The sequence below is a fragment of the Hippocampus bargibanti genome, linkage group LG08, assembly GCF_051943395.1.
Source record: "Hippocampus bargibanti isolate YZ-2025 linkage group LG08, ASM5194339v1, whole genome shotgun sequence".
In the NCBI taxonomy this organism is placed as follows: Eukaryota; Metazoa; Chordata; class Actinopteri; order Syngnathiformes; family Syngnathidae; genus Hippocampus; species Hippocampus bargibanti.
The window spans coordinates 22,480,905-22,592,901 of NC_142741.1; the positions used below are offsets into that span (position 1 = coordinate 22,480,905).

Genomic DNA, 111,997 nt, shown 5'->3' on the forward strand with positions numbered 1-111,997 from the left:
CATCTATTAATAACCAATTTCGGTAACAAAATGGACGCCTCACTGAAATCAACAAATAGTGTCTTTGTCCAAAAAACTGCAGCGGTGCCTCAAACGGATAGAAAGATTTGACGAAAAACTAAATCAGTTTCTTGCAAAATATGCACATCTGTCCTCTGATAAAACAAAAGTGAAATGCCATGCTATGAATAGGTATCTGTTAATGCTACAGCTGACAAGCAACTTTAAATCCTGATGTCAGTCGTAAGAAAGTTGACCAAACACCTATCTATGAAAAGATGGACAATAAACTTCAGTGGTCGATCAATAAGCACTTTATTGTAAAAATGAACCGTTAATACCGATAAGGAAAACATCCAACCAGAGTTTCTCTTATCCGTCAGCCTTTTACCTGCAGACAAATCCTCACAATCCTCTCTTCCTTCTTCCTCTCCCCCCAACCCCAGACTCAGTCATCCAATCACAAATCACACACACCTCCAGGGTCTCGCAGACAGTCAGTTCTGATAAAACTCATGTAATCATTCATGTAACACAATTGTAGGTTTGCTACATTACGAGGCTCAATTTTTTTTCTCGCTTGCAGAGCAATGTTGCTCATCAGACTTCATTTGCGAAGCAATTTGTGAATTTCGAGGCGCATTTTTTTTGCAGGTTAAGCAAGGCCATTATCAAAAATGTGACAATTTAATTTTCTTTGTATATCAAGTTTTTATTCTGAATAGAAACACATTTCTTTTGTCCATGAAAAATTTCCAGAAGTGTCTTTTTGAGCAAAACAATCGATATTTTGTGTGGTGTACTAGCCACAAAGGTTATATATGCTCTCCCCCATGTCGGCTGATGCAACAAGTCACGGTCAATACATACTACCAAGAACGCGTGTGTCACCTTCGTCACACAAAACGCCACATTTTGTAAAATAAGTCCGAACCACAATGCAATTTTGTGAACATGTATTATACTTAAACATCAAAATATCAATTCTGAATTAGGTTGTGAAAACAAGCAAATCACTGGAATGATGTATTAAATATTTCATATATTTATGACGATACTTCTGTGAACAGTGTTTCTCGATCAGCCAAGCAAATTAATTCTAGGGTTTCATGATGACTTGTCAATCTTTAGTTTAGCTTGAATTGGATTGGATTTACCTTTATTAGTCTCCCAGTGGATAAACTTACATTTCACAGGAGCAGTTATGAAAGGAAGATGAAAGGAATGAAAGAAGCAGAAAAACAAAATACACTAGCTGCTGGAAAGGCAGCCACTCTTGGGGCACCATCTTGAAGTCAAAAGAACAAAAAAATAATAATATGACAACACAAAGACGGAGAGTCATTCATTCTTAAGCACTTTCTGTACCCTCTTTGTTACATGAAGCAGTTCTCGATAAAAGAGGAGAGGATCAGCATTTGCTGACGGCTGCCTACTCGGGCGCCATCATGGACTTGCTTAGCAATTAGCATGGCTTTCCCACCCTCTGTAAATTATTACTACTTCTACTACTGAAATTTTGTTTGGCTTTTTGGGATGGTTTCCCAGAGCCATGGAAAAAAAATGGCTGATTCTCAGTTTTGCTATTCAGTGTTTTCATTAACGGCTCTTTCAATACAGATACTCCCCGACTTAGGAACATTCGAGTTACGACGTTATGGTACATACAAACATTTTTGCGGGTACAGTATGTTGAAAAATGTTCAGACAGAAATACTAAGTTAGATTTTGTATTGCGCTTTGGTTCTTGATACAGACGCTACCCAACTTACGAACATTCAAGTTCTGGAAAATGGTACATATGAAGATTGTTGTGGGTATCGAAAAATGTTTGGACAAAGATGCTGTTACGTTACATTTTGTATTGCACGCTTTTTCCGGCTGAGTTCACTTGCGATTGGCTGCATACTGTGCTTCACGCAATTCCACTCACATGGGCACATTGAAGGTTTCAAGGGCATGATGCTGAAGTGTTGCCAACAAGTTCAGGCCACGATTCGCCGAGCTCACTTGCGATTGGCTGCGTAGAGTATGTAGGCGGGGATGAAATCCATCTTCCCAGTTGACGCTCCAGTTGATGTATAACAAAAAGTAATGGCTGCTGACCCGTAATTCAGAAGTTACATGCCAACAGCTTCAGTAATGGCTGTCTAAAGACCCAAGGATATATGTCGTCGTACTACAGTAGGTGTGAATTTACTTTATGACTGGTAGAGTGCCTGTGTGTTATACTTCCCTGTTCAATGTTTGACTTAAACATACATTCCATACAAAATATAGCACTGAAGCAATTTACGAACAAATTCACCTTACGAACGACCGTACGCAAGGTACCTCGTTCGCAAGGTGAGGAGCGTCTTGTAGAAACCGAACTGTATGGTAAATCGGTGTATCCACCTAGCGCCATTCATTTGGTTTAGTAAATTTTTGAGAACTTACATAATTATAAGCATTCACACTTTTGTAATATTTTTGTCTGGTGTTGTGCCGGCAGATTTTATCAAATGTAAAACTAGTCCTCATTTTTGCTACCAAAAGAATACAAAGGGTTCACTCAGCATGAAAAAAAATCACGTCAATTTAAGGATTGCCGACTATTTGCATGTACAGTATTACATTTAATCTTGTATTTTAAATTCCGATAAATGTCAGTTAAACTCCTCTTTTGGCATATTTGTTTGAGGGCAAAGACAGAGAGAAATGAAGGTTTGCCGTCCAAAAATAACAGCCTGAGAGGTCGCAGTAAGAGTATCTTTGCCAACAATCATCAAGCACGTTGGCAGATTGCAAACAAACACATAGCACTGTCCAATTATACTGTGGCATTAGCAGTAATCGGAGTAGCAGTATTCGGATTACACTTCGCATGTACTGAAACATTACAGCAATTCCCTTGTGTGTGGCAGCCACAGGGAGATTGTTTTGCTCCATGTGTCGCAATCAACACCACACAAATAGAAAACACGTAGACTGCTGTTCCTCTAAATTGAACACACAAAGGGATTTGGGGTGTTTGTTTTCGTTTTTTTTCTTCTTTTTCATTGATGTTGTTCTAACTGGAATAACATATATATATATATATATATATATATATATATATATATATATATATATATATATATATATATATATATACAGGTCTCACTGTATATATATATATACAGTGAGACCTCAACTTACAAACACCTTATCTTACAAACTTTTCGTCTTACAAACGTCAAATTTATGAAAATTCAACCTTATAATAAGCACTATTTTCATAATACACACCCACCACAGCTGGCGGAGTGATCTTCGGCGGAAGCACACGACCGAACAGCACCAGAGGTTAAGTTACCAACAGTCCTTATGGAAGGTGACTCTCCTTCCATAAGCCATCAACGGCCATCAAAAAGGTAAATAAAACTTTATTTTACAGCACAGTTTATTTCTTTAATTACAGTGCTCATGTAATGCGCCTCTCTTTCCAAACAGCAATTCCCTTTGACCTACGACCTCCAACGCCATTCCATCAAACCATAAATGACCATCACAAATGTAAATAAAGTGACGTTATGATACAATGCAATGTATTTCTTTCATTACAATCCAATAGCATATTTATTATACATAGAATAAGGTATGTGTGTGTAGATTTAAGGCTTATTTAGTTGAAAAGTATATTTTATGGAAACCCGGGAACGGATTATTCCCATTTTAATGGTTTCCTATGGATTTTTTTTTAGATACACACTTTTCGCCTTACACACTCTGTCTGGGAACCAATTAAGTTCGTAAGTTGAGGTCTCACTGTACGTTACATTTATGAAAATTGACGAACAATTTTTCAGGATACACACGGAGCTGCCACAATGAGTGTTGTGTCGTTCACGAACGAGCCCGTTCTCCTCTCAAGAAAATGGTGGCCACCGTGTTTGTCCTCTATTTCCCCGCCTCCAGTCTTCGGTTAAAGCCACGTTATTGGTCAAGAACGCAGCAGTGTGTGTGTGGGGGGGGTTAAACATTAAAGAGACAGGCAGACAGGGAGAGAGTGTGAAAACACACACACACACACGAAAGGGAGATGACAGAGCTTGAAACAAAAAAAAACAAGTGTGAGGGTGTGAGGATAGTGAGAATCCCATAGATCCCATCTATTTTCTATCCATTTTCTCACTATTCTCACACATTTGTTCAGGCCCCACAAATAACCCGCACAAGTCATCAGTACACTTGATGCATAAAGCGATCAACCCATGACAGCTAAACAGATCACAATTGATGAAAACTAGATACAATTATCACAGAAAAAGGACCTACAAGGGATCATTCCTCAAGATGGTGAAAGAAGTCTATGTTCCTCATCAAGTGTTTAATGCTGAGGAAACCGGACACTCCATTCCATCAAGCCATTAACGACCATTACAAAGGTAAATAAAATGACTTTATTGTACAATACAGTTTATTTCTTTAATTATAATACCATAGCACATTTATTATACATACAATAATGTATATTTTGTGTAGTTTTAAGGCTTAGAAAAATAGAAAGTAGAAAATTATGTTTTATGGGGACCTGGGAATGCATTATTCTCATTTTAATGGTTTCCTATGGGAAATTAATTGTCAGGATACACACTTTTCGCCGTACACACTCTGTCACACCTGGGAACCAATTAAGTTCGCAAGCCAAGATCCAACTGTGTGTATATATATATATATATATATATATATATATATATATATATATATATATATATATATATATATATATATATATATATACTATTAAGCACCAAATGATCATTGACATGAAATGATAAAAGAGTGACAAACCTCCCTCTGTGCATTCCCATTAATTTATTTTCCAAAGACCTTGGCGTCTCTACAGGAAGTGTGAGGAAGGTTTGCCATCAAACACATCGTCAGAACCCAAGATCGCATGATCCTCCAGTGGGGCGCTTGTAAGAGACTATAAATAGCTCAAAGTCGAGCCGCCTTGAGACGACACAATTACAAAAGTTGGTGGGGGGGGGAGCAATGTCAAGCGGTTTTGTTGCATGAAAGCAAAAGTTGTCATAAAGTTTGTGGAGGCAATGCATTTTTTTTTTTCAATCTTGGGCGCTAAAGATGGGTCGCCCTAAGGGCATGGCTCCATACTTAAGGCTTACAACAGTCTCATTATCTCACGTCACATCCTTGCAACAGTTTGTCACAGCCAGGCGGCCTCCTCTAACGCCACAAGGCATGGCAACAATCTCACTGCAAAAACTATACTGTATGCCGCTGCCATATGGACACCATTTTGAGACGGAGTAGAGACAAAAAAAAGCCCTGCAGGCTGATTCCCCTGATAACAAAATGAATATTTTATCTCATCTCCATCTGATTTGCACCACATTATTATATACAGCTCCCTGTTTTTTTAATTAATTGATAGAACAGATCACTTTGATTTTATGGAGGACCCACGCCCACCTCCACCTCCAACCATTTTAATCTCACCATAAGAAAACTATCATATAACACGTGCTGCAAATTAATAACATACTTGAAATGCTTGTCGCGGTTTTGCGTGAGCCCTTTCAGTGTAAAGTTCTTTTACCTGACACCCTGCTGATTAATTAATTTCACACTGTTTAATTAAATCCACAGTCTGGGCAGCACCATGGGGGAGCCTTCAGATTACCAAAGGGGGTCTGAGACGGCTGCGTCCTCCCCGTCGTGGTGGTGCTGCCGTCACTACGGCATCATAGCGGCACTGTTATGTGGAACTTATCTTCCTGCATTTACATTAGCGGATGCCATGTTTGACATCTCTTGACAGTATTTAGCATATGACAGGAGGCCTGCTGCTATGTTGTGTCAATAATATTTTTGGTAGCAATAATATGCTGGCTGCACTGTCAATGTTTACTGCCAACTATTGGTTGACTGGTTGATGTGGTGAGATGTGAATTCCCGCAACTAAGTGCTACTGCTAGCTTCAGAATTATCAGCTAAAGTGTCGTGAATATTTTGGCTCGCATTGGCTGATATTAACCAGGGGGAAAATATTTAACTGCCATTGGATGCGCTGTCTATTTCTAAATCCATGATTGACAGGTAAACTTGTAAAACAATCCATTATTGTTCAGTGGAACAGACTGACAACAGGGTAAACGAGACCATTGAAGTTGCTATTGTGCCCACCATTGCCGTTGAGTCAAAGGCTCAAAGTCACACTGATGTCGCACGTCAAGCAGCAACATTTGTGCCTTTTTGTGGCGCAGCGGGAAAGCCGTGTGCGCGGGCCTCAAAGTGCGACGCACTTGCTCTATTCTCTTGAAACATATTTTTGGAACATACTTTTTAATCTTTAATAACAAACAACAACAGTAGATGCTTTCATTTGGCACCCACAGGGAAAGTTTTGAACATGCAATTTCAAATTTATATGCTTGCACATTCATTCTCATTTCTAAATTCATTATGTTCATGATAATCAAGCTGATTTGGTCATACATCTATTTAAGATCCTTATAAAAGTTATTAATTTAATGACTTTTTTCAAAAAAAGTCATCAAAGTATTTGTTCCCTTATAGTATTACCAGCTTATGGTGATAATTTAACTTTTGATACCCCTAATGTGCGTATTTGTCTAAAAATGTTGTATTTTTTCAAAAGTGTTCCATTAATACTGTAGTTGGTGACACAAATGAGCACTAATGCAGAATCGAAGTCAGAATCAAAGTCCATATTTGTCCAAAGATGCAATTCAATAGTAGCTAAGTCTATTCTCTGTCTTTTCTGTAATACCGTACAATAGCTATCTGGCTCTGATAGCTGGCTAGCTATTAGCTATTTATTGGCTTGCTAGAAAGCTTTCTATCTATTTGTGTTACTATTCTACTTGAGTTACTTCCAGGTTGAGTGAACGCTAGCGCGTGTGGCTGCCGCTGCTCACCCAAAGAAAAACTTGAGACTGTAGAGTGACCTTGAGAGTTTTGAAAGCCGCTTATAAATGAAATGTATTATTAGTATTAAATGACAATCAGTATGGAGCCTTTTAGTGTCATTTGACAATGCATTCTTATTCCACTCATTCCACTGTCACTACGCAAATTACAGTAGTTCCTCTCCTCTTTCGTCTAGCACTGCTTCATGTCATCACAAAGAGGGTACAGCAAGTCCTGAAGAATGAATGACTCTCTGTGTCTTTGTGTTGTCATATTATTTTTTTGTTCCCAAGATGGTGGCGCGTGAATACGCAGCGGCTCCCCTCTCCCGGCAAACTGCCGTTTTTGTGTTTATTATATTTGTTAAAGTCATTATAAGTGCCTTGCACGCTGAGTCTGAGATGACAATAATTTCATCCGTGCTGTATGTCATGCATATTGGCATATTTGACAATAAAGCTGACTTTGACTCTGACTTTTGACATAATTGTGCATCATTTGTAACTTCAGCATCTCAAATGTACCTCATGCAAAGGACCTGCAAAACATTTATTCCTGGTGAAGAGGCGCCATCAGTCAGAGATAAACATTTACTGTATGAGGCAAACAGGGAGGTCTATTTGCAATTAAATTAGCAGTGCGCCATTACAAGAAAACTCATATTATCTGACCTGATTGAAGCGCAAAAATTACCCTCAGGGACAAATTCAAATTGTGTATTGGATTGTTGCCTGTGAAATGGTAAAATCAGTCATTCCTCCAACTGTCCTTGTAGCTATTAGCTAATATGTATTAGGCACAGCAGCGAGGCAAACTTGAAACATTCTCAGCCCCAATGCACAATAATGTCAAACAGACTGTCTTGATTGCGAGGCACATGCGCTGTACCTGAAGACGGTGAGGATGCTGATTGCCCTGGGCGAAGCCCTTGACTCACTCCCATGATATCAGATACAAGCAAGGGTCAATAGCATGTCATGTGTCACCGCTATCTAATCACAACGTGAACATTGCACCTATCACTTATGATCTCATCATGCCTTCCTCCACCTATGTGAATGTTGTCTCTGTGTTATGGAGGGGTCATCAGGGACATCATTTGGGAGTACCTTTCACACCAACACCAGTAAAATACACTCTCACAACTGAATCCATCCATCCATCCATCCATCCACCCATCCATCCATGCATTTTCTGATCCGCTTATCCTTCTCACAAGGGTTCCGCGGGGTGGGGCTGGAGCCTCTCCCAGCCTCTTCAGGCTGTAGGCGGGTTGGCAGTCATTCGCAGGGCAAACACAGACAAACAACGATCCATCCATGCTCACTCTGGGCAATTAGGAGTGTTAAATCAGCCTGCCATGTATGTCTTCAGAATGCAGGATGAAACCAGAGTACCTACAGGAAACATACAAACTCAACACAGAATCAGAATCTTCTTTATTGGCCAACTACGTATGTAGAACATAATTTGTCTCCGGAGAAATACGCTGCACTCAGATCATCATAAAAAAGATGTGACAAATAAGTATGGAAGACACTATCCATCCATCCATTCACACATTTTCTGTACCGCTTATTCCACAATAGGGTTGCGAAGGGTGCTGGAGCCTATCCCAGCCGTCTTCGGGCACAAGGCGGGGGACACCTTGAATTGGTTGCCAACCAATTAAATCCACTGCGAGACTAATAAAGGCAAATCCAATCCAATCGAATCTAATCCAATCGCAGTGCACACAGAGACAAACAACCATTCACTCGCACACTCACACCTAGGGTCAATTTGGTGTGTTCAATTCGCCATACCATGCATGTTTTTGGAATGTGGGAGGAAACCGGAGGACCTGGAGAAACCTGACGCGGGCCCGGGGAGAACATGAAAACTTCACTCAGAGAGGCTGGATCGGGTCTTGAACTCACGACCGCTGCACTGTGAAGCCGGCGTGCTAACCGCTTGACTACTGGGCCTACACTTAGTGAAGGACACTAATAAAGGTTCAAGTGAGTACAGAGCTGGAGCTACAATGATTATAACCGGATGCTGTTCCACAGGGTTGTGAAATATTGCAGAGGCGCTATACAGTTCTATTTGGGCCCCTGTTTAGAGTGTTAATGGCTAAGGGGAAGAAGCCATTTAAATGTCTGCTGGATTTGGTGCTCAAGGATCGGTAGCGCCATCCTGAGGGGAGTAGCTAGAAAAGGTGGTGGGCAGGGTGCACAGGGTACAGTCGGATTTTCCGTGTACAGGGAGGCCACACCTGGCATTGAACTTCGTCCCTCAGTACTCGACGCGCTAACCACTGGAGCACCAAGCCACCCAATTCTCACCCATAGAGAGGTGACGAACACCCGGGCACGTGACTGAAGCGTTTTCACATGCACTCCTAAATTTTTCTCACTCAAATGTATTACTGAAATGCTCTCTCACACATACTAATTAAATGTTTGTGCACACACTACTGAGATTCCTTCCCTCCTATATATCACAGTACAACAAAAACCTTACACGCACACAAGCTTAAAAGGCAGACTAGTATGTGTGCGTGCGTGCACACAGGCAGATACAATATTGAATTTGTTTTCTCGGTCTCACACACACAAATAGAACGCTCTCGTAGTACTATTACTGAGACACTCGGATGCAACTGAAACGCTCTTACACGCGACTAAATCGCTCACTCGCAATTGAAACAGACATACACTCACTCCCAAAACACTTTCACTATCACTCGTAAAATATTTATGCTTCTTACGATAACACTTTCTCACACACAGACAAACAAAAACACGTCACTATTACTGAAATCCTTTCACACGTCATACCAAAACATGCACAGACAATTCAGTGGTGGATGAGTACATTTTAGGCATGTATGTGAAAGAAAAATGAAGTGGTAGTGTGACAGTATGTCAGCAGTGTGCATGTGAGCCTTTCAATACTGTGTGAAGAAAGGTAATCCTGAATTATGTCCCTGACGGCCCCTTATATGTTGTTGTGCGGCACAAGTCGACGGCATCTCCGCCCGCCACGCAATGACTGATTGATCACGTCCTATTTTTAATGCATTGTTAAATGTGTAATGCTGGGAGACACTTTATGAAAGACCTGCAAGTGGAAAAGGGGAAGGAAGCACGCAGATGACAGAATGAGGTCAGGAGCAGAGATGGATGTGTGCGGGTGGAGGGGATTTGAAGACGGGGTGATGGGGGCAGGGGGGCTTCATGTAGGGGGGCAAGACGCCACTACCTGATAGGTCTCGCTGTCACAGGACGAGGCGAGTGCAAATAAGAGCGTTAATGCTGTGTCAGTCAGTCGCCATGCCAATTAAAAGTTGAGCCAGTTGAAAAGATTCTCGGAGTCTGCCAGGCGTCGACTAAAGGGAAAGAGAATTACATTGCTGTGGAACATACTTTTTAATCTTTAATAACAAACAACAACAGTAGATGCTTTCATTTGGCACCCACAGGGAAAGTTTTGAACATGCAATTTCAAATTTATATGCTTGCACATTCATTCTCATTTCTAAATTCATTATGTTCATGATAATCAAGCTGATTTGGTCATACATCTATTTAAGATCCTTATAAAAGTTATTAATTTAATGACTTTTTTCAAAAAAAGTCATCAAAGTATTTGTTCCCTTATAGTATTACCAGCTTATGGTGATAATTTAACTTTTGATACCCCTAATGTGCGTATTTGTCTAAAAATGTTGTATTTTTTCAAAAGTGTTCCATTAATACTGTAGTTGGTGACACAAATGAGCACTAATGCAGAATCGAAGTCAGAATCAAAGTCCATATTTGTCCAAAGATGCAATTCAATAGTAGCTAAGTCTATTCTCTGTCTTTTCTGTAATACCGTACAATAGCTATCTGGCTCTGATAGCTGGCTAGCTATTAGCTATTTATTGGCTTGCTAGAAAGCTTTCTATCTATTTGTGTTACTATTCTACTTGAGTTACTTCCAGGTTGAGTGAACGCTAGCGCGTGTGGCTGCCGCTGCTCACCCAAAGAAAAACTTGAGACTGTAGAGTGACCTTGAGAGTTTTGAAAGCCGCTTATAAATGAAATGTATTATTAGTATTAAATGACAATCAGTATGGAGCCTTTTAGTGCCATTTGAAAATGCATTCTTATTCCACTCATTCCACTGTCACTACGCAAATTACAGTAGTTCCTCTCCTCTTTCGTCTAGCACTGCTTCATGTCATCACAAAGAGGGTACAGCAAGTCCTGAAGAATGAATGACTCTCTGTGTCTTTGTGTTGTCATATTATTTTTTTTGTTCCCAAGATGGCGGCGCGTGAATACGCAGCGGCTCCCCTCTCCCGGCAAATTGCCGTTTTTGTGTTTATTATGTGCGTTAAAGTCATTATAAGTGCCTTGCACGCTGAGTCTGAGATGACAGTAATTTCATCCGTGCTGTATGTCATGCATATTGGCATATTTGACAATAAAGCTGACTTTGACTTTGACTTTTGACATCATTGTGCATCATTTGTAACTTCAACATCTCAAATGTACCTCATGCAAAGGACCTGCAAAACATTTATTCCTGGTGAAGAGGCGCCATCAGTCAGAGATAAACATTTACTGTATGAGGCAAACAGGGAGGTCTATTTGCAATTAAATTAGCAGTGCGCCATTACAAGAAAACTCATATTATCTGACCTGATTGAAGCGCAAAAATTACCCTCAGGGACAAATTCAAATTGTGTATTGGATTGTTGCCTGTGAAATGGTAAAATCAGTCATTCCTCCAACTGTCCTTGTAGCTATTAGCTAATATGTATTAGGCACAGCAGCGAGGCAAACATGAAACATTCTCAGCCCCAATGCACAATAATGTCAAACAGACTGTCTTGATTGCGAGGCACATGCGTTGTACCTGAAGACGGTGAGGATGCTGATTGCCCTGGGCGAAGCCCTTGACTCACTCCCATGATATCAGATACAAGCAAGGGTCAATAGCATGTCATGTGTCACCGCTATCTAATCACAACGTGAACATTGCACCTATCACTTATGATCTCATCATGCCTTCCTCCACCTATGTGAATGTTGTCTCTGTGTTATGGAGGGGTCATCAGGGACATCATTTGGGAGTACCTTTCACACCAACACCAGTAAAATACACTCTCACAACTGAATCCATCAATCCATCCATCCACCCATCCATCCATGCATTTTCTGATCCGCTTATCCTTCTCACAAGGGTTCCGCGGGGTGGGGCTGGAGCCTCTCCCAGCCTCTTCAGGCTGTAGGCGGGTTGGCAGTCATTCGCAGGGCAAACACAGACAAACAACGATCTATCCATGCTCACTCTGGGCAATTAGGAGTGTTAAATCAGCCTGCCATGTATGTCTTCAGAATGCAGGATGAAACCAGAGTACCTACAGGAAACATACAAACTCAACACAGAATCAGAATCAGAATCTTCTTTATTGGCCAACTACGTATGTAGAACAGAATTTGTCTCAGGAGAAACATGCTGCACTCGGATCATCATAAAAAAGACGTGACAAATAAGTATGGAAGACACTATCCATCCATCCATTCACACATTTTCTGTACCGCTTATTCCACAATAGGGTTGCGAGGGGTGCTGGAGCCCAGCCGTCTTCGGGCACAAGGCGGGGGACACCTTGAATTGGTTGCCAACCAATTAAATCCACTGCGAGACTAATAAAGGCAAATCCAATCGAATCTAATCCAATCGCAGTGCACACAGAGACAAACAACCATTCACTCTCACACTCACACCTAGGGTCAATTTGGTGTGTTCAATTCGCCATACCATGCATGTTTTTGGAATGTGGGAGGAAACCGGAGGACCTGGAGAAACCTGACGCGGGCCCGGGGAGAACATGAAAACTTCACTCAGAGAGGCTGGATCGGGTCTTGAACTCACGACCGCTGCACTGTGAAGCCGGCGTGCTAACCGCTTGACTACTGGGCCTACACTTAGTGAAGGACACTAATAAAGGTTCAAGTGAGTACAGAGCTGGAGCTACAATGATTATAACCGGATGCTGTTCCACAGGGTTGTGAAATATTGCAGAGGCGCTATACAGTTCTATTTGGGCCCCTGTTTAGAGTGTTAATGGCTAAGGGGAAGAAGCCATTTAAATGTCTGCTGGATTTGGTGCTCAAGGATCGGTAGCGCCATCCTGAGGGGAGTAGCTAGAAAAGGTGGTGGGCAGGGTGCACAGGGTACAGTCGGATTTTCCGTGTACAGGGAGGCCACACCTGGCATTGAACTTCGTCCCTCAGTACTCGACGCGCTAACCACTGGAGCACCAAGCCACCCAATTCTCACCCATAGAGAGGTGACGAACACCCGGGCACGTGACTGAAGCGTTTTCACATGCACTCCTAAATTTTTCTCACTCAAATGTATTACTGAAATGCTCTCTCACACATACTAATTAAATGTTTGTGCACACACTACTGAGATTCCTTCCCTCCTATATATCACAGTACAACAAAAACCTTACACGCACACAAGCTTAAAAGGCAGACTAGTATGTGTGTGTGCGTGCACACAGGCAGATACAATATTGAATTTGTTTTCTCGGTCTCACACACACAAATAGAACGCTCTCGTAGTACTATTACTGAGACACTCGGATGCAACTGAAACGCTCTTACACGCGACTAAATCGCTCACTCGCAATTGAAACAGACATACACTCACTCCCAAAACACTTTCACTATCACTTGTAAAATATTTATGCTTCTTACGATAACACTTTCTCACACACAGACAAACAAAAACACGTCACTATTACTGAAATCCTTTCACACGTCATACCAAAACATGCACAGACAATTCAGTGGTGGATGAGTACATTTTAGGCATGTATGTGAATGAAAAATGAAGTGGTAGTGTGACAGTATTCTAATCGTGTTGTGTTTTTTTTTTTTTTTTTGCCCTTTATTGTATCAACACAGCAAAATACTCTCATTTATCCTCCTTGGCACAACTGAGACGTTTCCTGAAAACATGTTTTTTTTTTGTATTCAGAGGCACATTGGCAAACTCCCATATGAGAAAGCAAGTTAACAATTTACTTTGGATGGTGTTTCAAAGAAGGAAACCCAGGAAATTGATATCAAATGTTTAATTTCCATGACGTTTTTAACTCATTGATTGCAATTCACGAATTCATACAGGACTTGAATATATGACAGAGCGCCATTCCCAAATTTGCTCGGGTTTTATTTTGTTCTTATTTGGGTGCTGATAAAGTACTGATCGTGGCCTCTGGCATTGTATTTTCCCTTTCAGCAAAGGAGGCAGCATTTATGTTAGTGCTTTGTTCCAGCTTAAGATGTTAAAGCGCTATATAAACCAACATGTCTGTATTGCATTGTATTTTGGACAGCCACCATCATTTCAAGCTCATATAACTCCAGACCCATATAATTTATAAAGTAACTCTTTTTTTTCTGATGAAAGAACAAAGTCTAAGGTTTCAAACACTGTATTGAATGTTTATGTAGTCCTAAAACTCAATATTCTGTTGGTCCTGGAATTCGAGTGACAATGACAAAAACCCTGGCACTGTAGTGGACACATTTTTGTACGTCTCGCAGTGAATGAGTTAAATATAATCCTGTCCCAATATCACATTTGTTCAATATCCTACAAGCATTTTTTGAATCACAATAATGCGGTATTGAACAAGAGTATGTAGACTACCGTATTTTGTGAACTATAAGGTGTACCGCATTATAAGGGGCATCTTAAATGAATGAGTTTAAAACTTTTTTCCATACAGAAGATTTCACAGCAGCAAAGTTATGAAAGGTAGAGGAAATGAAAGAAAGAAGTAGAAAAACAAAATACAGGAGCTGTTGGAAAGGCAGCCACTCTCGTGCCATCTTGAAATAAATACATACATACATACATACATACATACATGCATCAAGGCGTCTCACATGGCGTCGATAGACGGTCCAGGCTTCTGCGCCATATAGCAGCGTGGACACACACACTGCTTGGTAGACTGCGACTTTTGTTGGAGTTCTTAAGTGGTTGTTTTCGAACACACGAGTACGCAATCTGCCAAAAGCTTTGGAGGCTTGATGGATGCGGGCCTGGACGTCATCATCAATTAGACAGGAGGGTGTTAGAATGCTGCCGAGGTAGCTGAATTGTTGGACAACCTTGAGGGGTGTGCCACTGAGGGTGAACGCTGGGGTTGGAGAACTCTCTTTTGCCATGACCTCCGTTTTGGTTACATTGATCACGAGACCGAGTGATCGGTAGACGGAGGACATGGTATCAAGGGCATTTTGCATGGCAGCTGGGCTGTGGGCCAGCAGAGCACAATCATCTGCATACTGTAGCTCGTGGATGCCGCTGATCAGGGTCTTGGTCTTGGCCTGTAGGCGTCTGATGTTAAACAGGTTACCATCCAGGCGGAATTGGATTTGTACGCCGCCACCTTCCTGGATGGACTTATGGAAGAGGAGCGTAGCTGCCATCAGGAACAGGTTGAATATAGCAGGGGCCAGTACACAGCCCTGCTTCACCCCGACTTCCACAGGGAACGGGGAAGATTGCTGGCCACCAACAAGTACAGTTGCTTGCATGCCGCTGTGGAACTGTTTTAGGATGCCAAGAAATTTGGAGGGGACGCCAAATTTCTGCAGTATGGTCCAGAGAATGTCACGGTTAACTGTGTCAAATGCCTTTGTAAGGTCAATGAAGGTGATATAGAGGTCCTTATTTTGTTCCTTGCATTTCTCCTGAACTTGGCGCGCAGCGAAGATCATGTCCAGAGTGCTTCGATCCTTCCTGAAGCCGCATTGTGTCTCTGGGAGGATGTCTTCGGTAATGTGCGATGTAAGACGGAACAGCATTACTTTTGCAAGAATCTTGCCAGCAACAGAAAGTAGGGAGATGCCACGGCTGTTGCACATACATACATACATACATACATAATATGGCAACACAAAGCCACAGAGTCAATGACATATTTGAATACTTTTTCGACGGTACACTGAATTAAAAAGATAGATTCACTGAATTACAACTCGCTTGGTAAGCTCTTTAAAAAAAATCTAAAACTTTTAGGTGCGCCTTATAGTGTGGAAATTACAGTATTTTTTCCCTTTAAACAATTCAAGTAACACCAACTATTCTATTCTTTTTCGTTGAACCCATTTTTTTTTAATGTCATATTAACATTTTATATTATCAAAGCTTTGTCCTAAAAATGTCCTTTATTCTTCTGACATTCTTTTTGTGACATTAAAACCATTGATAGGCGGCCCGGTAGTCGAGTGGTTAGCACGCTGGCTTCACAGTGCAGTGGTCGCGAGTTAAAGCCCCACTCCCGTGTAGAGTTTGCATGTACGCCACCGCGTGGGTTTTCTCCGGGTCCTCCGGTTTCCTCCCGCATTCCAGAAAAAATGCAGGCTGATTGAACACTCCAAATTGTACTGAGGTGTGTGTGTGTATGTGAGTGTGGATGGTTGTTTGTCTTTGTGTGCCCTGTGATTGGCTGGCAACCATTTCAGCGTGTCCCCCGCCGAATCCCCGAAGACGGCTGGGATAGGCTCCAGCACCCCCCGCCACCCTAATGAGGGTCTCATGGGGAATTTTTATTTAATTATTTTTTTAATTGTTTTTTTTTTTAATATAATACATTTTTCCCACAGCATTACAAAGTTATTGTCGAAAGAAAAAAAACCATCCTTTTTTTCTTTGTGAAAATCTTACTGGGAGTTCTTGGCACAACCGGGCGCAGTTTCAGTGCTTGCAGGTTTGATCAGACAGTCTGTTCTGCAGGTCATCAGGAAGAATGTTGTCTAGAAGCAGACGCCTACTGCAAAGGTATGCCTGGAGAACCACACACACGTCATCAACGAATGCTTTTAACGCTTCCGTGTGTACAACTGACACGACAGTGAAGCTTCGATTGCAACGCATCATTTCCCCAGTGTGTCACTAAGTTGTCACCAGGGCCTGCTTTTAAAGATCTCACCAGGAGGCATACTAACCAGATGCCTGAGCCACTTCATTCATGTTGACCAAGCTTCTCCCCCTATCACGAACGAGTTAAATTAAAAGATTTACCTTTTGGCTCAGCTCCTTCGCCAGGGAAAGTGAACGAAGCTTTTGCTTCTTGCAGCCTGAGATCAGAAGTCCTGATTGTCTTCCCAAACGGCTTCACGCCAAGTCTCGAGCTGCTCATCTGCAAAGAAGAGAGATTTAATCCACATCTGTCCCGAGGGCTATCATCGGCAAATGATTGAGGGGGCGCCTTCTTGTAAAAGACGGCTGGGGCAGTGGAGCAGTGGAGCAGTGACCCATTTGTTTTGACTTTGGTTTCCTGAAGCGGTTTTCAATGTTTTTCTGATTCCTCTTCTAAATGATCACACTGGCATAATGTGTTAGTTGTTGCCAGAAGAAGTCCAGTCTGTGTCTTCCAGGGCTAGGTTTTGAACATATCACAACCAGATAAGGAGACAACAATTCTCCAAACTGTACAGTCATTCCTTTCAATTTGTGGACAAAAAGCTTCAGCCAACATTGCAAGACGCCATTGAACTTCATGTTTTTTTATTATGACAAACCACCAAATGTTTGAGTGCCACTTTGAGGGCAGTGACACAAGAATGCCAAATAAGATTTTGATGTATGGGGGCAGACATAACAAGTAACATTTGTCCAGGAACATTTTGTTTTCCTTCAACAATCATAGTGTGCTTTTGAACTGCTATTCAGTCATGGTAATTTCAACATAGATGTAAGAAATTGGGAAATGATTAAATATTGTCAGCTATATTTGTATTAATGTCGATGCTGTTGTTATTGACTATGGTTTTTCTGCTTTTTGGAGCACATATGTGATGGAGTTACCATGAAGTGGGAAGTCGTGAGATTAATATACAATGAAAAGGTTTGGTTCAGTCCCCCACTGATACAAGTTTTGTTGAATGTACTTAATTTAAATTTGCTATGGCGTGATACGAAATGCGATTATCTGGATGCCGATATTTATTTTATTTTATTTTATCTGGATTGTGATAGATTTTTCATTCTTTTGGATGGGGCCTGGGTTCTCAGATACTCTTGTTAGATCCCGAATGATTATTATTGCCTCCCTGACATGAAGCACATACACCACATGGGAGTAATGCCTTCATAAATAAAAATAATTCAATCAATCATCACACAACAGTGAAAAAAAATGGAAAGACTACTCTTAAAAACCATTTAAACCCCTTTTAAAAAACCCTAACGTGGGCACACAAAAAAAACTCTTTATTTTGCAAAAGCTAATTTGCCCCATGTTAATGCTCTATTGAAATTCAAAATCATCTGCACAAAAAAGGAAGAAAAACAAAACAAAAAAAAAGTCCGCTTTTGAATAGTAACCTATACTCAGAAATATAGCGCATTGTAAATAGGAATCAAAATAAATTCAAGCTACGGCTTGACATATCCAATAAGAAAGCCAGTGCACCAGCTCCAGAGTCCAACTCCACAAGTTTTCATCCGCATCACATTAAATGTCCTCTCTTTTGATGCACCTTGGAAAGAATCTTCATGTCTGTCTTATCCTTCCCTGACAGGCCCCCGGCATCTATTGCCACACAACCTCCATTCATTGCCTCCAGAAGGGACATTTCCCTGGAAGGCGTGTGATTAAACACCTTCTATCTGCGTGCCGGTAACTCTTCAATGGATTTGCGGATAGAAGGAAATGTCTGTGGGAAATGCAATGTCATAACAGGTCTGCACTGGATCATTCACGAGGTGGTGGAAGGCAAAAGTGTCCGAAATGATGACATAAGATGCCATGCCAAGTCTCAGATGAGCCCCTCTTTCAGAAAACCTTTATTCGTCCCACAATGGGGAAATTTGCAGTCCACAGCAGCAATTTGAAAGGGGATGGGGTGGGGGTAAAACGATAGAAAACAAGATATTCTCAGCATAACAAAATAAAAATGTCAACTGTATACTGTGCAAATGTAAATGTGCAAAACCGTTTCATTAAAAAAACTGTACATAGTGCAAGTATCAAGAAAGGCATATTGATATATTGCATCAACCCATATTTACAAGTGTCCAGTTTTGTTTTGTTTTTCACATGTGATCATTGAGAATTGCAAAGCCTGACAGCAGTCGGCGGTACCTCTCCTTCTTGCACCGCGCGTGTAAGAGTCTCTGGCTGAAGGAGCTACCCAGTGATGTCAGGGTGGGCAGGAGTGAGTGGGAGGGGCTGTCCATCATAATTTTTAGTTTAACTAGCGTCCGTCCGTTGCCCACCCTCCAGAGAGTCCAGCGAGCAGCCCAGGACAAAACTGCCCCTCTTGACAAGGCGCTCCAGTCTTTTCCTGTCCCGGGTGGTGATGCTGCCTGACCAGCAGACAATTGCATAGTGCATGGCTGAAGCCACCACAGAGTCATAGAAAGTCTTTAGGAGTGACCCCTGAACTCCAAAAGACCTCAGTTTCCTGAGTAGGAAGAGGCGACTCTGTCCCTTTTTGATTAGGGCATCCGTGTTTGTAGTCCAGTCCAGTTTATTATTCAGAGTAACACCCAGGTACTTGTAGGAGGTCACCCTCTCAATGTCCGAACCCTGGATGTTCAATGGTACAGGTGAGGATTGTTTCCTGCAGAAATCCACTACCAGCTCCTTGGTTTTCCCGGTGTTGATCTGGAGGTGATTCTGCTGGCAGTGGAATCAGCCTGTGCACCTGTGTATTCAGCAAGGTGTTCCGCGTTGAAAGGCCCAATAGTCTGGATGTAGCAGAGGAGCTCATTGTTGGAGACGGCAGCACACATGCTGATATTGGCAGCCCCCTCTGTTGTCAGCATATGGTTGATTACGTTGCCAACAATATGGGTGCAAATTTCATCAGAAATATCTGGTGCCTTTTGTTCCACTGTGCATTCTCAGTACTATTCTGCTCAAAAGTTGTCTGTCTTCCATGATTGCCAAATCGAATGAGGCACAGATTGCCCCCTCTGTTTTGTTGTTTAATTAAAAAACAGTGATCCTGGATATGTGCCATCTAAATTGTGGAATATACTGTATGCAATTACCATATATTCTGCAGTATTAGGCAGTTGAGAGTATCACCCGTTCAATGAATGGCCTAATTTTATTGTTTTTTCATATACAAGGCACATTGAATAGTCGCAACAGTAGCTGAGTTGTGTTATGCATCCACACGCTCAATGGAATACAATACAATACAGCTTAATTCATAGTGAGCTTTCACAACCGATTTTACAGGACATTTTAAACACTATATTCAAATACTATGTCCAAGTTATCAGAATATTGAGCCATATGTAAGATGTCTCGGATTATACGGTGCATTGTTGGCTTTTGATGACATTGAATGCCTTTGAGGTATGCTTTATGTGCGCAAGATACATATCATACAATACAATATACAGTAAAGTCTCGTTATATCGATATCGGTTATATCGATAGTACTGCTTATTACGATACTATTTCTATGAACACAAGGAGAAAATTTACATGCCGCAGGATCGGATATATCGATAGTCCGGTTATATCAATATTTTTTCAGACTCCTGAGAATATCGATATAACGAGATTTTACTATATATTGATTTATATGGCGCTTTAACAATAGCTGAAGCTGGAACAAAGCGATTAACATGGACAACTATCATATACAGGAAATAAAGCAGTCACAAAGATAGTAGAAAGCACCGCGGAATAAAGCCAAGATCAAGTCAGAAGCATGCTGAGTCGAATGTCAAAGAGTACAAGTGCGTTTTGAGACTGGTTTCAAAGATGGGCAGCAAGGGACATAATAAGGTACTTAAAATTATGTATATCCTTGTTATAGGCATTAAATACGAGTGAGGACCATGTCTTGAAAGTGCAAATCTATTTTATAGTTTGTAATTTGCACTACTTCCTATAAATACTGTGTTTATAATGTCGACCGAATGTAGAGTGTTTATCAGACTTCATAAGGCATTGTACAGAAATAGTAGATGGCAAATGGTCACAAGCAAGAGGAGAGCATCTTGCACAGTAAAGAGTATCATAACACGTGAATTTCTTTTTTTAAGTGATATAAAATAAAAGCTTTGAAAATATGTCCTTGAAAATTGCTGTGAGGCTATCTGCTGATGTGTTTTTTTTTCCTTCTTCTTTCCACCTTCCCTCTCACAATGGTTTTCCAGACCATTTTCACTTATTGCACCCCTGGGTGCTTGCTTACTGCAGTCTGCAGTCCATTTTATGGACATGATTCAATGTGTGCGGGCTGAGAGGAAGAATGCATACTCACTGGCCACTTGTTCATTCATGTCGCGGATGTCTAATGAGAACCAGCACAACATTGAGGAAGTATGAAACTCATGTGCAGGTGTATAGGCTGCACTACAGATGTGTTTGTCTGATGTTTCTGACCTTATTTAGGGTGACATTTTAGATTTGGCTCTCAGTGTGATGCAGTGCAGTCCAACATAATTGAACAAGCTTAATAGTAAACATCCATAAATCAAATTTCAAATAAAGGCAAAAGGCGACGACATCTTACTTTGGATTTATGATCCAAAGTGTTGCATTTCACATTTTCAATGCACAGTTAATGCTCGTCGAACTTTGTGCCAAAAAAGCAGCGTAAATCACAAGTTGCATTACATTAAAGCGGCATCTAGCAAATAAAAGACCTTGTAAATCCAACCTGACGAAAGATACAAACAATAAAGCACCCAAACCAACAGAAGCATGGCTAACACTGAACGGCAGCCCACAAAAACAGAATTTATGTTCCACAGCACCAAATGTTATTCTTTCGTGAAACTGTAAAACACATGATGCAGTTCCTCAAAAATGTTCAAATGTACCTTGGTTCGATTAGAACAATTTATTTAGTGCAACAAGGGTTGTGTTCAGCACCCCCCATTTTTTTTCTTCAAAATTTCAGTAGTTTCAAAAATATAAAAAGGAAAAAAATATGTTGGGAAAATTATGAAACCAAAGTGAGAATTTTACCAGGAAAAAACTGTCAGTATATTGGTATTGCATGAGGAAGTCTGGAGTGACAGAAAAGTATGTCAGAGCGGTGCAAGACATGTATCACGACTGCAAGACAGTTTTGAGGTGTGCTGTTGGTGTGACGGAGGAATTCAAGGTGGAGGTGGGACTCTACCAGGGGTCAGATCTTAGCCCCTTCTTATCCGTGATGGTGATGGACAGGCTGACAGACGATGTTAGGCAAGAATCTCCTTGGCCCATGACGTTTTCAGATGACATTGTGATCTGTAGCAAGAGCAGGGAACAGGTGGGGGAGAAACTAGAGATGTGGAGGTATACCCTGTAAAGGAGAGGAATGAAGATCAGTCACAGCAAGACGGAATATATGTGTGTGAATGAGAGGGATCCATGTACAAGACTGATGTTACAGGGAGAAGAGATAAAGAAGATGGATTATTTTAAGTATTTGGGGTCAACTGTCCAGAGCAATGGGGAGTGTGGAAAAGAGGTGAAGAAGCGTGTCCATGCAGTCTGCAACGGCTGGAGAAAAATGTCAGGTGTGATGTGTGATAGAAGGGTTTCAGCTAGGATGAAAGGAATGGTGTATAAAACGGTGGTGAGACCAGCCATGATGTTGGGACTGGAGACCGTGCCACTGAAGAAAAGACAGGAAGCAGAGCTGGAGATAGCAGAGATGAAGATTTAGGGTTAGTGTTAGGGTTACGGTTTAGGGTTAGGATGAGGGTTAGGGTTAGGGTTTGGGAGGGACAACTCATATTAGAGGCTTTGGAGTCAAACAGCCCAGACTGAGACGGTTTGGACATGTCCAGAGAAGAGAGAGTGACTATATTGGAAGAAGGATGTTGAGTCGTGAACTGCCAGACAGGAGACCGAGAGGAAGACCAAAGAGGAGGTTTATGGATGTTGTCAAAGATGACATGAAGGTAGCTGGTGTGAGAGAAGAGTATGCACAAAACCGGGGTAGATGGAGGACACTGATTCGTTGTGGCGACCCCTGAAGGGAAGAGCTGAAAGGAAAACAAGATATTAAAAATAAAACTGGCATGTTACATGAATAAGGGCCCAAGGTTTCGAATACATTAATAAATCACAATTTGATAAAGTGAAGAACCTGTTCACGAAAACAAGCATGAATGAGGTTTAATATGATAAAGTAACAATTAAGTCACTTTAGAAACAATTTAGTCAACATATATTTTAGAAAGATGAAGATGCAACATGCACATTTTTGTTTGGAGGAGGATGGGTTTTGGGGTCATAATTCACTGTTCTTGAGATGAATCAATACAAATAACGAAACTAGAGATTGCATTAAATCAGAAGTGCTGTACAACAACGGCCCCCAACCTTTTTGGTTTCACAAACTAGTTGACAAGTACATGCTGTTTGCAAACTGCAGAACATTTGTTTCCATAGCTTTTAAATTGCCACTTTTAAAGCATTGGTACTGACAACAAAGACAACAATAGAGGGAATAAACAATCCATCAACAGATTTTTTTCACTCATTTCAAACAATGTAGAATGAAATAAACAAACTCAGTGAACTACGAAAAAAATGTACCAATTAGGAATAATAAATGCCCTTCATCATATAAACATGATAATATTGAAGTCACAATCCTCCATACGGTGGTAGAATCATTGCTACTTGCAAATGTCCCTGATTAAAAGACCACACCATTGATTACTGCTTTCATCACGTGACTGCGGGTGAGCAACTAGCGTCCAAACTGCTCATGTTTATGTGGTCGAGCATATGCCAAGTCGTCGGACAGTTAAAAGAAGAAGAATGGAAACAGAGAAAAACAAACAAAAAAATCACCAGTTAAAACAAATAGTGAACCTGGTTATCACTAGCATTTATGCTAAAGCTACTGTCGACCAAAGCCAATAATAAAATACATTTAATAAACGTCTGTGTAACCCCTGAGGTCCAAAAGGTTTCTTCAGCCGTCATCTGTACTTCTTCAAAGAAGTACAGATGACGGCTGAAGAAACCTTTTTATCGATACATTTAATAAAGCAAAAAACTGTAGTGTGATCGCAATAGTGACCATCAAAGATATGATTAAAATATTGGTAATACTTGAATCGAACAATTAAGGATTGCTCATGTTTGTGTATTTGTGCTCTCTACTGCGAAGAGTTGTGCACACTGGCTGAATAAAGTATATACATACGAAAAGCGGGTGCTTCCTTCCATGTGACTTGAACGTAAAAAAAATGGACTTGTATGTCTAATTTTTGCTATGTGTCACTATTTGCAAAATTCCTGCTCTGAAAGCCGTCATTAAAAGAACAAAGCCAGTGGTTCTGCATAGTACTGTATGACATCAATGGATTTGAAAGTAACATCAAAGACAGGTTGTTACTGGCCGGTTGCATCAGGTCACCTGCATAAACGGTGTGGTCTGCACCGGATGGAGCAGACAAATCCTCAGATGTCGCTCTTTGTAGTCCTAATTTATCACACTGAACCCAACATGCTCAGGTATGGCCAGTGTAATGGAGATGAGGCACATGACATACATCCAAGCAAACATTCAGGTTCCTTTGAGGTGTTGCCGAGATATGATGGGAGATACATGTACCTACAACTGTTTATTTTCATTTATGTGTTTGGTATTTTTTTGGGGGGGGAGTATTTTACTCTGTCGTTGATGCTCATTAGGTTTGCAGGTGAATTGGAGCCTATCCCAGATTATTTTGTGTGAGAGGTGAGTTTACACGCCAGGCTGGTTGCCAGTCAATCATAGGACACATCTGGTGTCTTCAGTGAAATATGACGATGAGAAGAATTCGGAAGAGCCACAGAGGAAGGCCTGACCCAAATTTCGAACTCAAAATCTCATTAAGTGAGGGAGACGTGATCATCACGACTAGAGCACGTTGGTCAGGTTGGGGACGTTGCCCATATGACAATGTGCATGTGTAAAATGTAAGTTTTCGCCAAGATTTAGATGCTCAAAAACACCATTATGTTTCTTTGCAAATAACATTCAAAAATGTTCATTTAACTCATTCGGGAATTGAAAATATGACGTACAGCGCCATACACGAATTTGTTCGGGTTTTATTGTGTCATGCTTGGGTGCCGATAAAGCGCTGGCCATGTTTTTTCTTTTCCACAAGGGGGCAAAAATTCCCCTTTTCCCATGTTAGCACTTTGTTCCAGGTTCAGCTGTTGTTAAAGCGCTATATATACCAATATGCAATTACGGCATTGTATTTTGGACATCCACCCTGATTTCAAGCTCATATCACTCCAGATCCACACAATTTAGAAATTAACTCTGTTTTTTTTTTATGAAAAAAAGAGAGTCTAAGGTTTCCAACAATGTATTGAATGTTTATGCAGTCCTAAAAAAGTTTTTTTTTTGTTCTTTTGACTTCAAGATGGCGCCGCGAGAGTGGCTGCCTTTCCAGCAGCTCCTGTATTTTGTTTTTCTACTTTCATTCCTTACACACATTTTTGCATGTCTCGCAGTGAATGAGTGAAACATGTTTATATAAAGAAATCCAAACCTTAAAGGCAAACATATAAATGGTCTAGGAGGACTTTGTTAAACTCTATTAAAGGCCAAAAAAATGTGCACAATTAGATATCATCAAAATAGCGTTTACCACATAGCATATTTTTCTGTTGGTCTTGGGCTAAGTTTTTTAGATCAACGTGAAATAACAACTGAGAAGGAATATGATTATTGCTTTGGTACGACTGAGTGGGCCTTGATCCAAAGCAGAGATCTTGGACCGAGGGGAGAAGTTTAATTTATTCAGGCCATAGGCATGTATTAAAGAAAAAAAGAAGTGGTTTGCTGCTATGTTGTGGCATATACAGTTTAGGCAATTAAAAAGCTTTGTAAGTGGCCATCAATTATTCACAGTTTTTTTTGTATTTGTAGCTGGGCTCAGTTGCAAATTCTGATCAATAAAAACTGGTCTTCAACGTATTGAGATTTACTATGAAAAATAAAACAATTTAAATACCAAATCTACGTATAAGTTTCTTTTCCACATAATCATGCTTCCACAAAAAAAGAAGAAAAAACACACTCCAACCCCCCCAAAAAATATGTTCTTAACCTTTTACCTCAGCTACAAGAAATTCTTTTTCAGTGCTTTTTAAAGCTAGATTGGTGAGTCGGTCCTGTGACATTGAACAATAAATAAAAATAATATACGGTATGAGCTATAATATATGAGCCACTATGATAAGGAATATCAGTGTCTGAAATAACGTCTGCAACATGACTTTTTGTCATGAGTTTCAGACACTGGGAATATATATATATATATATATATATATATATATATATATATATATATATATATATATATATATATATATATATATATATATATTCGGAACATTTGTACTCAATACTGAAAGGGGTGCTAGGAAAAATATTGTTGCTGATTGTAATTGGCGCAATGAATCAATTCTCAAAATAGTTGAAAGGGATAGCCTTGAGCTGTTGTTGTGTTTCTGAAGAAAATACCAGAAGGTCCACCAGGCACGTTCGCGGCTTGATTAAACATAGCAAAATTGGGTTAGACCACCCGCGTAATAGTTTCACCCGTTGGAATGTTATTCACTGACTTGATTCATGAAGTAAAAGAACTATATTAGATGGGGGAAACAGCTGTTTTATGACATTGATTGTTTTGCTTTTATATCATTGACATATTGAACTGACTGTTTGCATATGATGTGTGTGTGGGGGCATAGAGGGTCACCATTTTCTGGACAAAATGGGCAAACCACTGCCTTTGTTGTATGGGACCTCCCAATGTGAATTAGATCATGTACACTGAAATTTTGAAATCAGTACTCGATATTTTTACTTGATTACTGTATATAAATATCCAGGGATGCATCTGGGAAATTAAAAGCAGGGGTCAAGTTGGCCCCTTTATGTCTGAAAAGGGGGCCAAATTCTAAAATGTATGCGGCCCAATTTAACTAGATTGCCTGTTTGAAATAAGCCATAATACATTGATTGGAGCAAGATATTTCTAAATGCAAATTAAAAAAAAACATTATTTAAGTAAAATCTATTTTTCTAATATATCAACAAACAATTTTAGTTCAAGTCAAAGAATTTATTAATACATAACATAAATAAGCATTTTTCATTTTCTTAAATTCCTACACAATCAATCCTGTGCACTTTTGAAAATTTACTAGTGTGCTGTATGAAAAGGTACAACAGAGAAGATAAGGAAAACAAACTTAGAACAATATTTGTTACGAGTGCATCCCTGTATATATTTGCCCACCCCACATTTTGATGTCATGATATCATGTGGAACAACTTGATAAGAAGGTCACGCACAAACACATTTGGTGACAATAAAATTGATCATCTATTTTTTGAGTCGGATTTTTACTCCACCTGACCACAGCAAATGTTCATCCACTTACCTATCAACACCCAGAGCGCACAGGCTCATCACAATAACTCCAACTGAGGGTTTTCTGGATGAAGGGCAGAAGCTTGCACAGCACTGAGCCAAAAGGCCAATCTTTCACCATGAGCTACATATGAGAGAAACACACACACACACACACACACACACACATACACACACACACACACACACACACACACACACACACACACACACACACACACACACACACACACACACACACACACACACACACACACACACACACACACACACACACACACACACACACACACAGAGAAAATGTGGTCCCTGTAATAACAATCAATTTCAGATAAGGCTGAAATGAATAGAACGTGGGTGAAGACAGCCGATAAGGCGTCGCATTACCTTGGCCTTGTAATTACGTGTCGCGGGGCAAATAACTCACCCTGTAGGTGTTGACTGGGATGTCTACCATAATATGGACCAGGTCTCCCAAAGCCAGACTTGCAATCAGAATGTCAACACTGCTCCTGTGAATGATTCTCAGCGGTAATAAATTTCCTACAATTCCCAACACAAAAAAAAAAAACACCCACAATGAAGACGTCTGTGTCGGCTCTCAGTCGTACAGGAGTGGTCCATCAGTGAAAAGGTTTCTTCAGCCGTCATCTGTGTTTCTTTGAAGGTGTTTCACTCCTCATCCAAAGAGCTTGGCCAGCAAACTAAAGTTGTGCTGGTAACTCATCTGATTATAATAATAATACTTATTTGAATAATTTTTAATAATTACTTGTTATGTTCTGTCTGATTACCTCTCACGTTCTAACTGTTCTATTCTGGAGCTATCAGAACAGAGTTCTGGCACCGCCACCTTTCTCCATTAGGGAGATATATAGGGCCAGAGTTACCAGCACACCTCCTGTTCATTTACGAAGGTCTTCGGATGAGGAGCGAAACGTCCGACATCTTCAAAGAAGTACAGATGACGGCTGAAGAAAACTTTCCACACGATGAAGATGGCTGGAGAAAGACATTTGAACGTATCCGCGAGTAGGGCCACAAAATTGTGAGTCTCACAGAGATACTGGATGTGTAGTTGTGCGTCTCTGAGAGGTGTGCACCGGCGGCTGGCTGGGAATGCTGAATGCCTGACTCGCCGCTAATGAGAACATTTCCCAGACAAAGAAGCAAAGCGACAGCCCACATTGACTGGGGCTTCTTTAAAAAAGGGCTCTCGGATGTGCTTGCCAGCGCTTGGTTAGGAACGAGAGTAATTAGCATCAGAGCTGCTGGGAGTTTGGCAGCAAAGTAACTTGATACAGTGATCAAAAGGCAATTATACAATGAATTGTCCCAGTTTAACTTTTGATCGGAAATGCCGCACAGCTCGGCCGCTCGCAACGTTGCTTTGTGCGCCCTTGCGGTAAATACAGAAGCTCTCTCTGGCCGTTGGAAAGTTTTATAGGCAAAGATGCCGTTGTAGTCATTATTCATCAGTCTGTCAGTGGTGACTCTCATTACTGCCTGTAATGCATCACCTTCAATAAAAAAATGACACAGTTGAAGTGTCCTGTTGTTGAGAGTGAGATCACCTGGTGGCTTTTTTGCAGATGTGCTGTGCCAAGCTTGTAACATGACAAAATCATAAACAAAAAACTAAAGATTGTCTCCTGGGGCAACAACAATGTGGCTTCTTACGGAAACTGTCATCTGGTAAGAGTGGATACCTTCAATCACATCTGATGCAGACATCTGGAAACACAAAATGAGGTAAAGGAGGGTGAGTTCACACTTGACAGGCTCATTTCCTTTGTTTTGTTCCAAGTGTTAACATCCTTTTTGAGGGGGGGGGGGGGGGGAGAATTGTTCACAATCTGCCAAAACGCTGTTTGTTGTGAACAGACCAGTATCTACTGCCACCATATATTTCTTGTACTGCAAATAATTTCGTCACAAGACAAGTCACAACCTAAAAAGAGAGAAAAATAAAAGTTTGAAAAAAGAATTCACCACACTTGTAATAATACATTTCATAAGCGCTTTTCAAAACTCTCAAGGACACTTTACAGTCACAGGATAGTCGATTAAAAGGTTTCTTCAGCCATCATTTGAACTTCTTTGAAGGTGTCGGACGTTTCGCTTCTTATCCAAGAAACTTCGTCAGCAAACTGAAGTCTTACTGGTAATTTAGGCCCTATACATATATATCCCGAGTGTCCAGACATGGCGGTGCCGGACTCTGCTATGATAGGTCCCTGCTCTCAGGTTGGGGGGAGCAGAGGACTACTCCCTGCAGCTCCACTGATTGTTCCTATTGTCTGACAAACGACTGGCCTAATTGCCGACTTCCACCGGCATCACCTGATCAGTATTATTAATCCGATGTTGCCTAAGCAGGCTATTGTATGAACGATCCAAATTGAACCTCACCCCACCAAAGCGGTTTAATGAAGGATTTAGTTGTTTTATGAAAATCGCTTCTTTTACTCCCCTTTCAAACCGTCGTCAAATGAGTGGTTGCTCGCTTTTAGTTTGCTGATGAAGTTTCTTGGAGAACAAGCGAAGCTTACACAGACGTAAGTCACATGATAAGTCTTTCTGTGGGTGAGCAGCGGCAGCCACACACACCAGTGTTCACTCAACCCGGAAGTAACTTGGATAGAATGTCCACTTTATGGCATGATTAAATCATTTTCCAGCTGAGATCTCATTAACTCATTCACTGCCAGACGTGCAAAAATGTGTCCACTCCATTTCAAGCTCAGATATATCCAGACTCATATTACTTGGGAATTAACTCTTTTGTTTTCTAACAAAAGAAGAGAGTCTAAGGTTTCTTATGCTGCATTGAATGTTTATGTATTCCTAAAACTTAATATTCTGTGGGTCCTGAAATTTGAGTGACAATGACAAAAACCCTGGCACTGAACTGGACACATATTTGCACATCATCTGGCAGTGAATGAGTTAACAGCCATCAGCAAAAACTCTTGTGGTTTTGAACAATAATATATCTCATGGGACCCAAGTAGACTTTTAGACTCATCAGGTTCTTCCGCCGGGCTTCTGGTTTGTTAGCATGTTAGCTTCCATACATGTTATTGTGATTTAACCGCCCAAAGTCGAGAATGTTTTTGGTTTTGTCTTTATGTGCCCTGTGATTGGTTTATAACTAGTCCAAGGTGTGCCCTACCTCTGGTCCAATTGTCAGCCCGGATAGGCCTCTACACACCCAAAACCCGAATGAAAAAATAGGCAGTATACAAAATAGAAAACTTCCTGTTTTGTGGTAAATAATGGGTCTTATATATTATGCAAATCTTGATGCAATTCTTCCAGGTTTGGTACAGGTGCATCTTAGCTAATTCACTGCCAGACGATGTGCAAAAATGTGTCTATTCCAGTGCCAGTGTTTTTGTCATTTTCACTCAAATTCCAGGATCCACAAAATATTGTGTTTTAGGACTACATAAACATTCAACATTAGAAACCTTAAACTATCTTCTTTCATCAGAAAAAAACTTCATTTCTTTTTATTTGGTTCTGGGGTATCATGAGGTGCCAGTGGGGGCGGCTTTACAAAAGGCAAATGCTGACCCCTCACGGAAGGGAAAAACAAATCGCCAGAGGTCTAACCAGCGCTTTATCGGCAACTCCCCGCAATAAAAAAAAAATCAAAACCCGAATACATTCAGGAATGGCAACGCCATATTTTCAATTCCCGAAAAAAATCAGGGATGGCAGTGAAGGAGTTAAAAGCTTTTGAAATGCTCCTCTTTGGAAGCGTACGGGAAAAAAATAAGCTGTGCAAGATCGAATCTAACTTTTTCTTTTGGAAGCAGTAATTCAAATGTCAATTAGGACTCTTTAAAGGTGGAGACAATGATACATGGAAGACACCATGCCAAAATCAATGTGTTTCACTCTTAAATGGGCTTCTTTTACCGCTTCTTTCGTCCACATGAGGTAATCAACAAGAAATTAGTCGCAAGTGATTCTTCGGCCTCGTTTCCAAGGTGTTTTTTGTGTAAAGCAACAATTCTACACATGAGTCTTAGGACTGTGAAGGTTTGCCAGATTTTAAATGTTTATCCTTTTATTTTAATATTTCAAGTCGCTAACTGCAGCTAGCTTGAGTTTTGAGGATCAATCATCCACTCCACTGCATTGTGCACTGTGTATATTCACTTCAAATGTTACATAGGATAATTGAAAGATACGATCAAAAGAATAAATATGATTTAATGTTTATATAATTCATAAAAAAACATTTGCAAAGCTGCTCCATATATTGTGGCCAAGCTAAATATGCTCTAACAATACTTTTACACTGTGGTTATCTACCCTCATAATTGTTTTTATTTTTTGTTTCCTGCAAGGTTGTTTTTCAGACAGCTCTTTTATTGTAAGGCTTTCCAGGTTCGCTACAGATGCACTCAACGTGAAATGGCTGCAGCTGCTGGACATTGCGTCTGGGCTGTTATGCCCCATCCGAGAACTACCTCCTCTCCCACATTGAAAGTATTGAGTCGTGATGTTTGTGTCTTGGATTCATGTGGCTGTCACAAGAGCCCTCCACCATCACCTCACCAAAACACCCAAACCCATACTGTGCTATAACATTCGTTTTGTCTTCTTATTAGTTTGAAATAGGTTGAAGGTTTCTTCTTTTCCACACAATGGTCTTTTTTTCTGGAAAAATACCATTGTGTAGAAAAATGAAACCTTAAATCTATTTATGCTCCTCTCTATAGGACCAAAGCATGCAATTGTTCCCCCTTCAATCTCCCTTATGTCTTTCTCACCTAAGAAAAACGCGGGCCACCATAAAATGCGACTCATTCCAGCTCCCCATTACAGCTCCCTCGGTAGGTCATTGTCCGTTTATTGTTATTATTTCTATTTTTTTAATGTCTCTTGGACAGCTTGCATTGTTAAGTGACTTTTCTTTTTGCTCTCAATTTATACAAGTGCAATGATGATCCAGTATATGTCATTCATCCATTAGATTATGCGGGTCGTGTTTATGTTTTGGCCATTCCTTATACAGAATCTATATGCCACAGGTGTCAAAGTCAAAGCCCAGGGGCCAAATCTGGCCGGCTACATTTTTTTTCAGGCCACAAAAGCAAATGAAACTGGTGCGATTCCATGACGCTTGCTATAAAGTACGACCCAAAATTTTAAATTGGCCCATGTAAACCACAATAACAGTCGTTATTTGGATTGGGTATGATTAGCCTTTATTAGTCTCGCAATGTAGAAATGTAAATTTCACAACAGAAAATTATGAAAAGAAGAGGAAAGGAAAGAAAGAAGTAGAAAGACAAAATACAGAAGCTGGTGTAAAGGCAGCCACTCTCGCATCGTCATCTTGAAGTCAAAAGAACAAAAAAACTAAATACAAAAAATATGACAACACAAAGACACAGACAGTCATTCAGTCTTTAACACTATCTGCACCCTCTTTGTTGCATGAAGCAGTTCTAGATGAAAGAGGAGAGGATCAAAGCGATCTTTTCATCAGTGGATCAGGGAAGTCGTGGTGGAATGTGCATGTCTACTACAAGCTGAATGTTGAAAGCAAACACGAAGCTGTAGCAACCATTGACGAAAAGAGACTGTCTCACATCTCCTGTCCCATGTAAATTCCCTTCAATTCCAAGCCACGACAGTTCCACATACACATCGGCGCTCTCATGGCGGGCGCCTCATGCCATGCATCCATGCAACCGCAGACTGTACAACAGCACCGACCTTTCCGCTGAACAAAGCGGGGCTGTGAAAATGCTGCCCATTACAGGTGCAAAACAGCAGAATTGCCCCAAAGCTGTCCAGCCATGACAGTGGCATGGCACGGATATTCCTCCTAATCAAAAACAGTGCTGCCGAAAAGGCACAACCGCTCAGCACACTCTCCTCCTTGATGACTGTCGTGGCCAAAAACGCTGAAAAACAATCCATATCCCTTCCAAATGATGCACAACAACACAAAGTGACAAAAGACACAAAAACAAGACAAGAACAACAAAAACAAAAAAAAGCAAGGCTTGTGAGACCACTTGCTGACGGCTGCCTACCCGTGTGCCATCTCACACTACTTGAACCATTTTAGACTACAAACTAGACATTCATTAAATTGTTGTGTGCTCTATATGTAATACATGTATGTAGCGGATATTAAACATTGTAATGGCTTCTCTTAATTAGTAATAACCCCTGAGAGGAAATTGTAACTACAATGTGGCCTGTGGCGAAAAATGAGTTGGACACCCATTGATCCCCAATGGCCGGTCTACGGATACAAGCCAAATTATACCTTCTCAAAACACACACACACACACACAAAAATTCATGAACACAATCTTCGTCAAGTGTTTGGTAATCCAATTGTTGATTTCCCAAAATGTCTGCACGTAACAGGGCCACCAGATCTACATGTTTTTATATGTTGTTTTGTCACTTTACCTTTTAAACTGAGCCCTTATACTGGATGGCATTTGATTGTGCATGTTTTCTTAATGATGTGGTGGGCAAGTAGAGGGAAGGTTGCTGGCTGTACCACATCAGGTAGAAAAAAAAAAAAAAAAACACAGAGCAAAAAGAAACAAAGCTGCAAGGAACACTTTCCGGCCCGTAAGAGTAATAAAGAAGAATAAAGCAATCCCCTGTGATTCCACATTAAGCCTTTAAAGTGTTTTTATCATTGACCTGAATTGTTCCACTTAAATCTCTCTTGTTTGTGTTTTAAGTACATTTATGATGTCGGTTGCACGAGGGCCCTAAAGAGCCATCCTCCAGTATTTCTCTTTCTCCCTCACAATTAGCTTGTTTCCCATTTGAAATGAGGTGAAGGGACCCCATTGACTCTCATGCTGTGGCCAGCTCAAGCCGTCACACTCCGACGATTCCAAAACTCTGTTTTCCGGGTCAAGAATGCGGCACATGATTTGTGGGTGCTGTTCAACGTGTTATAATGAGACACCAACACGCTGTATATTTCCATCCATACATGACAGCATTACGGTAAGAATTTATTAGAGGCATTAACCGTGACTGATTCTGTTTGAAAATGATACCAGTTACATTTAAACAAGGTAAAATTGGGCGCATGTGTCTATCAAAATAGGATGCGTGAAAAAAGACTCAAGGACCCATGCCTAAAAATTGAACAGAAAGAGAGATATACGTAAAAACAAAAATATCCTTGACACAAATGTGCATTTTTTTTTTGCCTCTCACATCTAACATGGGTGTAGAGCGGATCAAAAAAGGACTAACAATAAAGTTGGGCCAACGGGGAACACAAAAATAAGACAAACAATGCCAACAGTAGTTCGACATTATAATTTTTTGCAGACAAAATCTATCACTTGTAGAAATGACCAAAACATGATAAAAACTGTGACAAAAGCATTTTCATCCTAAACAATAAAATGAAAATGGCTGCCCCAAAGAAATAAAATACTGAAAAATAAAACCAAGAATCCCTCAAACAAGTAACATTTTGGTCAGACACATTCCATCACAAAGTCAAGCTACTAACGTAGCAGCCATAACTAACGTTGGCTTGTTTTCGGTGTTAAAGCTAGCAGCTAGCTTGCGTTGTTTTGAAAATGGATATGTACAGTAGTCTTTGTGACGTTATCATGACTGCGCACATTCATAAATGGCATGACATTAAGGATTGCGCTCATGTGACCAGATCAACTGCGAGAGTTCTGAAGCCAAACATCAATTTTAAACTAAGCTAAAGGGAGAGGGAAAACCTACACCGTTAATAATTTGCGACTGGCTGAAATGTGGTCCGTAGAGGGGTTTAGTGATGTCAAACTCGACCCTTCTGTCAGTTCCAGTTCCAGTCCCACAACCCTAATACATGTTTAAATACCACAACACCCCCCAACACCCCCAGAATATCACATTCATACGCATAAATTAATGTTCCGCCATCACCACATTCCCCCTCCACAATGTTTATGGCAGATGCAAACACCAACAAGCGACATAAGCAGCTGGCAGTCATTCATTTTCAATGAAAGCCTCGGCAAGCGTCCCGCGGCAGCCACAGCAGAAGATGTGGGAAGATATCTTCCGTGTACACAACAGTGTTGCTTTCCGTGCTGACAGTGCAAGGGATAGCGATCACGGAGCTCCTTGCCTTCTCCCTGATCCTTACAACTTATGCCGTGTTTGTTCAGTGACATAAACCAAAATAACTCGGTAGGAGAGTGTCAAAATCAGAAGGGATGGCTGGAAAAAGATTGGACATGCACCTGCGCCACTCGACCATTTGAACAACAAAACGTACAAGAATGACCTGAATAAAAAATGCCCTCCTTCAAAAGTATTGAAACAGTGAGGGTATTTCTCTTTATTCCTGTGAACTGAATGGATGTCGAAGACATCAAAAGATGAATAGCAAACCATTCAGCCTGTTTTATTTGCAGCTATTTACATCTGGACTGCATACTCAGCTCACAAGAAAGAACAATTTGTAATGAGATGTTTTTATGCCAGCAAAAGCAATGAAACAGATTTATTGTTTTTAATCTTCGATACAGATTTAAAATAGATGAAAATGAATAAGATTTCTTATTTTGGTGCAAATCCCTCGGTTGCGATAACTGAACCGGGGCTGGCGAATCTGCCGACTTTGCATTCATTTTTTTTTGGGCATGTCTTGACAGATTTTTTTTATGATTGCCTTTTTTCATCATTTTGTCATTCCATTGCAGCCACTCGTGAGTCATTAAAATGCATGTTCTATGGGGTTTAATTCTGGAGATGAACTCTAAACACCACTGACGTGAAATGTCATCAAGGGGAATCATAACGAGGAGCGCTGCCAAAGTCAATTGCTATCAATTATCTTTTTTATTTTATTTAATGGGAATGGTTGGGAAAAAAAGTCTTGGTCAACTCTTATTTGATCTTTAAGCCGTGAAAGTAAGAAAAAAAAACTAAAATGCATACTTCTATAGTTGAAATCTGGGTATCGACTTGAGCAGTCCAAAAGCTTCATTTGTGTAGTGGGTGTTTTTCTTGCTGCATACTGATTGATTTTGCGTTTGGTTGGGGTCCATCTTTCTATCACTTTCCAGACGAGGTTTCAGGAAACTTTGAGAGTTCATTTTGCTGCTTCTGTCATGTGTTACATCGATGAAGATTAGTCAGCCAGCCTGACGAGGAGCTGTCCAAGTCCACAATATCCCCACTAAGGTTCACAGATGAGCTTCTAAGTTCGGAATGATGCACAAATCCGCTTTTTCCTCAACAGACTTCGGACTTTCCAACTCTTATGTCAAGTTTGGTCTCAAAAGTACATCAAACTTTTGAGAAGAATTGCTTTAGGCTGGTTTCCTTTCTTTTGAACAAACTTGAGTCTGACCATCCTATTCACAAATAAATGATTTGCATTTGTGCTTCAGTTCATGGCTGTCCCACCAAACAGAAGTTGTTGCTGATGTCAGACATGTTTTCTTAACCTCTCAAAGTATTATCTTGTTATGCTTAGTTCATGTTTGAATCTTTCATGTGTCTTTTTATTCATCTGGTTGACAATTGTTCTCTCAATGATACAATTGCTTGCTTTTTGCTTGTAAACATCACCTAATCAAAGACAGGCTGTTGACATTTGGTGCAGTTTGGACCTGTGTGTCAAGCTGCCAGCCACATGCTACAATATTCTCAATGGGTGCATTCAAAATCATCAAATCCAAATGTTTCAGTCAAAATGAGGGAAAAAGCTCTGGCGATATTCTTCACTGACAAAAAGAATGAGGGCAGTGTTTATTAGACTGCAGATGAAAAATGTATTCCGGATAATGACCCCGTATGCAGGGAATTAAAAAGCTTGCAACAAAAAGGATAGTTTTCAAAATTATAAGTTGCGGTAGAGGCATCTACCGTGCATGAAAATTAATTTTGGGTGGTAGCTGTCGAGATTTTTGTAACTCATTCACTGCCATTCCCGAATTTATTCAGGAAAGCATGACATGGAGCGCCATTCCTGAATTTGTTCCTGTTTTGATTTCACTTGGGGGGATTGCCGATCATGCGCTGGTCAGACCTCTGGCAATCTTTTTCATTCTTACAAGGGGGTAGAATTTGCCTTTTGTACAGCCGCCCCCATTATAAACTCAGATTACTCCAGACCTACATAACATAGCAATTAACTTTTTTTCTGATAAAAGGAGAGAGTATAAGGTTTCTTACGTTGCATTGAATGTTTATGTAGTCCTAAAACTCGATATTCTGTGGGTCTTGTAATTTGAGTGAAAATGACAAAAACCCTGGCACTGGAGTGGACACATCGTCTGGTAGTGAATAAGTTAAAAACATGTTGGAGCAAAGTTGTTTTGGATTCCTCTAACTATTGTCAGATATCGTTCATGTTCGGACAATTGTCAATATTTTTGGAGTTTATCATTGACTCCAAATAAAAATAATAAACAACAGTTGGTAACTTTTTCCTGAAGTCGATGAGAAGGTTTCTTCAGCCGTCATCTGTACAAATTTGAAGGTTTCGGACGTTTCGCCTCCTATCCAAGAGGCTTCGTCAGCGAACTAAAGTCTGACTGGTCGTATCGGCCCTATTTATATATCCCTAATGCCCAGACATGGCGGCGCCGGACACAGCTATGATAGGCGTAGTGTAAATGCAGCCTAGGAATCCAAAATGTGTGCTTTTGAGTATTTATTTATCTGAAGAAAATGGCTGCAATGCTTTGAGAGGTCAAAGCAGAGCAGAGGAAATCCACTCTGTGGGTTTGCTCCTGTCAATTAAAGACCTGCGGCTATTTTGACACAAGACTCCCGAGTTGAGAACCATATATCGACTCTTTAAATTTGTGAGCACTCCCAATAAAATAACCTTGCAACAGTACGCCCATCTTCTCCACAAGCCACCGATACGTAGACGTGAAGCGTGCAAGGCGCAGATATCCCTGCTCACATTTGATTGTGGTCTCGGACTATTTAATGGACACGCTGCATGAGGGATTTATTACCCCTCTGATTGCTCCCACCCAGACAGATTGGGAATGGCCCCCTATCTCAGCTCTCGCACTTTGCTGTGTCATCATTTTTCAGTGCGCAGGGGCTACTCTCGCCTGGCCTTCTTTTGCCTCTTAGTATGAACACATCTGCCACCTGCTTAATTATTTCTCTCCGTGGCCTAAAAAAGACACAGAAGATCAAAAGGGAAATGACGCACGCGGCCACCATTCCCTGATTGCGTCTTCAGTGTCACGTCTCATTTATACAGCTCAAAGTGCCTGTGAAGTCTGGAAATGGCAGCAAAAGCCTTTCTCATCTCGCTCACTGTAAAACCCAGAGGGTGTGTGTGTACGTGTGTGTGTGTGTGTGTGTGTGTGTGTGTGTGTGTGTGTGTGTGTGTGTGTGTGTGTGTGTGTGTGTGTGTGTGTGTGTGTGTGTGTGTGTGTGTGTGAGTGTGTCTATGTGTACATGTGTGGGCTGCAGCAGTGATTGGTACTCTCATTTCTCCGAGTTGCAACCCAAATAAGAATCTCGCCTGCAGCTCTCTGTCAGCCGCCTCAAAGACAGCAATCCATCAGGAAATAACAGCCAACTCAAATGTAAAAATCAATTCAGGAGAAAATAAGGAGACCTGTGGTTGAGGGAAAGTTCATGGGCACGCGTGATCATGTTTCCTTGCATTCTGCTGCTCGGGCGGTTGAGTGAGACAGACAAATGATAGGGTTTATTCTGGTGGGAGAAGAGGGGAGCTGGATAGAAAAGCTGATATGAAGGTTTGTGGATCTGAAACACGCACCGGAGACACAAGGATGTCGGCTGCACTTGAGATGAAAGCAAAGTATATTCCATTTACAGAAAAGAAAAGAAAGCAACTCATGAATTGGTCTATCTGGCAGAGAAGTTTACACTTGTCATCTAATATGCGCAGACCGTGACAGCATACATGGAACAATCGGACCATAATCGCCCTTTCCCTTTCACAGTTGACTATTCATACATTTACCCAGGGATGCATCAGGGAAATTAAAAAAGCGAGTCTGAAATGGGGGCCAAATTCTAAAATTGATAGGGCCCGATTTAACTAGATTGCGGAAGCATACAAAACTATTCCAGAAAAGACAAACAGAACAGACTATTATTATAACAATATTTCTTACTAGTGTCTACACATTTCTTTGCTTCAAAGATGTCCAATGTGCGGCAACAGCTCTGAAATCATTCCCGTTCGTCACTAAATTCGAATCATGAACAGCAGTTTGCTGCAACGAATTGTCACTACCCTCCGCAGACTTATTCGATTGTTTCTGAAAAAAAAGTGAATATGTTTGTTTGCTGTCTGTTTTTCATGTCTTCTCGAGTTTTACTCATGTTCTAACGCCCCATATAGCAACCGTCCGCCATGTTCGATGTAAATAATGAAATGCACCCTGGGTAAGTCAAGTCACTCATAGGCCTTCAATCGTGCTATGTCTGAATCAATCAAATGCGAGTGTATTATGATATCACTACACGTCCACTAGAGGGTGCCGTTGGCCAGGAAATAACTTGTGACAATATATTTGCTTATGCAGCTCGCTTCAGATACAATGTGCGAGCTCTGATCAGTATGCTGTTCACTAGCGGCCAATGATACTATGCTTGGCTAGAGATTTGTCATTCATGTGACAAGCCAATCATTGTTAGCGACAATTCCAGCGCCTTCTCGCAGGCCTTGTGTTGCCAACTTGAACTCTGATTGGTGAAAGCAACAATTTCATCAACATTGATTTTTATGCTCCAGGGCCTGCATAACTGATTGTGAAGGCATCCAGGTAGAATTCTGACTCTGGAAAAAAATGATGGCTGAAATATGATTGGTTTAAAGCTTAAATATGAAAACACACATCTGGAAGCAGCCCAACAAGGGAAAAGCATTGAAAGGAAGCTGAAAGACAATTTGCAATTATTTAATAAAAATTCATGGACAAAATACAATTCACATGAGTCTGTGATTCAGATATTTTTAGGCCAGCAGAGAAGGCCTTGCAGGCCCTGACGGCCCACCACTGGCTATCAGAGTCTAGGTTTTTAAATTATAATTGTGTTACTAGTTATTACACTCGAACAATGTTGGACATTTTTTAGGAACTTAAGTTTCACTTCTGACTACGTCTTGGTGGCCTCCTCAGCTTCAATTTAGCAAATACATGACAGATAATAGTCATGAGTGTAGTGAATTATTAATAATTGCGACACTAATAAGCAAGAAAACCATCTGCACCATCAGTTGGCGAACCTTGACACGGGAAAACTACACAAGGCCAAATTGGTCTCAAAGCATCTGCAATGAATCTATGTTTACCAAGACATGCATCCACCACAGGTGAAGCTTTAAAGTAATGTAAATGTCACCACAGGAAGAGGAGAGGGCAGGAGGAAAAACAAACATTTACTCCATGTTATTTCTCTTTTGGTGCACAGCCTCTCCCAGACAAAACATCAGTAGGACGACATTTTCATCTGTCTGCGCGGGTCAACTTGTGATCAAAATGAACCCCCCACCCTACCCCGCCTCGGGCTACGGTGACAAGGCTCGCTTGTCTCAGATCAATATCAAAAGTATGACTGGAATGTTTCATGAAGAGTCAGACTGGGAAAAGCTGAGGAGCGCTCATGCTTTCATTTTGACTCCAGAACAGTGATTTATCGTTGTATTTACCAGACATTTGATGAAAACACCCCTCATCCCACCACCACCCCCAGTGAGTTAAAATGTTTGACATGAAGGGCGGCCATGTTTTTCCCTCCCAAATTGCGTTCGCAGAGTTTTTTTTTTTTTTAAAGCCCGCAATCAAGTACAAGGTCAAACTGTTTAATGGGGGTAAACGTTTGTTCCTCTTTCAAAGGTTTGTACAATGTTAATGAACCTAATAGATGATGTTATCCCTCCGGGAAAGTGGCCATCATATTATCCCCAGCAAAGGCATCTTACAGGACAAGGACAGAGTGCTTAGCACTAAAGGCGTTCCCACAAATCACCAACACTTCACATGCGACTCGCCATGATGTGCTCATGCTGGATAAATGGTCGCACATCAAATCGGCATGTCCGTCAATTCACTGGACATTTCATGGCTCTAAAGGGGAAAGAAATATTTCCTGGTAGACTTTTGTAGCTTTCGCACATCATCGCTACGTGGGCCTGCGGGTCAAGACACTTTTTTACCTTTGAGGCGTGTTTACACGCGAGAGGTCATGTATAACATGAGCGCACCTGCTTCACGGTCGGAGATGTGCACGTGGACAAATGCATTGGAAGTCAAGTGTGTACAAATGTGGTGTAAATGCACACACAGACACACTGCCAATACAAGCTAATGGGTTCCGATACAAGAGTGCTAATAAAAATGATGACTTTACAAGTTAATGGGGAAAAGCATTCAGTACAGATCGCCAAGGTTTACCGTCAATTTTAGATATTAAAAAAATGTAAAAAGCGCAATCTGGTTGCTTGTCCAATCACACTCCAGCACACTCGCCACTGAATTTTTAGAAAGTGACACAAAGTAAATTAGATTTTTTGTGCCAATTGTAAATTCTCTCTTTTGATTACGTATTGGGTTTTACTTATCACAATAAAGTAATATTTATTAATAAAAGCGATTGGGTTTTCATAGCTATACATAACCGTATTTTGTGGTGTATAAGGCGTACCCAAAAGCCTTGATTTTCTTCAAAAGATGAACCTGCACCTTGAGCGCAGGTGTGCCTCATATATAGAAAAAGTTTGAAAATACACGATTCATTGAGGGTTGCACCTTATACACCAGGGGTGTCAAAGTCACTTTTTGCCGCGGGCCACATTGTAGTTATGGTTTCCTCTCGAGGGCCGTTATGAATTTGGGGAACCCATTAGAATGTTTAAATCCCTTCAAATATTACATATAGAGCACACAGCAAATTAATGAATAACTCGTTTTCAAATCTGAAGTCAAGAATAATGACTTTTATTGTGGTTGACATCCAAAAATATGACATTTTGGCTCAGATTTTAGCAATCATCATGGAATTTAACAAGTTTGACTTGCTTTCGCGGGCCGAAAAAAATGATGTGGCCGGCCTTAACTTTGACACCTCAGGCCATGGGCTAAAACACGTGCTAGAATCTCTTCTTCTTTTCCTTTCGGCTTTTCTCGTCAAGGGGTCGCCACAGCGAATCAGTGATCTCCATCTTCAGAGGTTTGATCCGCATGTTTGTTTTGGACAAGATTTTACGTCGGATGCCCTTCCTGACACAACCCTCTGTATTTATCCGGGCTTGGTACTGGCACAAGAAGACTTATGTCCCTTTGTGGCTACAGAACAAGCAACTCACTCAGTAAAAGGCTCCCAAACACAAAATGGTCATCGGCACAGCAACAATCAACAATCAAAAAAGCAAAACTATACTCACCATTTGATGACAATGCTCATAATCCCCAAAGTGTAGTTTCTTACCAACATTCCAAAAACGTCCATCTTTGTTGGCTTTTGTTGTACCGCAGTGTCTGAAACACATGTGCTAGAATGCAAATTGAAATATTTGTAGGTTAAACTTAAACACAAAAATTAATATAGCTCAAAGAAATGTGTGAGAAAAACAATTTTTTTTTAAACTAATGTTAGCATTTTATGAAGAGGAGGTGGACCTTAAGCTTCATAACATGGTTCAATTGGCCACCTGACTGTTCCGTTTAAAAAGCCATTTCACATTTCGGAATGGTTTTAATGAATTGATTGTTCGCGATGATAGAGTGGACATATTTAATTTGGCAACATCCAATGACACATAATATGATGGGAAATTACAAAATATACCATATCTGCGCTTTAACATTTGGGTCATGCAAGTATTTTAAAGAATTAAAGAAAGCCTGGAAGCTACCAGGTTCGATCGGTTCAGAAGTAAGCTAATTACATTTTTCTGACGCGTGTGAATGGGCTTATACGTGCCAAGTGCTTCGAGTGGTTGGAACATTTGGAAAAGGCCAGTCGGATCTGTCATGTCTCATCAAGGTGATGCTCTATTGACTACGGTACTTTCACAGAAGGGGAGAACCACATCACGGCTCAGAAATGAAGGCTTGAACAAGAAAATGACTGGAATTACAGTCGATGTAGTGACAGTGACAAGTTAAGGGTAATCTCAACATTCATCGAGGGAAAAGTAGAGAATGAAAAGCCAGTTTGTTGAGCTTCTTTTGAAAGACTTCACAGACGGAGGCGAGTATAGTATATGGCCAACGCACAGTATATTATCCTGTAATGAGATATGGATTCTGAGTCTATTAAGGAGAAAAATATAATCACATTTAGTATACCTAACACTTTCTTTTGGTGGGTTCCACACTAATATGGCTACAGAACTCAAATTTCTGTTGGCCTTCGAAAGTTGTCACATGCCACTAATGGCTGTCGTTTGAGGAAAAACAAATAGCGTTAAAGGACAACCGACATCACTTTTTTTGTTTCTTAACTGACATCATAAAAACGTTTGAAAGCATCTAAAATACCCAAAACACGCAGTATCTTTTTAGTCAAATGCAAAACACCAATAAAAATGACTTAAAGTGTCTAAAATCTGCAAAAAAATGAACCCGGAAGTGGCCAGTTTCAGAAGGTCCCGCCCCCTTGTTCATGATGTCACCCCAAGACGTCTTGACTTGCTGGAGGATCAAAACAATGGCTTCAGATTCGGAGAATATGCTTTCTTGTTCCTCACCCAGTTATGAATATGATTCAAATAGTTCTGAAGAAGAAAGAATACATATTTGCAATCGATTAAAGAATTTATTCCGTGTCATTTTGAGGCATCACGGGTGGGAAAGGTCGCACCCAAAAACAAATATGGTAGAGTATTAATGCATTTATCCAGTACTCCATTATTACCTACATAACTCTGTTGATTAGGACATCGGCAATGAAACAGGGGATCAGAACACTCTAAGATTTCCCTTATTAATTAATTTAAAATGAATGGGCCATTTATTTTCCTGCCTTGGTACAAGGACATCTAGTGAAAGGCATATCTTTTAGAAGCGCCATCCAACTGACGCTGGGAGCCACGAAGTTAACTATTGTGTGCACATGTGCGTCTTACTTTCGACATTCTTATCTCATGGCCATGCATTAATGAGCGATGATAAGGAGCTAATCAAGCGTGGGAAAGATGCGTATCTTGAAGCCAAATGAAAGATTTCTTTTTTTTTTTTTAATACGATTGGGTGACTAGAGTATGAGGGCTAAAGCTTAAAAAAAGCCTGATGGAAAACTTAGTAGGTCATCTAATAATAAGTCTTTATTGTAAAAGAAATTTGATGGAGATTGTCATCTGCAAATATATCTATTTTTTTAAAATGACGATGAACACCTTCTAAAATAAATGTGTTAATGAGACAACTGTCACTCGATGATTGTTTACATTTTCACCATGGGCTTATCAGCATGGATTAGCTGCTTTATGGATGATTTTACTCTTATGACTAACACTGTGCTGCTTATTTTTAGACCGCAATTAAACAGACATAAAAGGGGTTATGGAGCCAAGTAGCGCTCTTTGTTACTTCAACCAAAATTGTCCAGTGTAGGCACAATATCTTATGTCCTGTCTTCTTTATCATCCATCCTGGTCAGTGAGGGAGGATGCTCCAACTAAACAAATTATTTTCTTTTTTCAGTGTTTCAAGGCTTAATTTTGAAAGATGATGAACTGGTGGTAGCATCACGCCTTGAATCTCTATCGTGAATTAATTAAATGACCAGCGTTTGGCGACTGCATGCTTGCTAAGTGGTGAGACGTTGTCCTCTTTTATTAGTATTCCCAAAGCGATTCTTTGCTTGAGAGAGAAAATGATTAGAGTGTGTTCCATTCCCTACATCACGACACAGTTTTACTATGTAATACATCATTGGATCCTAATTTTAAACAGCATTATTAATTGAAGGCTTGGCGGCTTTGAAGACATTTTGGAAAAAGGAGCAAATTGACAATGGGCACCTGACAGGAGAAAAACACGTTTTCTGACATAGGCTGTATTTCTTTTGGCTATCTTGCAACAGTGTAATTGTGAGGGAGCCGGAAGGGCTTTGTGCAAGCAAATTAGTTCCAGAATTTGGAAGAAAATCTCCCGGGCAACAATTGCTCCGGCAGTGTTCAAAAATTGGAACCGTTACATAAATTCATCGCCAACATCTTCTCATATGAACGTGATTGACAGAACACACACCGCAGAGTTCTAATAGTGATTGCAATTCCGACAGAAAATGTAGAGAAAAGCCCCCCCACCCTTACCCCAAACAATTTGAATAAATACATCAAAGCACATCAAAGCGATACCTCGATCTGATGTAAATATGGCCCCGGGGTGGCGTTATGCAGTATAGGGCATGGCATCAGAGCGATGTGGAAAATTCAGATTATTTTGCAAAATAACGTCAATGGATTGGGGAAACATTTGTGATATGGTGAAATTGTGTTTACCCCACCGGCCGAACAACTTTTGCATTTGCGCCAGCATTGTTCATGAATGTTGTGGATGTTTATCATTGATAAAATGAGTATTGTCTCTGTATTCCTTGAATAAATCTAACCAAGAAAGGGGGCATGTATATATACACAAACACACACAGACACACACACACACATATATTTATACGCATACATACAGATATGCATACATAAACCACACACACACACACACATATATACACGTATATACATACACATACACAAATATATATACAGATACACAAATATATATACACACACACATACATATATATACAGTAAAGTCTCGTTATATCGATATTCAAGGGAGTCCGAAAAAATATTGATATAACCGGGACTATCGATATATCCGACCCTGTTTGCATGTAATTTTCTCCGTGCGTGCATAGAAATAGTATCGATATAACCGGGACTATCGATATATATATATATAAAAAATCCTCGTCTCACCCACCATGGGTGGTGTCTGTCCCCATTTCAGCTCGGGTCCTCTACCAGAGGCCAGGAAGCTTGAGGGTTCTGCGCAGTATCCGTGCTGTTCCCAGCACTGCGCTTTTCTGGACCGAGATATCCGATGTTGTTCCCGGGATCTGTTGCAACCACTCGTCGAGTTTGGGGGTCACTGCCCCAAGTGCTCCGACCACCACAGGCACGACTGTCACCTTTACCTTCCAGGCTCTCTCCAGCTCCTCTCTGAGCCCTTGGTATTTCTCGATTTTCTCATGTTCCTTCTTTCTGATGTTCCCATCACTCGGGACCGCTACATCCACGACAACGGCTTTCCTTTCCCCTTTATCTATGACCACGATATCTGGTTGGTTGGCCATTACCATCTTGTCAGTCTGTATCTGGAAGTCCCACAGGATTTTTGCTCGGTCATTCTCCACCACCTTGGGAGGTGTTTCCCATTTTGACCTTGGGGTTTCCAGTCCATACTCCGCACAGATGTTTCGGTAGACTATGCCAGCCACCTGGTTATGGCGCTCCATGTAGGCTTTCCCTGCCAGCATCTTACACCCTGCAGTTACGTGTTGGATTGTCTCAGGTGCCTCTTTGCACAACCTACACCTTGGGTCTTGTCTGGTGTGGTATATCCCTGCCTCTATGGCTCTGGTGTTCAGGGCCTGCTCTTGGGCAGCCAGGATGAGTGCCTCTGTGCTGTCCTTTAGGCCAGCCCTCTCTAGCCACTGATAGGACTTCTTGAGATCAGCCACTTCTGCTATGGTTCGGTGGTACATCCCATGTAGGGGCTTTTCCTCCCATGATTGTCCCTCTTCCAGCACCTCATATATATATATATATATATATATATATATATATATATATATATATATGAATTCATGAATATGAATATATGAATGACAGACTCACATTCACACCGAATGACGAAAGTGAGAGTCAATAGCGACCCAAAATTCAATCCTGTTTTTTGCAATGTGTGCAAAAACCTGCACAAATAAGAAGAGGTCATGCAAACACCCGAGAAGAGATTTGAAACCTGTAAGTGAGAGGTGCTAACTACTAACTCGTCACGTTGCGCTGAAGTATTTTTTTGGATACAAAAGGAGAAATAAACCATTGACCATGTTATTTAAGCAAAATCAAATGTGTCACTGCAAAGACCTGACAGGCGTGGGTTGGTGCTCAGCCGCATGCAAAAATCATCGTCCCGCTCCAGAGCACCCAATCCCTTTGCACGGATTCCAGACCGTCAATCCACAGAAGGTCATAGTACAGGTGCAAAGATGTAACAGCGTGTTTGACAGGCAGACTCCCTAAAGGGCAGATTCTTATTAGTGAAATGGCGTTCAACAGAATCAAATTCACAGCAGGTTGGTCAAACTAGATCAAGAAAGTTTTAATCAGAAGGTTCATAAATAGTACAACTGTACACAACATTGCAACTTCATACATTATTTCCCCATTAGTTCATTATTAATTTTGCGGTAGTGCATAAAAGAAAAAGTATAAAAAAAACATAGCATTTGACCTTTTTACATTGTTGCAACAAACGATGTGTCGATAGCTATGATCACAAACCTGAGCATTTGGTTGCACATGCAGAAGAGTTTTATTTATACATTGAAGCACTGTGCTAAAATATGCAAATGAAAGGTTTTGCACCGTTTGTCTTGTTATATTCCCAACGGCCATCGAGGGAATCGGAAGGCGAGTTGCCTTACTGGCCGTTAGCTAAGTGACTGATAAACAACCCTCCAGCTCCCCGATTCACAGACCCAAAGAGTCCTCGTCTGAACACTTCAATATATTCAGCCCGCTGGCCCCACACCATCGCCGTGTGCAAGTACGTTTTATCCTTTCCCATTTGCTGTTAAGTGACATGCGACTCGGTTCTTTTACACCTCCCGTGTTTTAAAAAAAAGGGGGGGGAGGAAAGAGGGATCTTGTGTGGAGCCGCGTGGCTCAGCGCACCGCCGACTAGATCTTTGGCTCTATAGGACGGTATCAGCTCCCAGTGCGGCTCCTGTCGCCCCTTCCTCACAGTCCCGCGGCTCATTGTGCGACATCACAAGCAGAAGTCTTCTGATCATTACTTATTCACAGACAGCAGCAGGTTAATCTGGGAAAAGAAAGAAAGAAAGGAAGACTTGTTTGTGGAGCCTATTTAAGGCGGCTGCGAGTCAACCTGCTCACAGCACAAAAGAGACTTGCAGCTGCATTATTCAAAACATGTCTGGTGTGGCTTATCTTTGGTTCACCGTGTACCTGCTCCATTGACGGACATGCGATGATTTGGAGGTCCTCCCCGCTGTATTCCTCCTGTAGCAAAGTGTGGAGCCTTTGGAATACCTGCTGGATATTATTCTGGAAAGAAACAAAATAAAAACATCACAAGTGCTGAAAAAGTCATACAGACAAATCTATTAACTCATTCACTGCCATTCCCAAATTTATTTGGGAATTGACAAGCATGATGTGGAGCGCCATTTCCGTGTTTGTTGGGTTTTGTTTTTTCTTGTGTGGGTGCCGATAAAGCGCTGACCAGACCTCTTTCAGTGTTTTTCTCTCTACGAGGGGGCAGCATTTGCCTTTTGTACAGCCACCCCCATTTCAAGCTCAGATAACTCCAGACCCATTTAACTTCTTTTAATTCCTAGGTTTTCGTATGCTGCATTGAATGTTTATGTAGTCCTAAAATTCAATATTCTGTGGGTCCTGCAATTTGAGTGACAATGACAAAAACCTTGGCACTGGAATAGACACATTTTTGCACATCGTCTGGCAGTGAATGAGTTAAGATGCCCGTGTACCAAACCTGGAAGAATTGCATCAAGATTTGCATAATATATAAGACCACAAAACAGGAAGTTTTCTATTTTGTATACTGCCTATTTTTTTATTCGGGTTTTGGGTGTGCAGAGGCCTACCCGTGCTGAAATTTGGACCAGAGGTAGGGCACACCTTGGACTAGTTATAAACCAATAACAGGGCACATAAAGACGAAAACAAAAACATTCACGACTTTGGGCAGTTAAGAGTTCTTAATCACAATAACGTGCATGGAAGCTAACAAACCAGAAGCCCGGCGGAAGAACCTGATGGATCTAATTCAGTCTACTTGGGTCCCGTGAGATATATTATTGTTCAAAACCACAAGAGTTTTTGCTGATGGCTGTAAACTCATTCAGTGCCAGATGATGTGCAAATGTATCCAGTGTCAGTGCCAGGGTTTTTGTCATTGTCACTCAAATTTCAGGACCCACAGAATATTAAGTTTTAGGAATACATAAACATTCAATGCAGCACAAGAAACCTTACTCTCAGAAACCAAAAGAGTTAATTCCTAAGTAACATGGGTCTGGAGATATCTGAGCTTGCAATGCTTGAAATGGGGGCAGCTGTACAAAAGGAAAATGCTGCCCCCTCGTGGGAGGGAGAAACGTTGCCAGAGGTCTGATCAGCACTTTATCCGCACGCTCGGAAAAAAACAACAACAAAAAAAACGAATAAAGTCAGGAATGGCTGTCAATGAGTTAAACAATTACAGAATCAACACCAAACATTTTGAATTGAGGATTGAGTTTTTGATCAACCAACCTCCCGCGATCAAGGCGTTACTGCGCATGCGCACAAATATATGCACGCCATAATGAGAAACAGCCTGACGTGGACGCATGTCCCGCATTTTTACAGCTTGTTAACCTTCAGAGCTCATATGCAAGGTTTTACAGTGCCACCCTCACCACTGTAGATTCCTGTTGTTCGCCTGTGCCCTCGTGAATTGTCCACAAACTCTGAATGAGAAAAATGCTAATGATAAAAGATATAGATATAACAGCTCTGATCACAAGGTGCAGTTGCAGACTGCTGAGCGCTAACGACTTCAGGTGATGGAGGTCACACGCCATCAGATGTTAAAAATATAAATGAGACTGATAAGGGTGCAATGTGCATTAACACAATATATGACTAATCTGCACCACTCTACACCACTCATCGCAGTCGACTTGGGACCACACCACCATTGATCGCGATCAACGTAATAGGGTACCTATTACGTTGATCGTGATATACACCAACCAGCCTCAACATTTAAAATACCGTATTTTCCGGCGTAAAACGCATACCCAAAAGCCTTCATTTTCTTCAAAAGATGACCCTACCCTTTATACGCAGTTGTGCCTTATATGTGAAGTAATATTAAGCCACAATAAGTCTCGCAACGACTATCAACAGCTACAACTCAATTTCCCCCTGTAGAAGAAGTAATGCGTAACCTTGGCCTCTACTGTAGCGCCTTATGATGTGGTGTGCCTTATATTAGGAACACTTTCATATATTTATAGATTGTATTTGGAAAACTTCATTCATTGAAGGTGCACCTTTTACTCAGGTGCGCCTTATGTGGGAAAAGTTTGAAAATACACCATTCATTGGGGGTGTGCCTTATACACTGGATAATACGTTACTTGTATCATGAAATCCTATCCAACATAAGAGCTGGCTGTGAGAAATCACGCAGGGGTTTGGGCATTGTGTGTTTGACAAATGTTTGTTAGCTCCTTTCTATTAATAATCCTCATCATAAGATTGGGTAAACATGAGTGAGAGACGAAAATGCCCATGTCCTGATTTAACTTCAGCCACTTTGGCTACCTTGTAACCAGTAAGGCCCATTGATATTTTATGAATGGGACAGATGGCTGTTACTTTTAAGGATCGGACCGAGAAAAAAATAAAACTACCGGTACATTGACAGTGTGAAAAATACTGTTACTAGAAACATGTACCTATCAAGCTGACCTTTAAACACAGTTACCTAAGATACATTGGGCCATGTATAATTTCACAAGAATATCCTCTCATTAATTATATTATGATTTCACCAGTGAACTCCACACCTTAAGAGCAATGCTCCATCTTTGCCAAACTCATTAGCGGCCCCTTTTCACTACAGTATTTACAGCAGTGGGACTAATGTGATGAAGTGAAATATGCTAATGTTCCAGCAAGGATGAGTTCAAACTGACTCTATATATCTGAATCTAACATTCTTTTAAATGGCTGATGATCAAAGTTACAAAAAAGAAAAAGAAGAGGGAGAGAAGAAGCTCCTGCTGTTTTGAGGCACATACCCGCACAGGCTTGAAAAGGATGAACTCGGTGTCTCTGTTGGCCAAGTACAAGGACATGCTCTGCAGTGTGCTCGGCAGCTTGTTCTTCAACACCCGGTAGGTCGCACTCACTAGATCGTTGATCTTTGCTGAAAGGAGAGGGGAAATAAAATAAGGAAGAGAATACAGACATAGCCTAGAGGATGCTCGGTACACGTTGAGACGAGTCGCAGCGAGATGACAGTGGTCTTTTTATCCCAAGCCCCCAAACTTACCGGGCTGAGCCCACGGCTGCTTCGACAGCGTGTATGCAGGGCCACCCTGGATGGCCATGTTTTTCAGCTCTGCTACCTGTGTTCAAAGTAAACAATAGTTAGTGACAGCCTTGGAAAGAATAAAAAAAAAACAATGGTTTTCACTGAGTCAAATGGATTAACTCCAAAACAGAGATGATTTTGTTGGTTTGACAAATGAACAATTGGTGTTGTTTGCACAAAATAGAGGACAATGGAAAAGGGTTGAGTGGGAGGAATCGGAGGGAGGGGAAGGTGGGCCACAAATGACTTGAAGAGAATTGTCTTGAAAGAAAATACGGCGACATCACAAGTACACAACGGAAGTTGAAGGGAATAAATTTGTCTGCAGCTGAGAGAAAAAGGTGTCAGTCCAAATGGATTGCAATAAAGTTAAAAGCAGGGAGCTGAAGGTCAGGACGCGCCGTCTCCGCCTGAGGGCACGTCTGGCGGTTACCTTGGTGAGAAACTCCTCAAGGTTCCCCGTGAAGATTTGAGTCTGCTGTTGAATGAACTGCTCACAGCTGAACTTCAGGTGTCGGTCCACATCCTTCTTGGAGTCGATGTAGTGCTCTTTTATCTCGGGGGTTCCCTGCGGAGCAGAGAAAATGATGCTTTTAAGAGCGGACTGACTGCCTTGGCAGACAGTGAATGGAATGTTGAAAGAACAAAAGGGTAGAATAAATAAAAACCTCCAACAGGAATTCCAGAATGGCGTTGTGACTGTTCAGCCGGAAGAATTTGGGAACAGCCTTCGGGTTCAGGATTTTGAAGGCAGCATCTTGACAATGAGAACAGAAACCAGAATACAAACAAAAAAAAAAAACATCAGGCTGCAGCATTGGAGTGCCCTCTAGTGGCTCCAATCAAATATGACCTTGGATGAAGGTGGTGGGAGGGGCAAATATGCCTCCTGGGAGGGAGCAGTTAGCGTACATTAAGGTGTTGGATGACACTGTAATTTTGGAATTAATTGTTGCCACCGGTGCATGTGATCGGCACGAGTTGTTTAATGAGCATATGAATGTAATGACGGGCTTTATGGAGCTGAAGACCAACGTTTAATTATCTTACCTCGTGTTTTCTTCAGGTCCAGAGAGATTTCCTTAATGGCAAAATCGGTGTGAAATGGAGCAATCTGTTCACGCATGATCAGCAAGTGCTTGATCAGGAAAAGCTGCCCGTCTATTTGTGTCTGCGGAAGATGAGTGACAGAAACAGAGCACCGCCGCTAAAAAAAACATGCTGCCAAACACAAAAAAAAAGTCATCGTCTGACTTTCCAGGCGGTCGAGAACAAGAAGAGCTCAAACAGGCTCGAATATGATAAGCACAAGCACACTAATTAATAACTTCTGCATAACCAGAGTCGGAAAGGGATACTATTCTGCAGTGGAGGGTGAGAGAGGGCATCTGAAGCCATTTATTGCTCAGCTCATTATTAAAGATTGGAGGAAGAAAAAAAAAGAGGCACGGGGAGGACACTCGTCATCCGAAATTGATGTTGCCGCATTAATTCTAAATGCTAGGTTGAAACGGGCCAGTCAGCGTCGATATTAACAGCAAATTTGAAGGTGAGAGCAGCCCATAAATAAAAGGACGCTTGGCTGAACAGTCTGCGGAGCATAATAACGCCGCCATTACAATAAACTTTAAATGACATCCCAGCTGCTTTCGTTAAGTACCCCATTGCCGCAGGAGGTTCAAACGAAATAGAATTAGGGAGGGTGTGGGAGGGGCATCCAAAAGCCAGGAGCAATTTGCAGCTGTTTTCATAATAATAGAAAAAAATGGGGGGGGGGGGGGGGGGGAGTATAAAACTTCTTCTGAGCGAGTGAGCGTGCCAAACCTTGTTCTTAAGGATGCTATCGGAGGCACTCAGCAGGGACTGGATGCAGGCAGATAAGGCTTCTTGCGATAAACCCTGGAAGACGGCTCTCTGGAAAAGGCAATATAATGGAGATGGGAATTAGGAATAAAAAAACAAAAGATGAGGGGATTTCCTCTCCACAGATGCACATGTTCCCTGAGAGACAGTGGAGGCGGGAAGGGGTATGATGTTCAAGTTTAGAAATTTCTAATAGATCCTTCCCATTTAAAAACAACAAAAACAAGAGAAGGCCTTATCGGTGTGATTTAATTTTCTCGCTCCAGTGAAGATGCATTCTCATCTAAATTGGGGAACTACTAGGGGGGCACAGATCACAATTTAATGTCCGATAACGATTTTTACCCGTCCAGCTTTTTTTCATAACTAACAGCATTTACCTTCAATGTTCCTCTCTTGTTTCATTGTAAAACATTTAGCAGTGTCGAGATAAAAGGTGAATTGTTTTAACACACATGAGGTTGTTCTCTTCATGAAAAAGGAAATATTATTGCAGAAGAAGAGAGCAGCGGTAAACATTTTCAATCCTTTGGAGGGTGGGTTTGTGAGATCGTTGCAAGATTGGTTGTATTATAAGGGATAGACTGACCACCGATTTCCTAACATTTAATGTGACCAATCAGATTTGGTTTATTGGTTATTGGTTCGTTTCAGCCTTAAAGGACAACCGACATCTCTGGACAAATTGTGTCCATAATTTGTAAAATGGCTTCAAATGACTTCTACTGAGCGTATTTTACAAAGATTCCACGACATATAGCTATATTTTACGTTTTAAGACTTGGAAGTCTAGTTTTTGAGTTGGTGACGAGTCCGTACGTGACGTCACTGAAGGAACGCCCCCTGACTACCAAAAAAAAAAAAGACACATTGTAGCAGTCCTTCTGAAAACCTCGTGTTGCACCAGAAAGAGGCAGAAGAGGGCGTCCAAGCTCCATATAAGGAATTTATCAGCCTGTGGAAACGGGCTGATTCATTCCTCACAGGAGGTCGGTGGCCATTTTCTGCCTCTTTTTGGGTGAGACACTTCTCCCCAATGTTGCCTCAAAATGGCACGGAATAATTTCTTTATAAAATAAATAAATAAATAAATAAAATATATGCTTTCCTCTTCAGAACTATTTGAATCATATTAATAACTGGATGTGTAACAAGAAAGCATATTCTCCGAATCTGAAGCCATTGTTTTGATTCCCCAGCAATGCAAGACATATTGGTGTGACGTCATGAACTGGGGGTGGGACTTTCTGAAAATGCCCAATTCGCAGCTCAATTTTTTTGGCAGATTTTGGATACTTTAAGTCATTTTTATTGGTGTTTTGCATTCGAATAAAAATATCATACTGCGTGTTTTGGGTATTTTAGATGCTATAAAACCAAGTAAAGCCAAGGCAAAATGAAAGGTGCAAACCGGAGCTTCTTTGCTCGTGTAAACATTCTTGAAATGCCACAAACAAATATTTGAAATGCACATGTAAATTAACTTTTTTTTGCTTCATATTCATTGAAAGCGCTATTGCATTTGGGATTTTAAGAATTACTGTATTTTCCGGTGTATAAGTCGCCACGGAGTATAAAGCACACCCCCAATGAATGGTGTATTTTCAAACATTTTCCATATATAAGGCTCACCGGACTATAAGGCGCACCTTCAATTAATGAAAAAACGTTTTTTCAAATATAAAATATCAATATATAAAAGTTTTCCAAATATAAGGCACATCACATTATAAGGCGCTACAGTCAAGGCCGGGGTTACACACTACTTTTTCTCCAGGAGGAAATGGAGTCAGTGGCTGCTGACAGTATTTGCGAGATCTGTTGTGGCTCAATATTACTTCGCATATAAGGCACACCTGCGCATAAGGTGCAGGTTCATCTTTTGAAGAAAATCAAGGCTTTTGGGTGTGTCTTATAAACCGGCAAATACGGTATGTCAAAATGAAGGGTCCAAGTACAGTACCACTAAAAGGACCGTCATTAAAATACAGCCGCGTCGTCGGACAAACTGTTGATGAAAATCATCCGATTATCAAACAAGACATGTCTTAGGTGGATCTGGTTTTACCACTATTAATCAAGCAAAAGAGTTCCACTCTGTCACTCTGCAATATATGCTTGTTGCAGCCACTAAAGTTGACAAAGCCATTACGTACTTTGAATTTCATTTTGCGGTTCCCAATAGCCCATAGAGAAAATAATCAGTGCCACCAAAAGTATTAAACCTTCAGTCACCATTTTTCATACAGACGTTACGAATAATGCACACGTGCTTGCTGTTTGAGATCTTTCAATCGCAATATGAGAGGATCAGACACACACAGACCTGTCACATGACAATCTTCTCGAGCTAACAGGCGGCTAATTATGATGTACTTACGTCTATACATCTGTACAACTTGGACAGGCAGACCAGCGTCCGTCTAACCGTCGGGTACCACATGCCGTGCAAATCAGCGGGAGAAACAGAAACCTGCAGACGGGATGCCTCCGGTTTCCCTGTAAGACCTTATGTAAACGTGGAAATAGGTCATACTACAACATCAAAAAGTGTTGAATTTGTACATCAACACACACCAGCGTTACTGTTTCTTCTCCCATCTGAATCCTCCAGCTGAACGTCGGAAAACACAGCCTCTTGGGACGTTTGCTTCAACTGCTCTTCTTTCAAACTCTGAGCGATCCTCTGTTGAAAAGGACACACGGGAGTGACGAGCTGCTAAATACTTTCAAAGCGCGCAGTGCTACGAGCACAATTTACAACCAGAAAGTGATAGCTTCCCGTCTAGCCTCACCTCCATCATCTCCAGTTTATCGGGATAGGCCAGATCTCCCGGGGCAGGCTTGTAACCCATGATGTCCGTCTGGATGTAAATGTGTGTCCTGTAGACCAGTCTTTCCTGCACATCCTCCAGCATCTGCTTGACAACGGCGTCAAAAGCGCCCAGCTGGCTGGCTGTTTCACAACACATATGCAGGTGTTTCAAAAATGAGAATATTGCATTTAAAAAAAAAATACATAAAATGGTTTAGTTTATTTCAGTGGTTGAGGTCATTCAGTGAAACTCACACATTGTCTCGTAAGGGTTCACAGCCCATAAAGTCAAATGTTTTCCGACTTCATTTGTTATCATTTTTAGCGTTACAGTCATACAGATAAAGACAGCTACATATATTTGAGATGTAATAATTTCATTTAATCCTCATATTATGAAAAAAAAACATGTTGATTATGTTGTGGGTCGTTTTTACCCGTCTGTAAAAATCCACACAAAACAGTCAAATAATAGGTGACATCAGAAACAACTGTTTCTGAGATGCTATAAGCATACTTGAAAAGAGAGACAGCATATTTTCTATCCCATTGGGATATTTTAGAACTGTTTTGAAGAAAGGAAAAAGAAAGGAAATCCAGTGCTTTCTAGTAACACAAAAACAGAAATGGGTAAAATTGACCCGTAACATAATATGCGGGTTAAAAAAAGTCACAGACAACAACAAACTTTACTCAGATATAGCTTAGGTTAAATGTCTCCCATAATGTATTTTTGACATTGACAAAAAAATATCCTAGGTTTTTCCTAGCACATCGGGTTATGAGATATTTTCTAATTTGTTTTTAGGGTGGACATACAGTATAAAGCTTTGCACAAGACAGATGAAATGTAAGAAATGACTGACGTTTAAGATTTTTTTCTAAAAATCGGCTCTTGCTGAACATAACACTTCATTCATAAATGTTATTAAATACGTTTATCTAGAAAGGTTTACTTGCATCACAGATTTTTTGACCAGTGTCATTTGTGGTCTTAGACACATGCAACAAACTTGTCAAAACTGCAAAATTTTTCCCTTGGTAAAAACAAAACCAGCAGCGCAGTTTGTTAATGAGACATCAATATTGCAATATTGTTCTTCATGCTTTTGTGGCTTGTGTATTTATGAGTACAAGTGAGCGGCATTTGCGGTGCTGTGGGGAGGACAGAAGCTTCCACTCACCATTGTGGTGAACGTGGTCTTCCAGCATCTCGGTCTTAAGGATGCCACAGAGCTCCGACAGAGTTTCCAAGTGGATGACGTGGATGATCAGAGGCCGCAGGACGTCGTACAAAGATAAACACAGCCTCTCTAGCAGCTCGCTGTCGAACAGTGAAACATCGAAGACAAAGTCTGAATTTATGACCTGAACCATTAAAATGAGCATTTTTCAACCAAAATACATTTGACTTGTACAACTTTTTTTTTAACTTGCCAGTTCTATGGTGGGCGTTGTGTTTCCTGTATATTTTTTTCTTATGACGACATCACGAAAAGGAGTTTGACTTCATCAATAACGCTTGGAAAGCCGTAAAGTCAGTTATGGCACTGTTGTCATTTTCCATACTATGGTTAAAAAATAAAAGAAATGGATGCCAGTTTTGCATTTATGCTATCTCCAGTATTAGTCACGTGAAGCTAACTTGTTAGCCTTTTGGGATATGTCATTTTCTTAAATAAACTGTGTGTAATCGTGAAATGACAAAATTATAATATCCTCTAATTTGGTGACTGTCATCTCTATTTTGTGGCACTATAAAACATCACTAACATAAGTTGCCACCTGAAGAGGTGGTGAGCAAATTTTGTGAGATCCTATCTTCTTTTTATACATTTAAAGCTATCCATAACCTTGCCCCCCATACCTATCCTCTTCCTCCCTCCACCTCTGTGTGCCCCCTGCCCGCCTCAGCACGATGGGGGACAGAGCTTTCAGCTGCTCTGCCCCCAAACTCTGGAACTCACTTCCTCCCAATATTCGTAACATCAATTCTCTTCCCACCATCAACTCCCATCTCAAAACCTATCTATTTAAAATTGCATTTTCTGTGTAGCTCTTTCTCTTGTTTCTATTTATAATTGTATTATATTTGTGATTGTATTTTATTTATTATAAAATATTATAATAAAATATTTTAAATAAAATGTATTATTATAATCAAGTTGTAACTATTTGTCAACTCAGCAGCTAAATTGTGTTCGATAAAACTACGCTATTGTTGTCACATTTGGCAATATGGTAGTAACTCTTGATTAATCTGTCATTTTATGACCCTAAAAGAATAACATAAAAAACAAAAAAAGAAAATGTTGTCACCTGATAAGGATCAGCACAAAACGGTGTGATTAATTAATAGTGGTTGCCGATCCAGATGTCAGATCTATTCATCTCTAATTCCGTGGTTTTTGAAAGCACAACAGAATTTGTGACAAGTACGGTAATCTGGACAGAGGGGTGGCACTACTCACTCTAGTTTGGGTGTGGGCATGGAAAAGAACTCATTGTAAAGCTGATGCTCATCCTGGCATACATGAACCATGAAGGCACAGCCACTGCGGACCTGCACGAAACAGAAAAGGCCTTTTTCAACCACACAAGAAATGTCGGCAGGGTTACAACCATTTATCATGCGTGCCGATTCATCGAGAAAAAGCGACGCTTTCACATCTGACGTGAAATGTCGCACGGCTGCTTTTAAGAAGGGCAGTTGTGCTTTGAGCTAGGTCGTGCCTCACCAGGGCGCAGTGGTCTTTGCTGTTTTGCTGGGTCAGATCTGTGATGGTGGAAGTAATGCTGGGAGTGAGGAGCTGCTCTCTCTGGTCCAGGTAACACTGGTGGATTTCATCCAAAAGGTGATGGTATCTGCCGGGAGAAGCAAATAGTCCATTCAGAGTATGGCACTGACAGCACCGTGTGGGGAAATGTACAGTGATACCTTGGTTTACGAACGCTTTTGCTCACGAACTTTTCGCCTTACGAACATTAGATTCGCGAGAATATAATCTTGGCATACCACACAGCGCTGCGCTGGCAGGCGCACTAGTTTTCCACACCCCCTTTCTTCGAGTGCAGACGCAGTTTGTTATCGAGTGAAGTACTTTTGCTATTATGGGACCGAAAAAGACCCCACCACAGGCTCGTGTTAAGGCAGAGGACACAAAAGGAAATTACGGTCGAGCATTCCATTGCCACGGCTGGCTATGGGTGTTTCTGTGTTTTCTAAGCAACGGTCTCAGGCAATAGAAGAGGTTGAAAAACTTCTGTTGATTTGGATTAACAAAAAGCAGCTAGCAGGGGACCGTGTGAGTGAGGGTATTATCGCCGAGAAAGCACGGCAACATCACTCGGATATCATCAAGAGACAACTACATCAATGACCACCACAAAGGTAAATAAACTGACTTTATTATACAGTACAGTTTATTTCTTTAATTACAATGCAATAGCACATTTATTATACATAAAATAAGGAATATTTTGTGTAGTTTTAAGGCTTATTTCGTTGAAAGATTATGTTTTATGGGGACCTGGAAACTGATTTTTTTTTTTTTGTGTTTTTACGGGAAATAAATGTTCGGCAGATTAACTTTTCACCTTACACGCACTTTCTGGGAACCAATTAAGTTTGTAAGCCGAGGAATCACTGTACATTTTAACACGGAGAGCACTTACTCTGGAATCTTAGCCGCGCGCTGTTCTATCTGTTCTATGAGCGACTGGAAGGAAAAAGAAGGGACACTTCTGCAAAGTACTAATATGCAATTATATTTAAAAAGGTAGCAATAATAATCAAACTTACTCGAACTTTGGGAGCAGCTGCTCTAAATCGAACATAGTAGAGCGTAAAGGCATTGTCCGCGTTTGCCAAACTCATTGGATCCTGGAATACAAGCATAAATTGTATTGTATGATCAAACAAGATTAATTTGATCAAGAATATACAAACGGTGGTTATGTCGTACCCTTTTTGTTAAAACACTTGAGAGGTTCTGCATTGTGTTTACAATGTGGACCTTCATGAAGTGCATGGCTTTGGTGAGACACTGTTTAAACTTGGCCAGGTAAACTGGGTAGTCTTTGAAATTAGGCTAAAAAAATATAATAAAGAAGTCAACAGGAGTTTGGCAACTTAATTTTAAACAACACGAGGGAAGTCGTGTTTTAAACGCAAATTATGATGTCATGAGTACTTACATGTGAAGAAACATAATCAATACAGTCATCGAGTTTGGAGAGCATTGGTATAAAGCCTTCATTATTTACAGATAAGGTGGATGAATTCAGTTTCTAGAAACACACACAGAAAGAAATCTGAGCATGTACATTCGTGTATATGAACTACACTGAAATACTTTGAATAAAAATCATATTTTAAGAAGAAGAAACAAAAGCCAACCGTGTTTATGTGCTCCAGCTCATTAAAATATGACAGTTTCTGCTGTATGTTCTCCGCAAGTTCAACAAGCTCTGCCTACAAGGAATAAATACAAAACAAGAGTGTTGATTTCGAATAGGCAGACTTGGCAAAAAATACAGAAAAGGGGAGTCCTATTTCCCCATATATCAACGTTATATTCAGTAACTAGTTGCTGGTTAATCGGCTTACTTGTTCTTTTAAAAGTTGTTCACAAGCCTCATGTAACGTGCCAGTCTTGTTAGACACAAAGAGGTACTGTTTCTGCAAGGAATCCAGCTGCTCCAGAGCAGCACCGACATCTTTCAGGATAGCATCACATTGGTTCTGGTAGCAGCTCAGATCATCTCGCGTACGCCTGCAATTCAGACAGAAATATGAATCAAAATGGAATGTGGTAGAAAACTGCAGTACAGTACCTTTGATTTTGTTAGCCCTTTATGATCAATATAGTCAAACCTGTTTTGCATTATTTTGGAGCGAGTAATGCATACAAAGAAGTCAACAAGTCTAAGAAAAAAATCAAACCATAATGAATATTTTCATCTTGCAAAATTGAGGTCTCCAACCATAACAATAAACATGCAGGCACTATTGACAAATACTACTTCAGACTTGATTATAATCATAATAATACATTTCATCTATAAGCATCTTTCAAAACTATCAAGTCACTTTACTGTCACGGGATACATGATAGCATGTGACAGCGCCATGGTGTAGCCAACCGTTGTGGGTGATAATAGAGCACTCCATATATGACACACCTGTATTTAGCGCTCTCTTCCTGATCCATGGTGGCTTGTAACTTGGCAAACCAGGCAAAAAACTGAAACAAACATCAGCGTTCAGTACTTGCAGCACGTGTATCGTGGCGTACAGTACATTTAAAATGGACATCAAAGACGAAAGAAAGGGAGAGGAAAAATATCAAGTGACCTGTTGTGCAGTTTCTATCTGGTCGTTATCCATTTGGAGCATCTGGAAGCCCTTGAGGAGGACGTCTTCTGTTGATTGGGGCACGGCGGCAGTAAAAGGAAGGCAGCGAGATGCAAGGCTGCCCAGATCCTCAATGGGTAACTACACAGCATCACACTCTCAATAAATGTCGGCATAAATGTTGAAGATGAAACCTGCTATATTTTAGTGACGTGATTAGATAGGAATAGAATACTTTCAGAGTTAGTTAAATTAACCTAAGTCATGACAAAGTCGGTTAGCATCATGCTAGCATCCTTGCTTCGGATCTCACCTCGGAGGGGATTGCAGGCATTTCGGCAGCTGCTCGGATCTCCAGCACGGAGTCCGTCTGCTTGTCCGTGAGGGGAGCCATGGCGTCCGGGCGCCCGTCCCAGTGGGACAGCTTCTCTCGGGTCTCCTTATCTGTCAGGTCCAGCAGGGACTGCTGCTCTGTTGACGCCATCGTCACAGGTAAACGTCAGCAACTGACATGGACAGTACTTCCTGTTCCGGGATGTGTCGGAAGGGTGAGCCAATCACATAACAGCTAACGTTTCTTCCTCGGTTATGGCTCATAAATGATTTATTAGTATTAATTTATCACATAACACTATTAAAATGTCATTTGTGAAATTTTAAAAAAAAATCAAAATCGTTTTTTTTCTGATTTATTGTGTGTAATTTAGTTTAATTTGTACAGGCTTTTTACACAACTCAAGTCCCATCTCAAAACCCAACTATTTAAAATTGCATTTTCAGTGTAGCTCTCTCTCTTGTTTCTATTTATAATTGTATTTATTTATTGTATTCTATTTGTGATTGTATTTTATTTATTGTATTCTATTTGTGATTGTATTTTATTTATTATAGTACCTATGCTTGTCCTTGAGAGCTTTGAAAGGCGCTTAAAATGTAAATTATTATTATTATTATTATTATTATTATTATTATTATTATTATTATTATTATTATTATTATTATTATTATACAACTGCTATTGACAAATTTAGTCATTGGGGGTGAGCGTTCATCACAGAAATTGTTATACGGGCTGTGAAAGTATGCATCGTTTCCGCAATTGATCGATAATGGCCTTCAGCAATTGTTGGATCTCAAATGGATCTCAAAACATACGGGTGGTAACATTTTAAGAGCTGTCGGGGTCTCGTGGGTATGTCACGCGGAGTTCAGTGTGTTTTTCCGCTTTGGTGGAAAGGAATCACTGCTGAGTTCAATCCGTGTTACACTAGCACAAAAAGACGCGTCAGAGCACATCACATCAAGTTTCACACGCGCGCGCACACATGCACACACAGTTTTCTGTTTTTATTCCCTCTCGCCTCTTGGACTGCAATGCAGTGAATGTTTGTCTAAAATTTAATCTGAGATTATGTTTTAATTAGTGTGAAAGGGTCTGGAGACCGATTATATGAATAGTGCAACTCACATCAAGACCATCTGAAAAAAATGCAGGATATCAGCTTGTTAACAAATTATACCGCCGAGATTGTTGAGAAAGTGTTTTTTTTTTTTATTATTATTAATCCGGAAAATTGTGAATTTAAATGAACTCTGATGAACTCCAAGTGTGTATCTGAACTCATTACAGTCCAGAAACAACCCTTATTAAAGTACGCATATGAGACAAGTTTGAACATTGACTCAATTATGCTCGTTTTATTGGACACCAGTGCAGCTTTTTCACACAATTGATGTCAATATACTTGGATGGGAATATATGAAACAGTCCAAAAATGATTCAGGCTGCAATTAGAAAGAAATTTCCATCTCACCATTAAAGTTAAACATCTGTCTATGTAGCACATGGGGTTCTTCAAGGGTCATGTCATGGACCTCTTCTGTTCAGACTTTGTCTGTTACTTTGGGGTGAAAAGTTTCGGGACGTCCTCGTGGCAATCACAGTTATGAAGATGACGCACAGCGATATTTATCAATGTCCCAAAATGACAGCAGTGGAATTAACGTTCTGTGTCACCGTTGACAGGAAATTAATGACTGGATGAACAGAAATGTCCTTCAACTAAATGATAACAAAGCAGAGGTAATTGATAACAATAAGATTGCAATTTGGAAACAGCTGGCGTGAATGACTTTGGAAAGTAAACGTCCAAAATCTGAGGGTGCTGATAGACTCAGATCTGACTTTCCAGCTACAGTTCATTCAGCAGGTTTTGACCAGAACACATAGCTCAGCTCATATCAGCTCATATTACTCCAGTTCTAATGTAAGATACTTGTTCTCAGTCAGCTGTAGAACATCTTTAAAATTATGCGACGTGTCTATAAATCATTGAATGTTTTTCCAATGAAACGGTGGAAAATGAAATGAAAAAATATCCTCTGAAAAGTGATTCAAAAATGCATTTTATTATGTTAAATTCTTTTTTTCCCCTCAAAGTGCTAAAATTTTATATCCACAGACAGTATTAAAATAGTAATTTATCACACAATCCTCAAGAATGTTTTTTTTTACATCCCATTGATACAAATGCACAAATTAAGATTAGATTAATTAAAAAAAGACAAAACAAAATGCGGGCAAATTAACATATTCAAGCAATTTAAAGGTTTCTCCTTTTGAAACAATCCAGCGGAATAAAGTACTTACATGTGCAAAGTAAAATGCTTGAAAATAATTGCAAAAATACTAATTGTTTAAACTAATTTAAAGGACAACCGACGTCTCCAGATAAATTCAGAATCAGAATCATCTTTATTGCCAAGTATGTAGAACACACAAGGAATTTGTTTCTGGTAGAACACTAAAAAAACTGCTAAGTGGCACTATACAGTTCCATTTTGGCTACTGTTGAAAGAGTTCAAAGAGTTAATGGCTTGGGGGAAGAAGCTGTTTAAATGTCTGCTGGATTTGGTGCGCATGGATCGGTAGCGCCGGCCTGAGTAGTTTGGATTAAATTGTGTTCATAATTTGTAAAATGGCTTCAAATGACTTCTACTGAGCGTATTTTACAAAGATTCCACCGCATATAGCTATATTTTACGTTTTAAGACTCGCACTGAATATTCCGGAAGTCTTGTTTTTGAGTTGGTGACGAGTCCGTACGTGACGTCACTGAAGGAACGCCCCTGACCGAAAAAAGGACACATTGTAGCAGTCCTTCCATCACCTCAATGCATTTGCTGTACTTTGGTCTGAAAACATCATGTAGGACCAAACAGAGGCAGAAGAGGGCGACAAAGCTCCATGTAAGGAATGAATCAGCCTGTGGAAACGGGCTGATTAATTCCTTACACGGCTTTGTCGCCATGTTCTGCCTTTTTTGGGTGCAACATTTCCCACCCCTGATGCCTCAAAATGACACGGAATAAATTCTTTAATCGATTACAAACATGTATGCTTTCTTCTTCAGAACAATTTGAATCATATTCATAACTGGATGAGTAACAAGAAAGCATATTCTCCAAATCTGAAGCCATTGTTTTGATTCTCGAGCAAGGCAAGACGTCTTGCCATGACACCACGAACAGGGGGGCGGGACCTTCTGAAACTGGTCACTTCCGGTTTCAAATTGAAGTACTTTCTAGACACTTTAAGTCTTTTTTATTGGTGTTTTGCATTTCACTAAAAATATCATACTGCGTGTTTTGGGTATTTTAGATGCTATAAAACGTTTTTCTGATGTCAGTTAGGAAACAACAAAGTCGGTTGTCCTTTAAAGGTTGGGTGAGGAATTAACACAGTCATTTATTGTGCATATGAAAATCCACATAGTCAATTGCTGGACTCGCTTCCTTCCAGGTGGTCTGGGATAGGCAGTCCAGTGAGGATGGTAAGACATCGATTCCACACGTTGAACACAGGGCAAACGGGCTGTGTGAAGGCAATGTCGAACGTGTGCAAGTGCTGAGAGCCCACGGCATCGTAGAACGACAGAGATCCCGAGTCGTAGTCGAGCAAAATGCCGAGTCGGCGCAGGTGTGGTGAGGGCTCCAATGCACTCTCTTTGCTGTTGTGACGGGCCACCCATGAGTTGTTACAGCGGGATAGTACCCAGGAGGCCGAGTTCTTTCCCACCCACTCATGCTTTGGTGCCGACTTGTAGGTAATACCCACTGCAAACCTCCACGATGGAAGGGAAAAGGAAAGGAAAGGTATGACAATATCTCATAGACTTAGACTATAGACTAGACTTCAAAACAGTACTAAAGGAAACTACAATAACAATACTGCACATGACCAGAAGGCTTCTATATTTACTTCTCCATGTTCTGCGGGAGTCAATTCACTCAAGTGCAGACAAGGTTGTTTAAATTCATAAAAACTAGCAAAAAAAGAGAAAATATTTTTTTGAAAGAAAATGAGAAAAAAAGCGAATCAAAAAATAAACTATAACTATTTACAAAACTAATTAAAACTACATGTGATTAAGTCGTTCAAGTTATGTATTCATTGCAGTACTCGTATATAAGGAAGATCAATGTAATTTGAGACCTTTAGTTATCTTCTTGTTTTCTTTTAACATTTTATTTCTTTATTAGTTTTTTGGTGAAATTCATCGGCATAGTAATCTTCCAAATAACTTTTTTAAAATGTATTTATGTATTTGTTTATTTTTTATTTGTTTATTTAGTTATTTATTTACATATTTATGCATTTATTCACATATCTATCTATCTATCTATCTACCTACCTACCTACCTACCTACCTATCTATCTATCTATCTATCTATCTATCTATCTATCTATCTATCTATCTATCTATCTATCTATCTATCTATCTATCTATCTATCTATCTGTCTATTTATTTACTTGTTTATCTATTTATTTATTCATGTATTTATTCATTTGTGTGTTTATTTATTTATCGACAGACACATTTATGTATTTAGTAATCTTGCACTTCACATATATTCAAAAATATCTAAAACTACTAAATACTAGACAAAGCAACCTACCTCCGCCTTACATAAACACACACAATAAACCTAAAAAGTAATCAAACAAACACCTACTCTCAAATCTAATTAAAACAAATTGAGTTTAACGAAAAAAATATCCTAAAAACCATTTCAATTAAAACTTTGTTTTAATTAGCATTTGTTGTGATTGTTGTTTTGCTTCAATATCCCAACATATAAAAACAGAATAAAAGTGATTTTTCTTTTCCTTGAGGAAAAAAAGCTGAAAGTATTCACCATGTGCTTCCTCCAATGAGAGCCTCCCAGTAATGGCGGCCGCTGTCAATGTAAACGTTCCCGGTGACGCCGTAGCTGCTGTTGCTGGTAAAGCGGTCCTGGCTGTGACTCTTCTTTGACGACGTCTCATCCCTCTCCACAGTCAGGTTGTCGTGGGACACCCGTAATTTCCGGTGAGCGGACTTTGGATCCAGTTTGAACGGTTGACCTTGGATGAAAACAACATTCAGATGAAGTTTGTGAGGCTGAGCAATCTTTTGTCAAGAAACGTGGACTAGTGACTTACTGTTGGTTTTGAGCTTTCCTGGTTCGCTACTGCGGTTTCCCGCTTGGTTGATGGCTTTAACAATGAAGACGTACTTGGTGCCACATTGGAGCCCGTGCACTGTGTAGTGATTTTGCTTGATGTTTGGCACGATCATCCAGCTGTCCGCCGAATTGCACAAACCTGTCGAATAGACAGGGAGTGGATGCTTCAGTAAAACAACCCACGAACAGTTGACCTTAATTTCTTTTAAAGGACAACAGACAACATTTTTTTTGTTTCCTAACTGACATCAGAAAAACATTTTATAGCATCTAAAATACCCAAAACACGCAGGTTGATATATTTATTATTTGTTTATTTAGTTATTTATTCACATATCTATCTATCTATCTATCTATCTATCTATCTATCTATCTATCTATCTATCTATCTATCTATCTATCTATCTATCTATCTATCTATCTATCTATCTATCTATCTATCTACCTACAACCGACGCCTCCGGACAAGTTGTGTCCATAATTTGTAAAATCACTTCAAATGACTTCTACTGAGCGTATTTTACAAAGATTCCAGCGCATATAGCTATATTTTACGTTTTAAAACTTGCGCTGAATATTCAGGAAGTCTTGTTTTTGAGTTGGTGACGATACCTACTGTGACGTCACGGTAAGTATGGTCACTGACCGAGAAAGCGACACACAATGCATTTTGCGGTAAACACATAAATAACACGATGGTGAATCGTTGTGTGTTGCACCAAGACTACGATTTGATACTCGCTGACACAAATTCCCAGCAGACAAATCAGCCCATTTCCAACAGAGCTTGGGCGCCATCTTGTGCATGTCCTTTAACAACAGCTGAAGCTGAAACAAAGTGCTAACATGGAAAAAGGGGAAATGCTGCCTCCTTGTGGAAGGGAAAAATCATTGCCAGAGATCGTACCAGTACTTTATCTGCACCCAAAAAAGAAAAAACAAAACCTGAACAAATTCGGGAATGACACTACATCATATTTTCAATTCCCGAATAATTTTGGGAATAGCAATTAATGAGTTCAATAAAAAAATTCAAGTTCTCATCAAGCGTTTAGTATTGATCAAGACAAAAGTAACAACAACAGCACAACAAAAGGTGAATAAAGTAAAAAAAAAACTTACTGACAACATTGGCATGACTCGTGAAGATGGCGTATTGCAGTTCATAAGACACAACAGTAAACTCGTCGTCTGACGTCCAGTGCACTGTGATTGTGTCATACGAAGCTGTACATAATTCCTCGCGGATTACCGGCGGATTTGGCGCTGGAGCAAAGAAGAACACAAAAACACAAAACAAAACAAAAAAACAACAACAACAAATGTTGCTCAGAGATTATCATCAAAGGCTTTGCACTGTGCAGGGATTGGGGAAAAAAAAACGATAACAAAAACAATTTGTTACACAGATTAGTGGGTGCTTATTAGCATAGGGTGTCTTTGTCATTGGTTTAACGCCGAACAAGTTAATTCAGATGCAGTCACAAATCAACAAGCTAAAATGTAAATTCACACAGACACAAACATGATTAGTTTTTTCACATATGACCTTTTATGTGTCATCGTTAATGCTTGGCAAAGTGGAAAGTTTGATGATGCAGTTTGAAATGCATGGTTGTCGACAAGTCCGATGCTAGCGCCTAATTTTGCTATTTCAGTTTTCTGTCAAATTGAACAGTCAATATGAACTCATTCACTGCCAGTCTGTCAAATCTGTCAGTTCTGTTCAGTGCCAGGGTTTTTGTCATTGTCACTCAAATTCCAGGACCCACAGGATATTGCGTTTTAAGACTATATAAACATTCAATGCATCAGGAAAAAAAGACTTGTTTCCTAAATTATATGGGTCTGGAGTTATATGAGCTTGAAATGAATGTGGCTGTCCAAAATGCAATGCAATACATCCAGAACATATTGGTTTATGTTGCGCTGTTACAACAGCTGAAGCTGGAAAAAAAGGGAAATGCTGCCCCCCTGTTGAAGGGAGAAAAAAACATTGCCAGAGGTCTGGCCAGCACTTCATCGGCACTCAAGCGAGGAAAAAAAAAACGAACTAATTCTGGAATGGCGCTCTACAGGACCATGATATTTTCAATTTCCGAATAAATTTGTGAATGGCAGTGAATGAGTTAGTTCAATGAGTAGGCACGGTATTGTGCCTACTTTTTAAATTAAAAAATACATAAATAAAAACCGAGCAAGTATACCACTTTTGAAATACCATGACAAACACACAAAACGGTAACAAACTATTCGTGCAAAGCATCAATTATTTTAATCTAGCCTAAACAAAAAATCTGGTATCACATAAAAGCAAAACACTCACCTGTGAGATAATCCAAGGTCTCTAACATTTTCTTCTCCTTTGTGAAGTCTAGAGCAAAAGTATCAAAGGTGTCATTCAGGTTTATTTCCGGCAGCATGATCTGAGAAGATGCTGTTGCCATGGAGACCCTGTAACGGTTCAAAGAACGCACGATGAGGCGTTGAAATTTTTGTCCCAAGGTGTTGTCGTCATCCACTGACCTGTCGCAGATGCTTTTGGCCGACTGAAGGAAACGGGAGGCGTCCGTCTCTTTTAGGGTGTGGTCTGCCTGAGCGATGAGCGAGGTGGATCGCTCCACGCACTGCTTGCAGCTGCCAATTTGCTGGGCCAACTTCCTCAGCCGCACTGTCTGGGCAGGCCGAGGGGAATCGATTGGTGAAAAATATGCCGAATGAGGGATTTTGTTAGTCCAAAGCAAGGGTCTCCAAAGTCGGTCCTCGAGGGCCGCTGCCCTGCCTGTTTTCCAGCTCTCCCAGGAGCAACACTACTGATTCAAATGATTAGCTCATCAGACAGCTCCGAAGCAGCATCAAAATGGTCTTGATGATTGAAATCAGGTGCATTGCTCCTGGGAAATCTGGAAAACAGGCAGGACAGTGGCCTTCAAGGGCCGACTTTGGAGACCCGTGCTCCAAAGGAAGCACTAAACTCAATTAACATGCGTGGTACATCATTTACTGTCCCAGATTGCAACGATGAAATATGTCAATTCATCTTGCATGCAGATCTGAACCAAAATTTACCAAAAAGATTCTTTAATCTTTTTTTTATAGTACCATGCCACACACGGTGCTCTTTGTCTTTTTGTAACTATTTTGCAACAACCAAAAAGCTCTTGAATAAGATTATTGTTGGAAGAGATTTTTTTTTTTCACTTATTATAGTTCACTCTGTTTGCGAATAAAATAAATAAATACATAAATTAGCACATCAATTTTAAGGTTAAACCATTGACTGAAACGTTTTAAACATTTTTACATGTGTGTGTGATGGTTAAGGAAAAAAAAACTACCTGACTGGTAGGCAACCTAGCAAACAAATAACTTTCCTACTAACTACTAATACTAGACAAGCTTAGAGACTGTCATGTTCCGAGCGTGACAGGAATAGCTGACTCGTTGGAACGTTAATAAAGGGGTTGGATCCCTAAGCAGGCGGCAGAGACGTAGGTGCTGTCAGAGAATTTATTACAACAAAAAGTGCAGGTCCGACAATTCCACGGACCCGCAATAACATGACAGAATAAACCACAAACAGGGGTACAGCGAGTAGGCGGGCGGGGGCGATCCGTCCAGCCTAACAAGCTCGGAAAATAAAATGGCACACGGGGGTGCAAAAGCTCGCAATCCCGAAAAGCAACTAACTTACGCAATCGCAGCCTACAAACACCTCGGGCGAAGCAAATACTCGTACTGGCAAAAGTCCAAGTCACGGGCGAGGCGCGAGGCGTCGTATCATCTGACACTGGTGCGGTGCCAGCGACTAGTTTAAATGTCCCAGTGTAGGTGATTAGGGGACTGACAGCAGCTGGCGGAGGTCGGGAGCGGGGGCGCCGCCCCAGCTGTCAACTCGCACGTGACACAGACAAACTAAGAAACTGACTTACTGACTGAAGTAGTTGATAAATGACTACATGGCTGACGAGTTGACCAACTAACCGGTTGACTAACCTACCGACCAACTAACTAACAGTAATATATTCATTACTTTGTGGAAGGACTAACCATCTGACTGACTGCCCCATTGCTTCCTTCCCTGACCTGACAACAAACCGACCTATACCAGCATCCCAGACATAATTGTTTTCAACATTGCTTCAATCGAATTTCATTTGTCCTTTTGTCGACATTGCCGGTGAAATATTTATTTTTTTATATTTGGAAAGAAATTATGACTGTATATTCATTCATAACTCAACTGTCCAGAGTAATGGAGAGTGTGGAAAAAAGGTAAAGAAGCGTGTCCAGGCAGGCTGGAGCGTCTAGAGAAAAATATTGGGTGTGATGTGTGATAGAAGGCTTTCAGCTAAGATGAAAGGAAAAATGTATAAAACAGTGGTGAGACCAGCCATGACGTTTGGACTGGAGACAGTGCCACTGACGAAAAGACAGGAAGCAGAGTTGGAGGTAGCAGAGCTGAAGATGTTGAGGTTTTCTTTGGGCGTGACCAGGTTGGATAGGATCAGGAATGAGTACATTAGAGGGACAACTCGTATTAGAGGCTTTGGAGACTGAGATGGTTTGGACATGTCCAGAGAAGAGAGAGTGACTATATTGGAAGAACGATGTTGAGTCTTGAACTGCCAGACCTAGAGGAAGACCGAAGAGGAGGTTTATGGATGTGGTCAAAGAGGACATGAAGGTAGCTGGTGTGAGAGAAGAGTATGCACAAAACCCAGATAGATGGAGGACATTGATTTGCTGTGGCGACCCCTGAAGAAGATATTTATTCATAACTAATGAAGTTTGGAAGTTTCAAGGTTTGTGTCTCTGCAGCTTTCCAGGAACAGGAACAATGGGCTCAGCTGTTGAGTTCTCACGTCTGAGCGTTGAGGGTTATCAAGGTTATATAGATAGAAAAGATGACAAACAGTACCTTTCCCTCTTTTATCTTGGTACCGATGATTTGCCTTCTCTGTTGTATGATATTGATCAGGAGGTCACACTCCTCCAGTAGCTTGTTTTCTTGCCTGGATGCATTTATCTGGACACAAGAGACACGTCCAGATAATCACCAGCCAATAATGGAGTGTCGTCAAGTAAAGTGTAGTTTAAGCTTATACAAATCCCACACAGGAGGGTTGACTCACTTTGACTACAAATAAGCGATTTGATTTCACAAGGAAGCAAAACAAAACTCCGGTAAACACAAGGGAGATGAATGCAAACAAAATGCTTGGCGGCACACTTTGAAATCTGCGGGTCGTGTGGAATTGATTGTTAAGCCCCTGTCCCGTTGAGCTTTTTATTTATTTATTGACTTATTTATTTATTCCATGAGGACAAAGCCCATTTATCAGCACAAGAATAAACAATGAAAATATGCCGAATTTAGCATAAATGCTAGTTTTAAGCCGTACTCCCACGGCAGGTTTCTTAACATAAACAGTTAATATTAAACAATACAATAATGCAACAAAACATAAAACATGGACAATCTTGCAATTTTAGTCACTTTTCCCGCATACACTTATTGTTTGAAGTAGTTTTAGAGGAGGGAGTAGAGAATTAAAGTGCATCAGAGACATCATGCTCAAAATGTGCACATCTGTTGTGAGATAAATTTGAAAGTACAGTGATATCTTGGCTTACGAACTTAATTGGTTCCCAGACAGAGTGTGTAAGGTGAAAAGTGTATATCCCAAAAATTAATTTCCCATAGTAAACCATTAAAATGAGAATAATTTGTTCCTAGGTCCCCATAAAACATAATTTTTTGATGGGATATTTAACCTTGCAGTCTACACTCTGCCTTTGTTTTGTCATTGTCACTCAAATTGCAGGACCTACAGAATATTGAGTTTTAGGACGACATACACATTCAATACAGCGTTAGAAACCCCATACTCTACTTTCATCAGAAAAAAAAGTTAATTCCTAAATTGTATGGGTCTAGACTAGAGTTATATGCGCTTGAAATGAGGGTGTCTGTCCAAAATACAATGCAATACATACATATTGGTTTATATAGCGCTTTAACAACAACTGAAACTGGAACATTAACAAGGAAAAAAGGCAAATACCCCCCCCCCCTTTTGGAAAAGAAAAACATTGCTAGACGCCATGGCCAAAAAACAAAACCCGAACTAATTCGGGAATGGCGCTGTACGTCATATTTTCAAATCCCCAATACATTTGTGAATGGCAGTGAATGAGTTAATGGGTGAAGTACCGGTAGCTAGTGTTGTGTAAAAACAAAGGAAGAGACAATTCCACAAATTATGCATAGTAACTAGCTAACTGGATGAAGCTGACTGTCTGACCATCCGACGGACAAAACTTACTCACTCATTGACTCACCACCCAATCATTTTCCTGAGCAACCTGTCGCCTGCCTGACTCAGTGAGTGACAGACTAACTAACTGTGATTGAAACGGAACCTCTCACCTCAAGCAATGAGCCTTGTGTGGAGATAATCATAGAATTACAGGCTAATATCCGTTTGATGATGATGTAAAGCCACCTTCAGTCACTAATTCCTGACCGTTAATATCCTCACCTCCACGTGTTGGCACGTCTGAATGAGTTTGCCCATCAAAGTTTCCAACTCACTGGTCCTCTTGATGAGATTGCTGAGGTTGGTGTCCAAGGCATGCTGGGGAAAAAGCCACAGATACAAAAAGAATGAAAAGGAATATTTCATTACACACTTGCCTGATGTTTTGAATGCAATCAATGATTGGGGGAGTTAAGTGACAGATAACAAAAATGAACACATTTGGCCGCTGATCGCGATGATAGCCGACAGCCGTCATGATGTGCCAAAGAAGCCATCACGCTGCCTGCTGCACGTCGTGAAGCTTAGTCGAGCAGCTGTCTAACTAAACCCTGTTAATCACAGCGTCCGATCAAAGGCTTATCTTTCCAACTTCATCTCAGGCTGTGGCCATAACGACTCTCCCACTATGAAACATTATTGCCGCTGAATTAAAGATTTACAATATGTCATGACATAAAATTCAACGGAGCGGTATATTGTACAGTAAGATTTAAATGCTAATAAGGTGTGATTCACAGATGCATAGATAAGTGCTTAAACAGACATCTGAAAAAGACATTTTAGATTGGAAATAGTTTTAAATTTTAAGATAAATATGCTAGGTCTTCATATGTACGTATACTGTACATTTAATGTCGAAATATAATGAGGGCTTATTTTACTGTTTTTTTTTTGTGATGTCTTGGCCATCGGTCACATGTGATGATGATGAGGATCCTCACTCAATATATGGAAGGCAGAGGTGATGAAGAGATATGAAGGGTCACATACACCCATCCTGGCTGCTCAGTAAAAACCACAAATTACGTATCTCAAAATATGCTCTCAGGTTGGGGGGAGCAGAGGAGTACTCCCTGCGCTTCCACTGATTACTTCTATCGTCCTGACTGATTACTTCTCTTGTCCTGCCTGAGTATGAGGTCTACGACTGGCCTGATTGCCCCATTTTCTCTGGTATCACCTCATCAGCATAACTAAGCCTATGTTGCCTAAGGAGTCTTTTGTATGAATGATCCAAATTGAACCTCACCCCAACATTGCGGTTTAGTAAAGGATTTTGCTGTTTTATGAAAATAGCTTCTTTTACTCCCCTTTCAAACCATCTATTTTCTTTCGCTAATATTTTAAACTCATTGTCGTCCAATGAGTGGTTGCTAGCTTTTAGGTGCATAAGTTTAATGTTGTATAGTTCTGCCACATCATGCTTTGTTTATGCAAGGTGGGGTGAATTCTCTGCGATACCAAATAGCATTAAGCCTTAGCTAATAAATAAATAAATAAATAAATAAATAAATAAATAAATAAATAAATACTGACCCTTCATGTCAGTAAAAGCATACTTAAGGAACCAAAAGTGAGTTTGAATGTGATTGGTTAATTCAGAATATAGCCACATCTAAAATTGTACGACAGTTGTTTTTATTCCCCCCTTGAAAACATGAAAACCAATTCATTATTGGATTTTTTTAAAGTTTACTTTTCTACTTTTTTACTTTGAACTGACTCAGTGCGTAGACTTTTGACATTTACTGGGAGTGCTGTGAAATGGCAAGCAGTTTACAACCTCTCACCCAAAGCTGGTGGTGCCAGACAAACACATATAGGCCTCTAAGACACTGTCAATCATAAATGAACATTATTTTTCCATTGGCTACCATGAGATTATGCAGGCGTGCTAAGGTGTTTAAATGCATGCTGCAGAAAATGAATAAGTGGAAAAACCTGCCAAAAAAAGCAAACTTGAAATGCACATTATGCCTTCCTACGGGAAGTGCAGGTGAGAGTGAGCTAAAATAGGCTTTATATTGAATACATATGATTTATTCATGCGTATGAGGGGAGGGAGGCTGAAAGCCATTTAAAACGCTGAGCTGCTGGTAGAAGAGATAAATATGGCAAAATAACACAATCCATCAAAGTGATGCTGATTGTTTACAACAACTGAGCCGAAATGTAAAGTGGAAGTATCTCACAATTCAAATAAACGGAGTGAAAGGCAGCCCCTAAAAAACATGGCAGATAGAGTGAACCCAAACATTTCCTTTTCCTCGTCAGTCTGCAATACGTCCTCTCCCACTAATACAATTCCTCACGTTTGTTTGAAGAGCCGCCAGACACAGGCATCTCTTTTCCTGAAATCATTTCATCTTCACATGCCGTTAAATAAACAAAACTTTTTTTTTCCAAACCAGCACTTTGTGAGCTACACCTTCACTGCATCCTGTCTTCCTTCCTTCCTATGTAGTCTGACATCTCGCCGTCCTGTTCTGGAATTTTATCTCATATCAACATCTAAGATTTCTTGCCATTATCCACATTATATGATGGATTTGAGCAAAGCAAAGTGCCTACTTAACATATGCAGTCACAGCATTTGGGACAGATTATGTTATTCTTATATCAGCAAAAATGTTTTTTACAGATCTTTTTGTTGAGCTCACTAGATGCAGGCGTACCTAATGAAGTGACTTGTGAGTGTATGTAATGTTGGCATTTAAAGGACAACCGACGTCTCCGGACAAGTTGTGTCCATAATTTGTAAAATGGCTTCAAATGACTTCTACTGAGCGTATTTTACAAAGATTCCACCGCATATAGCTATATTTTACATTTAAAGACTTGCGCTGAACATTCCGGAAGTCTTGTTTTTGAGTTGGTGACGAGTCCGTACGTGACGTCACTGAAGGAATGCCCTTGACCGAAAAAAAAGGACACATTGTAGCAGTCCTTCCATCACGTCAATGTATTTTGCTGTGCTTGTTTGGTCTGAAAACGTCATGTTGGACCAAAAAGAGCCAGAAGAGGGCGACCAAGCTCCATATGAGGAATTTATCAGCCTGTGGAAACGGGCTGATTAATTCCTCACAGGGAGCTCGGTCGCCATTTTCTGCCTCTTTTTTGGGATGCTACATTGCAGTCCAGATGCCTCAAAATGACACGGAAGGACTTCTTTAATCAATTGCAAACATGTATGCTTTCCTCTTGAGAACCATTTGAATCATATTCATAACTGGATGTGTAACAAGAAAGCATAATCTCCGAATCTGAAGCCATTGTTTTGATTCTCCAGCAATGCAAGACGTCTTGGCGTGACGTCACGAACTGGGGGCGGGACTTTCTGAAAATGCCCAATTCGCAGCTCAATTTTTTGCAGATTTTGGACACTTTAAGTCATTTTTATTGGTGTTTTGCATTTGACTAAAAATATCATACTGCGTGTTTTGGGTATTTTCGATGCTATAAAACGTTTTTCTTATGTCAGTTAAGAAACAAAAAAGTGATGTCGGTTGTCCTTTAAAAACCAAGTACAGTATTTCTCAAGAGTGCCTACATCACTTGGAGTGTATCAGCTCTTATGGCTGACAGCTGACGACCGTTAGTCAAGTGACGCATTCTCAAAGGATCGTGAGTCTTCCCGCATGCACACTTTGTGGAAATGACACTGGGAAACACACTTGCTTCTATGATATTGTTTTTTTCCACAAAAACTAAATAGTCACTATAAAGATGCTATATCAGCAAAGATAATTGTTTAGTATATTATATTTTTGAATTTGAATAAAATACCTACCATAAAAAACTATAAATTTCAAATACTAGAGAAAGGCATGAAAACAAAATATTTTTTAAATTGAAACCCTCCCTTTTTCCAGGTAAAACTGAAAATTTGCCATTGGTACACTGTGAGAGTGCTCGGATTTGGAAGCAGAAATTCACTATAAAAAAACAAGAATTCAAAACAACTTTTTGATATAAACAATATAATTCTAATGCAAAGAAATTGTCATTGAACATTTAATTTGGCAATAAATTGTGTAACGTATTTTATCATGAAAAAAAATTAAATTGTATTGGAAAACAAAATACTCAAAACATACGATTACATTTTGCCATTTAATACGGCATTTGCATTGGAGACAATAAATTTAGTTTTTAAAATATATTGCACTATGAAAACGTTAGTTTTTAATAAACATAGATTCCCATGAAAATATTAATTTGCCAACACCACTAAATATCTCATCCTCAAAACAATATATTTGAATTGATGAAAAGGTGTCTTCAGTAGTCATCTGTACTTATTTGAAGGTGTCATCCAAGTGGCTTCGTCAGCAAACTAAAATTTTGCTGGTAGCTCTGACCTTATATATATCCCTACTGTCCAGTGGATGATGCTTACAACAGACTTCTTAGATTGTTACAACATAGGCTTAGTCATGCTGATGAGGTGATACCGGAGGGAATGGGGCAATCAGGCCAGTCGTAGACCATAATCAGTCAGGACAATAGAAGTAATCAGTGTAGTGGGTCGGGGGTTGGATGAAGGGGGGTTGAGAGGTGTCTCACCTTGAGTTTGTCGTATCGGTCTGCCAAACCGGCGACTTGGTGGTCCCGGTGTCGTCCGACCAGTTTGCACAAGGCGCAGATTAACTGCTCGTCCGTCAAACAGTACATGTTGACCTTCTCGTCCTCATGCTCCACGCACATGACCCCACGCATGTGTGAGTTCAGCAGGGGCTCCACGAGGCGGTGGGCCGTGAAAGGCTTCTTGTTGGGGTGGGTGGCCTTGAGGCAGTCGTCGCAGTAAGACACCTCACAAGTGACGCAAGTCTTCACTGCGTCATGGGGCGGCTCTCGCTCGCAGAATTGACACTGCACCCGCTCTCCGGGTTGCGTCATGGCGCCGCCGTCGGGGGCGGCTCGTTCCCGTCGGGGCTGGCTGGGCGAGTTGGGTCCGCTGAGCGAAGCCTTCTGGTAGCGGTCGATGATGTTCTGCAAGGTGACGTTGCGCTTGAGTCCCTCTAGGCCTCGCTGGTTGAGGTTGATGACATAGCGGCAGGTGGGGCACTGAAAAGCGCGGATGGACTGGACGGGTTCGCTGGGGGTGCAGTGCGACACCAGGATGCGGTGGGCGCAGTTGGAACAAAGGCTGTGAGCGCAAGGCAGGAGAAGCGGGTCCTCAAAGAGCTCGAGACAAATTGGGCATGTCAGCTCCGACTCCAGTGTTTCCATCTTCAGGCCAAACTAAGCGAAGAGGGCAGCGAAATCCAGGGAAGCCGCTCAGCTATCTGCACACATAGAGTTGTGGCGTGGGAAAGCGCTCATTGAAAAACTGCAACTGCTTCAAACGGCAGACATGTTTATTTATGAATGGAGTGGTGCAAAACAACGCAGCATTTTACAGACAAGTTATCAGAATCAGAAAGACTTTAATTCTGATGTCAATTAAATGAAATGTTGGAGAAAGTACTTGGATATATTTCATCACGTCATGATTTATTTTTTTGTTTGTTGTTTTGCATTTTTTGCTTGATATGTTTTTGTTTTAATAGAAAAAAATAAGTACAATTCTTTTCATTTTTTCCACAATCGGAAATATTTTTTCCATGAGTGAAAATCATCAAATATTTTAAAATCCATATTTATGTTCTTTGTTTTTCCAATGCATACTACAGTAAAGTCTCATTATATCGATATTCTCGGGAGTCGGAAAAAATATCGATATAACCGGACTATCGATATATCCGATCCTTTTCTCCTTGCGTTCATAGAAATAGTATCGTAATAAGCAGTGATATCGATATAACCGATATCGTTATAACGAGACTTTACTGTATTTTAACTCAACATCACAATTACAAGAAAAACAACTGACAACTGATCACATATTTAAACGTCAGAATTTTGTATACAGTGTCCCGCCTAGTATCTTATTTGGCAGTGCAACAACACCACTTCCCTTCTGCCGTTTAACTGTATCATCCTCTCTTTAATTTGGCCCAGATAAAGTCCTCTCTCCCTTCCCCATATGCTGCAGTGAAGAATGACAGCTCAGTCAAGCAGAAATGAATTGGCCCGCTTTACTGTTGGCTTGGGCCTCCGTGCACTCCACACTATCACACACACTGAAGCCTTTGTTCCCGGTCCGGGTCAGACACCCCAGCTGTAAGTGGACATAGCGTACCCTCTGACCTATCACCCTTCACACCCCCTTTTCCACTGGGGTGAATCCTTGACATACCCACTCAATATGTGTGAGGAAGGCGAAAGCTTGTTATCGGGGAAGGAGAGGGCAATTACCTGTGAGCATGTTGGTTCCTTTAACACACACACACATAAGCATACACACACACACACACACACACACACGTACACATACACACGCACACATGTACACACACACAATCATCTTAGCATACAAGTATGCAATTGTTATGCTAGTCGTGTCACTTTTTTGCATACAACAGAAGCTGAAGCTCAGATGACATCCCATCCAATCTCAAGCTTCAATTTAGGTTTTACAGCATTAAATGTAGATTGAAAACACATCCGAGTCTTGTCTATTTTCTGCTGCCCTAAATACAGACAATAACAAACACGCTCGCTCAAATGCCAATTTCCCAAAATAAAAGCTATTTTCCATTGACCCACCGATGGATTCTGCCCAGCTTTACACCGCCGATTCATTTTGCAGAAGGAAGAAGACCTTTGACCACAACGGAGAAAAAAAAAATCACATCCACCAGACCAGGGAAGGCATCGCTGGCAAACTTGGAAGCACGGCTGTGATTCCCGACATTCCCCTTAATCCCACCGCAGAACTGATTGAGCGAGACTGGAGCCAGCACAACAGGAAAAGTTGCCCGACAATTCCAGGAAAGCTCCAGCTCCACCTACAGCCGGAGGGATGGCCGGCACTGGAAGAGGAACGTGTGCATGTATGTTTAGGCGTGTACGTGCATGCGTGTTTGTGTGTGTATGCGTGTGTGTGAGAGAGAAAGTGAGTGAAAGTGAGAAAGAAAGTGGCCCAGCATATGAGCTCACAGGTACATTAATGTTATATCAGCCCATATCAGTGTCATGCTTTCCTTTGTGTGGATCTGTGAATGTCCCTTTCACTTTCACATAACAATGCAATGCTAAAAAGAGAAGAGGGCACATTTTCTCATCAGATCTTTGGAGTCAATAGAAAGAATGCAACTATGAAGTTTAAAGCAAATTTCAAATACTGCATTATCCACAAACTCAATTTCCTAAAGGGCATTGTGTAATGATGATTCGTGATTGTGCTTTTTTGCGCAGCAATTTCACAGTCCCGCGATGTTCAGTGAAAATGTCGGTGCTGTTGGACATTCTGCGGCTGGAAGGATGCATGGCTTGATAAGCCCACGATGAGAAGAAAGGAGCGTTAGCACAGAGCGCCAATGGAACTGTTGCAGCTAGGAATTGAAGCGGATTTGCATGGGACGGGAGATGTGAGACAATCTGTTTCGTCAATGGATGCTATAGCTTTGTGTTTGCGTTAAACATTTAGCTTGTAGCAGACGTTCATATTTCACCATGGCGTCCCTCATCCACTGGTGAAAAGGACTCATCGATCCTCTCCTCTTTCATATAGAACTGCTTCATACAACAAAGAGGGTGCAGAAACTGCTTAAGATTTAATGACTGTGTCTTTGTATGTCATATTATTTTGTTATTTTGTTGTTTCGACTTCAAGATGGCACCGCAAGTGTGGCTGCCTGTCCAGCAGGTCCTGTATTTTTTTTCTATTTCTTCATTTCCTTTCCTCTTCCTTCCATAACTTTGCTGCTGTTAAATGTATATTTCTCCACTGTGAGGCTAATAAAGGCTAATTCAACGTGCCAATCCTTTTCAACCTTATATATTATTGAATACACTACAAGATATTTAATTCTGGAACTGTTGAACTTTACAGTGCTTGCTCCCCCCACCCCTTTTAAGGTATAATATAAGGCAGAACAACAGGGTAAGTGAACATTAGCAAGTGTATTTCTTTGTGTTTTTTGAACATTAATTCCAAGAGGAGACCGCGCTCCTGCAGTCGAGAAATTAACGAAGGTTCAAGCAGAGATGTAAAATAATGTTAACAAGTTTGTCAATTTGTTTTATCTTGGGTTTTATTATAGAAGAAATTAAGGCACTTCTGCAATAATTAAACTGTGGACAACAAATACAAACTGAGAGATTGGAAGATTGTGTTCATTTAACTTGTTTGTAAATGCTCCACAATGTTGTGTTAGTCACCGAGGAGGCACAGACAAGAACCGGAGTCATGTCGAAAAGTCGGATCAAGCTCTCTTGGGATCACCTCGATAAACATGGCGATGTCCAACAAATCCGAAATACAAACGGGAGCAGTGCAACACCCGAGACAAATAGCTTGGAAACACATCACAAGTGAGTTGGAACATCAAGCTCCAGCTGCTCTTCCCCGTGATAGACACCAAGCCAAAGCCGACATGACATCCTGTGCCACATCACGGTCGGCCCTCAAGTGAAGGTGCTGTCAGCTTTCCGTGTATTGCGGTCCCCGTCACTCATTGGGTGTCCCCTGAGTGACTTCTCTTCTGATGCAAAACACACATGCGGACACACACACAAACAATCGTTCACAGTCACACTTGATATTAAAATTGAAACAAAACATGACTTCAGAGACCAACATTGGAATGTTATTTTGAACGATGATTGGGCCTTTGACAAAATCTCCTTGATTCCACTAATCTACATACCAGTTTGTGGTTTGAATCTTGGTTTTGTTTTCTCTTTATACTCAGGCTTGAAATTTCATTCCAAAATCATGTGTGCATTGTTTATTTGTCTGGATGTACCCTGAGTTCATCAAAATACGCCCCCCCCCCTCCCCCGAAGAATTTAAGCAATGAAGTGAAGACTGTGGAGTACAAGGAATCAGAGCAGACACTCAGCAATATACCGGTAACCGCAATTGCATTATTGGTCATTCTCGAGCTGGAGTCAATCCCATCTGACTGTCAGCGACAGATGGGTATCATGCAGACAGGTTGCCAGGCAATCGCAGAAAAGTAGAAAAAGCCAATCACATCGAACATAAAACAGGTTTGTCCAAAGTCGTTAGGACTATCTATTTTAAAATGTTTCCATCGTCCATCCATCCATTTTTCAATGCACTTAATCCTCACAAGGGTCACTGAGGGTGTTGGAGCCTATCCCAGCTATCTTTTGTCAGTATGCAGGGGACACCCTGAACCGGTTGCGAGCCAATCGCAGGGCATGTAGAGACGAAAAACCATTAACGCTAACACTCACTTTTTTTGTTTTTTTTGGGGTTCTTTTGACTTCAAGATGGCGCCGCGAGAGCTGTGAAATGTAAATTTCTCCACTGCGAGACTAATAAAGGTAAATCCAATCCACACCTAAAATTAAAGACAGCCCAAATATCACACATCCTGAGACAAGATTGGAATCGTGACTATGAAACTGGTTTACTGAGGGTCCACCAGGCTTCCATTGCAGGACCACAATAAAGTCATTTTTTCATTAAAAGTTTTGGAACCGCATCACCGTACCAGCCTCGCTTTGCACAAACTGGGCTTAGTTGTTCGATAAGAGGGTGACGGGGTGGGATTGGGACCTCCCGCTAGCCATAAACTGACCGGAGAGTTCAGCCGCATTCATTTGGCCGCCTTTCCAAGTCAATAGCTCATCATTTTCACCTTCCGGGGTCCAAAGCCTTCCAGTGGATGCCCGACGTCACAAAGTAAGGGCAACAATAATTTGATCGGGATAGTTTAAACAATTCTCACTTTTTTTTTAACCAAGCTTCACTATTTCACTCACTTGTACAGATCAAACAATAAATATGGTTGGGAGTTGTTGTAAAATATGGTTATGGGTACTGTTTAAACTGTATTCTTATAAGGTCTGTCTGTTTGCTTTTCAATCAGAAAAGGACGTGTGCATCAGAATTGCTTGCCACATCACTTAAGAAATGCTTAGATCTGTTAGCCAATCGACCCCATGAGCTTCAGAATAACAGTTGCATTGTAACCGCACATCACTGAAAAAAGTAGAATGGAAAAGCAACCATTCAGGGTCAAGCAAGGTCATTCCATTGTTGAATTCGTACAAATGGAAAAGTGTCTTAACATTGAATCTGCTAAATTAAGGTCAAATATTTTTTTCTGCTATAATGAGGGTGTAACACCCAGCCATAATGCTAACACATTTTGAAATATAATTAAGCGTGACTGCCATTGCGGCGGTAACGCACCGCTCCCGGCAAACGCGTGGGGCTTTGTCAAGAAATGAACTTATCACTGGCACGTTGATTTGATTAGCAAGTAATGGCTCGTTTAGAGATGAAACGACGACAATGTCAAAAGATAGGGAGACAATTTCTCGCTCAAGCACTTTCTAATCCGCTTGGATGCAGCCTTTTATCAGCCTTTAATGACGGCTGCAAAGCATAGAGTGAAGGAGTTTCGCTGCTATTTTTTCCCCCGGAGAAAGACACCTAAGATCATTACGGGTAATGAGCGTGGCCGTAACCAACGCGCGGGCCTGCTGGTGCTCCGTGAAGCCGCCACGGTCCGCCGCGGACCGCTCATGCCTGTAATGTGATTTAGAGCTTTATCCCGGCAAAGCGCTTCATTAGAGCGACAAATGTACCCTGATCTGCGGCCTGACGCAACGCTGAGATTAGACGCACACTTCCTGCTTCCTGACCGGCATGCCTCATTGTTGCCATTGGATCATATGCCTGCATGATTATTTGCTAGAGTTTGCAAAAAAAATGCAACCACTTGCATTAAACATAGTGAGTATCTTTACTGGAAGCAAATTACCGTATTTTCCAGTGAATACGGCGCACTAGAGTATAAGGCGCACCCCCAATGAATTAATAAAGTTTTCCAAATACAATATATGAAGAAATAAAAGTTTTCCAAATATAAAGCTTACGCAGTACTTCTATCTACGAAGGAAAATGGAGTCGGTAGCTGCTGACAGTTGTTGCGAGGCCTGGGTTAGCTCAACATTACTTCACATATAAGGCGCACCGGCGTATAAGGCACAGGGGTCATCTTTTGAAGAAAATTAAGGCTTTTGGGTGTGTCTTATTCACAGGAAAATATGGTACTTTGGCAGGTGCCTCTAATGCTTTGCAGTGGTTGAGGTATGGGCGTAGGAAGAGGGAGGTGGTGCCAAACAACTAAAAAGTACGCACAGGTGCATACCATGAATTTATACCACCACTAAGCTCCAAATGAGATGTGGGAAGATTTGTTGTGAAATTGCAAGCATGGCCCAAAAACAACAACAACTACTACTACTACTACTACTACTACTAATAATAATAATAATAATAATAATAATAATTCATTTATAAGTGCCTTTCAAAACTCCCAAGGACACTTTACAGTCACAGGATATTTTTTCTGTGGGCGAGCAGCGGAAGCCACACGCGCCAGCGTTCACTCAACCTATGCGCATTGCACTTAACCTCTTTGGAAGTTTTGATATGTAAACAGAGGTAAAAACAGCTAAATGACAGAAAAAAACACACATTCCATTCTCTAAAGCGAAAAAAAGGGGAAAAAACATATTTAACATGAAATGGTACAACAATCACAGTGTTATTCGGGTGACTCTATACCGTATTGCACCTCCAAGCTTCTTGTGTATGCTTTGTACAATTTCTCCTCTGTTGCAAGAACACAAATATAAACACAATATAGTATAAAATGATCATGCCACATCTAAAAAAATGTTCTACTTGTATACAAACACACCGATTAGTACTTTTTGTCTGCATTCCTTTCGTCTGGTTGAGCTCGACTGCAAAAACTTCCTCTGTGTGACCTGGCACGTGCCAGCAGTAGGGAAAGCACCACGTTTCCACCGGACAATAAGGAACACTTTTTTAAACAATGAGACTTCCAACGTGTTGTTGTTGTTACAGCAACACACTTCAATTTGGAGTAGGCAAACATTAGCAAGGTTTTACAATGCTGGAGAAAATAGGCATAGTGCACCACTATGTGGCTCATTGAATAACTACAACTATTGTAAACCCGCCCACAGCAAGTGCAGTTGACTTTTGAGTTTATTGCATGCGGACAAATGAGAAATATACAAATATACAATAATATATTTAAAAAAAATATATATATTGCTGATGCTAAAGAAGTGCAATCCACAAGTGTACATATTAATGTACGAAACAAGTTCAGTTAAAATGATAAAGTCACAGATTTATTGTGATGATTGTTGTCATCAAGGACTACAAGTCAAAGTGTTAGGCAACAATAACCATTCACATTAATTATTGGGTCATTTTAGTGCCGGCTTAACCTTATAAGGATATGAATCTGATATGTAGTTTTGTCATATAAATTAATTGATTGATTGTGTTTGTTAAAAAAAATTAACATAAATGGAAAGATGAGCTTGACGAAATATTCACACAACACTAAATCACAAGAACAAAAAGAATCTAAGGAAGAAAAAAATATTATTACTTAGTGTCGGCTTAACCTATAAAGATATGAATCTGATATGTATTTTCGTCATATAAACTAATTGATTGATTGATTGAATAAAAATAAAAAAAAATAAACATATATGGAACAATAAGCGTTTATTATTGTGTTTCCCAATCATCCACAGTTGTTTGAAGTCACCCCGGACAAGTCAGACAAGAACAGATCAGTACCCCCCAAAACACCCAAGCACATAGCTTTGATGTCATTCACTACACGTCCTTTGAGGATCGCTATAATACTGTATACTGGGATATATTAACCCACATGGCAGTCCTTGAGACAATTTGGCATGTTTATTGGATAGCTCTCGGCATTTACGCTGATAGAAATATGTGGCCATATTGTTTTAATTCTTAAATACTGTAATAAACCCAGTAAACAGCAATCGTTTTAATTAATTCCTTGCAATGAAGAGGGGACACTGTACAGCGCAAATGCACAGAAGAGCGTATGCAGTATACCACGTCTTGAATTGTCTCACTCATACTAAACAATCAGCCGCATCTTGATCACAAACAATTGTTGAAAAGCGCCATTAAAAATAAGCATGGATAATGAGCTATATGTTACTTCATCATGCCTAAAGATGAATATGTTATAATTTGTCAAGAACAACTCAAATAAACATTTTAATAGTAAGATCTTCTATGCCCCCATTGGTCATAACTTGGTCACGTAGTCTGATTAACACTACATTTGTGGGAAACGGATTTATTAGATTTTTTTTTTCTGAGGGCGGCCATTTTGCCACTTGCTGGTGACTAAAATGGACATCACATCTCGGTTGTTTAGACCAGAGCACTTTGGCACGATGATGTCATTTTTAGTCGACAGCAAGTAACAGCAAAATGGACACCATTGAGATGTTTTGCATGACACGACCACAATCATCTTCTTTGTTTCCTTTCGGCTTTTCCCTTCAGGAGTCGCTCAGCAGTCTGGAGGTTATAGTAAGACATCTTTATAGTAAGATGTTATTTGCCCCCCCATTGTTCGAAACTGTGTCCCATAGTTTGATTAACACTGAATTTGTGGGATACGGATTTAGCAGATAAAAAATAATAAAATTAACCCGTTTTAATCCACTTCAGAGGGCGGCCATTTTGCCACTTGCTGGTGACTGAAAGCTACATGACATCTCGGTTGTTTTGATCTGAGGTCTTCCGCACTTTTTAATCGACAGCAACTAACAGCAAAATGGACACCATTGAGATGTTTTGTATTCCACGACAACAATCTTCTTCTTCTTTTCCTTTCGGATTTCCCTTTAAGGGGTCGCCACAGCAAATCAGTGTCCTCCATCTTCAGAGGTTTGATTCGCATGTTTGTTTTGGCCATGCTTTTACGTTGGATGCACTTCCTGACACAACCTTCTGTATCCGGGCTTGGGACCGGCACAATAAGACCACAATATTAATGATAATGTTGTGTTTAGATTAGTGGGGGTGCAGAGAACATATTAACTTATCCCGTGACTGAAGTGTCCTTGAGAGTTTTGAAAGGTGCTTCTAAATGAAATGTATTATTATTATTATTGCGTTTAAAAAAATATTCTTGAACACTCTTCTTTTGTTGGCATTCGCGTCAATTTGTCACATTGGGGAATATTTAATTATCCAAAAAAAGTCAGAAACATCATGAAAAATGTCCCCCCACAAATGTCTTACATGGGTAATTTGCTTACATGGGTAATTTGTTAAATTCGGTACTGAATAAACTACATTTAACTCAAATGGATCCATTTTTGACCCATTCAAACCAAAAACCCCAAACTTGTGACCAGACATGAGAATGACTATTCTTCCGCAACAGCCGTGGTGGTCTATAATCTTGCAGATTTCCCAAATGCTGACCTCAACCTTCACATCCACTCCAAAAAGAACTAAACCGCCCGTCCGCCTGGCCGGCGCATGCGTTTCCTTGGCAACGCTGGTCCCAGAGGCCTTCAGAAGGAACAACACACTCTTGTGGGAAGATGTCAAACATTCCTCCTCACAGGACAGAGATAAGTAACCAATTAGCAGGACAAAGTGCGGAGCAACTCGCTTGTGTTCCGCGTTGAGCTTATAAATTGTAGTACGCATTTACGGAATAATTAAATTACTCCTCTCGGTGTCAATCAAAAGTGACTTATCAGTGGGGAGCATTTAGCAGGTAATACTTAAAGGCTGCTTTGGGACTCTTGTACTAAAAGTCATAAAGGAAGTTTCATGGTGGTCACTAAAACAATGGGAAGCCTTTTCATATTTATAAGCTCCATTCCATATGGAAAACAACTGCATTGGCTTTTTATTTTTATTTTTTTTAACAAGCGGCATTCTCTACAAATAGATGCTTTGACTGTGTGGAAAAGTTCCATCGCACTTTGATGCTCCAAAATCCCCGCGGCGGCCTTCCCGCTTAGTCATCCTGTCCCTTTGGGGAAGCGCTCTGATTTTAAAAAAATCACCAAGGATTCAGTAAACACAACCCTACCGTGTTTAAGCACAAACTGATGATGACTCAGTGTTGCTTGTTCATGCATGCATGCACATAAAACGACTTACCCGACTCATGATGGCATCCATCAATAGTCGAGGAAGAGAGGCGGTAAAGGGTCTCACACGCACGTAGCAAAGAGGACGGAATGACTGTGTGAACTCTGTCCACTGTTCTTCCGTGACTACCCGGCCTTCGCCGACAAACAGGAGGATCGAAAATTTCAAGCCAACCTCTCATTCCTCTCGATGTGTCAGCCCGCTTTTAGGCACGCAGGCCAAAGAATCGCAGAGCCGGCCAATCGTAGCGAGGAGGGGGCAGAGCATGGAAAGAGGCCATAACTCTCCACAAGCATGTTGATGTCATTCGAATCGACCAAATCCACATCAGCACTGAGTACATTACGGGAGCATATTTGTCTTGGTGTGTACCGTGACACTGATGACAGACTTTGAATTGTTAAGTATTTATCGCCTTGATCGTTGCGCTTGAAAATTATAGGGTACTTGAGTCAATGGCTGTGCACTGAGCCTGATCAGCACTTATCATTTCAAATAATAAGCTTGACGCATTGGCATGTCTGATATCATTTATCCGCTTAACCACCGAGACTGTGTCGACATTGACATTTTATGTTTCTGTAACATTAATCTTGTACAACGATGAATATTTATTGGTGGTCGGCTGGTTAGCATGTCTGCCTCACAGTTCAGAAGTGCAGTCTCGTCCTGTGTGGTTTTGCCACATTCTCCCCTCAACTATGTGGGGTTACTTCGGGTATTCCAGTTCCCTCCCATATTGCAAAAACATGCATGGCAGGTGAATTGATTTATATTGATTAATGCATTATTAGGGTGTGTCAGTCAGTGGCGACTGCCGAAGCGTATATGGAGCTGTCGCGGCTTGGAATTGAGGCGGATTTATGTGGTACAGGAGATGTGAGACACTCTCTTTTGTCAATGGATGCCACAGCTCCTTGTTTGCTTTCAACAGTTAGCTTGTAGCAGACGTGAATATTCACCATGACGTCCCTGATCCACTGGTAAAAAGGATGGTTTGATACTCTCTTCTTTCATCTAGAACTGCTTCATACAACAAAGTGGGTGTGACAAGTGTTTAAGAATGAATGATTGTGTCTGTGATTTCATAATTAGTTTTTTTGTTCTTTTGACTTCAAGATGGCGCAGCGACAGTGGCTGTACATCCAGAAGCGCCTGTATTTTGTTTTTCTACTTCTTCCTTTCCTTTCGTCTTCCTTCCATAACTTTGCTGCTGTGTAATGAAAATGTGTCCACTGCAAGACCAATGAAGGCTAATTCAAACCAATTATTGTATTTTTGCTTCAATTGCCTTGTAGTATTTTAAGATGTGTACAATGCCGTCAGTTATAAACCTCTTAGATTTAAACATTTAAAAATATTCTTAAAATATTATTGTTATACAGTAATATCGAATATTCTTAAAACTATATGCAAGCACGGAGAAAATTACATGCAAACAGGGTCGGATATGTGTTATTGTTCTATTATTATTTATACAGTCATTTCATAGTTTGTGTAATTACAGCCCTGGAATTCACCAGGCTGCTTCAAACCAAAATTCAAACCAAATTGGATAACTTTGTGTTCTATTCTGGGTATGGGTCCTTGCTTGATACTTTTTTCTAAACGCAAGCATGATGCAAATGTCTGCCCAACTTCGTTTTGGTCAGTGAATCTGACATAAAGGACTCATTTTACTGACCCAATTTCACAAACTTCTAGTTTACATTTAAGACCCAAAAAATAACCATATTTTCACCAGGATACGTCGACCTATAACACATAAATGATGTGTTGTCAGGCACACTGAGGCCCTCAGAGAGTCATTATTTCATCAGGAGAATAATCTAATAAAACATTATAGACACGTGCAGACATCAGTGTGACTACAACAAGTAAACTGATAGGTCTGATCGGCCTCCCTTTTGAATTCTACTGCAGTTGGTCCCATTAAAGTCACTGGATGCGGTTGATGTTGATTAACTTATTATTGATTGGAAGCGTTAGCTTCGTGATTGATTGGTATCAAGCGTGAGCCACGCCTCTCAGCCAATTGTCATTTGACCGAAGCGCTCTGTGACCTTGCAAAGGACAATCTGTATTGATGAATGATGGACGGGAGAACTGTAAAAGCTGCTTGATGTTGTTACTCTGCAATACAAATACAAAGTACAAATATTGATGAGAGCAGTGGTCTGATTATATCAACTGTCAGAGGGAATTCTATCATTGAAGGCAGTGGTGGGCTGCCCTAAAAATATCTGAATCACAGACTAAAGTTAATTATATTTTAGCCATGTATTCTTATTATATAATTCCAAATTGTCTTTCAACGTCCTTTCTTTGCTTTTCCCTTGTTGTGCTGCTTCCAGATGTGTATCATATTTGAGCATTTAACCAATCAAATTTCAGCCATAATTTGTTACCAGGGTCAGAAATCTACCTGGACGCCTTCACAATTACTTCTGCGGGCCCTGGAGCATAAGAATCAATGTCGATGAAACTGTTTAACCAATCAGAGTTCGACTTGGCAACCCAAGGCCCGCTGGAAGGCACTGGAGACTCAGAGTTTTCACAAACTATGATTGACTAGTCGCATGATTGGCTATTCACTAGTCAATCATGGTTTCTCTAGTCACAAGTGATAAGAGCATACTGGCCAGAGCTAGCACACTGTATCTGTAGCAAGCTGCATAAGTAAATATATTGTTGTGTCGATTTAACAATAGTTTTGTCAACCCACAATGGCCGAAGGAGGAGAAGAAATGGATTTGGTTGCATATACACTGTTCAAGACATTTTCAAGACGGACTTTTAAAGAAGCTAATATTGCGATTTTATGAGGTTATCATGAATCCACACGTTCATAGTCGAACAGTTTAATGACAGTATTTTGTAAGTAAGTAAATGTGCTGGCTAACGGCATCCTCTAGTGGACGTGTAGTAAATCACGCCACACTCGCAGTTGTGGATTGATTCAAACGTAGCACTACTGAAGGCCTAGAAGTGACATGCCCAAGGATCGAAAGAACTTACAGTATTTTCTCCCCTTTGTAGAGCAATTTTGCTAATCAATTATTTCAACGTTTTCATTTTGAGGTGCATTTTTTTCCTGCATCTTAATTCCAGGATCCTAAGAAAACAATAAAACGGTGACAATATAGCAAAGTATTGTATGGAACTTTGAAAAGACAAAGAAAACCACAAAAAGATCTATTGAAATTAATTTGATTCCTAAAGTCTGACTTCCAGGATCTAATTTGACAAGTGCACTAAATATGCAAAGTTTTCACTCACATTTTACACAGAGGGTGAAGATCAAAACCAAAGTATGAGACTCACAGAAGTAATCTTTCTAAGTGGCAAGTGTAGAAAGACATGAACCCCATATACTCCAAAACACACAGAAAATCTGCCATTTTCTGTTGAAAATGCAATTTTCAGGTGATTTGGGCCTTTTCCATTACTCACATTGATTGGATCGCTGTCAAATGTGAATCATGTACTGCACCGAAGACAAACGAATCACCCTAAACCGCAAAGCATTGAAATTGTTGGCATGGCAATGATAAATATGGTAGGGTGCAAGTGCAAGTTAGGCTATCAGCATTCAAAGAAGATATTGCCATTTAAAAGGGCGCCACTGTACAATGACCGCAAGTTTGGTCACATGAGCGTGAAAGCGTCAGCAGAGCATGCCGGAATCCATTACAGCAGAGACACGTTGTCTGAAAGTTGTCTCTCGTTGCTGCCAGCCGACTGCCTGCCTTTACGGTCCGGAAAAAAGTACCCAAGTCAAATACGACTGGTACGCCGATAGTGTTTGGAGAAGTTTTCAACTCTGGCTCAGAGCCTGAACACAAATCTCTCCCTCCTCCCTTTGCAACTTTTGGAGTTAGGATGGAACAACTCAGAATGACCTTGTCATGACAGCCGATAGCATCCCCGCACTGTGAATGAGGTGTAATAAAATCCGGATGCAGCCCGCGGGGTCTGCGCAAGTATGAAAACATATGTGCGTGCACTCAAAACAAGTGCAATTTGGAGGGATGTTATGGCAGTGTGTCAGTTTCGCACGTTAACCACTGGCATGATAATGACGGCAGCGCAGTGCAAAAGGTGAACGTGATCGATGCCCTAAAACCCTGACACTCAATGGAAAAACTAGACAGTCCCTTACCTTACCGCAGGTCAGTGGACTTGCCGGGCCACTGATGAACACAGAAAAGTGATTCTCTCTCACAGCTTGCTTTTGAAAGCTCCTTCGATGTGCAAACTGCCTTCTCAGTCTCAGCTCTATCTTTCCACCCCTGAAGAAAAAAGCCTCCTCACACTGTCTCTAATCCTCTCAGTGAAGTCAGGGCCGCACCAAATGCTTCAACCAGACTTCTCAGGCTTTTTTCTAAGCGTTTTGTTTGGCCGATTATTTTGTTGGCTGGGATCATTAACTTTGTCCCATGTGAGCATGATAAAGAATCTCCTTCCCGTGGGGCGTTGTCAATCACACATGAAAATGTGGAGGAAGGATTGGCCACAGGGGGACTCAACATGATAGATGGGATGGGTGGGCAATTGGTGGGTGAGGGGGACACAGCTGAGCCTCCCGCAGCAACATTTCTAATAGACTCGTACACACTAAACAAGCACAAGACTGAGTAAAAACGTCAAATGCGGCTTTATAAGGAATTTGTCTTCTTTTGGTGGTTTTTAGCGCAGTCTGGACACTCAGCGGGGTGAGCGAGAGCAGAGAACATAAAGCTCTCGTTGCCATGACGTTGCGGCGAGAGCGACGATGCATGCCGGAGCCGCAGCCAAACGCCACTCGGAACTTTTCACTGGCGGACCTTCACACTCGGTCGTGGCGGCCTGTTTGTTTCTCATTGCAACCTCCCGCTGTCTGTCACTGGCACCCTCCCTGTAGCATCCCGGACCAATTTGAACTCCCTAAAACATGTTTGTAAAGACACTTTTAGGAGTTAGCACAATACCTGAAGAGGGGTCACTCGGCTCCCAGTGACCGCAGTGAAACTCCACCCCTTTGCGGAAACAATGAATGTATTAAGGAATGGCCCCTGGTGTTGTGACTTCTTAAACACACTGGCACGTATGTGGATTTTTAAGCAGCAGGAGTTGTAAAAACAGCAAACGTCCCATGGGGGACAAATGGCGCAGTGCCCCTCCAGATCCAACCTATGGCACTGAACCGAAAAAAAAAAGGGTTTTTTCTTAAAAGTAGTGTTTGCGCATTTTACGAGAGTTGGCATAATTCATCGATACATAAACTCATTCACTGCCAGATGATGTGCAAAAATGTGTCCACTCCAGTGCCAGGGTTTTTGTCATTTTCACTCAAATTGCAGGACCCACAGAATATTGAGTTTTAGGACGAAATAAACATTAAATGCAGTGTAAGAAACCTTAGACTCTGAATTCCAAGTTATATGGGTCTGAAGTTAGAGGAGCGTGAAATGGGGGCGGCTGTATAAGGGAGGAAAAAAACTGGAGGAAAAAAATTGTTTCTATTTTAGCCTCTCAAAAGTAAATATTCATGTAGTATTTCTGTTCTCGTTTTTGTGCTGAATCAGAAACAAGACATCCGTATTGACTTGGGAAAACGATGAATATTTTGTTTTCATCAATGACCAAATCAATTGAATGATTCAATGGTTCAGAACTATTATTTTAATAAACAATTTATGGAAATTCAAGTTTGTTTCTCAGAATCAGAATCATCTTTATTGCCAAGTATGTAGAACACACAACGAATTTGTTTCCAGTAGAACACGCTGCACTAGTATCGTCGTCAAAAAAACTGCCAAGTGGCACTATACAGTTCCATTTTGGCTACTGTTGAAAGAGTTCAAAGAGTTCAGAGTTAATGGTTTGGGGGAAGAAGCTGTTTAAATGTCTGCTGGATTTGGTGGTTCTCATCGGATTCATTGGCAAATTGGAAAAAAATAAGCAACAAAATCATTGATGATTACAATGTAACCCATTTCAGCTCTACTACTAAACTGAACCGGCACGTTTTTAAAAGAGAGGCGTTTATTACTAAGGAGGTCATTATCAAAGGTATAAAAATACTGCAACAGACAAAGGTATCAGCTGTCATAAGGATGGCAATTACAGGCAGTCGGTCCATTTAAGCATCAATTTGTTGAAGTATTGGACCACGTAGACAGCAATTAGTTAAGTTCAATTTCTGCCATTGGTGACCCTGAAACCTCATTATACTACAAACACAACTTACGTTGCCACCTTAGGAACTCCATCGTAAACAGAGGTACTTAAAAGTGAGATGGATCCGTTTGGATTATTAAAGATGCTCTCCAACATAAATGCCCAAAAATGTATACCATTCCTAATAAGAACAAAATGTTCGGTGGAAAGTGTTTTAATGTTTCTTCGCAAAATGGTCGATGGCTTATTAATTTGGCAATATAAAAGCAACCCCGCACGCATAAGTCACTTTTCATTCACGTCACTCCCACCAATAATTTACAGCCAGGAAATTGACTTGAACGTGTCACTGCTGCTGCCCCCAGCTACAAACATCCATAAATTGTCTCTGAAGAAATGACTGGCAAAATCTCATAGGCAGATTCATCCTGGTGTAATAATGTGCAATAAGACTGCTGACATTTACATTTGGAGCACGATGTCTTTTGAGGCCAGAGGGAAATCTGGGGAGGTCAAAATGCCCCGCAAAAAGTCGGGTCACTCCAAAGTCATGTTCCATTTTGGACTCAAATAAAAAAAAATGCTTGCTTCTGCTTTCAAAAAAGAAAAAAAAGAATTGCCCGTGTTTTGCGGTTTTGGGAGCTGTCCCCACCTCACCCTGTGGTTCAATGCCAGGTTTATTTGGCTAGATAACTTTTATTCTTGTGCATTCCTGAGCCTGGGTAGTAATTACATGCTCAAACCAAAACAAATATGATCTACTTTGCACAACCTAACGTTGTGTCACATTTGATAAAGTCTTGACACAGACAAATGTGTTTTTTTCCTTATTTCAGTCATTGTGAGTGAGCTTTGGCTTCATATTTTCACTCCTAATCAAATCCAGAGGTTGCAAAGCTGACAAAACCAATATCGTATTTTATTCATACGAGCAGCAATCAAAGTGCTGACATGCATACTGGTATAATTCCTATAAAAACCAAGAAACAGTACTAAAAAAAAACTCCCTAATCAATAAGTAACATGGCTGTCAAAGCGTTGAAAATAAATGAATATTCATAGAGCTTAAATAAGGCCACTCGCAGCCTGGAGCGAAAAGCTGCGTCTGCCAGTTGGCACATGAAGACTGGAAAGAGGCCAGAAAACCCCACCAGATAAGAAGCAGAAGAAGAAAAAAAGTAGGAATTTAAAAAGCAAATACATAGCTACGTGAACTTTTCTCCATGTGGGTTGAGAAGAAATGAAGATACCACAAGGGATCAGACCGGCTTCTGATAGCTACAAGGTTGATTATCACAAACATAATACATTTCACATTTTCAATCTATTTCAGTATAGTCATGTTCAAATGGAAGTTGCAATTCATTGTCACCAATCTTCAAGATTGCTGATATTCCAGAGCTGCAATTGGACTTGAAGTTTTCACACATGAAACACACTTTGGAAAAGATAATTCTGGATTTGGCATGGGCATCATTGCTGTTTGCGAAAGACCATCCATTGATACGTCACCCACATTGCTGATGCTATTGGGGATTGCAAGGACCTGAAGCCAATCCAAGATGACTTGCAGACCTTGAACTCGTCTTGCTTATGTTTAGAAAGACCAGTGGTTTGGTTAGAAGTGTCATGATCTGGTTGGCGACCAATGGGGGGGCGCTGTCGGCCCCGCCTGCACCTGCACAGGTGCTGGTCGTCCCGATCAGATTAGCGACCAACGGGTAGCCACGTCAGCCCTGCCTGCAGCCTCGCAGGTGCTGGTCGTTTAATCACTGACACTGAAAAGGACACCCGGCACGACCATCCGGGGTCGGTTCATTGTTTGCTGCTTGGTTGCTGCATGCATTGTGTATGTTTGTTTAACCTTGGCGGACTTTTACTTTTGGTCTTCTTTTGCTACTTTGTATTTTTTCCATTCCGATGATTTTGATGTTTTACATTTTGTTCCTGCTGACTTTAATTTAATACAATTTGTCAAACAACCTCCTGCTCCCTCCTGCCTGCTTTTTGGGATCCGCACCTGCCATCAAACCGTGACAAGAAGCTAACTAAGAATTGCTCATAGACCCAACCCAAGCTCCACAACTATTCTCAACTCTTTGAAAGGCGCTTAAAATGTAATGTATTATTATTATTAACTCTACACTCACATTGGTTAACAGTATTTCAACAGACCAAGCCCCGCTTTTTAAACTCATACACATTAAAATTCACAGATACTACAGCACGACACAAAGATGGCAAACCCAAGCGAGCAAAAATGGTACCTGCACCCCACATGAACGTGTTTGAAAATGATCTTAAAGATTCAAGATTTAACTCGTTCATTGCCAGACACTGTGTGTCAAAATGTGCCCACTCAAGTGCCAGGGTTTTTGTCAATTTCACTCAGATTCCAGGACCCATACAATATTGAATTTTAGGACTACATAAACATTCAATGCAGTGTAAGAAACATTAGACTCTCTTCTTTTATCAGAAAAAAATAGTTAATTCCTAAATTATATGGGTCTAGAATAATATGGTGCAAGTGGGGGCGGCTGTACCAAAGGCAAATGCTGCCCCCTCATGGAAGGGAAAAAACATTGTCAGATGTCTGACCAGTGTTTTATGTGCACCCCACAGCAAGAAAAACCGAAACCCGAACAAATTCGGGAATGGTGCTCCACGTCATATTTTCAATTCCCGAATAAATTTGGGAATGGCGGTGAACGCAATTAGCATTCAGTCCACAATATTGTATCCATCCATGTTACTGTTCCTTCGAGCGATGAGACCACTTTTTACCGCAGTCGGCCTCATTCTGCCACCGTGGAGATTTATATGTTCCTTTAAACTCCACTTTCACTTCACATGCATTGTAATATACCGGTAACTTTCTTTCATTGATTACATATGCAAATCAAGGTCTCCAGCCGTTCTCATAAAAAAAAAAACACATAGCTTGACTTTTGTACCATACATACAGTTCCCACGACATCAAGAGTTTGAGTTGAACAGAAAGGCACACACACATGAAACATCATCATTCTTGAGCCAAAAAGCAATCCTGACTTACTGGACTGTGATGGGTGTGATCCACAGAGGAAGTGATGCGCTGGCTCAGCTTAAGCAACGACTCCAAGAGCACATGGACGACGGACTAAACAAAACATACACATGCACACACCCTCATCGCCCCACCCTGAACTTGCCCCGGGCCACAGCCAGAGGATCACGCAAGCGGAAAACGCGGCCTTGGAAGCGTCACTTCCGCAGGGCTTGCCCCGTGCACTCTGTGCCCCGAATACCCCTCCTTTACTCAAGGGGAAGACAAAGGGATAACAAATGGGAATATGAAGCTATTGCAGGGATGAGGAGGGGGACGGGGGATGCATAAACCTGGCAAACAGATGGGATCGGTCTCCAGGGCTGGGCGTGCGCTGTCGCATGTGTGCATCATATGGAAAACTCCATCATTATCAGAGCATGGGTGGGGGTAGGGGGACACAGGCAAGGGGGGTTGATTCTGCACATGCTCAGAAGCCTAATTGACTTTTAGGCATCGAGGATGTCTTTTTAAGCCCAGACGCCGAGCGTTTATTTAACGGGAGCCGCCCCCTTTGTCTTGACAATAAGTAATGAGGCCAAAAATGTGCCCTCCTCCTCCTCGACAACGCAGGTTCAACATTTTAATTGCTTTCCTCCCTCTGGAGGGAGGGTGGTGCTCGGCATCGGCAAGACGCAATCAAAGCAAACAATCCGAAATAAATGAGGCCGATCAAAGCCGAGCCAATTTCCACACACTGTAATTGACTTTTCTCCGGCAGCGAGCGGCAAGCGGCAGCGAGGCACTTTGATGGCATTAATGGCGCCATCACATCAGCCGGCAGACAGAGAGAGAGAGAGAGAGAGAGAGAGAGAGAGAGAGAGAGAGAGAGAGAGAGAGAGAGAGAGAGAGAGAGAGAGAGAGAGAGAGAGAGAGAGAGAGAGAGAGACTACCAACAGGATGGTGAGGCTGCTGTGGGTGTACAGTGCAACCTACAGCGTCAAATCCATCCGTGAACCTCACGAGTTTCGTTGAGGTGTCAAGCCTTATTCAGCCTTCATTTGTACTTCTTTGAAAGTATCAGACGTTTTGTTCCTCATCCAAAGAGCTTCATCAGCGAACTAAAGTTGTGCTAGTAACCCTGGCCCTATATCCCTAATGGACAGAGGTGGTTTAAGGTTAAATTTTGCTTACAACAGACTTCCTTAGGCCGATTCCTTGTAGACTTAGTCATGCTAATGAGGTAAAACAAGGGCCAGGGATAGGACAATCGAGGTAATCAGATTGGAGAGGTCATCAGATTGGATAATTAGATGAAAACAGACCCAGGGTAGCACAATAGACTTAAAAAGATTGGCTTCAGGGAGGGGTCCACTGCTCCCCCAACCTTAGAGCAGGGACCTATCAAAGTACGGGTCCAGCACAGGGACCTATCAGGGCAAAGGAAGGGCACAAGGACCAATCAGAACAGAGGTTAGGCATGGCAACCTCTATTCATTAGGGATTTAGGGTCAGAGTTACCAGCATAACTTTAGTTCAGTGACGAAGCTCTTCGGATGAGAAGCGCAACGTCCGACTCCTTCAAAGAAGTACAGATGACGGCTGAAGAAACATTTTCTTCAATGGACCACTCCTGTACGCCTAAGAGTCGACATAGACGTTTAGCTGCGGTGAGAAAAAAAAAGATGAATAGCTAAAGTACAGATGCTACCCACCTTACGAACGAGATATGTTCCAAGCGGTCGTTCATAAGGTGAATTTGTTCATAAGTTTCTTCAGTGCTATATTTTGTATGGGATGTATGTTTAAGTCAAACACTGAATGGGGAAGTATAAAACACAGACGTTCTAAAAGTCGTAAAATAAATTCCCACCGACTGTAGTACAACGACATATATGCTTGGGTCGTCAGTAAGCCATTATTGAAGCGGCTGGCATGTAATTAACGAATTACGTCCCAGCAGCCATTACTTTTTGTTATGCATCGCATCCTCCTGGAGCGTCAACTGTGAAGAGGGATTTCCTCTCCGCCCACATACTCTACACAGCCAATCGTAAGCAAGCTCGGCACCTCCTCGTCAAAGAGTCTACTGGTAAGAGGGATTTCCTCCCCATCCACATACTCTACGCAGCGTCCACATATTCTATGTCAGTGAGCTTGGCAGATCGGGGCGTGATCTCGTTGGCAACACTTTAGCATCGGCAGGCGCTGATCGGTCAGCCTTTGTGTCTGTCGCATAAACTGTCATGATCTGGTTGGCAACCAACGGGTGACGCTGTCGGCCATGCCTGCACCTGCTGGTCGTCCCGATCAGTGGCAGATTGCCACGTTCGGATTGGCGACCAACGGGTAGCGCTGTCAGCCCTGCCTGCAGCCTCGCAGGTGCTGGTCGTTCTAATCAGTGGCAGTCAAAAGGACTCCCGGCACGACCATTCGGCGTCGGGTCATTTTATGCATTGTATGCAATTCTATGCATTGTGCATTGTATGCTGTGCATGTGTTTGTTTCATCTTGGCAGACTTTTACTCGTGGTCTTTATTTGATACTTTGTATTTTTCTGTTTGAATGACTTTGATGTTTTGGATTTTGCCATCACCACCTTGCAAACCGTGACATAAACATCCAGCCCTTGAAACCTCCAGTGTATCCATGTACATGCGTATGCGTGAAGCACAGTACGCAGTCAATCGCAAGCGAGCTAGGCCGGAAAAAGGCGCTTAATACAAAATGTAATACACAGCATCTCTGTCCAAACCTTTTTTCGACATACTCGCAAAAATGTTCGTATGAGCCGTTTTTTGTAACTTGAATGTTTGTAAATTGAGGAGCATCTGTAATAAAACAAGTAAATAGTGTGCCACATTGAAACAAAGGAATAGGGCATACATGCCCTGTAATCTAAACAAAGCCAAAACTTCACACTTGCCTTGTTTTTTTCTTTGTCTTTCTATTTCCCCCCTGGTGTTATACCAACTCAGACAAGTCCCAGCCATGGCAACGATATAATGAAAACCATAGAAATTGATCTTACAATGACATCGGAAAATCTTTGACTGGTCTCAGCACAATGAGAAAAAATTATTCATTCCATATCCCATGAATGGAATATAGATTGGTGCAATCTCCTGAAACCATCTTAAAACAATCGGCAACAAAACTGCTCTGTAAAAAAATGCCAGTCATTCATTAAAATAGTTTGACTTAGTTCTTTCTCATGTTATTCTCTTTACACCTTTGTGACAGTTATGAATATTAAAATGTAAAAATCCTGCAAGACAAATCAATTCCATTCAAATGAGAAATTGGAATCGAAAGGAACATTTTATCCAGGAGGAACCGATAGCCAACTTCCACATATGTACAAAGAATCTCACTTTGTCTTGAGTAATCCAACGAAAGGAAAGCAAACTTAAATCGCCTCTAAAATGAAACGGGTTGCTCCGGTACAGGCGTCACAAACCTCCATGTAAAACAGCTAGGTTGTTTTTTTTGTGTCAACCTACTCAGTTCATTAGTTTTTATGAAGTCCTGCTGGCACGAAGAAAAACCCTGCATAAATTTAATAAACTGACCCGGGCAGGGTTCATAAATCCATTTATGCGGGGAATTTGCCTTAAAAAGAGGGGACTGCGGCATACGTGTTTCAAGATCGGATTGAATCGCATTTACAAGACTTTTGCAGATAGCAAAAGAAACAAATGGGCTCAAATGATTTTGGAGGGATTTGTCTGGACAGACAAAATAATTGTATATAAGGACTTGTATGCTTAATTAGACTGAAAACGACTGAGGCGTGTTATTACACTGCTTGACAACAACACAGCTTTTGGAACAGCAGAGGTGGGGGGTGGGAGGCAGATTCTTTTCGAAAGGCGCCTGCTACATTCTTTGCTGCTTGGAGAACTTTCTAATTGGTTCCAGCAGTTTCTCAGGGGTGTTTAAAGACGAAGAAGACTGATGCATTTATTGTAACATTTGCCACAAGAGAGATGAAGTCATAAGTTGGGACAGCACTGAGAGAGAAATGCATCCACAATTATTTGCGATTAGAGCAAATTACAGTGTAGTTTAAATCTGAATTAAAATGTAATAGTACATTTGAAATGTGGACCAGAAGTGAACCAGATGAGATTTTGTTTCAGCTGAGAGTGGGGGGTTATAATAATAATAATAATAATAATACATTTAATTTACAAGCGCCTTTCTGAACACTCAAGGACACTTTACAACAAAGACAACACACAAAACAGTAAAATCATGCATAAAACAATAAATAATAACACAGCATAATACATTAGACCATGAAAGCAAGTTTAAACAGGTGGGTTTTCAGGTGAGATTTGAAAGTAGGAAGGGAGTCAATGTTGCGGATGTTGGGTGGAAGTGAGTTCCAGAGTTTAGGAGCGGAGCGGCTGAAAGCTCTGCACCCCATCGTTGTGAGATGGGCAGAGGGCGTGTAGAGGTGGAGGGAGGAAGAGGATCTGAGGGCCCGAGAAGGAACGGAGATTTGAATTAGGTCAGACAGATAGGGGGGGGGGGCAAGGTTATGGATGGCTTTAAATGTAAACAGAAGTATCTTGAAATCAATACGGAGTTTAACAGGGATTTACTTATTTAAAATACGTAAATAAGAAAATAAGTTATTTTATTATATTGAAACATCTATGTTTGATACACTTATTACAAAAAAATATGTTACTTGTGTTCAGTGGAGTGCGCTTTGTTTTGTTTTTACTTTTGGGTCCGTTATTATATATCAAAAATCACGAGGGTGACATTTTGATGAGTCATCTATACAGTACTTCTAATATCATAATCCATCTATCCATTTTCTAAAATTACTTTATCCTCACGTACTGGACCCTATCCCAGCTGTCTTGCGTCAATAGGCGGGGGACACCCTGAACCAGTTGCCAGGGCTCATAAAGATGAAAAACCATCCACATTCACAATTACACCGACGGACAAGTTATCGTGTTTTATTAACCTACTGTCGATGTTTCAGGAATATGGAAAGAATCCTGAGTACCAGGAGAATACCCACACAGAGACGAGGGAAACATGTGACCTAAACACAATAATACAAGAACTGGAATCGATCTTGGTACCTCTGTACTGTGACATTGACACACGAACCACTGGACTACCAGGCCGCCTATACAGTGGTTAATGTTTACGGTTATGAAACTCATTTGAGCAACATTGAAAGCTTGCATTGAAATTATTGCAGTACATTATAAAGTATTCATAAAATTGAAAGCGGTACATCACTCCTTATATTTAGTTCCAATTTTAGTGTTTTCGTGAAAAGTGGTGGTGAGGGTGGACCCCAAAAATGCAAGCAGGAGGGAGGAGCAGGTAGGATTTGACAAATTGTATTAAAGTCGACAGTAACAAAATGACAAACAACAAAGTCATCAGAACCAAAAAGTAGCAAAAAAAACATGAGTAAAACATGACAAGAAAAAACAAACCCGACAGGGTGAAACAAGCAGTACCACGACACTGAATGGTCATGCCAGATGTCCTTTTAACTGCCACTTAATAAAACGATCAACACATGTGCAGCTCCAGGTGCGACCCTGCAGTGCCACCCATTGGTCGCAAACGTTACATTTTGGGTGAATGTCTGCGCCATTGTTTCTGACCTTCACTTCTAAACGTTACTCAATATCATGGCTCTTTATGGTGGGAATTGTTCCAAACATGGCATCTTATCTGGTGAATGGTGATAACTATGGTTCCTTATCAGAACTACAATTACATGTGATGGAGCCTGTTTGTGAGATAGGACGTGTATATTCCACATCATATTCACGAGTACTCCAAAACTTTCTACTACCTAAATAAAGCAGTAGGAACATCTGCTGTGTTCCGCCGTCGACAGGCGTCAAAGCATAAAAAGGGAGCAATCATGTCCGTAGGCACAAGTCCAGATACCACCAATTGAAATGAGTTGGGGAAAAGTCTTATGTGTGAGCGTCTTTGGCAGCTAAAAATGGCCCCTTAAAGGTGAAATGGTTGTCGGCCTGAGCCACATTCTGATGTGAATTATCCCCGTGTGTATGGCTGCAGACAAAAAAAACACTGTCTCCATGGTGACAAACTGTTCCTTCAAGGTGGTTCAGGACACCTTGGCCAGTGAAGAATCATCTGGCTTTTCAAATGGAATAAACATGAGCACTTGCAGCAGCGGTGTCAATGATAAAAGAATGTTCTTGAGCCGGACAGCTGGCGCTTTGGCTAGAACACAAGCGGCCCGTTTCCATCCACACTTATTGCCTTCGACAATGAGGGCAAGTGAGCATCCGCTCCCGCCTTTGTCAAAACACGCTGCCGCAGAGAACCGACAGCTGCCGATGGAGACGCTTTTTGTCCAGTAATTGGAAGTTGGGGACGTGAGATGGAGACGTGAGATTAAAAATGGCAAAGTCATCCAAACCATTGAAGATTAAAAATGAGCAGCCTTCACACCGCAGTACCCACAACGGGCTATGGGAAGCTTGTAAGCCTGTATTTCAATGTACGATGTATGCTATAGCGCTAATAACTAGTGATGGGTAAAACTAAATATTTCCTTAACAATACCAGGTTGAACAAAGTCTAGAATTTCAGACACAGGTACCAAAAAAAAAAACCTAAACGGTAACACAATGAAGTAAACCACGACATTGGGGAGTGCTTCTACGTGGGACAATCCTGGGTCAGTTTGTAGCTTTATGCTATCTTCTTCACCCTTCTTGAATCTTTTATGGGAGAATCCATCTGAACTTTCAACAACAGTTAAAAGGAAATTCTGCTCTGATATGTAACCCACAATCTTTCCACCTTTGGCGCAGGTCTGCACTCGACTGTGCAGGTGTACCAGATGAAGTAAGCAGTGAGTGCATAAATCTCATAAATCTCATTCCAGTGCTATAGAGGATTTTGCCAAGAATTTGTGAAAAGTCATTCAAAAAACAGAAATGGGGGAGTTTGAGACTGAGCAGCAAAAACAGATGCTGGAGAAAAAATAGGACACCTCAACGAGTTGACGGTTATTTTGCACAATGTTAAATATCTGAGATGATACTGAATTTGCTCAAGTAAAAGGTTCTTGACACTTAATAAGATTTGCCTTTAGTCTATATGAGATCAAACCGATTGATAGCACGCTAGCATGTTTATACTTTCTCGATATAAAGAGTAGCTGACTGCAGGCATAATGTGACATCCTGATTCAACATGAATTGAACCTTAGCCTACTTTGTTTGCTCATTTGTCATATCGTAGAATGCCAGCTGATGTGATGTCATGAAAGGACAACCGACGCCTCCGGACAAGTTGTGTCCATAATTTGTAAAATCACTTCAAATGACTTCTACTGAGTGTATTTTACAAGATTCCACCGCATATAGCTATATTTTACGTTTTAAGACTCGCGCTGAATATTCAGGAAGTCTTGTTTTCGAGTTGATGGCGATCCCCTACGTGACGTCACATTTGGAACGCTCCTGATGAGAAAGCGACAAACATAGCATTTTGGGTACTTTGTTTGGTCTGAAAACTTCGTGTTGATCCGTGTTGATGGTGAAATTAGAAAGAAAAAACATAAATAATGTGATAGTAAATCGTTATGTGTTGGATCAACAAAACTATTTGATATTCGCTGACACAAATTCCCAGCAGACAAATCAGCCCATTTCCAATGGAGCTTGGGCACCATCTTTTGCATTTTCTGGGACACTACATTGCTGTCATTGACAGCTCGAATTGATATGGGAGGACTCCTTTAATCGATTGCAAACATCTATGCTTTCCTTTTCAGAACTATTTGAATCATATTCATAACTGGATGAGTAACAAGAAAGCATTTTCTCCGAATCTGAACTCCGTGACTCCATTGTTTTGTTTCTTGAGCAAGGCTAGAACTTGGCGTGACGTCACGAACTGGGGGTGGGACTTTCTGAAAACTGACTTTAAGTCATTTTGATTAGTTTTTGAATTTGAAAAATATCAGCCTGTGTGTTTTGGATATTTTAGATGCTATAAAACGTTTTTCAGATGTCAGTTAGGAAACAAAAAATGGTGTTGGTTGTCCTTTCAGTCCTTTTTCATAAGAGGTCATAGCCTACCCGAATTAAAGAGTCAAATCCTTGAGCAGATTTCTGTACACATTCTACCGTTAAAATTCCATTCATATGCTTTAAAAAATAGCATTTTGACTCTGCAAGTTATTATCAAGCTAGCTGTGAGCAATATGCAAAGTAACTGTTAGCATTGAAATAGTTTTCGCTTTTGTGAAGTCAAAAGTTAACTAAAGTCTACTCCTTCAGAATTGGTCATTAATGACAGGTTGCGAGTAAGCAACAGGCTGCAGCACCACTTAAATTTTCGTTGAGAATATATGTGCTATATGTATTCAATTATCTTTTTATGATATTTATAACAAGTAGATCAAACTGTTCAAACACACACCCATTCCAATAGTTAAAGTCATAATTTGTTTACATTGGATCTACACCAACGCTATTTTAAATGAGTCTGAAAACAAAAACAAAATCCAACCAAAGAATTAGCACCGACAAAGCAGTATTTTGCAAGACAGCAGCAGAGATGAGCTAAAGTACAAACGAGCCTGAGCTTGTTTTTTTGACCGCACATCCTGCTTCCTTTAACTCCAAATCGATCCTGACGCCCCTTCCCTACACCACAACCCATGATTATTATTTGCCGCACCTTTTCAAACCGCCACAGAGCCGCTGTGCGTTAATGCATTTGTGCATCTAAAGTGTTTATGTCGGCTGTTGTCATTTCCATAAATTAGCATCCAAGTATTAGGGGATATAAGAAGACTTGAAGTGTGGCTGCAGCTGTATTTGGATTTATGCCCTCACAGTCACCTCAGCCTCACTAGCTTGACTAGTCTGTAAAGTGGAGATAAAAGACCTGTGCTTAATTTGGAGAAACTTGCTGCCAGTGGATATTTCGCTCTCCCTCACTCCCCCTCTCTCTCTCTCTCTCTCTCTCTCTCAAACTCTATCGGATCTTACCTGCTTCCCCATGGCTGCAGTGTTAAGTGTTCCTCCGTGGTGAATAGAGAGCTGAGAGAGAACAGGCGTGAGGCAGCAGCTGCTGTGAGTCCCAGAGGTAAACAAGGCAGGAGGCAGGAGGTGGAAGGTGTTCTGCCTTTGCTCTTATACTCTCCCATAATCGAGTCGGGTGCATACATACTTGGCTGTCATCTCTGCTGCAGGTTTACACAGGAGCATGAAGAGCCCCCAGGGGCAGGAAAGTGCCTTAACCCTTTGGCGGAGGAGAACAACAGGTTATCACAAATATGATCATCCTCATCGCATGGAAAAGTTGGGGTTGAACTTTGGAGGAGCATTTGGGGGTTTGTTTGTTTTTAAGCAAGTGTCAGAATAATACAATACAATACAATACATATTTGATTTATATAGCCTTTTAACATCAGCTGAAGCTGATACAAATCACGTAACATGGACAACTATCATTTACAAGAAATCATTTTACAAGATAGTCGAAAGCACCAGGGAGTAAAACTAAGATCAAGTCGGAATCACGCTGAGTCAAATGACAAAGAGTACAAGTGAGTTTTTAGGCAGGTTTGAAAGATGGGCAGCGAGTGGGCTTGCCGAATGTTCAGTGGCAGGTCATTGCAAAAGAATAAGTACCATTATTAGTGAAATATACGGTAAAGACATTGAATCTGAACAATTTAGTCAGCTGGGATAGACTTGAAATAACCCACAACTAACGGTGATAATGAAAATGGACGGAGGGAGCTGCGATTCAACTTGGACTAACGCAGAAAAGCTAAGTACCGTAATTTCCTGTGTATAAGACGTACCACCAATGAATGGTGTATTTTCAAACTTTTTCCATATATAAGGTGCACCGGACTATAAGGTGCGCTTTCAAAGAATGAAAAAGGTTTTCCAAATTTTATTGGATTGGATTTGGGTTTACCTTTATTAGTCACGCAGTGGAGAAATTTACACACAGTAGCAAAGTTATGTAATGAAGAGGAAAGGAAAGAAAGAAGTAGAAAAACAAAATAGAGCAAAATATAAATACATGCCTACAAAATACAAATACGACAAAATAATATAAATAAAATAAAAAGATAAAATATTTCCAAACATAAGGCGCACCACATTATTAGGCGGGGTTATGGATTATTTCTATGGGAGGAAAAGACCTGTTGTGCCTCAATATTACTTCATCTATAAGGCGTACCGGCGTATAAGGCGCAGGGTCATCTTTTGAAGAAAATGAAGGCTTTTCAGTGCGCCTTAAACACCGGAAAATACGGTAGGTTCATTATATGGCAAACATGCAACCAAAAACAACAAACAAATGTTTATATGGAACTCAAATGTAATGTTTATAAACAGGAACGTAGGCAGACAAAATGGGAGGAGAAAAATGAAGTTGAGAAGTTGCCAGCAGCCGGCAGGGTGGAAGCTACAGGGAGCAAGTAGTTAAGGTTTTGGTTGACTCCACCCGAAATGACCATTTATTCTGTGATATCATGACTCATTCACACACACACCACACAAACATACACATACTCTCGCACACACAAACAAATCCCACGATTGCAAATATGACATCACATTTAAGGAATGTGCCGTTCATCCCTCCAGTTTGGAAAGTCAGAGTGATAGTTCTAACAGTCTCAGACCATAATTGTAATCTCAAAAACCAAAGTACTTATCTATCACTCCTTCTGATCTTTTTTTCGCCTTTTTTTTGGAATGGCTGTATGGGAACATGTTCAAAATGAGTCAGAGAATGGAAAAAAATGTACAGAACACAGGGGCAATCCATTTTTTTATTCATTCTTCATTTTTTTCTTAATTTCCAAATGGATTTTTTGTTTTGAAATCGGCAGTGGTCTGTGAACTGTATTATATTTGCTATAATCATCTTGTGAAACTATTATGTTCTATGTGGTTTCTAAATTCCCCCTTACAGATTTGTCTGGAGCCATGTTAGTTTTGGATACCGGTTGTGTCACGCATAGCGCAGCCATGAAAGTGAATAACCACACTTGATGAAACGCAAAGCCCTCAACGTTTTTAGCCTCACATGTTCTTTCTGCAGTATTGATGACTGCCACTTGGGAGGTACGCATATCTGGATTTTTTTTTTTTTCCCCCACTTATCGTGTTGTGGAATGTTGTGGAAAAATACAGTCCAGCCATTTTGTGAAATCTTAGTTAGGGTGAGCGGTAATATCCAGTTGGGCCCCTTTCTACCAATTCCAAGGCACTGCTAGAATCCAAACTTGGATGAAAGCATCATGCGAGTGGCTCACATTTGCAACCCTTGACCTGATATACTTGCTTCTTCTTCTTTAAAGGTGATGGTCAAACAATTTCTATATACAGTGATACCTCCGCATACGAACGCTTCAGCTCACGAACTTTTCACCTCACGAACATTAATTTCGCGCGCATATATACTAATTTTCAGCAGACGAACTAATCCACACAGCGCCACGGTGGCTGGCGGACTGGTTTTCGGCGGATGAACACCAAACCACACGGTCGAACAGCGCCACGGTGGCTGTCGGACTAGTTTTTGTCACCCCCTTTCGTCAATTGCGGGTGTGGTTTTATTATTGAGTGTAGTACTTTTGCAATTATGGGACCGAAAAAGACCCCACCACAGGCTAGTGTTAAGCTGAAGAAGACACAACGAGGTGTGTGTTTGTGTGACTTTGCGTCCTAGTACCAGGACGCTAAGTCGACCATTGCTACTTGTGGCTAAGGGTGCCTCTGTTTTATCTAAGCAACGGGCTCAGGCAAAAGAAGAGGTTGAAAAATTCCTGTTGATTTGGATCAACAAAAAAGCAGCTAGCGGGGGACACTGTGAGTGAGGGTACTATCGCTGAGAAAGCACGGCAACTTCACTCGGAATTCATCAAGAGGCAAATATCACAAAGGTAAATAAAACAACTTTATTATACAGTACAGTTTATTTATTTTACAGTAAAGTCTCATTATATCGATATCGGTTATATCGATAGTACTGCTTATTACGATACTATTTCTATGAACGCAAGGAGAAAATTACATGCCCGCAGGATCGGATATATCGATAGTCCGGTTATATCGATATTTTTTCAGACTCCCGAGAATATTGATATAACGAGACTTTACTGTAATTACAATACAATAGCACATTTATTATACATAAAATAACGTATATTTTGTGTAGTTTTAAGGCTTATTTAGTAGAAAATTATGTTTTATGGGGACCTGGGAACGGATTATTCTCATTGTAATGGTTTCCTATGGGAAATAAATGTTCGGCAGAAGAACTTTTCGCCTTACACACACTTTCTGGGAACCAATTAAATTTGTGAGCTGAGGTATCACTGTATATATGTTTTATCCACAACTATATTAACAACCCAGTAACCCATTTCTTTGTATTGTAGCAAGAAACATGCTGCAACCGAGATTCAGATGAGGATTTTGTGATTGTTTGGCAGTAGTGTTAACCAGAGCCCAACTGTGATAACCCTGGAGAATGTGAGAAGAAGCCACGTTACGCAAACAGGATGGACAAAGCCAAGATTCAAAGCCTGAACATCAGAAGTGTGAGACAGACGTGCTAATCACTCGTGTACTGTGCAGTCTTCCAAAAGAACACACGAGTGTTTAATCAAATGGAATGTTTTCACAAATGGCGCCAAGAGTAGGGACGCCTTGTTTGAGTCAAGCAGGCCAACATTTGAATGTGTTCTGTTAAACCACCTATGCATCGTAATTAAATCTGTTCATCTTCTTTAATATAAATGCCTCTATTGTTGTGCAGACACATCTCTCTAAAGAGAGCAACTGAGATGGATGTTTCGCCCTCAGCAATCCATCAGGTTGCATAATGGCCGCCTGGAGATATGGCCGGCGTGATGAGCGCTTTTTCCCCGAACCGCGATTACAACGCACTGTCACTTGCTGGCTGGCAAGCTGTGCTTTTGGCACGTTGTGTGCGGGAGGAGCCAGACAGTTTGGGCGGCGTGGTTGCGGATGACCTGCCACAGGCCACAATCGAAGGCGGACCTTTATGAACCATGGTGAAAATCTTTTGACATGACCTGGTATATGGAAATGAATGATGTGGATGGAGACTATGGAAAGAGTGGCAGAATACACATGACTAAGCACTACAAAAGTAATGATGTAAATAAGTGGGAAAACAACTCTCCTTTTATAATGGCAGACATTTTTTTCAGTGGTGCGTTTTTGTACGCTAATTCAGTAGCCGTCAATCAGTGGCGGACTGTCAAGGCCTGCAAAACCTTCTCTGCTGGCCTAAAAATATCTGAATCGCGGACTGATGCTAATTATACAGTAAATTCTCGTTATTCTATATTCTTGGGAGTCGGAAAAAATATCGCTATAACCGGACTATCGATATATCCGATCCTGCGGCATGTAAATTTTCTCCTTGCGTTCATAGAAATAGTATCGTAAAAAGCAGTACTATCAATATAACAGATATCGATATAGCGAGACATTACTGTATTGTGTCCATGAATTCTTAATAAATAATTTGAAATTGTCTTTCAGCATCTTTTCGTTTCTTTACCCCTGTTGCACTGCTTCCAGACATGTGTTTTCATATATAAGCATTTAACCAATCACATTTCAGCTATCATTTGTTACCAGGGTTAGAAATCTACCTGGACGCCTTCACAATCAGTTCTGCGGGCCCTGTCGCATCAAATGCATCGATCAAACTGTTGCTCTAACCAATCAGATCTCGATTTAGATACTCAAAAAAAGTACCAAGGCCTTCTTGAAGGCGCTGATCAATGTCAGATTTTCCCAAACTATGATTGGCTAGTTACTAGCCAATCATATTTTTTGAAAACTGATTTGATCACAAGCCGTTAGAGCTAGCACACCTTATCCGTAGCGAGCTGCATAAGCAAATATATTGTGGTGATTTAACAGCAGTTTCGTCACCCCACAATGGCTGAAGGAGGAGAAGAAATTGATTTGGTTAGAGATTTACTGTTAAATCCATTTCCAAGATGGACATCATGAAGAAAGGTCGGTCAGTTATTTCCTGGCTA

At 40.8% G+C, this 111,997-nt stretch overlaps 2 protein-coding genes, 1 long non-coding RNA gene and 1 pseudogene across 12 annotated transcripts; 1 reads left to right on the forward strand and 3 right to left on the reverse strand.

Annotated features, from left to right (window-relative positions):
- Positions 1 to 16,276: 16,276 nt before the first annotated feature.
- On the reverse strand, positions 16,277 to 28,978 carry LOC148894814 (uncharacterized; annotated as a pseudogene). Its single transcript, XR_016115736.1, has 7 exons — positions 28,268 to 28,978; positions 28,156 to 28,211; positions 27,782 to 27,954; positions 27,361 to 27,478; positions 24,309 to 24,527; positions 17,011 to 17,128; positions 16,277 to 16,773 (listed from the first exon to the last, which is right to left on the reverse strand). The product of XR_016115736.1 is annotated as an uncharacterized LOC148894814 (transcript).
- cog3 (component of oligomeric golgi complex 3) lies at positions 27,506 to 62,285 on the reverse strand. Of its 4 annotated transcripts, XR_016115759.1 has the most exons (27): positions 62,103 to 62,285; positions 61,790 to 61,930; positions 61,618 to 61,679; positions 61,043 to 61,208; positions 60,833 to 60,907; positions 60,631 to 60,723; positions 60,399 to 60,524; positions 60,236 to 60,316; positions 60,109 to 60,152; positions 59,172 to 59,298; positions 58,905 to 58,996; positions 57,618 to 57,757; positions 56,414 to 56,574; positions 56,196 to 56,304; positions 55,999 to 56,126; positions 53,580 to 53,669; positions 52,806 to 52,926; positions 52,424 to 52,512; positions 52,189 to 52,323; positions 51,714 to 51,789; positions 51,460 to 51,587; positions 48,590 to 48,688; positions 48,296 to 48,443; positions 47,486 to 47,637; positions 42,770 to 42,877; positions 29,064 to 29,305; positions 27,506 to 27,897 (listed from the first exon to the last, which is right to left on the reverse strand). XR_016115759.1 is itself a non-coding variant. In XM_089002502.1 (23 exons), exons 1-23 carry the CDS (start codon positions 62,271 to 62,273, stop codon positions 48,414 to 48,416), a joined length of 2,484 nt encoding a protein of 827 aa, XP_088858628.1. In that variant the 5' UTR covers positions 62,274 to 62,285; the 3' UTR covers positions 47,706 to 48,413. The 4 variants fall into 4 exon arrangements, 1 of the variants encoding a protein (XP_088858628.1); XR_016115760.1 differs by lacking the exon at positions 27,506 to 27,897 and having other exon boundaries at positions 28,976 to 29,088; XR_016115761.1 differs by lacking the exons at positions 27,506 to 27,897; positions 29,064 to 29,305 and adding an exon at positions 42,448 to 42,671.
- Positions 62,286 to 64,179: 1,894 nt separating this feature from the next.
- Positions 64,180 to 107,070, reverse strand: mid1 (midline 1). Of its 5 annotated transcripts, XM_089002642.1 has the most exons (10): positions 88,719 to 88,885; positions 78,191 to 78,912; positions 73,844 to 73,939; positions 72,220 to 72,327; positions 69,825 to 69,973; positions 69,625 to 69,752; positions 68,421 to 68,564; positions 67,276 to 67,437; positions 66,990 to 67,197; positions 64,180 to 65,913 (listed from the first exon to the last, which is right to left on the reverse strand). In XM_089002642.1, exons 2-10 carry the CDS (start codon positions 78,854 to 78,856, stop codon positions 65,565 to 65,567), a joined length of 2,010 nt encoding a protein of 669 aa, XP_088858768.1. In that variant the 5' UTR covers positions 78,857 to 78,912; positions 88,719 to 88,885; the 3' UTR covers positions 64,180 to 65,564. The 5 variants fall into 5 exon arrangements, with proteins under 5 accessions (XP_088858768.1, XP_088858765.1, XP_088858767.1 ...); XM_089002639.1 differs by lacking the exon at positions 88,719 to 88,885 and adding an exon at positions 106,932 to 107,070 and having other exon boundaries at positions 69,625 to 69,973; XM_089002641.1 differs by lacking the exon at positions 88,719 to 88,885 and adding an exon at positions 92,872 to 93,004 and having other exon boundaries at positions 69,625 to 69,973.
- Positions 107,071 to 108,884: 1,814 nt separating this feature from the next.
- LOC148894817 (uncharacterized) lies at positions 108,885 to 111,330 on the forward strand. 2 transcript variants are annotated; one of them, XR_016115844.1, is made up of 3 exons: positions 108,885 to 109,034; positions 109,128 to 109,270; positions 110,354 to 111,330. It is a non-coding gene; the product is annotated as an uncharacterized LOC148894817 (long non-coding RNA). The 2 variants fall into 2 exon arrangements; XR_016115845.1 differs by having other exon boundaries at positions 109,132 to 109,270.
- Positions 111,331 to 111,997: the final 667 nt, after the last annotated feature.

What these genes read in the sequence shown, in the direction of transcription:
- cog3 (XM_089002502.1), bottom strand. Translation starts at nt 62,273, where the DNA reads ATGGCGTCAACAGAGCAGCAGTCCCTGCTGGACCTGACAGATAAGGAG. An exon ending in AGATAGAAACTGCACAACAG is followed by an intron (nt 61,680 to 61,789) that starts GTCACTTGATAT and finishes TGTTTGTTTCAG; the next exon opens with TTTTTTGCCTGGTTTGCCAA. An exon ending in TCCTTTTCAAGCCTGTGCGG is followed by an intron (nt 48,689 to 51,459) that starts GTATGTGCCTCA and finishes GTTTCTTTCCAG; the next exon opens with AATAATATCCAGCAGGTATT.
- mid1 (XM_089002639.1), bottom strand. Translation starts at nt 78,856, where the DNA reads ATGGAAACACTGGAGTCGGAGCTGACATGCCCAATTTGTCTCGAGCTC. An exon ending in ACCGATACGACAAACTCAAG is followed by an intron (nt 73,940 to 78,190) that starts GTGAGACACCTC and finishes CTTTTTCCCCAG; the next exon opens with CATGCCTTGGACACCAACCT. An exon ending in GACCTTGGATTATCTCACAG is followed by an intron (nt 68,565 to 69,624) that starts GTGAGTGTTTTG and finishes TCTTTGCTCCAG; the next exon opens with CGCCAAATCCGCCGGTAATC.